The 115066-nt window shown below is 40.6% G+C and overlaps 3 protein-coding genes, 1 long non-coding RNA gene and 1 other non-coding gene across 7 annotated transcripts; 2 read left to right on the top strand and 3 right to left on the bottom strand.

Moving 5' to 3' along the window:
* Positions 1–8444: 8444 nt before the first annotated feature.
* Positions 8445–8555, bottom strand: LOC133206502 (U6atac minor spliceosomal RNA). Its single transcript, XR_009723794.1, has one exon. It is a non-coding gene; the product is annotated as a U6atac minor spliceosomal RNA (small nuclear RNA).
* A 19670-nt stretch (positions 8556–28225) lies between these two features.
* On the top strand, positions 28226–31891 carry SRP14 (signal recognition particle 14). Its single transcript, XM_061380228.1, has 5 exons — positions 28226–28381; positions 28768–28840; positions 29500–29612; positions 30666–30698; positions 31033–31891. The coding sequence occupies exons 1-5, from the start codon at positions 28229–28231 to the stop codon at positions 31120–31122; spliced, it is 462 nt and encodes a 153-aa protein (XP_061236212.1). The 5' UTR covers positions 28226–28228; the 3' UTR covers positions 31123–31891.
* Positions 31892–32651: 760 nt separating this feature from the next.
* On the bottom strand, positions 32652–69271 carry EIF2AK4 (eukaryotic translation initiation factor 2 alpha kinase 4). Of its 2 annotated transcripts, XM_061380227.1 has the most exons (39): positions 68991–69270; positions 67167–67282; positions 65479–65581; positions 63422–63595; positions 61407–61487; positions 60770–60900; positions 59843–59958; positions 58660–58817; positions 57722–58257; positions 57247–57356; positions 56541–56698; positions 55803–56215; positions 55075–55144; positions 54337–54420; positions 53288–53410; positions 52732–52836; positions 52437–52494; positions 51663–51742; positions 50879–50980; positions 50207–50257; positions 49040–49276; positions 48366–48441; positions 47342–47463; positions 46268–46317; positions 46006–46174; positions 45410–45526; positions 44706–44771; positions 43974–44144; positions 43292–43426; positions 43031–43138; positions 42113–42241; positions 40919–41005; positions 39264–39376; positions 38633–38691; positions 37422–37519; positions 35920–35988; positions 35612–35656; positions 34384–34508; positions 32652–33153 (listed from the first exon to the last, which is right to left on the bottom strand). In XM_061380227.1, exons 1-39 carry the CDS (start codon positions 69141–69143, stop codon positions 33099–33101), a joined length of 4953 nt encoding a protein of 1650 aa, XP_061236211.1. In that variant the 5' UTR covers positions 69144–69270; the 3' UTR covers positions 32652–33098. The 2 variants fall into 2 exon arrangements, 1 of the variants encoding a protein (XP_061236211.1); XR_009729564.1 differs by lacking the exons at positions 32652–33153; positions 34384–34508; positions 35612–35656; positions 38633–38691 and having other exon boundaries at positions 35938–35988; positions 68991–69271.
* A 2265-nt stretch (positions 69272–71536) lies between these two features.
* On the bottom strand, positions 71537–72534 carry LOC133226538 (uncharacterized). The gene is made up of 2 exons (XR_009729538.1): positions 72305–72534; positions 71537–71661 (listed from the first exon to the last, which is right to left on the bottom strand). It is a non-coding gene; the product is annotated as an uncharacterized LOC133226538 (long non-coding RNA).
* Positions 72535–73065: 531 nt separating this feature from the next.
* On the top strand, positions 73066–112506 carry GPR176 (G protein-coupled receptor 176). 2 transcript variants are annotated; one of them, XM_061380157.1, is made up of 3 exons: positions 73066–74137; positions 107794–108046; positions 109664–112506. In XM_061380157.1, exons 1-3 carry the CDS (start codon positions 73909–73911, stop codon positions 110769–110771), a joined length of 1590 nt encoding a protein of 529 aa, XP_061236141.1. In that variant the 5' UTR covers positions 73066–73908; the 3' UTR covers positions 110772–112506. The 2 variants fall into 2 exon arrangements, with proteins under 2 accessions (XP_061236141.1, XP_061236142.1); XM_061380158.1 differs by lacking the exon at positions 73066–74137 and adding an exon at positions 105435–105586.
* Positions 112507–115066: the final 2560 nt, after the last annotated feature.

Below are 115066 nucleotides of genomic sequence, written 5' to 3'. Positions count from 1 at the left end.
ATGGCAGATATCCCACTCTTGAGGGAAAAACAGCACACTCTTCTTCACCAAAGCCATCAGAGCCAACTTTTGGGTTAGTGGGGCTGTGAGTGGGACCAGGAGCCAGAGCTACTTGTGAGGAGAGGCTCTGTGCTTATTCCCCTTGTGGAAGCTGGGACTGGAGACACGCCAGGACAGTGGGGCTGGCAACAGCAATTTGGCATGTTGGGACTTGCACACAACCCAGCTTTTGGGTAGAAGACTTTTAGACCAGCCTGAGACTGAGGACACACCTCAGGCGTGAAGAACCACTGGCTTTCTGCATTCAAATTTGGCAGGAGCTTACCCATTCCAGTGTCACCATGAGAGGGTTGATGTGGGTCTCGGGCTCTCTTGGGCTGCCTGCCTTTCTGTACTGATGTGGAACAGGAAAGGAACATCTTTCCCTTGGCAATGTTGGCAGTGGATTGCAAAACACAAACAAGTAAACACAGAGTATCCGTGTCAGAAGAAACGGAAGATAATGAGCTGAAGTTATCCACAGCGCTCTGGGCTGCAATTCCGGACCAAAACCAGGAGGAAGCTCAGCCACCAGCCCCTCTAAAGCCAGGGCTGGGTGAGGAGAGCGAAGGGGACCCTGCACAGGCCCCTCAGTGATGAGGCAGACCTCTCAAATCTTTTGTAGCGTGTCAGACAGCCCAGTGGCCTGTCACGCGACGGGGGGACGTGTCTGGCAGGCTGGCCCTGTGCGATGCAGGGGCTGTGGCAGGAGGCCACAGAAGCCTGGCCGCCCGCCAGCCCGCGAGGTTCGCCTCCTCCAGCAACCTGCCAATCTGCCGCCCTGGACGTGCCGCCGCGGAGCGGGAAGCAGACCCGGCCCCGCGCTGTGCTCAGGCGTGAGGTATTTATTATCCCGGCAGAGGGGAGGCGTGAGGTGGGAATCGAATCTGTGAGGAACGCCGGGGCTGGCTCTGCCCTCGGTGCGCCCTGGGGCCAGGGGTTACCACAGGAGCCATGGCACTGCAGATGGAGGTCTCCATCTTCTCAAGCTGCACCAGGGTGCCACAGGTGCCTGTTGTTGACAGCAAAACTAACCCCCGCCAGTGTGGAGTGGGGGCATTGCCCTCTCCCTGCTCTGCTCAGGATGACATCTCAGCCCCGTTCCCAAGACATTTCCCCATGGCTCCTGCCCTCTTCCCCTGTTGAGATCTGCAGCATATGCTGCACAGAGAGAGCCAGACACAGGCATGCTCACCTGCCCTCGGGGTGCAACCGCAGGGTGTTGGGAGCACCCCAGGCTGCCACTGTGGGAGGCTGCGGCAGGTGTGGGGAGGTGTCAATGAGCATCCCAGGGTGAACCGTGAATGGGGTCATGCTCCCCATCACCTTCCTGCACATGCAGAAGCCCTGCAGAAATGCTGTTGCATAGGCTGAGATGTTTTAAGCCACATGTGTGAAGCACCCTGCAGAGTATCAGGGGCTGCCACTGCAGGGCACAGTGCTGGGTACCCTTTAGCTGGGTACCTGCCTCTGGGCATGGCTCATACTCACACTTCGGAGAGGAAGGAAGATCTCATTCCTGTATGTGGGCAGTGATGCAGCACTGGACTTCATGGGCAGGGAGCATCCAGGGGTGCTGTGCACCTCAGGAGGGCACAGGTCAATCGTATCTATCCTTCATCCCTTCTCCCTTTGGTATGAGGTACACTGCTGGATGTGTGGAAAGCCAACAGGTATTTTCATGTTAGGAATCACACAGGACAGATAAATGTCTTACAGGCCATTAGCAACATCTTCCCTTTACAGAAGCACAGTTTAAAAGAGTTTCCAGCAGCTGCAGCCTGCCATTATCTTGGGTACTCAAATAATTTCAAACCTTCAGCTTCACAATAGTGGAAGAGTTGGATTGATGAAAATGAGAATGAGACTTTCTTCATCTTTATATCACTCACTGTCTGTTTTGAAAAGGTATTTTCAACTGATATTGAAGGGCAAAATACAATGTCAGCATCTTCTTAAGTGTCTTCAGGTGCAAGTAGATGGGATGGAAAGCCCTTGAACAAGGGCAGGAGTGGGACCTGTCAGCCCTGCTTATGATACAGAGTGGGATTTGCTGCTGAATTTGTTGAGTTTGACTGCAGTTTTCTTTTTGATCTTGGGGTGGATATGCATTGTGTTTGAGTAACTATTTTAATAGTTACAACCTGGGAGAAGAGCTTTTCATGGCTGTAAATACAATGGTAACGATGTGTAATTTGTCAGTCTGAAAAACTGAGGGACTACACCTATACCGGTGTGCTGTTGATTAACAATTACCTGTATACAGGCTTTCTATTATTGGCAGTTACAAGCACTATGTAGTGAACCCCTCCCTATGGTAAACACGCTCAGCTGGTCATCAAGTTGTGGGCTTTTTTCTTGTGGGGATGGAGGCTGACACCAAACCCAGCAACAGAACAAAAGCTTGGTGTGAGGGAAGGGGGTTTGCAGCGAATGAAGTGAATTTTGATTCATTTCCAGCTCAGATGTTGCTTTGGGAAATGTATTCTCTTCAGGTCTCTCACTGTGACTCTATAAACAGAGTCAGCGACTGGCATTTGGAGGCACTAAAAGTGATTTAAATGATTCAACCTGGGATTTTTGCCAAGCAGCACCTCCTTCTGTTTGCTGCGGGGGCTTTTCGGCCCTCCCCCTCGCCGGTGGGTTGGTTGTTGTTGTTTTTTTCTCCCTCCATGCAGAATTCTGTGAGACGCTCCTTTGAGACCGTCAGTCTCTTTCTCCTAAAAGACAGGAAAAAAAAGTTTGCTCCTCCAGATGGACAGCTGCTCCCTGCTCCTTTTGATGTTGCTTTTATCTGCCAGGCCACTGCTCTCTCACCCTCTCCCCTCCCCCGGAGGCAGTTTCCATGGGGGTCTCAGGGGAGCTTTGTCTCTCACATGTGTTTGAAGAGAAATGTGGAGCTGACACAAAGGCTCCATGGCTCGACCTTTCGGCCTCCGGAGTTATGAGGGCCATAAAGCTTGAGTCCCTGGTAACAGCGCCGATGACCAGGGCAGTTCTGGACACAGACAGAGCTTTTTTGGCAGAAAATTGTTTAACTAAAAATAGTTCTAGGGAGGAAAATAAAAGTTTGTGCAAACTAAGCAATGTCTTTTATTGCCTTATTTGGTGTTACTGGTAGTAGCATGAACTTCTTCAGTATGGCCAGAGGCAGACGGCTTCATTGCATTTAGTATCAGATGTGAAATGCGTGGGGCGCAAAGAGTGACACCCGCTGAGGTGCTGGGGTGCAAGACTGGGATCGCTGGTCTGTAGATGTGAAGGACAGAGGCTGCTCTGCTACGGCACCTCACCTCCAGGCAAAGCTCAGAGGTGGCCTGGGATGAGGCACAACCTTCAGTCGTTGAGGCTTTCTCTACAAGGCAATGGGAGACCTGATTCTCCCTGTGAGAGAGGAGGAACCTCAGAGTCCAGCAAAGGTATGAGGAGCCACCAAGACAGCCACCACGCAACTTTCAGCCTGAATTCTCACAAAAGTCTCCTAGTGCCTTAGCTGCAGAGTAGAGGAGGGGATTGCTATTCTCTTGCTGTGCTGGGAGGCTGTCTTTCATCTACGTGTCCAGCTTTGGTGTCTCCCACCGTGATTTGGGGCATTAGTAGTGCAATCTTTCTCTTTTTTTGATTCCTGCTCAGTCTGGCTAGTCACAGGTGTTGGATACAGGTACTCCACAGTTGAGGCAAAACGTTCTCTAGCATTTGGTTTCCTGCTGAAGCTCTTGCCTTCTGCCTAAAATGGGCCAGACATAGAATGAAAGAGGAGAAAGAAACCCTGATTCTTTTGCCTCTTGCAGAGGGTATTTATTTGCAGAAGAGTTGCAAGAGTGTTGAGTCCCTATGAGTAAATTATAATAAGTGGGAAAGCTTCCACAGACTTGCTCAGAACATGTATTAGCCTAATGACAAAACTACTCTCCTCAGAGGTGCCAGATACCAGAAGAGAAATTCAGAGGTGGATCCTTCATTTCCTTAAGGGAATCTCCAAAGTTTCAATGCTGGGTGTGATAAACGGCAGATGACCATGAGGCAGCATCCCCCAGTTTCCTTTCCTCCAAGTCAAAGTTGTTGCAGTGTGGCCTGGCCGTTCAGACGGGAGCAGGGCAGCTGCTGCTGAGCAGAGGTTTGACTGTGCGAGAAGACTGAGCAGGAGCTGCAGAATCTTTAAAGCATCGAAATATTGTGAGAAAACACCTCTTTCTCTTTGTGAGCAGGTTGTCTGGGAGCAGGGCCACCTGTTACGTATGTATGTGTGGGTATATCAGCTTGATGGGGTTCTTATCAAGGCCTAGGGCTATGGCAGTAATAAGACATTTCCCAGGAATCTTTCCTTAAACTTTTATTCTTTCAACCAGATAAAGTGGGGGTCACTTGCTGTGCAACAGAGGGATGGGCTTTTCCTACTCACAAAAAAAAAAATAAAAATCAGGAGACTTTTATTTTAGGTTAAATAAAAAAAAAAACCGAAGAAGCAGGGGAGAGGGGGAAAACCAAATCTCCCAAAGAAAGAAAAACCTCAGTGATTTATGCTGAGACATTTTGTGTTTTTAACCTAAATACAACTACTGTTAGAGCAGACAGGGAGAATTTTCACACCAAAAGGTACACACAGAGAACACAGCCAGCATCTCTTTCCACTTACATGATCTCTCACCTTGGTAGTCGTTTTGCTTGAAATTAGCAGCTTTGTGTGTGAACACCAAGTAAAATTCCCTGTGCAACCACGCACCAACAACCACATGCAGTAATTCTTTGTATAGCTATGTTTGTCGGCTTGTCTTGCATGATAAGGTGCACATATGCACTCTCATTTTCTTCCTATAAATCTCCTTTTCTTTTCAGAAAGTTATAAACTTAAAGATAACAGCACACACTCTCTTAAAAAAAAAAAATATCGTTGGCTTAAAAATATTGCCTGGAGGAGAAAAATCTCCATCAGCCCAAAGGCAGGGATTTGGCTCGTATGCCAATCGTCGCTCTCCCACCACACGATGAGGAGCATGCTGGGGGAAGGAACAGTGCAAAACGGGAGTGCAAAGGCTGAGCAGTCCTTTGGCTCTGGCGATCCTTCAGTGGTATATGAGCCTTAAGGGGATCACATGCTGGGAATAGAGTGAAACAACCATCTAGCTCCTCTAAATCACACCACCTTGTAGAATCAGCAAACACAATCTCTTCCCTCCCATATATCACTCTCACACCAGACAGATCTGAAATGCAGAGGAGAATTGAGCACTTCTGCTCCAGAGCATGCATCTGCAGTTAATAACAGATGATCCTAATCACCGCTCGTGGAGCCCAGGGCTAGCTGATAACTCTCTCTTCTGACTACTGACCCCCATAATCTTCTCATTCCTGAGAAGGAGCAGACATTGTGAACGATGGGTTTTAACAATTGGGACAAAAATAGTCCTCCTTTTGCTCAAGGAATTCAGATAGCAAACTAAGGGAGCAACAGACTGGCTGTGCAGCCAAACCAGAGTGCTGGGAAAGGTCTGCATTATGTATCTATCTATCTGGATCTGCCAGTCTTGTTCTCAGTGACCTTAGGCAAATTAGTTAAGGTCTCACAGCCTCATTTTCTTTCTCTGGAAAAATCAAGATAGTAATAGAGAGCAACTCCACAATGGCATTGTGAGGATACATCATTAATTCAACATAAGAAGGACATGGAGCTTCTTGGAGCAAGTCCAGAGGAGTGCCATGAGGGTCTGGAGCACCTCCCTTATGAGAAAATACAGGCTGAGAAAGTTGGGGCTGTTCAACCTGGAGAAGAGAAGTCTGCGTGGAGACCTCATAGCAGCCTTCCAGTATCTGCAGGGGGCCTATAGGGATGCTGAGGAGGGACTCTTCAACATGGATTGTAGCGATAGGACAAAGGGTAACAGGTTCAAACTTAAAAAAGGGAAGTTCAGGTTAGATATAAGGAGGAAGTTCTTTACTGTAAGGGTGGTGAAGCACTGGAATGGGGTGCCCAGGGAAGTTGTGAATACTCCATCCCTGGTGGTATTCTAGGCCAGGGTGGACAGAGCCTTGGGTGACATGGTTTAGTGTGAGGTGTCCCTGCCCATGGCAGGAGGGTTGGAACAAGATGATCTTAAAGTCTTTTCCAACCCTAACTATTCTATGATTCTGTGATTCATTCTATGATTTATCATATGCATTGAATTTTCCAGAGTGAGATGGGATAGAATACCAACAGCTGAGAAACAGGCTTTGCTGAAACTGCTTCTTTACTTGGAGAGTGGTTTTGCTGCTTCTGCAGCAGCCCTTGAGGCTCTGTTACCACTGAAGGGTAGCCTCACCAGCTCTCCATTTACACTTTAAAAACCTCTACGCAGGCAGCAGCACAGACACAGATGCAGCTGCAAGAAGAAACCACACACCACAGTTGTGCAGGTGCATGTGGGCCCCAGTGGGAAAGAATATTAACTATTTCCTGGTAATAGGGACACAGAGGTCCTTCATGTGGATAAAATAATATCAGCACAGTTCCAGGCAACAGCCTGTGTGGGAAACTATTATCACAATGAACACATAACTGTGCTTAACAGATCCTAGCTTCAATGACTATAGGCTAAATATTCTGGACTCTCTTTCAAATTCAGCTAAGTTTGTGCATCATGTGGCCCATATTTTCAATGTGGCAGGGAAAGCTTTCATCCAAAGACTTCAATTAGTGTTAAAGCTTTGTAACTCGAAGGCATAGTTGGTATTTACCCCAGTATTTAAAAATCAGATCCATCTTTTGTGACAAGCTCATAACATTATTTACATGTGCCCTTGATAAAAAGTTGCAGCAGAATCATTCTTTATGTCCATAAGGTACCTGGGAATTAGAAGAATAATTCATAATTGATACGTTTTAGAAGAGTTTTATCCTTTGAGAGGAAAACTGACTGTTTTGATTCTTCCACTGTATTCTTTAATTACAATTGTTGTCTGAATCGTAGTCTGAAATTGAAACTGCATGATTATTTGCTAAAGTAACAAGGCATGTTTCCTTTCTCTGAAACGCATGAAGTGAGAATCAGGCCTCTAGTATGAATGTATACGTAAACTGCATTTTAAAATCACGTTCTATGAAATTGCTTCCAGTTATATGGTTTGCTGGAATATTAAGATGCAAATGTAGGCAAAGCAGATTTTTTTTAATACAGTTAATATCTGTGACCCTAGTATGATTGGCTGAGCTGAAGCTGTGGCAGGAGATAATGATGTTCTGCTGAAACACAGCAACGCTTCAGTAAACCCTGATGATGATAATACACTGAAATAAAAACATGTGGCATTGCAATCCACCCACACTTCATCACGCATCACACCAAAAATGTCACGATGTGCTGATGGTGAAGTTTCTCTTCTATAATCACAGAGCTGGCAGTTCGAGCTGCAATACTCACAACAAACCATGCTGTTTCATTTCATGTGTTTGGCTGGTTTTGACCGTACCCAGGATCTTTCTTACTTGAGACGGTGATGGTGGATGCTCCTTAAGCATTGAAAAACGGGATTCAGAAAAATATTTAGTCATGCAAATTTCTGCTCTTACTGAGCCCCACCTGAACAGTAAGAGGCTGTAAAACTAGGCAGAAAACCTAGTAAGAAAGAAGTCTGGCACCAGATTTCCATGTCTCCTTGCTTTCAAGCAGAGCGGAAAGTAGCCTCTTTCAATTCTACTTAAAATATAACTCCTGCAGGTTTTCCAGATTTGCCTTTGCACTTACAGACTTTTGAAAGCTTTGATTTGGCACAAGTTTCAGAAAAGGTTTAGGGTTGTAGGTAGTTGGAATGATGGCAGAAGTGGAAATTTACCTTCCCTCTGTGTCATCATTACAAAATAGTTATGAAAGTTTTTTTGGTTTTCTTTTTCTGTTTACCCTGTCTGTCTGATAAACAAGACAATACATCCACAGTCACCTTCAAGAGCTTCTATTTCTCCTAACACTGGTGAAGCTAAAGTGAAGATGAAACATTTCAGGAAAAATTGCTTGAATGGATCAGGCTAAATCCAAAGAAGGCCTACCTATATTAAGGCTGGGGCCCGGTAGAGTTTTGGTTCCTGTACCTTAAATTTTAACTTTGATAACCTCAGCCACTACTTAAATCATCTTCAAGTCGTAACATCAAAAAAAAGAAATCCTATTTAAGCTCTCTTAAAGCTCTGTATCTACATATGCTTAATAGCACTTCAGCATCCATAGATCTGAGAAGTGTGACTTCTACTCCTTCAGTGTGGGGTAGACCCAGATGCAAAGCATTTCTCCTCTCTGCCCTTCTCACCTTTTCTCTCTTGGGGTGGATGATGATGGCTGCTGCTTTGGTTTGGTTTGGGTTTTTTTTTTACCTCAAAGCAACAAGTGTTGATGATGATAATCCTTGCTTTGCAGTCGCACCAGTCTCCCCAGGGTATACAATAGATGCCACAAAGTAAGTGACAGTCTTAAACATGGTTCAATCCACCAGGACTTCTTCCAACCTAACCAAGGGGGCTGCTGTCCTGCTCTCATTTCCTGTTTCCAAGGTGCTGCAGGGATGGTCATAATCCCCTTCTGAAGGGCTTGAAATTCACATTTCCCAACTCCCTAGAAAGTATTATAGTGATTAGGGGTGAGATTGGGATGGGACATTTCTCCTCTTGTAGGTCTTCCAGCAGGAGAGGGAAATAAAATTGAATTCACTTTGTCAGAGAGAAGAGTGGTTATGGCTATGATGCCTACTGGTTAGGGCACTCACTAGACAGAGCCTTGCCTTCCTCACCCTGCTTCAGGATTGCTTCTGCATTTTGCAGTAAACAGCTATTGCAATATTGTTTATTGTACCTAAACGTCCCTGAGATCATCACCATGAGAAGTCCAGGATGTCCCTTACCACCTGAGTGCAAACTAACAGGCATGTACTTTCTTTTTCTTCTAATTCACTTCTAATTCTTCCTAAAGTTGTCTTTCCGATAAGACAGCTTGGGAGTACCCCCAAATATCATGTAGGCACTAGAGTACTCTAGGCAGCTGTGGCTTTATGGGGCATGGTAGGAAAGGGCAACAGCAAGGCTTTGCTGCATTTCACACTTTTGGAGAGTTGCACCTGCTAATATAGCACACACATGAATTATGTGATGTGACAGTGGCCATGTAACTGTGCAGTACACATTTCCCACTGCAGTTAGATCAGAGCTGTGTCTGTCCCTGCCTCCTAGAAGACCTGAAGCTCCTCAGGGTCCCGGCTTCTGCTCCATGGGGCTGAAAATCCGGTACTACAAACCCTGACCCTGCACTGACAAAGTTCCTCTTTTAAGCGCTGCAAGTGTAGTGTGGGAGTGAAGTCTAATGATATTTTGGTACCATTCAGTCCTCAGTCTTCTAGATAATCCTGCCAGTAATAACTGCCGTGATGGGCATTTAGTTAGGGCAGTGGCATTTTGTCATGGGAACTTCCATCCACTGCCCACTGAACTGAGCCCGCAGGTGTCATGTCACAAAGGCAAGTGTACGGTTCCTCAGCAGTAAGACCTTCGGATGGCTCCCATGCACAGAGAGGTTTAAAAACAGGGAAGGATCTTACAGACCCCATTTCTGGTCAACAGAGCCACTGATTCCTGAAGCATGACTGGTTCATGAATATAAAAGTAGTTATGACGGAGTGTGTGGTCTTTTTAGGGAAAGGGGTATGGGAACTTCCCGTGCTGTGTCTCCTTGTATGTACTGCAGGGGAAATGGAAGACGAGAAACACTGAAAGCAGGAATTAAGACTGTGTTTTCATTTCCTCTTTCTTGTTTGTTTCTTGGTCCTTCTCTAGTAAAAGAAAAATACAACAACAAAACCCCCAGCTGCACCTGGGTTTTTACATAAATGTTCTCTTGCACTTCAACTTGTTCACCTCCTGGCACTGAACTCCAGAAAATACAGCACACTCTCTCTTTAAGAAAGACTGCTCCCTGCCCAGCTGTTGACTTGCCTGAAGGTGAGACCTCTGTTAAATTCATGGCTCCAGCTGTCAAAAGCAAAGAAAAGCAGCTTTTCCTTGGCGGCTCTCTGCTTTGGGTAGAATTTGACAACTTCCTCAGTCAGCAGAATTTAATCAGCATCAAGTGCCCACAGCCACTCAGCTCCACCACTGCTGGGGCTGGGGCTGGGACGGGGGAGCCAGACCTGCGGAGGAGATGAGGGGGAGAGGCTGCAATGCAGCAGGCACAAACAGACACAGGCACAGTCACCCGTTTCTGTAGGAAATCCAAAGCTTGTCACTGTCTAGGGAAAGCCCCATTATACCCTTTGGCTTAAGAATTGCTGATATCACCCAGTACCCTTAGCCAGCTTATGTTCTGCTATGTCCTCCTGTGAGAAGCTGAGAGCAGTAAGTAGAGTGAGTTATTGACAGCTGACAATGAGACTGATTTCCAGTGAAAGCTGGTGAAATGGGCTCAGGGATACAGTTTCCTAGACTTAAGTGAACAAGTAGAGCTAAGGGAGCAACTTCTGAGATCACCATGCCCTGCTTGCCTTCCTCCTAGGGAAGAAAGTGTCTTCAGTTATTGTCACGTATATGTCAACAAACGAAATGATCCAGCACATGGATCCAGCAAAATTGTTAAGCCAAGTGCCTAACCAAAGGCCGAGCATTTGATGCATTCGTGAGCCTCAAATGGTCAGATTGGACCAGCACATGCAGACACAGGTACACATACAGACCAACCACAGCAGGACAGCATTTGCTTTTCCTCAGTACCGCCACTTCCTTTCTGCAACCGAGCCCCAAAATCCCACAGAGAGATACACACAGGGGTGAGACCAGGATAAGGTCACAGCTGAGGACGTGGTGGTGAGGCCCATGGTCCAGCCCTGTGGTGCTGTGTGTGTTGGGGGCTGTGCTGGCCGGTTCCCCCTTGCTGCACCACACCATCGCTGGGGAGCCAGCCTGGCAGCCCTGAGGCCTTCATTTCAGGGGGCTGGGTCAGTGCAAGATGGCTGCTGTTACAGCAGGTGTGTGTGCATAGGGTGTTTTCTGAAGGACACTTTGTATTAGCGCTACCCATTTAAAATAACCCGTTCACAGTAAATATTATCTGCCTGTGTGTTTTGAATGCACAAGCTCCAGACGTTCCTATACATGCAGTTCATTTCTAAGCACCTGCAGCTGTTACCCATTTCCTGATAATATCATCGTGCCCATTGAGGAGAGGAAGGACATGTCATGTTGTTGGTTTTTTTAATGTTTACCTCTTCCACCTGTTTGATATTAGCCTATATAATGGCACAGAGTCAAATCAAAGGAGGCTGCTGGAAGCAAACAGGAAATGATGCAATACTCAGGGTAAGGGAGCCAGTGGGCACCAGGGCTGTGAAGAAACAAGTGTGGGGGTATTAACTTGTGAATATCCACTTGCCTCTAAGCAGAAGGGTGATTTAGTCCTCCTTAGACACAAGCTAGGTATCAGAGGGATGCTAAAGAACTGAATGCCTTCAGCTAGAAAAGAAGAGGGATGAGAAAGGAGGGGATGCTGTGAATGGAGGTAGGAGTGCAGGTAAAGGCTTGCTGCTCAGGGAGTGGAGAAGAGCTTGCAGGTGCATTGCAGCCCAGGAGCTTGACAGTGATCAATGTAGAGCTCAGGCTGTGAACTGTGTACTCTCACAGCCTGTAGCTATGAATGTGGTGAGCTTTTCTCTCCTGTTCCTTTGTATTTGGGGAATGAACTTCATAAAACCTGCATTCATCGTTTCTGCTCAGCCACATGACAACTTCTACTGAACTGTGTCCTGGAGGGCTGATGCAGCCACAATAACAAGATTCCTCCTGCTCCAGTCATTAAAAACACCGCATTTCTCATTTCACAGTGTTGGGGGGAGGGGACCGAAAGCAGACAAGGAAGCAAATCCCACTGAGGATACTGTTACAATATGAAAGAGACCATTACCCAGTGCATTTACCTAGAGAACTTATCAAAAATATCCTACGAAAATACATACTTTTAATCTTACCCTGGTATTGCTCATCTTTCCCAACATTTACCTTCAAAAAGCTGTAACTGATAAGCAAAATTACAATCTTTCTTCCCTTCTTAAGCCTCTCTATTTAAAACTTCGCAGTGCTAAAAGGCACAATGCTGATCTTGTACAAGATCTGGAGCCTCTTCTTCTCAAATGCTATCCCTCTTACATGAACAGCTAACTGAAGACATCTGTTGGATGCAATTATCTGAATGCTGCACATTTGTTTTATGCATATTATTTTCTGTATTACTTGGGAATAATGTATCTAATTATGTTTTTCTGACAGTGGTATTATTTTTGAAGGTCTGTCAGTCGAGTGAGTGGTCAAGTATTGTTCGTCAGATTTCTAGTGAAGTTTTGGTATCAGTTGATGATGTAGATGTGCATGTTTAATTATTTTAATAACTCTTCCCTGCCTCCTGTAACTGGAGGAGGTGAAATGAATGCTCACGTGCAGCTCCTTAGCTTTCATTCACTGTAACGCAGTTTCGTAGCAGGAGGTGAACTCTGTCACAGGCTTTCTGTCTGTAGGATTACCTACTGTACAGCCCTCTGCTTGTGGGAAATGGGCCAGCTAATAATGCTGGATTAAAGAATAGATGGAAATGAATCAAACATACCTTCTTTTGGAGTCAGAAATATGTTGATAGAAGCTCTAAAATTTTCATTAACTTTTGTGACAGCAGCTCGCAGTGACTATTTTATAAAGTACTGGGGAAAACACTTTCAGCAAATGTCTGCAGAAAGCTTTTCTCTACCAATTCCATTTAATCTGTCTTCTAAAAAAAGGCCCTATAGTCCCTGACAGAGCCAAGTTGCTGTGGCTTGCTAAAATACCAGTGTTAGCTGAACCCTGGTAACTGCACAAATGTGCTTTTAGCTGGGGCAAATGCAAGATAAATTATATTAACTTTTCTCTGGGGTATAAACTAACATATTTCACCTCTTGGGAGGGGACATGATTGCAGGTCAGGCAGCGCAGCTCAGCTGATGGACCGTAATTTGCTTGCTGAGGTTAGCCTAGAGATGCTTCATGTGAAGGCCTGGTCCTTCTCCACAAGGATAGCAAGGGTCCTTCCCTCATGCCTGACCTGGTAAGCACGGAGGGAAAGCATATTATTAGTGTTATTCAATTTGCATTACTGTGATACTTAAGAGCTCCGGTTTGGATTAGGACTCTGTTGTGCTAGGCACTGTATAAACACACATGAAAGCATTACGCTGTCCTCAAGAGCTGCCTGCCTTATACAAACACACATCGGAGTCAGGTACAGTTTCACACTGAGTTTGGGCTTTGTCTCCCTTAGTGCCTTGTGCTCTTTCAAGCATGTTGTCAGCTCTTGCAAATCCTCCATAACTAACAGCCTACACCTCAGCCTACTCTTTGCTGAATTGGCAATTTGGCCAATTCTTATGTTTGTGTAGCATGCAGTAGGTTGCCTGGAGGATACTTGAGGCCAAGCTGGGACAGACCACGTGAATGTATTTTAAGGGCAGCTACATGAAGCCCCCATGTACTGCAGTTCTGAGTGGTAAGAGCTTGAACTGGTTGAGCATGGAAAATAAGTGCCTAGCACTAGGCAACTTGGGTGGCAGAAGGGGATAAACCTGAGCCAGCATGGGCAATGCTACAAGGCTTGTTGGGTCTGCTGTGTGCGGGATAACTGTGCAAGGCTTGCCGTCCCATGGGAAGCATCTTCCTAAACTCCGAGACAGGCTGTTAATAAATATCAACAAAATTGTTTTGTTCTGTTTTTTTTTTTACCTCTGAGTTGGTGAGTAAAGCAGGAGCAGTGAGAAGCTGCTAGTTCACTCCGTGAGAAGTGTTTAGTAGGCTGTTAATGGGACTTCTGGCTTTAGCAGAAGAAATCCCACCTTGTTCCCTAAAACTTGCTCAATAAAGATGAGTCATAAGCAATGTCTGTGCTTTGAAGCAGTGATCCTTCCTTCACCCTATGTGGGAAAGGTGAGGTAACTCCTAAAAAGGAGCTGCATAGAAACCTGTGTGGATAATAACTGTGTTCAGTGGCCTGTAGTGATAATCTCATAGCAGTGTGCACCCAAACAGTGCTTGAGTTTTCTCATTTTCTAGAAGTAAAGAGCTCTGCAGTAATCTTCTCATTTCCCTTCTTCCTCTCAATATGAAAGATCTGAGTACATCACTCCTTCAAAACCTATTCAGAAAAGCTACATTGCTTTTTATAGATAGCCAGTAAGTTCAGCTGCATTCAAGGCCTTCTCTGCAGAATGCTCTTCTGGACAGCGTTCACCAGGATGGCTACAGCATCATTTACATGTATGTTGTACCGGTATGTGGTGTGGTTCCTGGAACTGCATTGTCTTGTGGGTTAAACAAGTGATGTGGGTAGGCTGAGTCAGGGAAAACGTTTACATATCAAAAGATATAAGAATTCTCAAAAACAGCATAAACCTAGTAAGTTTCATGAGGTGTTGTTCAAGGTGGTTTGGTTTTATTCAGAATTAAGAATGCAATGCAGTCAAGGTGTTGTGGTTTGACTGATAAACCAGTTCTGGTCATAATGGGGCACAGAGCCTACACCATTTAATTAACCTTACAGCAGCAGGGAAGCATCTTGCTTTTGTTTCAGTGTATTGCACTCTGGCTCGCTCGTGATCAGTCACTCCCTATTAAAGATACACATTTTTACTCTTGTGGACAAAATGCATAAACATTTGACCCCTAGAAATATGATATACAGCTAAAGAGAGCCCTGTGGAGTATGTACGTGTGTTATAAATTCCCCCTATCTCACAGGAGCAGCATAGTAGAAGAAAAGATAATCAGTTGTGTCTCTTGGTCTCCCTCTCCATCCTGCTCCCTCATCTCCCTTGTGCTCCCACCCCTTTTTGCTGCAGGATGTGCCAGCACTTGTCTTGGCAAAAAACAGGGTTGGATCATGAAACTGAAGGAAACTTTAGCGTGTTTGTGACTAGCTCAGCCTTTACCAGGCCTCCTCCCCTCCTGCCCCAGCCTCCACCATGAGAAGAGTGAATCGTGGTGGTGCATCTGGGAGATGGAAGTGAGGGGCATCCACACCCATCACTCCGTGGCCGGGTTTGCAGATTCGTAGTTCATGCTCTCATAAATCAGGGCCCTGCAATGGGAAGGGTGTGTAAATGCATGTGCCCCCGAGGTCAATCATAGCAGACACCACCAGCTGTGGTGACAGTAACAGTGAACTGCCATTCAGTTTGGTCTTGGTCTTCTTTCCAGTGGGGAAGTGGAGCAGGTGCTTGGGGCCTGGATTCTTCTCTGTACTCAGGGCACATAATAACAGCTGATGGCCGTGTGATTTCTACCCACTGCCCTCCACAACCTCTGCACCCAGCCACTAGCTTGTTTGCTCTCCCTGTCCAGGCAGTCTTTGGCATTTCTGGAAAGATTGCCTGAAAACCTTACCACTATTACTGCTTTTGGCAGCGGTGATTTCACAACACAGAAACCTGCCCATTAGGAGCTGCACAGCAGCTCATCTTCCAAAGATGCTACCAACCAACGGTGAGATGATACAGTGCAAACTCTCCCTCAGCCACGCTCAGCCCGGTCTGGATTTCAGCCAGGGACCCAGATAGGACTGACAGGTTTTAGTTCTCTTCTCTAGTATCACACAGCATCTTGTCCAAATCATTAAAAATTAAATCATGAGTAAACATCCATGCTGTTCTTAATGCGTATGAATCCATGAACTCCATGCCAGGACTTTGGATAGAAAGGATCTGACTGGGCCTTCTGCATCATGAACTGCTGTTAATAATTTGTGAAGCTCCATCCTAAGCTTGCTCTCTATTTTCCCCTTGTAAAATTTAATGGCAATTTTTTGTATAAGCTTGTTCCCCAAGTCATTATTTTATACCACTTTGTTCTTGTGTTAAGGTCATGCTTTAAATAATTGCTTTTTCTCTACCTTTTATTTTCTTCTCTGACATGATTAAAGGCTCCCATCCCTGTTCATCCATTCTTGTTGTTTCTTTGCTATATAACTCAGTTTCTTTTACAGTCTTCTAAGATGGACTCTTCATTTCCCTGATCATCAGTTGTTCTAGTCTATCTTTTCTGTAAATGTGGGTGACAAGTGCTGTATATGTTGTTCTGAGTGATGTTTTGATACTGCTTTACACAATGGCAGTAATGCTTTTCTAATCAGCTGAAATATCTTGTCTCATACATCCTGTGACTGCATTTACCTCCTCCATGGCTCTGCCATGCTGGTAGCTTGGTTACTCTGCAATGGATCTTTGGTCTTTCTTCACTGCTGTTTCTCCTAAATGCTGTGTCCCATTTTTATAGCAGGAACTCCTGCTTCCTAGGTGTGAGCTTTTGCAGTGTGAATTTCTGAAGTCATCATTTTTTTTCCTGATATTCTATTCATCCTTTCTGTTCATCTCATTTCAGTAAAATCTCTGTCCTTACTGTCATCACAGTAAATTTCATTATTATTGTTATTATTATGCATCAACCTTGCTTAAGATAAATAATAATAAAAGCTCTTTAACTTTTATCTTATGTTGTTCCTGGTGTGAACACCATTCCTTAAGTTTCAACTGCTTTTGTGATGAATGAATCAATTTCATTGATATGGCAGAAGCTATGCATGCACCCTTGTCTGTCTGTTTCTGCTGGACACTTCAGTTCAAGAAAGGAAGCGGAAAGCAGACTTCTTAACCACACAGCAGAAAACAGAAGGATAGGATCACTCTTGACCTAAGCCAATGGCGGGATCCCTAGATGTACTTGGCAAATCAGTTGCCATACCTATGGAGAAGGAGAAAAAAGGATTTCTGCTACTTTTATGTTCTTCCCAAACGTGCTCTGGGAGCTATTGTGGAGGCACGTTTTACTGGGGTTCAGCAATATCTGGCTGTGCTGTTTACTACAAGTCCAGAAGAGACTAGGGGGAAAAAACCAAACTGTCTGAAGTTTGTGTGGCAGTTCATTGTCTTCAGTCTGGTCAGCTCCATGGGGGAAGTCTCAGGGCTTCGAGAGCAGCTTTTCCAAACATTGAGAACAAACCCTAGGCATTAGTAAAAACCGCAGAGTGTACAGTTAATACACCCAGATGTGCTGTCAGCCCCACAGCACTGCATCAGAGTGGATGGAGTGTGTAAATCTTGGAAAGGTTAAAGCTGAGACCAGTGATGTGCATAAAGACTCGTGATCCTTCCAGGAGGAGGAGGGGGGTGAGGTGTTATCATTCTCCATTAATCACTTACATCTCCAACCTGCCTAAATCCTCTGAAAAGAACCAGCAAAGAAAACACCAGCTGCTGTAGCTCCTTCTTTTTCCTCTGTACCCACCAGTCTCCCTCCCTCCTCCCTGCCTTCCCCAGACTGTGTTTATTTTTACTGCTCGTGAATCAGCCAGGAACTTGCTCCCTGCAACAGGATCAGCTGAGAACAAGATGCAGATTGAATGTTCCCTGAAATCCTGGGTTTGTTTTGTAGCTTACAACCAGCAGCAAAGCGGTGGAGAAAAGGGGAGAAAGTGATACATGTCTTCTTCCTCACCTGCTGAGATGGGACTTTCAGTCTACAGAGAGCGGGACTTCCCCGAATTGCTCTTTGAATGCTTGGCAGTTTTCACTAGAGATTTTGAGCACGCTTAGCTTATGCAAGTCACTCAGACTCTGAGCACTTTGGGAAGGGACCCATTGTTTTATACACACGTGCCTAACTCCTACTGTAACCCAGACCCACTGCACCAAAACACCACACTGCACCATATGCAGCACAACATCTCTCCCTTCGGCAATGGCTGTTTCTTCTCATGTCAATGTGATATAAGAGCTGTCCTGTCTTGAATAGCAAAAAGATTCACCTTCCAAACTCAGTCACACCATGGCTACCCCTGCTCTGGCATTAGTGCCATGGCTCGTAATGGGGCAGGGGCAGGTGGTCCCTGTGTTAGTGAAATCACTGCCCTGCTTAGCAAAAACCATCCTGGGTGACAGCCAGCTGCACAACAGGGGTAGTGAAGAATGGCAATTGGTGACAGAAGTGACTAATGGGGAGTGGGGAGTCCAGAGAGAGGGGAACAAGAGAGAAAAAGCTGAAGGGGAAAAAGGAATCAAAACACTCCCCAAAAAGTGTATCTGGGAAAACAGAAAAAGAAAAGGAAAAAAAATTCTTGAGAGAATTAGCACCTTTGTTAGCCAGGGCAGGGCTGTCTCTTTGGTTCTCTGAATCCACACTGTCTAACCAGCACACTCATGAGTGCAAGACCTATCCCAGGGTGCATTTTCCTGCCATGCTGCAGTCCTGGTTCCCAGAAGGATCACGCTGTACATCCTCAAGCAGTGAGAATTTGGGGAACCAGTTTTAAAGTCCTATCCTCCACAGAGCATGGAATCCCTTATTTACAGAGCCACTAAAATATTTGCTTTCTCCAGACTCTCATGTTCAAACAATTCAAAGGCCACCCCAACATCTGCCATCTGACAAATCATGTAATCTGATTTAAACCCAGCATTTCAATTTGTATGCCTTTGAAAGGCATGAAGTGCTACCCTTGTCACCATGTCCAATGGAAAAGTGCTCTACTCATGGAGAGGGGTGAGTCCCCTGTGCAGCACTCCACCACAGCACGCACCGAGAGGCTGACTGTCATTTTGGCACTCACCTCATGCAGAACTGCTAATCTCTTTCAGATTGAAGAGACTGTTTGCTGCCAACACTTCTCTGCCAAAAGATAACTTTATAATACTGATAATCAGGTGCCCCGTGATGATAAAATGCCTGTTGCTTGCCCCTGTATGAAGTTTCTTGCTGACAAGCTGCTTATTATGGCAAACCATTTGTGTTATGGAAAAAGTGGAGTCTTTTACTGAAAAGCAGCAAAGAAGTCTTATCTTAGCCTAGAAGGGGAGAAAGTGCAATTAATTAATTTGTTTCTGAGTCTGACCTCTAGACATAATAGATTTTATAGCACAGCTATATGTTGTAATTACAGGATACAGCAAGCCTATACTGTAGCGTGTAGTTGAGTGTGTAATGAGGAGTGAAAGACTGATGTTCAGTGTGGTCAGATGACTAATACACTGGTAACAACTGAACTGGTCGAGCAAGAGTATCAGACACCTGAGATAGCACTGATGTCTTGCTGAATAATGATGTTGTTGCCTATGTTGGATATCTCCCTCTAAATTGGGAATTAACTTGTCCTAACAGCACTGAGTGCAACACAAGATTGAGACCCTGCTGTTCTGTGTGTAGCTGGTCTTATGCCACTGTTCATCCCTGCACTCTTTATCCTCCCTCAAGAGCACTATGGGATTTTCACAGACTGCACATGATATATATATATATATATACACATATATATATGTATATAGACACATATGACAGATGATAGATGCCTTCTGAAACTTGCATTAGTGATGCTTTTCAATCTTGCCTGGGAAAACAAAGAAAGAAATTACGAAGGTGAGAGAACATCATAACTTGATTGCAGAATAACATAAGGTAAACCTTCAGCATAGATGAAGCCAGTTTCACCTCAGGATTTTTGGGAACATGTTTTGGGTCCCGAACATATCCTTTTTGTGATGTTCTTCATAAAGACCTAGCGCATTCTTCCTTTAATGGAGTCCAATGGAGCAATAGCTCTCCGGCTGTGTTCAAATGATGACGAAAGACCATTAGGTCTTTATAAGGTTGAAGATGATAAATGCCCCACATTACTATGTCTCACTGATGGAGCTCTGTGCAAAACTGTGTGCTTTGCAGTTTAAGTTCTGGAAATCTTCCTGCTTTTTACTGGCACTATAACCCAATCACAACTTGTCTGAAAAAACAAACAAAGAAACCAAAACCAAAAACATCAAAACTAACAGGTGTGATTCTTAGGTGAATTTTACCTCAAAATGAAACAAAACAAACAAAACCCAGAAACAAAAAAACCCCAAACCAACTGAACAACAACAACCAAACAAAACAACAACACCCATCCCCCCCAAAAAAACCCCAACAAACCCATAAACTCCAAATAAGTTTACAAAATAAATCATTCATCATTCAGTGTGGAGGTTTCTGGCACACCATTCTGTAAACCTAGTGCAATACCTGCATGCCATAACTTCAAGTAATGCCACTCCCAAACTTTAAAAGGTGTAGGACTCAATTGTCACAGGTTTTTAAGGCTACAGGCAATAACAAAGGGATACCTGCATTGCTTCTGAGAATTTCTTCCGCACTGTTGTGTTTAAGGCTCTGTGAGCTTGATTGGCAATGGCTGGGTTACCTGCTACTGCAAGCATGGGTGACTCACCTGGGATTTCTATAGCCTAAGCACTAACAAAGAGCCTGTGACTTCCAATCTGCCTGGGGCTCCTGTCTGCTGTCTGCTTCTCTGTGTGCCTTTGAAGACAACATGTATTCAGAAACAGAGGGGGAGGCTGAAACAAAGAGACAGGGATAGCAACAAACTAAGATTACAGTTTGTGTACTTGTGTTTCCTGTTTCTGAGTGTCTCCAGTCCCAGTTACAATGCTTAGTTTAATCTGCTTTACAGGGCTACCTGCTGCAACCCTTAATCTCAGAAGATGCTTTTGAAAAAACAAGGCCAGTAAGTAAGGCAGGTTTTGGATATGGCTGGGGATCATGACAGCTGAACTCTGGCATTGTAGCAAGCGATGTTGCCCGAGTGTGTAGGCAGTAGGAGGAGAGTAAGAGAGTAAGAGTACCATGTGAGCTGATAAGAGTGGATTAAAGATTTGGCATGGCGCATACCATTAGAGAAGGATGTTTTTCAGAAAGGCAGAATGAGGAATCTCTGCCAATGCTGTCCCTGCCCTAATGAACTGACCACTGCTGGAAATGCTTTTCTCAGGGTGGTGCTGAAAACCATCTACTAGGACACAACAGATGCTTTAGGTGTCGTAAGAAGGCATGAGTGACTCTTGCTGACACTGATGCTGCAGAAGCACTGCACGTGGATCTCATATTCTCTCTCACGGGAGGCAGGAAGAAAGACAGAAACTAGCAATACTCACCCTGTTGTTTCAGACCTGCTGCCAAGGGGTCCAAGCTGTTTAGACGGCAGAGGTACCTTCAAGCCCTTGTCATGTCAGCCTCGAGTGCCTTTGCCTCCTCTCTTTCATTGTTGTCCATGAACCAGAGCGGGCCTGTAAGGTTGAGGGTGGCTGGGGTAGAGGGGGGAGGCAGGCGGACAGCTCATGTAGAAAACAGTTTTGCAATGCTTAGATCCTGCAGTTTTTGCTTTCCCCCTATTGTTAAGTGGCATTGAGCACCAGCAAAACAGGAAACCGCTTCCTCAAGCTGCTGACCCAGAAATCCCATGGCAGCTGCTGGCTGTAGAGTGGCCTCCTCACACCACCCTGTTCCTAGAAAGTGTCTGGACATTTGGAGGAGCATTAGGAAAGAACAAGAAATACCAGAAAAGCTTGAATAAGCACGTATGCTTAGTGGCTCCTACAAGAAGGGAGACATACTGGAAGTACCTGACGGTAGCTGTCAAAACTGTCCTGTTTTTCCTAAATTAGGGCTTGTGGAAGTGAGAGCAATAACATCTAAGCCAATCTCTGTCACCTCACTCATCTGGTAGTGACAACAACAAACTTGTCCCTTTGTTTTGCCGTGCAGCTCTTGTATCAGACATCCTCACTCAAGCTGTGAAGAAACTATTGTTTTACAGGCACTGCAGCTTGTGTTGTGATCCTTAAATTTCGGAAGTCCAGCCAGGCCTTGGCAGTCCTGGGCAGCCTCAGCAGAGGCAGGAAACAGTGCTAGTGAGGTGGTAGGTTGCCCTTTTCTTCCTGAGACAGCAACACCCCACGGTATCAAGAGAATATATGCTGCTCGGGTTTCTGTCATTCTGAGGAGACTGCAAACGGAGGATAGCAAAGACCTTGTGGCTCTTTCTCTAATTATACATCCACTGGTGTTCTCTGATATCAAGGGCAATGCTGTCCTCCCTGGTGGCATTCTGCTGACCTAGAATTCCCACTGACTTGCTTTGGGTTTGATTTTTTTTTTTTAACACGGTGCGATATTCTTCATTCTGTCTCTTAAATACATAGCATAGAAAAAAACCCCAAATCCTGTAACCTCACTGGGAACGTCTGGTGGAAATTTTTCACAACTGCGTTTCTGTGTTTCTGAAAGTAGGACACATTGACGTGAAAGAAATGATGCTCAACCCAATCTCTGTCACCTCATTATTCTTGAGCTTCAACTTAATTACCTCCCTGATGCTTTGCACAGCTCGTAACCAGACATTTTGTGTCTGCTTAGAAATCTGCCATACAAAATGAAGTGATGACTATATACCCTCTTCTTGCTGGAGAGATGAGCTTTGAGGTTTGGTAAATACAATTTCTAGAGCACCCAGAAGGTGCGTCATGTTGTGTAGGCCTGATCCTGCACCACTGGAGTTCACAGATGCCTTACAAAGACCCACTGAAACCACGCTGAAAGCTCATATCACAAAACTGGTTTCAAGATGATAGCAAAGTTTTAACCCTGATGAATTTGTGGTTTATAGTTTACAGCTCCGAAGACAGAGTTATATTAACAGCTCCCAAACTCTAACCTCTTGTATACCACTGTGGCTGTATGTATGCCAGTGGGGTCACAAGGAAGAAGAATTTGGTGGTTTATTTTCAGACAGTCTTTGAGTTCCTCATGTGGGAGTTCATACCCCAAAGTAGAGGGAACATGCCTGTATGCCTTGCAAAACTTACTCCTGGTTCAAAGACAACAGTCAGCCATTTGAGTAGCCCTGTAACCCTAAAAATTATGTGAGGCAAAATTAGTTTCAAGAGTAATAAATAATATGAGGTACCAAGATACTACAATTTTGGCCATGGAGAAGATACACAGTGGGAGTTCGGCCACAGCACACATCCCTGGGTTGTACAGATAGGGCACATTGTGATACATTTTGTTTGTTTCTATGTGAGTGTCTCATTTGTTTGGACCCAAACCCGATGCTATTGCTAGGTCACTTGTAAAGACTCATTCTGGCACACTCTCAGCCATGCAGTCTCTAGTTGGTGTATGTGTGTACACTGCAGGGTCTTTTCCCATCAGTGGCAGCAGGAAGCTGCTGACTGAGAATAGGAGAGGCTGCCGGAGGTGAGTGGCGATGAGGATAGGACAGGACAGGACAGCTCAGCTGTGTCACCTTGCAGGTGCACTCCTTCAGAACAGGCTGTTCTTACACTTCCCTCTGCTCTGCGTGCAACTGAAAGTTATGGGGTAAGTGTACCTTCAAAACACAGTGTGGATGCCCATACTGTGTATCTTTTCCTATCTGACTTTTACTGCAGTGTTTTGCATTTGTTTTGGAGGTTTGTGAGACTGTGGTTTGTTTGCCCTGTCCGTCAAAAGTAAACACATATGGTGACGTATTGCTGCTTCCCCTTAGGCCCTCCTCATACTCTGGGAGTCAGCTGAATTGTCTCTTTAATTCACTGTCCCAGAAGTGTGTCACACACTACAGCATCATTCATGGATTCATTACATACATGTCACTGCAGGGATGCAGTGTGTCTGCTCCCCAGGGTGAGCTGTGCCACAGGGTTTCCCTAGAGAGCACAGACAACACCATCACTTGTACAGATGACCAATTCTGCATCTGTGCCTTCTTTGGGCCTTTTTTTTTTTCCCCCACTTTTTTTTTTTTTTTATGGAAAGGGGACTTGTCACAAAACCATTTGAGCACGTGCGAGACACTTAACAGTATGGTAAATATACGTCCCTTATCTTCCGTGACAGAAAAGCTTTATAAAATCTGGACGGTACTTCAAAACCATGAAGCTCTTTTCCAACAAACAATCTTTTTTGTGACTCGCTCCAGATAGGCTTTGGTTTGCACTACAATAGTAATGTGGTGCTATTGCTGAAAGTAAAAAAACCCAGCACTGCACCAGCTACTAAGAAGGAGAAAAAATGACTGCTACTGCTGAACCCAGGACAATCAAAGAAACATATCTGTATCTATTTCCTTGTCTATCCCTCACAAAATATAAATCACCATTAACATTGCTGTTACACAACAAAAGTGCCTGTTGAACTCATGGTTACACTTAGCCTATCTTTGAGACTCATTTTGTGTAAATAAAACATAATATTGAATAAAACAGGAAGAATGCACTAAGATGAACAGAAATGTTTAGGAATGAACTAAGGGTACACAAACTGGTTCCTAAGACATGAAAGAACACCTGTGATTTCTTGTGAAGAGCTTCTTTTTGGAAATTGGCCTTCTCATCAGGGGCTGAGCAGGTTTCTGGTGACACTTCCTGGTCTCAGAATGATCTTTCTAAAATGCCTTGTTTAGTTCTCTGTCTGAATCAATAAGATATTCAGAATCTCTCTCTTTTTCATGGTTCCTGGCTGATCAGGTAAGTAACACTGCTTTGTACTTCTGTATCTATCTTGTTCAACAGCTCTCTGATCACAGTCCCCTTGCACGTCCTTTATTTCTTGTCTTAAGTGCCACTTACAAAGAAGGTTGGGACTGACATTCACCTGTACCCATGTAACCTTCTAATTGCTTTGCTAGAAATCCACCTAACACTGTAAAAAAGAATAGTAACAAATGTTGATTGCTCTTGTTAAAACTTTCCTTCTTTACTTAGCTGGCACAGAGATTGGGGAGGATTTGGTAGCTATTCTGGGGTTAATAGTCTTTCTGCCCAAGCAGATGCTTTTAAATGTTGGCTCTTGAAGGCTTTTCCTTTGCCCATTAATCTCAGATCTGGTGAGGCCAGTAAAGCAGTGAGGTGTGCATCTCTGTTTTTACAGTGCTAATGATAGACTTGTAAAGGGGGGCCTGGGGGGGAAGAGGGGGGAGAAGGGCTGTTACTGGGGTTTTGCAGTAACACTGACTCTTTTTCCTGTGCATAGCTATACTTTGACGTGGTATGCTTGAACTTACAGATCAAAGAGACTTACCAGAACGATCCACTTGTGAACTGTTGGCCATTATCTGTTATTAACTCATTTTGAGCACTGTGGTGAGCAAACTGTAATTTGCAGTATGTTATTACATTTCTGCTCACTGTGGTGTGCAGCAGCTGAATGTGTGTGCCTGTGGTAGTCCATAATGAGAAGTAATCTTTTTTAGCTAATTCAAATTGCCAATCTCTACTAAGGTTAAGAATTTAATTGACTTCTAATAATTTTGTTTTTCTCCTTCCTGCCCCTCCCACACCGCATTTAGGAGAGGAGAAGGTTTCACCTTCTCTGTTTCTCTTCAGGACACGCTTTCTTCCAGGAAAATTTGGAAGCACAGCAACAACCTCCTCCAGTTCTCTGCCAGATTTCCTTCAGGATTTAATGATTCAGGTGGCTTCATTTGCTAAATTTTTGCCAAAAAAAAAAAAAAAAAAAAAAAAGCAGCAGTTCTCTACTGACACCGTATAATAAAGTTGAGCAAACAGGAGGACTGGTAGGAGACTTACTTTTATGGCCTGGCTCTAGTCACATGACAGATCAGGTTACAAAATACTAATACCCCTGCCAGATCTCAGGATCCACCAATTCCTCTTGCTACTGTTTTAATCCAACCTGTCTTTTCTTCTTCTTTTTTTCTTTTTCCTAGAGGGCAGGAGGTGAGGGGGAAGGCATTAGGCTGGGGCAGGAGACAGTGACAAGCAAGTATATCATGATTGGGAGTATCCCTTCAGCTCCTTCAGTGTTAGTTCAGCACTTTTTCACCAGCTGAATAGCTTATTCCTTCTGAGTGTTGGCAGCCTTTGGCAAAAGTAAAGCAATGTCAGCATTCCCCTGTTCCATCTATTTTTTGGAAAATGAATCGTTAAAAATATTCCATTTTCACCTTGTTTGCAAGTTGTGATGAAGGCTTCTCCCTCAGTTAAATTGTGACATTCTGGCTTGAAAAACAGCTTCAAGATCAGGCTGATAAGCTAACACACACATTAAAAAAACAAACATTAAAAATCCTCCTTCTTCCTTGTGGAAAGAAATTCAGGAATTCAGTGGAGCCACTTCTTTTATTAGCAGTGAGACACATGTATTTTTGAAAAATTGCTGATAAAACAACAGATTTGGTAAACGTAAACTTCATGCAACTCTCTGGAGTTCTTTGCAGTAGTTTTCCTTCTGTCTCTCCTTCCAGCATGCAGCAGATCCAGAAGCTTTGGTGTTACAGGTTCCTGCAAGAGATCTACCTACTCATGTAGGTAGATGCCCGCTATCTTTGTACAGTCTCCAATGCCATAGCTGCACTGCTGATACCTCAGCTAGGTTAAGGTGGGCAGAACTATGTCCACAGCATACCAAAGGCATGCCCCAGCAACCGAAGTACCTGCTAATAGTGGGTTGAGATTTCTGTGCAAAAGGTGAAACTCCATCCCACAGGCATGGATGCTTTTTGTTGTGTAAAAGGTACAGAGAATAACTACACATCTTTCTCCACCTTCAAGAAAGAACAGCTGTTGTGGTACAGGGAAGTTACGAGATAGGTTCAAGGCAACACAAGACTCCTTGGATGAATTCAAGAGTCAGAATGCAGATGAGAGCTGCAGTCCCTGTGTTTCAGCTACAAGACCACCTATCTTTCCTGCCGTCTAGTGTCTGTGACCATCATAGTTTCCAAGGGGGAGTATGTTGCAATTGTTTTTCTAGTTCTGCTCTTCTTTCACAGGTTGCCTATAACGATCTGCAATGCTATTGCAGTGAACTCATTCAGAGCTCTCTTGAAGACACAGCCCTGCTCTGATTTCTGATAAAACAAGTCTAGGAGTTTGTTATGAGTGCTCCTACAAACAGGCAGTGTTAGAGGAAGCACATATCAGCAGTGACTCCTTGCATCTTGTGGACACTCACTGTAAGCTGTTCAGAGCAGAGACCGCCACTTTCAACTTCACAAAGCTTTTGGCCGGTTAGTGCTTTGGACTGCAGCACTAATGAGCACTTAGAAAGCCCGTTTTCAGAAGACTGAAATAACACATATTCCTTGCTTCAGTTTTTATGGGATTTTTAATGCTACAAGAAACAATGAATTTTATTCTTTTCCTTCCTTAACTGCAAGTAATTCAAGTGCAAAAATATCAGGAGGAGAATACCATCCACAGTGAGGGAAAGGCAGTGCTGGATCTCTACACTTACGACGAGTCCAACATAATGGAGTTAATTTAATAAACTGATAGATTTTGATAAACCGTGGCCGTGTTGTGATGACCCGCTCCATGGGTATTTGTTTCCTTGTTCTTTAGGTGATTTCATTTCTGTGTGTGCAATCACAGCACCCTCTACTGCCTCTTGTTTAGCTTGCAGAAGCGCAGCAAAAGATTGCAAACTGAAAAGGACTTCTAGAGTGGCCAGACTGATTATGAAGGATTGTTTTATAAGTGAAAACAACACCCCACCATGAGAAAGGTAATGCAGGAAGGTATTTCAGTTCTGTCTAGAATGCAGTCGCAAGCTCTTGAATGAGCAGTATGAGTTAATTCCTCAGGGGCTCAGGCACCTATCAGCCTGTGCGCAGTTTTCCCCTTTTATCTGTAAGTTCCACTTCTGTTGGCTCCATGGAGATAAAATAATGAGTGTTCCTATTGAGAAACTAGTTTTCCTAACTCAAATGCTGCTTCCCTGTGTTCCCAGATCAACTAACCTGGGCCTGGCAGAAAACCTCCCTCTTGCCACAACCAGCCCCTGAGGAGCTTCGAGTATTACAGGTGTGAAATGCCTCCTTCCCCGCGCCCAGGTGCCGATCTGCTCTTAGCGGTTCCTTGCACAAATCCAGGGGTGTTCCATCACCGCCGAGCCCTCAGCCGGTCAGCAGACCAGCCACCTCAGCACTGTGCCGGCAGTCAGAACTGCCTTACCTCCCTCCCCTCCCCTCCCCTCCCCTCCCCTCGCCCAGCAGCAGGCCACCGCCACGGCCACCGCCCGCGGGCGCACCCGGCCTACTCGCCGAGTCCCGATCTCAGGCCGGCCACGGGAGGCCGCGAGAGGCCTGCCGGGGAGCGCTCCACCTGAGGGGTAGTGCTGAGCGCTTGGTGCCACTCCCCACGGCTGAGAGCGCAGGAGCCGTTTGCCCGCGGCACACGCCGCGCTGTGCGGGCATGTAACGGGAGAACGGTGCATGCTACCGGCGGTAACCGTCCGCTCGCCAGAGCAGAGCCCCACACACCCGCACCTACCCCTCCCCTGACCAGCTCCTCCTGCGGGACACCAGGGAGAGGCGGGGCGCGGGCGATGTCAGCGCGCGAGGCTGACGTGGCGCTCCTCTCCGCGTGCGCGGCCCCGCCCCCTGCCGCGGCTGCGCGTGCGCCCGCGGGTGGGTGCGCGCGAGTGCGGGCTGCTTCCGGGCGGTGTCGGCGGAGAATGGTGCTGCTGGAGAGCGAGCAGGTGGGGCGGCCCCGGCCTCGGCCCAGGCCCCGCGGCGGGGAGAGAGAGGGCGGCGGCGGCGGGGTGTAGGCGGCGTTGTACCTGGTACCTAGGGAGGGGGTGGTGGGGACAGAAGCCCTGGGCCCGCGGTAGGTGGGGGGAGGGGGGTGTTAGAGGTTGCTTTCCGGGGTGAGAACCTAGGGTTGGGCTGTCCCTGGCTGAAGTCGTGGGGAAGGAGAAGCGGGAGTTCGCCCTCCCTCGGTACTTGTTTCGGGGGGGCTGGAAAGGCCCGGCCTGTGCGAACGGCGCCGGCGGAGAGGGGCAGCGGCTGCTCCACGGGGGTGAGGGAGGAGGAGTGAAGGCCCGTGTGGTGGACTCCCGCCAAGGATGGTGTCTGTCTCTTGCAGTTCTTGACGGAGCTGACCAGGCTCTTCCAGAAGTGCAGGACGTCGGGGAGTGTTTTCATAACGCTGAAGAAATGTAAGTACCGGGTCCGTTAGTGGGTTGAAGAGGTGTGCCTCTAAATCAAACCTGGTGTGGTTAGCATGTGTTTTAAAAGGTGCAGCTGTAATTCAGAGTATCTCAAAACAAGAGGAGTCTTATGGACAAATCATCATCCTAGCTGCAGTACTGATAACCTTAGAAGTTAGACTGTGTTTCAAACTGCAGGAAATATTGGAGCTAATTATTAGTAATAATTGGAAATTAACTTTAGACTTCTATGAAAGGAGAACATAGTGTTGCCTTTGTGTGTGCATGTTTCTCTGGTTTCTGGCTGGCTGGCACTGCCTGAGAAATCAAGTGTCTAGGCTGTGGTTTGACATGCATTTAAAACATACTGTTGTTGAAGCAGGGGCTTTGAGCAGCCTGGTCCAATGGAAAGTGTGCCTCCAAACCCAAACCATTCTGTGATTCATTCTGTGAATTATTTACACTTTTTTCCCTGGCAGATGTAGTTTATTGAACAGATCCTTCTGGGGTTAGAGGAAGGGTTCTGTGAACAAATTTGTGGCATTGTCAGTTCAGATGGCCGTAGATTCCAAGGTGTTTTACAGATCTCATCAGCAGTTTTTAACATCTCACATCAGGAGGCATCTAGTGATTTTAGTGAAATAAATATTATCTGCCTTTCAATACAGATGATGGCCGAACAAAACCAGTACCACGCAAAGGCCATGTAGAAAGTTTTGAACCAGCAGACAATAAATGTCTTCTAAGAGCAACTGATGGAAAGAAGAAAATCAGCACAGTGGTAAGTGACAGTTTTGGGTTAGAAAGATCAGTAGCCCTACCTGTCCTTTATTTAATGCCATGTGTAAGTGAAATTTGTCTTTACATGAATTTCATTTAGAACTACTCTCTTAATTCCAGAGAAACCATATGGTAGCTAAACACATTGCTGATGTTGGGATGCTGAAGTGTTACACTTACCTGAAGTCTTAGTGCTTATGCTCAGCATTACGGATGGGACAGTAGTTCATACATTTGTTCTGTATGTGGGACTTTGCTTCAGAATGGTACTGCGGGACAGTGAAAAGCAACTCTGTTTTCAGCAACCTTGGCTGTTGTGTTTTGAGTTGGTGAATCCGTTTGGAGGGAATGGGGAAACTGCTTCTAGAGACATAGGCAGAAGGATGCAGGGCAGTTATGGAGCCTGCAGTATGTAGGCAGATGCGTGGCTCCAAGGAGAAGAAAGGTCCTGCACACCTACGCTCAGGCCTCGGATGACAAGAGGTAGTTTACTGTAGACTACAGTGAAATTACTGAAGCTTCTTACAATCCGTGAAAAAACTGAATGTTACCAGACTGAACCATTAGGAAAAGGATCCTTGTTTCTTGGCAAGAACATATGGGCATGAGTAGACTCTTGCTTACCATACATTTATCTTTTCATAGAGCTGTTTGTATTTAACTTTAGCAGACTTTAGCTCTCCCCTGTGGTGTAACTCAGGAAAAATGTTACTTCGAGAAATCTTGAGAGGATCTGGGCAATAATGTATCTTTATGGCCCTATGAGTAAATAAATCCTTCCTTAGAATATTTCTTCATGTTCTTTCCATTTGAGAACACATGGATTTGGGACGAATGGCCTCCAGGGGAATTTTATTAATGGAGTAAGGGGTGTTTTCAGTTTTCTAAATTGGTGAAGTCCTAGGGCATTTTAGTACAGCCTACTTACCACTGAATGTGGTGAGTTGATCTGTCTGCTGTTAGGCTGGTCACTTGGTGAGTGAACATGTACTGATAATTTGGTTTGTAATAGAAGTCAGTGTTTTTGTGGCTAACCTCCACTGTTATTTTGTAGGTGAGCTCCAAGGAAGTAAATAAATTCCAGATGGTAAGTTTTGTATGCCTGATATCTTCCTTTTCTGTAGGTACTGGGGAGTGGTCAATAGGAAGCACTGGGCAGCTGTGAAGGGGTTGGCTCAGTGGAGAGCTGCCATGCAGATTAACCTCAGACTACCCATCTAGCTGCATTTATTACAAAAATAAAAATCCCATTGCATTTCATCTGACTTTCTGCATTGATTTAGAAATAGTTTTCCTATGTGGGCTATAAAAGCAAGATTTCTGTCAGACAATGCAGATACGTGTCTCCATTAGCAATACGTACAATGTTATTTCTAGTGTATTGTCACTTGTTCTTATAATGGTTCCACTTCTTATTTCAGGCGTATTCAAATTTGCTGAGAGCTAACATGGATGGCTTGAAGAAAAAAGACAAGAAAAGCAAAAACAAGAAGAGTAAAGCAACACAGTGATGAAAGAATGCCCTACCATCACTGTAACAGACTTGACCCTTGCTCAAAGCAAAGTCCATTTCTTTTTGAGTTACCACTTGTCTTTGGCTTTCCTTCCAGCAGGATACTGGGATGTGATCAGTACTTTTGTTTAAACTGAGAGCAGAAGGTGCTTTCTGTGGATTGCTGTATGGCAGGAGTATCTACAAGGTTATACTGAAATAGCTTTACACTCATCTGCCAACTAGTTTTGTACTTATACTGCTGTTTGTTTTGTATTATACAAGTGGGCAGTGTAAAATCCGTTTAGGGGTAACACGGGGTGAAGAGAAATGTACCAGGAGCCAAAGTAAGACTGGAGCAGGCATCTCAGTGACACAGGCCCAGGTTTATAGATAAGCCTCAGTACTAGGGAAAGTGGGTGCCAATATATTACCAGGAACAGCAGCTTTCCTGTTTCTGTCTTATTTTGAGGGACATGATACCCCTAAGGCAGCCAGCACGGTGCTTGAGCTCTTGCAGAGCCAGGCAGCTGTGCCTTTGCTCTGTGCTGAGCCAGCTGTGCTCACCCTGGCTCAGGGTGGGGGGAGGGCATGACTATGCATCATGTTCACTTCCGACATGGCTTAAAAATGCTCATGTCACCTATACTTTTTTATAGCTTCATTCTGCCGTATATTTGGGGATCTAAATTTCCCCTTACTTCACATCTTATAAAGTAGCTCCTTTCTATGAGCAGATGTAAAAGGTGAATACTTAATTGTTCCTATTAAACACAATGAGAAATGGATGTGGTTGTAATGACTGATGTGACTTGTCTTGATGAATTGCTAGGGATGCTACAGTTATCTTTGCCTTTAGTACTGACTCTCCTGATGCTACTTCATGTATTGCTGCTACAACTTTTTAACAGCTCTCAGAAGTTCTTGGGTTTGTCTTTGAAGTTATCTCTTTATATATTTTAATCTTGTCCTCTTCAAGAAGAGAGCAGGAAAACTAAGTAGGTAGTTCTTAATGCAATGAACTTGCAGTGGTAAAGGAAATCATTTGAGTTAAAGAAAGAAACAGCAGTAAGCTGTTTAAACAAGGTACCAGGTGGGGAGGGAGGGGAAACACCAGTGTATTTGCAGAAATCTCTAACTTCCACATATTCACTCTGTAAGTATTTTGTGAAATACAATGCATAGGTAACTATGGCTGCTGTAACTCATCTTTGTATTTGCTCTGCTTCATTGTTTGTGATGGAGTTGTGTTACAGTTTAGCTTCAGGAAGATATTTAAGATTTCCATCATCACTGTGACCTTCAAACTTAATCTGATGACCCATGTGAGGAAAGGTAGTTCAAAACTTTGGTTATGCCTCTAGCAGGTGCAGGTTTTTACTTCTCTTAAAAGGCCTAGGTTTAGGTCCATTAGGTCTGAAACAAGTTTTTCCTGTATCAGTTTTTATTTCACCTCCCTGAAAGTAGCTGCCTGATTTGAATGCAAAAGTGTAGGCAGCCAGGCTTGTACCAACTCAAAAAGCCCACCCTACAAAGCTTGCAGTATACTTTTCAAGAAGGCTCAGTAGCTGAAACCTTTTATTATATAAAACCCCTTATTCAAAAAAGTTTAAAACAGTTTGTTAGAGGTAACGCATCCTCTCTGATCCTTGAACTGAATTTCAGTGCTGCTGTTGCACGTTGACAGCCAGTCTGAAACTATTAAAAGAAATTTTACATTCACAGCTCATAATTTCTTTTGTGGCATAAGGGATGAGAATTACATGGTAATACATGTCTGTGGCTGTAGTCAGACTTGCTCCTTAATTGCCTATAAAACTTCTATTTCCACTATGTGACATAAATTTACAATTTTATATTACACATGAAATTCAGTCGGGACACATAAAAAAGTCACTATTTGCCTGTCGTAAATTGCTGCAGCTTTTTGAAACTTCTTTTGACAAAACGCTGTTGTTTGTTAGTAAAAGCATCCCACAGATGATGCTTTAAGCACTAAAACAAAACCCTGTATTCATCTCGGTAGCTGTACAGGATAAGTGCAGGAACCCTACAGAGGGAAGGAAAAGAGAAAAGTTTTAAACTTTGGAACTGCAGCGTTGAAAGCTACAATACCTATGGCAAAGTTCAGCAATAAGCTAACAGCAAAGATGCAGTAGAAAAGAAGTTTTAGTTCCTTTGGATATGGCTGCAATTTTCCCCTTCATTCTCTTTCCATTTAGCCTGCTCAGTTTTCATTCAGTGATCTGAAGGGTGACAGCTACACGGTACTCTGTGCAGGCATCAGATGGGAAAGGAAGACTTTATCAGGGATTGTGTTACATTCATACCCAGTAAAATTCCCCAAATTATAGAATGCTATTTGGATGTAATAACTGGGTTCTGTTGCTCACAGCCTTTGAAGCCACAGGAATTAAAAAAACAAAGTTTCACATGATAATTAGTTGCCTTGGTAAACATAAGCAATTTTGGTGCATCTTGAAGAAAAAGGAATCAAAATCTGGTTTTGGTCTCATTTAAAGGTTAAGTAGTACCTTCAAGCTGAACATGGGTTTAAGAAATGCAAATGAAACCCACAACAGGACATAAATACCCAGGTCTCACTGAACTGTACCAGTACCTGCCAACAGATGCAAATTTGAGGCTTAAAACCAGATGTGGTCAGACTCTTTCAGGCTTGCCAGAATGCAACAAGGACAGTACAAGTTGAACATGAATGGTTTTATGCTTAGAAAACAGAAATGGGCTTTACTGCAAGTGTTGGGAGAGCATGCACTGTGTTTGCTTAAAGTCAGCTATGCCAGACTCCCACAGTGTTCCTTCAAAGGAGGAGCTAAATGAATTTTGAAAGGCAAACTGAGTCCCTCCCATGAGAAGAAAGCGTCCTGTAGTATATTAAATATGTATATTTATTTGTATAGTATATATAAAGAGGTATACTTCTGTAGAACAACAGCATACCTGACTGTATGCAATTATTTGCTCTTCAGTTTTATGAACAAAGCAGCAAGTGAGGTAACAGTGGGAACACGTTTTAGAATTTCTTGAAAAGGGTAATAAAAAAAATTCACACATCCAAGAATTTACATTTGACCACAAGTGAGGATTAGATGGCCAGTAAAATTTTCCCATACTCAAGGAACTGTATATGTGTTGGAAATATTTCTTCCTCAGGGAGCGGGAAAGGGGAGGATGAACTAAGAGCAGCTTATTTAAGTAAAGTTTGAAGGCAGAAATAATTGAGGTATTTTATGTACGTGTAAGAGCTTAACAAATTTACCTCTTCTCCACTTTGATACTATAAATTTCATCACAAATTGCTTGTAAGTATGAACATCTCTGTTTTGGCCATCGTGACATCAGCTGTCTCACGGTAACATCAAAGGCTTGTCTATCTCCATCAAACTAAAAATAAAATTGACAAGGATCTATGATACAGTCTTACATTCTCTTGTGAAGGAAACACTTCTCCCAATAGGATTCAGTCTTCTGAACAGTGTGTAATGTCAATGCTCCTTAATTAAACATGTTTCAAACAAAATTCATATAAAGAACATGTGCATCTTGAGTTGTTTAAATATACTAAGAAACTGGTCACTAATTTCTTAGCACTGGTAGTTTAGCAATAAAAAGGTGTAAGCAATGAAAAGGGCTCCCTCAGCTTCACAATGCTGGGCAGAATGTGAGAACTGTGGTGTAAGGGTGGCCAAAAGTGAATGATGCAAGCTGTTCATGTGCCTGGTTTTGGTATGGAAAAGGTGATAAACTATCTCCAAGATTTGGATAGACTGCATAAACTAAGTATTTTGAAAATATTTTCAGACCTTGCACTGGGATCTGATAACCAGACAAACACTCCTTCAGAGGAGCAGATGAAAGGTCTGAAAGCACTTCCACGTAGGATGCCATTCTTGAGTTTGTTCTGTGGGGGCATCCATCTCTAGACCTCCTGACTTTAAAGCTACTATTGTCATTAGAGAAGAGAGCTTTGTCCTTGGTGTTTTTTTTACCTCAGCAAGCAGTTTCTGAGTTGTTAAAAGGTGTCAGTATAATGTTCATATATCAACTTTTTGGCTTCATTAAAAGATATTTCAGCCACTGTACTCTAAGCAACTGCCTCAATATTTTGGGTCCTCCTTCATTAGCAGGTTCAAAAGACATCCATGTTGACACTGCTATTAATGATTATTGGCTTCTGAAAATGAGCAGTAAGGATTCATTTAACTGTTCTTGGGGAAAAAAAAACCAACAAATCAAAAAACCCAAAAAAACACAGCTTTGGCTTAGGACTTTCTAATGCTGTCGTATAACTTGGGCACTTGACAAAAGCATTTTTCTAGCCCGAGTCAAGCTCCTTGGGTAAAAACAGTTCTAACAAGTTTTAAAACCTAATTCAAACTCCTTGAGGAGAAAAACTTATAGGCGAATTTTACAGTCCTCTTCATTACGAACAGAATTTATTATCTATTGTTCCATTAGAGTTTCAACAACAATGTTTAATTGCTTACCTCTAATGATAAGAAGTGTATCATAGTTGCTTTTGGCAGGTCTACCTGTAAGAATATGAAGAAATCGATACTTAACAGTTAATCTGTTACCAGTTTGCTAACTAGATTTCAGCTATACTGAAAGGAGTCAGACTTCTGATTCCTAAAGAAGCACTCCTGCTGGTAGAACTGGGAATTTACCAAGGTTTTAAGTGTTTTAAATAATTTCTTCATGATGGATTCCATTATGGAAAGATCCAGGACAGCAACTGCATCATCCAATTCAATTAAGAAATTAAAATTAATTCAAGCTTCTGCCAAATACTTACTGCTAAAATCTCAATCTCACTTGTTTTCTGTTGCAGGCTAGAAATGAATGTCTGAAGTCTTGTTTGCACCTGGCAACAAAAGATGGGCAAAAGTAAAATACACTGCTTCTGTGACACAGGTAGGGAACACTTATTTTAACAGAAGAGGCTGCTTCTAACACAAGATATAGAACTACATCATATTTAAGCTAAAATTCACATTTAATATCATTTTAAGTAACAGTTCCACCATAATCCTTGATGGGTAGACAGGAAGGAGACTGAGGCTGAGCCACTCCTGCAGCAATGGTAAACAATAATACTGGTACTAAATACTTTGGTAATACTGTACCAAAGTAGACAGAACTGCACGTTACAATGTGTATTCTCATGTATATAGTAAAAACTTCCCTTGTTTCTGGGTGTTAACTTTTCAGAGGAACATGCGAACCTGTGACCGGATACAGTGAATTGTATCTAGTTGAAGAATAACTCATTTGAAAGCCAAACCAAGGTACCAGTCATGCCTTGCAACACTTTTTTCCCAGAGCAAGCAATACTGCAAAGGTAGTGCTTTACAGATGTAGTTGCAGCCTTGCACTATATTGTCTTTGTACCTTAGAAAGATGCTTTTGTGTATTAAAACCCTGAAAACAGCAAGTCTGTTTAGCTCAAAGCTCAGAGAGTAACATCCACTTCTTTTATTTGAGTTCCAAGTACTATTTATAAGGGAGGATTTTCTGTTGCACACCCACAGTTGGGCTGAGAGGGTGATAAGATTACAGTAATGTTTTACTTTGTACTCTAAAAAGCCAGTAGCCATGAATGACTAACTCTTGACATTTGTTTCTAGTATCAGTTAATCTTTTCTACATTATTACAATATTACATTTTAGGTAGGGTTGTTTGCTTAAATCTGCTATTTTTTAGACTGAGACAGCATAATGAAATACATAAGTATCTGTTACATACATATTACGAATTAACAACATGTTGAACTTGTACCTTTAACATGTTCCAGCAATTACTAAATAAAAAATTCCAGAAAAATGGTTCCTACTAAAATAAGATTTCTAATATGTATGTACAATGATGGCTGAGCAACCATGTCACAGCTAATCCCCAAGACCCTAAATTTTTTAAAAAGGTGGTCTTTGCTTTCAACCCTATGTATTGTTCATAGTCTATTTTATAGAATCATAGAATCATAGAATAGTTAGGGCTGCAAGGGACCTTAAGATCATCTAATCTCAACCCCCTGCAGTGACACCTTACACTAAACCATGCCACCCAAGGCTCTGTCCAACTTGGCCTTGAACACCACCAGGGATGGAGCATTCACAGCTTCCCTGGGCACCCCATTCCAGTGCCTCACCACCCTTACAGTAAAGAACTTCCTCCTTTATATTTATGAATAATGAACAGGATGTATATCTGTAAGGTACATGATAGTGAAAATATGAGTTCTACCATTCCTTAACTTTTAAGGCTCACCTCTTAATACTTATTTAATGTACGTGTACCTGAATTTCTTGACGACGCCTGGCACTGGCAGATAATTTTTCAGGAGCTATAACACTAACATTAGGCACCACAAGAGTTCCATGTGATTCAAATACACCTAAAATGCAAACATATATTTTTAGATTACATTCCTTTACACAAGAAGTAGCAAGAAACAGAAAATTCACTAATATTAATAAACTAAGATCTGTATAGTAAAGGGTTCAAAAAGCTGCTAAAAACCCCCAAAGCAAGTCAAGTAGATAGGACAGTGAAACATGTGCATGTGCATTCTCAGACGCTCACTTATGACTTTGAAGGACTGGTTGGTAAGACTAAGAAATGTGATATTTTGTATCAGTGTTCCCTGAAACCAATAAATGGTTCCAAATGGCTTGCAGAGTTTTACACAGGAATGTAACATACCTAATACCAAAACAAGAAAAGGTATTACAAGAATGAGGCAACTATTTAATGCTTAGTCCCAAAGCAGTCAATGACAAAGCAAAAAACCAAAACCCGGCCCCCAGTTCACCCAAATAACAAGAATAAAAATTTGAAATGGCTTATTTCAAAATCTGAGTTGCCACTTCTGGTAATCACACATACACACATAGTGGAAGGGTGAAGGTAAGCATGGCCACCTCTTTCTCTCCCTGTTATGCAAGTAACAACCACCACCACACACTGTATCAGTACTTCATAAAATAATTATCAAAAATGGCAAACTTTATCCATACAATGAATGCTTGATATTATTCTTTATATACAAATTTATAATATCAGACTAAGGAGTGCAAATCTGTAGCTAGAAATGTAAAGGCATTTTCATTTGAAGAAAAAAAATCTTAGTAGAACAGTAGGTCAATGTACATGGGTCTCAGCACTGTAACAATCAGAGGTCATGTCATTTTTCATCAAGATGATGTTTAATTTCCCCTCAGCTAGGACATGTTCATGGGTTTTGGCTTTTCACACCTCCTAAATCGCTACATCAATGAGCGCTTATGTGGGGAATATTCTGTATATTGCTCTGAGCACTTTGTTTAGAGAAAATTTCACATTTAGATCACTTGGAACAACATTCGAGACTAGGAGGAAGTGGCACTGCTGGGAAACATTTTCATGCTCTGACTATGGTAATACTTTTGAATTTTATGTTCTAGCAGTATTTTCTTGTAAAACAATTTTTTAATCAGAAACAGTGTGTATGTTCTTAGAAACTAAGTACCTGAGATATTAGTAAATGATCCCTTCTGATTTGGTACTGAAAGATTATCTGAGGTTTCCCTAAAAATAAACAAACAACAGCAGTTAGGGAAACAGATTTACAATAATGAAGAAATACTGTAATAAGAAATTGTTTCACATTATTTTACAAACATACTTATTTCAATCTAACAAATAAAACAAATTATGGATATGGCCCATATTCTCCAGAATAAATTCTATTCTGGAACAGATAGGAAATAGCAAAAAAATTACATTGCAAAATCTGATCTAGAAGCAATCTTTGTGATTCCTATGGACACAAAAAATGTGTTCCCATCATGCAGGAGTGATTTAGATCCTAATAAGAGAATATATTTTAAGAATATTTCCTCTAAATTATTAATTTACAACTCCTTATGGGTTTCTGTGAGATAATATTAAATGCTACAGAAATCAGTATCTTTCTTAATCTCAGTAGAATTCTACAACCAAGCCTTTGCTGTCTTTTCCCCTCAGAAGAAATTCAGCAAAGCTCTTACTCTTTATAAAATAAAATCAAGATTTAACTGAGCACATCTTAAAATGATTTTGCTAAAACACACATTCACATCTGATTTTGACTACTCACATTGACATTTTATGTTACTTACCTACTACATCTTTCATCACAGTTTTTAGTTTTCAGTTTCTGCATCAGGTGATCTAGTAAGTCAGATTCTAAAATCCTTTTCTCCGTCTGTCTGTCTTTCTCAAAGGATTTCACCTATGATGTAGTTCAGTGAGTCTTAAGATTGCTGATTCTTAAAATAGTATATGAATAAACTTATCAAATTTAGTCAAAACCAAACTGGACTATTCATTCATTAAGGTGAAGCAGTCAAAGGTATGAAGCTAACATCATGACCAATCAATCACTGCCAATTAAATCTCTGATTAGACATTTTTTTCACCAACCAATTTTCTCTGCATTCCCAAAGCTTAAAAGAGTTTGGTTACTTGTATTCAGTATGTAATAATTTTTTAACAGAATGGTTCACGGGTGCAAATACCACACAAGTAATAGCATGTGTGGTTTGTTTATTTTTTTTTTTAGTTAAGGAATTATATTAGAATAAGGCCTGCCTTTCAGTTTGCATGAGTTACAGACTCAAGCATTCAAAACTTTGAGTATCTGCTCCATCTTATTCAGTAACAACACCATTTGCCTCCTTAGCACGTTCTTTGTTTTTTTGCTTTAATAAAGCTGTATTCCAAAAACTGCTCTGTAATAGTCTCGTGGAAGACATTGATATATTGCATCCTCATCATCAAAATCTACTTGTTTATACAGTTATTGCACAGTTATAATGACAATGCCAGTACTAAGTGGAAAATATTTTTGTAATGCCCACTGACTAGGTAACATGGCCAACCAGATGCTGTCAAATGGTTACTTTTTTTCAGTCAAAGAAGGAATTTTTATTCCAAAACTAATGATCTTTTTTCTAATGATCCAGAATCAATAATATTTTAAAACTTAACTTCGGGAAAGATTCCAAAACCACAGGCTGCAGAGCACAGAAAGTGGTAATTCACCTTGTGATGCAGTCCAGACTTTCCATCTTAACCTCGGCTTACAGATACGAGGAATGTGGTTCACACTACCTGTCTGAACTACATGGATTTATTTAGATTTATGTTTTAGCTGTCTTTGTATTTATTTTTATAGTTAGTAATTTTATATTTTCAGGTTGGATATAAGGAAGAAGTTCTTCCCTGCGAGGGTGGTGAAGCACTGGAACAGGTTGCCAAAGATGTGGTAAATGCTCCATGTGGTAAATGCATCCCTGTTCAAGGCTTGGGCAACATGGTCTAGGGTGAGGCGCCCCTACTCATGGCAGAGGGGTTAGAACTAGATTATCTTGAGGTCCCTTCCAACCCTAACTATTCCATCATTCTGCATTTGTTTTGTATCTTGGAAAGCTGGAACTGGAAACATCACTGAGCCATCTCATTATTTTTGTAGTTTCAAAGAAATCAGAGACAACAGAAACCTTTTTCCACATAAAGACACCAATGACTCAAAGTCAGCATGTTTGCATTTCCTTTTGGACTTGTCTAGAGGAAAGGGGGTCTGTAAATAACATTGTTATGGAGGGATAAAAAGCTTCAGAAAAACTTTCCACTACTTAGCAAATGAAACTGTATTTATTGAACTTCATTTACTTGGATACTGTAGTGAAAATAATAATGATCTTAAAAAATGAAATGCAGAACAGATTACAAGCCTGTAACACCATCAAGCATCCTCTGGTCCCACACTCACCTTCACATGACTTCCTTCTTTATCTGACACAAGGGCCACATACATAATCCCAGAGCACCTACAGTATTCTTGCAGTTCTTCTTGTGACTGAAATGGGAACAGGGAAAGGGGAATGGGACCGAAATTTGACAGATTATGAAATTATCACTTAGCCTTAAGTCTTAAGACTTAGACTTAAGTCTTCTGTCCTTCATTAAAACAACTTTATATGGAGCAGCTACACTGATTATGTAAGCTTCTAAGAGAAGAAATCTTTATTAACTGAAGCCATTGGAAATGTTACGGTGAAAGACTACAAAGAAACCAGGCAATTAAGTGAGTGAGCTCAAAACTGCTCTGCAGCACATGAGTCAGAATGGACAACTGCACAGCATTTCTTCTGTTAGTCACCAACTGATGTAATTAAAGGTGACCCAGACTCATAATCCTCAGGTAACTTCCACTACTATTGAAAGGGACTTCCTCATTGCCATGGAGCTCCCTACTTCAGTGAGGCAGTAGGGGATAAAGCTCTGTTTGGTTTCAGCTGCAGACAAAAGGAAAGCTTTCCACTTTCCCTCTTACCACACGTCTCTTCAGGAACAACACAGGTACCCCACAATGTATCTAGTAGCTGAGTTTACTAAACTTTTCCTAAGAGTAGAATGGTGTCAATATTCCCCCTGTACCTACTAGTCTTCAGCCATGTGGATAGATTTAAAAGTCAATGCTACCGTTCTGTTCTAGACATGCCCTTTATTAAGGATTAACTCGGGAATTCTACTTGCAGCCCTCACTGAAAGGAAAATTCATTGCCTTTGCTGGTACAAATATGCTTCTGCTTTGAAGCATCTCCACTTAATTTGAGCTACAGTAATTTTAAATTCATTATGCAACTTTTCCCCCTTTGATTTCAACAGGCCTTGGACTCTGCTCTCCGTGTACAATTAGGGAAGCTCACTTAATTTAGTCCTGCTTAGAGGAGTGCATAAAGATACTCCATCGCACTTCTAGGTACTCTGGGATGTACAGAGGAAGAATGCTGCAAGCCCAGTGAATCTTACAATTATTGCATCTGAACAGCGTGCTACATGCTCAGTTTTAAGAGTTTGTAACTCATAAAAAAACTCTAGAAAAAACTGAAAAAGGGCAGTCTCAAGCTGCACTAATCTTAAAGAAATCAATATAATTAACACAGAGAGATAGAAATTCTACCTGGGACCAGTCATACATTATTTCGGCTGGAATTCCTACAGTCCAGAGTTTCTGAACAATATTGATAGCTCTACCCATGGACATCTGGCCAACACTTACAACCAGCAGGTCACATGAGCTGACAGAAACCTGAAAGGAAAGTAAAAACAAGAGGGATAATATTAGCCACGAGACCTCCTTTTCCCCCTTCATAAGCAGTGAAAGTAACAAAGAGGATAAATATGCTAATGCTTTTCAAAATCCATCAAGCTGAAAAAACAGGTTAGATCCATCTCTTCTTAGAGCCACAATCTACCTGAGCATGTTTGAGAGTCACTGAAGCTTGCTCTTTGATAAAAAGCATCTGCACAGCCTCAGCTTGCAAAGTATCCTAGCCTATTCTGTTCTTCCCTTCCTATTCTGCTTAGCAATGTTAATCTATTCTTATAAAGAGAAGCTTGTAAAATGCACATTCCACAACCAAGTGAAACTGTGTGACGCTGTACAAAGTAGTCCATTTTCTTAAGTTTCTTTCCATTTTCACCTTCTATACTTTTATAAGGACAGAAGTGGTAGGGGCAAAGTAGCACTTATTAGCTACTACAGTTGCACTCTTCTATCTGCAAGAATCTACAGGCTGAGGAATAAGTCTCATTTAGATTTTAAAAAAAGGGGTATAAGCCTGAAGATCCTCTTCTCTTTCCCTAATTCTTATTAAATAATATATTTTTATTAATACAAGTAAATACTTCTCTGCAGAGAAACACAGAAGAAAACAGGTAATCTTGATATTTACTGTCTATTTCAGTATGCTATTATTTTGGGACACAGCTGAACATCTTCGTTTTTACCCATCTGTGGCTACAGTTAGGTTAGTAAACTGTCAAGAGTAAACAAACAAACAAAGCCCCTATATCCTGCCCCCCTCCAAAGACTTACAGAATCCTCCACACTGGAAACAGCAGCAGTTATTTTATCTATAGCTATGCTGACTCCAACAGCTGAAGGAACAGGTCCTACGGTCTGTGGCCCTCTAAATTGTGGAATCTCAAAACAAGACAAAAACAAAATGGAAGACCCAAATAATTATCTCTGCAAAATGTCAAAAAGGTGTTTCATTTTTTGTGGTTAAAATAAAGAAATAGATAGATAGAAATTAGTATGGTTTAAATAAATAAATAAATAGAAATGAGTACATACCAGATGATCATACCTGCCCCCTGCAGCAAGAATTTCAGGCACAGTTCTTTGTCTTCTTTTGATGTATGCTATAAACTGAAAGATAATTCCATTGTGCTGCTGTATTTTGTAAACAAGCCCCAGATTTATAGAAACCTGTAAAATAAAAATGAGTATGTGTACAAGACCTTTACCAGTATTATAGTTAGTATAATTGATTTCCTGTTAACAGCAAGGATTGAAAACACTGTTTGCACATAAGGAAGACATAGAGAAACACTCCTTAAATAAAAACAAGGAAATCATGTTTTAATCTTAAAGCATCCCAAGAGACCTATAGCCCAAAACCCAAACAGCAAGCCTCAAGGTGGGGGAGGCCTTCAGTAGTCAACAGCTTTCTGTATTTTTAAAGTATTTCTTTTGTTTAAAAATTTAAAAATTCCTTTACGCTCTAAGTGATGTCTTCAGTCTTGGTTAGGGAAGAAAAAACTGGTAGTCTGCATGTCATCAGACAGAATATAAATCAGAGACTTCTGACTAGAAGAGGTCTTAAAAGGAATCAGTGCCAGTATTATTACTTGCCATCAAAAGACAGTTCGATGTGGTTTTTCTATTCTAAAATGTGACTACTTTGTTTCCTGACAAATTACAATGCCCAGCAGCCTATAAAGCCATTAATTTGTTAGCAGAGTATTTTACAAACCTGCAGCTTTATTCCAAGTTGCTTTAACAGACCAATGACTTCCTCTAAATCCTTCATGCCGTGCTTCAGCAGCTGAGTGACACCTGGCTTTTGTTTTATCATTGTGTTTAAAAATGGAAATACATTACTAGCTTCTCCCTTCTGCTCAATGAATCTGTAGAGTCGAGAAAGCTAAAAGCAAAAACCAAAGAAAAGAATATAAGTAGCACCACTGACAGCACTCACAACAGATCACATCTAAAAAACCGCTAAAAATATTTGACTTTGTGTGAATAAAATATCTGCCTCTTTTGTTTGTTTGGCCTAGCAGCCCGTTTTCACCTAGTGAGTTGAGGAAAGGAATGGACAGGCACAAGATTCCTCAGGGTGTCCAGAAGTTAACCTCAACTCCTTACGTACATTCATCAACATTTGCAGACTTTTTTTTTTTTTTCCCAAGTTTATCTCAGTTTGTTTTACCAAATACCACTGCAAAATATTCTGTTTATCTTTCAATTGCTTCCACAGTCAAAAAAATATTTTTAAAAGCAGAAAGAAACTTGCAGAGTTGCAATGCTGACTTTCAGAAAGAAGACGGAACAAAATCAGACCCACTTCCAATTAGACGGATCTATTTTGAATAACAGATGTGATCATTTATCTTACTTACTCTGGCTGATTAATCTGCAAAATAAAGTAGTACTGAGTTACGGCAAGTTACAGAGAAATTATCATTGAATTAAAATTACTTACACTATTTGATGTGAGAGAAAGATTACAGAATTTGGCTTCTACTTCTCTTTTAGTCAGCTTTTCAGTCTACAAAAGAAACAGATTCAAACGTGTTCAGCAACTGAGTTACCAAAAAATTACTATTGCTGAGAAAAATTAAAACACAACTTTCCAATGCTTTTAATTAAACATTGCACTTACAAACTGCAATAATACTGTAAAAGAACAAAATCAATAAATATTTTCCACCAATAGTGTAGTGAAGCATTACTCAGCTTCATTTCAAGAAGCAACAAAAAGCATACAAATACCAACTTAAGCTGTGCTTATGCAGATGTGCATTTTGTCGGGATTTAAACATTACCTTAGTTATTCAAATGGATTTCATCTATTTTCGCTGATTATATGGTAGGAAAGACCAACATGACATTAAGATACATTTTCAAGTTTTTATTGATTGCCTACCAGTTCTTAGTTACACAGGTGAACAATTATCTCATAAATACACATCTGAAACTCTTAAAACATCTGAAAACATCCCAGAAGTAACACAAAAGGAATTAATCTAAGTTTACAGCCCAAAGATAGTTTGTTTTTTTATATACCAGCAAGATATTCCTGGTTACGCTGGTAATGGACTGTTACTCATTTTCAGAGACAACTCCACAAAATAAGATACTTTACAGTGATGATTATAGAGATTAGATCAATAACTAATCACTTACCACAGCATCATACAGAATGATGTAGACTTGATTGAGTTTATCCTCTGGTATCCCACAGTGCAAAAGTATAGCTTTCAGTAAGGCGGTGTGGTTCAAGTAAATACTGTAATTTCTTTCCTACCAAAGGGTAAACAAAAAAGAAGAAAAAGCTTTACTTGCATTCCATTTGCTTACTAATAGTAACATTAAAAACAACAACAATAATAATTTCTAAAGATTTAGTAATAGCTCAAAACTCACTTTAGACCCCTCCTCCCACCACCTTGCCTCCCATCTGTAACTAAAGACTGACTAGGCTTGTCCCATTATACAGTAATCACCTACCTGACATTAGAAATATGTTACTTCAGTGGCACTGTAAATATTCAGTTAATATTTCCTTTGCACACAAACCTATGCTTCATTTTAAGTTTACCTATGAAATGTATTTTTTATTTAAATCACAGTGTTCTGTAATTGACTAATGATAAAATGTGAAAACAGCTCTGTAGCTAACGTTAAAGGAACTACCCTTTTTAAAGACATTAGACTAAATATTTACTTAGATTAACATTTCAGGATGGAAAGAGAACAAAGGGCATGATTAGAGAATCTACCTGTAGCACTGAAAACTCCTGAATGATTTCTGAAATGACATAAATTGTTTCTGCTATAGGCAAAAAGCTATTTCCAGTAGATGTTATGATGTCAAATGCACATTCTAGGAGTTCTTTAGGATGACAGCGGTCTAACTTCCGAGGTCTGAAAACTCGCTCTATACAGTATCTAAAGGAAACATTGAAGAAAGAGTCAGCATCTTCAGAGGTCGCCGTCATAAAGCACAGCACTTCTGCAAAATGTTATCTCTATATCCCTTACCTTTTCAAGTTTGATATATTATTTCTAGCAACAAATCTTGCAAAAGGGATCTGAAAAACAAAATATACATAAATTGTTGAAACAAGACATTCTGACTAGGCTCTGGAGATTAATTACTATCATGCAGTAACACTTGTACTCTCACATCTGTAAGTGCCTTAAATATTTGCCATAGCCAAGTAATATTAATCATCCTTGCTCCAAGTTTTAAATAATTACATTTCCCCTCCTGCCAAGTTCCTAGAAGAGCTTGGAGAGGAACACAAGGACATTTCTTAATTACCCTATTGCATGCAAAATGCATCATAAATCAACTATGAGCATATTAAAATGTACAAGCAGATTATTTTGCTGCTTACATAAAAGGAGTATTTTTTAATAAACCTTTGGCTGACACATTTTCCAAACAAGTAATTCCTACAGAAAAATCAATTTTGTGGATCCCACACAAATCCTTAATTAAGAATCATATTGTATAGCTTGATGTTATAAATGCAAAGGAAGGATGAGTTGAACTGACCTTACGTTAAGGAAATGGGAGTATAAAAAGTTATGGTCTTTAACCGTCACTAGTAAATGAAAAACACAAAGCATTTAGGTATTAAATGCAAGGTAATTACTGAGGCCACCATTGCACATAATTTGGTATGACTGAGAGAGGAATCCCAGATTGTAAAATTTGAACTACTCAAAGAGCAATTCCTCCCAAGAGTAGACTGATCCTTGACAACATCTGTTTGAGAAACACAAAACTGGATAGACTGTTACTCACATTCTCTATAAACAAGAAAGGGATGTAAATACTAGAATTTTCACTGATCACTGGAAAAGTCTTGTCTCTTACATGTGGAAGAAAAAACCCCAACAAACAAACTATAAAAACTCCACAAACCAGCAGTGACATCAATTACACTTGTAATATGGCACTATTTTTACCTGTGTAAGATATACTTCTTCTGAAATCCTGAAGCAATGTAAGCTTAAACCAGATTTGCCACTACTGAATCAAAGGTATCTACAAACATCACAAGACTCTTCAAACCCAGCTTTGCCTGCAGAGAGGAAACTACTTACCCTGAGGTCATACGGAAGCATTACCAGCATCCCACTGTGATCCATGAAATAGGAAGCTTCATTATGTTCATATAGTTTTTTATTTCTGGGCATTAGCAGTGGAGTATGCAGCTTGATGGCTCCTGCACAAAACCAGTAAAATAATATTACCTCGCATTTCAGAAGTAACATCTGCTTTATACAAGCTCACAAACAATCTTGCAGACCATGATAATCTCAACCAATGCCTTTAAAAAATTACATTATTTCAAGTGTCCTTAATAGACTTTCCTCTTCTACTCTTTAAACAATGTCATCAAACAAATGTTCCATCTTGCATGCTTCTTGGGCTCAGCAGGCACCCTCACAGAGAAACAGAGAACTGCCAATTCCATAGCCCCAGCAGAATCTTCACTTTGCCTCCCTCTTTGAACACCACCTTTCACAAAAGCATGCATATGAAACAGATGAGAAACTCTACAGATACCACTAGTACTGTTTTGCTCTAGAGGCACTTCTATGGAGAACAGATATTGTTCAGACATAGCATCCTGTGCCTCAAAAAACATATTAGAAGTGTTTATGGTTCACTGTAAGTTATTTAATACCTTTTTTTTCTGGCTGTATTTTGCAACCATCTATTTGTATGAATCCAATCTTAACTGAAACCTAACTATTAACAATAGTATCACTAATTTCTGAAAAATACTTTCCTGTTTTGAATTCTCTACTGATTCTCAAATGGCTATTTTGTTATGGAAGCTTTACTCACTTCTTCAATTAGATGTCAACATAAACTTTTAATTGGGGGGGAAAAAAGCACTGCAAATACAAGAAAGTGCTTCTAATCTTTAGAGAGAGCAATACAGTCTAACAGAAAAAATATATATATCCCATCCCCCATTTTTTTTCCAGAAGAATGAAAACATGTTTCAAAGTCTGTGAAGCTTCTTACTCTGTGACAGAAGTAAAACCATTCTGTTCTCTTAAATCCATTCAATCATTAAAAAAAATTTAAAGGAACAACTCTGGTGAACACACCCACCGTGTCTTTTAAATATCCGGCTGACAATCTCACATACATGCTGCTGTATCTTGGCTGCCCAAACAGAAAAACTACCCTGAAACCATCACAAATAAAAAGTACATATATAATTTATATGCCATGAACACTCCAGGTAATACAGGCAATTATTCCATGTAATACAGGCAATAAGCATTCTGCTATCTCATCCCACTGTAATAAAAAATAACTAGAGCTATAAAAAGCATTATTGTGCTATATTATCTGGTATTTCTTCAGATTTAGAAATGTTTAAAAGCTGAGAAACCAAGAAGGATTACTTTGATTGCCATGATAAGACAGGGAACAAAACAGTCAGAGGCAATGCATTCTGTTGGCAGATAGAAGTAGCATTAGTTTGCTAGAAATTCAGAGTAAAGAAGTAATCATCTGGACATAAGCTTAAAGCTTTACCTGCTATAATCAAACACTGCTTGTTTCTTCCATGAAGAATGAATGTTAATGTTTAAATGGGAAGTGGTTATTCAAGCTCACATAGTACAGATAATAGCTTTAAATGGGAACTAATATGAAGGCTGATTTCAAGAGAGAATGCAATTCTTTCAAACATGTTAAGAGTCTACCCATATAAACTTTTTTTTTAATCCAACATGGGAAAAACTGAAACAACATGCATCCCCTAAACACCTACAAACCTTCAACATATCACTGTCATAGGTATAATCTATAGCTGGAGATACACGCTGTGAAAATATCTGACTCATCATAGTCCTGTAGGCCTTTCCATCCACATTAGCTAAGGTATGGTGGAGTACTTCGTGGAGTTCAGATTCTTCCATCTGTGGTGGTGGAAGATGTTCACTTTTTAACAGCTCCACAGCTGTTGGTCGTGCTGCAGGATCATGGTTCAGGAGCCATGTAATAACTGATCTCTACAAATTAAATACAAACGTTATAGTTTAGAAAAAAATCAGACATTAGCAGTACTTATAACAAACTTCCCAGTCACCTCTTTATTAATAAAAAAATATGAGGCTCTACAGGGGACCAAAAAAAAAGGATCTGAATTTTTTGGGTGGATATTCTTTAGTTTTAAAATTCTGAATATCTTTTATTGTGTTATTATTTGAATAAAATTTACTAAAACACGAAAGCTTTTAGAAATATGCCTCCCGGGATGACAAAATATGTAGTATCCTTTGTTGTTCTATGTTATGCTATCTCTGGCACCTCTTTATCAACAAAGAAAGCAGAATCATAAGCATAACAACAAAGATCTGAGAGTTACACATAATAGAGGGAATCTTCCTGGTATATTACAGTAAACTTTACTAAAGGGAAACATTTTTATGGTAATAGTCACAGGCAGATTGCCATTTCACAGGCATAACAGACAAAAAGATAATGCTGATGTTCAACAAACAGTCCACTAGCACAGGATAGAAGTTATCTAGATGGTCCAGAGAAGATTACACTGAACATTTATCTGCCATGGAGGCATTCATAACACCTCTTGACAACTCTCCAAGCTCAGCACAGTCAATTTAGCTTGCACAACTCTCTCTGTTCTGTGACACAGATTTCTTTTGAAAGTTTAAGAGTTAATCAACACAGCTGTATTTGTCTTAGCCTAAAATTGTCCCTCAGAGCTTAAATAGTATGCCCACAAACTCCACATTTCTTTATGACTGAGCTTAAGGAATTTTGTATAATTCCATGTCAACTTTTTTTTCCTTACTTTGTTCCAATGTCACGTAACAAGAACTTGGAAGAGATCTCTATTTTAAAATTAAGTGGGGAAAAATGATAATAAGTGTTTCTTAACAGGGAATATCTAACAATTAAAGTATCTTCAAAATTACCTGCTTTGCATGACTGACTTCATCAAAGTCTTTAGGAAACACAATAGTAGGCTATAAAAAACAAAAATCACATATGATTGTAACATGCAGTCAAGCTTGCTCAGGCCAGTCTTATTTTTAAGTTCTACATATTTAAACAGAGAAACTAAGCATTTTTATTGCTCATGGGAAAAAAAAAACAAAACAAACAAAAACCACCAAACAAACAAAAAAAAAAACCCACAGAAAAAAAACCCATGCAATTTCAGTTTGAAGAGCTAAAAGGAAAATGAATGTCACTGAACTGCTTTTATGTTTTGTACAATGAAGATACATACCATAATCACAAGCATTTACCAACTACAAATACCAACTGGTTCCTGAGAGCAACTCACTGGGTCTAAACGTGGGTGAAATGAAAACATGATGTCTTTATCTGACGTTTACACCTTTGATGTTTTGCACTATAAAAATTAATTTCACAGATAGAACACTGACTGATGGTAATACCACAGTGCATTAAGGGAATGTCAGTACCAGCTCCAATCTTATTTTTCACTTTTCATTATGTATTTTATAAACCTTTTTTTCCCTAAGCACTCCTTGTGGAAACACTTTATTTTGCATTCTTCTACTTCTCTTAACAAACTATCTGACGCAAAGGATTAGTATCTTTTGTATCTGTGTACTTACCGATCTTAATTGACTAAGAACAAAGATCCTTTCTGATGCAGTATTCATAGGATGGTAAGACATTTCAAAGAATATTATACCCAGACTGTACAGGTCCACTTTCTAAGGGAAAATAAAAAAAGGAAACTTAAATGTAATACCTGTGAATTCTCTGCAGTTGATGATAGCAGAGAAATAACAGTGCTTTGGCTAAATTTCACAGTGTATTACAGCCAGAGATAGAGGTGGGGTTTTTGTGCTTTTGTTTTGGTTTTTGTGGTTTTTTTGTTAAACAGCACAATCCAGACCTGTCAGACTTCAATACCTTTTATCATCACAGCACTGCCATGATGTAAAGGCCTCCCTCTATGAAAATACTTCTGCTTTGAAATTCAGCTCATCTCTGCATACAAACAGGATTCGCAGATGAAAAAAAATAATATTCCTACCTCCCAAAAATCAAGTCTAGGAATCCAGGAGAGCAATATATACTTCTGATGACTTTTTACCTTCATTAAAGACTGTAACATTTATAATCTACTCATTTTTACTCAAGCTCCTCCATGATCACGTGCTTTCAAATTGAAGTTGCTTGCACTTAGTCATAGCACAGGCAGAAAAACTGACTTCCCCACATCCTTTCACTCTTGCTCTCCTCTCAAAGGAGTATTTCTCATTCCCTTGCTTATCACAGCAGTACCTCCACTCCCTGTTCCACCTTGAATTTACCTTTATTGAGCAAGAATGACCTAAATTGTACTTTGGATTCCACGCTACCTTTTAATTAAATCTGCTCTAATCATACCTGATTATACGTAGACTTAGTGCTTCCTTGGACCTCTGGGCTGACATACAGCGCAGTGCCAACCATCCCTGTCAAATTACCTATGTGGCAAAAGATGAAAAAGTTTCAAGAAAGTGTGAGAGAAATACAGCATCAAGTCAAAAAAAGGCACACTCATTTTCCTTCCTCGTTTATGCAAGGTTGGAAGGCAGTCCTTCTTCAGATAAACCCATGCGAGAACAGTTTGGAAAACAGACAGTTCTTCCTTTCACAGGTCAAGTATCCATGTCTATCTATAGTAGCTAAACTTACCTATTACTTTATAGAAGTGCAGTACATCAGTACACAAGTAATACAACTATCTTTCACTTCTATTAACACTCATCTTAAGACATACAAAGTACTAAAGTTTATGCAAAACACAAAATTCAGCCTGTTACAGGTGTCAAAAAACCCCAACCAACCAAAAATCCCTTAACTCCTGAAATTGTCCTGTACAGGCAAGAGAACAGAAGTGCAAATGGAACAGATATACAGAATCTCTATACACCTTATTCTGACAAAAGCAGATATCTACAGCAAAAGGCTAGCAGTGGAAGCAAATTCATTTTTAGATACCAGTCAAAACTGAAAGATTATATGTAGCATATCTACCCAAAGTTGGAGGTGCCCCCCCCCCAAATAAAAAAGGTTTTATCTTCAAAGAATGAATGGAAGTTCTAACAGATTATACAAGACTGCAAAATAAAAGTGATGGCTTAAAATAATTTAGTATAAGCTACTATGCAAACTAACCTGATGGGTCAGACATAGCAGAACTATCTGAGTGATTTTCTTCTTGTTTAGAGACCACCTGAAATCAGGAAAACAGACATACTGTAAATGGCACTTGAAATGTTTCTGTTGGCTTTTCTTAGTCCTTTGATTAACAACACATGGTTTAACTCTAGAATCTTAGAAACAAACAAATTTGTGGCATTCACAATATAAAGTCCAATGAGAACTATGTTTTTATGTTTTATTTTCATCTTTCATGTTATTGCAACACCAAATTCAAGGGGGTTTTTCATTCACTTTCAGCTGTACTTACTGCATTTGCTGGATGATCTGTAGCTAAACCAAAATCACCAATTTTGACATGATCATCTGAATCTAAAAAAATGTTCACAGGTTTCAAGTCTCTGTGGATCATTCCCTATTATAGCAGAACAAAAAAATATATAGACTAGTAGAATATTAAACAATAAACACAATTCAAACTAAAACTCTGTAATAGACTGGAAAAATCATATTACATACTTTTAATGCAGTAGATTTCCCACTGTAATAAGTCACTGACACTTAATTTTGAAGTAAGACTACAGACTGCAGCCAAGAAGCCAGAAACAATAATCAGTGCTACCAGATACAAAAATAAAATAAAAAAAAAAAAAATTGTGACAAAGGGAAAAATCTGAAGTGGTTCATTATAAAATTCAGGTTTATAATAAAGTATTCTAAACCCCTAGAACAGATTAATAATGGGAACGGCAAGGAACGAACCTTGGTAATAAACATCCCAAAATTAATAGAATATGAAGAAACCCATACACAGAAAGATAACACACAGATATTACGGACAGGTCATAAGTGTCATACTTACTAACCTTTTCATGGATATAAGCTAACCCATCTAAAATTTCTCGGAAAAGCCTCCAAAGCCGACTGGTGTCTTCATATAATCCTTGGTCAATAGTATCCCTTAATGTGCTCTTTTCACAATACTCCATCTTCAGTCGTGCAGTGTTAGGGAACAGAGGGAAGAAAGAGCAGTTTTGTCAAGAAAACAGACCATCAAAACCTTGTATCTACATGCATATTAATGGCTGGTCCTGCAACACACAGGTCAGGAGCAAACAGTATCACCAAAATATTTAATTGTTTGCAATTTTCCCGAGAGCTGTCTTTTATAGCTAGAAAAAATGCATTCACTTATGGGTCCTATCCTGTTTTCCGGGACAACAGTACGAGCTTGCAGAGTAGCATATTCTGAACATAAATGTTAAAAACAAGACAAAAGTAGCCAAGCCACTGAAGTGAGTCCAGAAGGCAACAACGTGAAGGGCCTGGTGCACGAGTCTTATGAGGAACAGCTGAGGGAATTAGGGATGTTTAGACTGGAGAAGAGAAGGCTCAGGAGGAACCTGAGTGAGGTGGGGGTTGGTCTCTTCTATCAAGTAACAAGTGATAGGAAAATAGCTAACAACCTCAAGCTGCACCAGGGGAAGTTTAGACTGGATATTAGGAAAAATTTCTTAACCAAAAGGATGATCAAGCATTCGAACAGGTTTCTGGGGGAAGTGGTAGAATCACTGTCCCTGGAACTGTTAAAAAAAGTGTAGACAAGGCCCTTAGTAACATGGTTTAGTGGTGGTCTTGGCAGTCCCTGGGTAGCGGCTGGACTTGATGATCTTAAAGGTCTTTTCCAACCTAGCTGATCTATGATTCTAACTAAAGAACCTTAGAAGGCATAACAAGCCATGTGCTCTGCCACCAGCCAAGCCTTTCAGAAAACCAGTCTATTGCAAAACCAAGACTGATCTTGGCCTCATCTGCAATTTTAAAGGTCATTGCTTCCCTCATGAAAACCAGCAATTAATCTCTGCAGGCTGGAATAAGCAGTATCTTTTATCTGAAAATTCAAGTTAGTTTATACCTGAATATACAGGTAATGCACTGTCTGAATGACTTGTGCCTTGTCTTCTCCTCCATGGCTGTTCTTTTCATGCCCTTCTTCATCCTTTATCACAATTAAGAGTAACAGTACAGTTAGCTATAAGAAGCCATCCAGAGATTTTTATATGCATATTACTATTTTCTAATGGCTGAAACGCATTGATGAGAAATCATCTTTTGTGACTACATTTGAATAACATAAAAATCTATAAAAATAATTTGCTGACATTTTCGTAATGCCACTGCTCCTAAATAAACTACAAAACCAGGTGTGACCCAACTCTCATTTTCAAAGTGAGAACGAGTAATATTTTGCCCTCACAAGACACTAGAGGAAAAACATTCAAGATCTGGGTGAAACATGTATCTCAAAGTGTGTCATGTTTAAAAAACCCAAAATAAAAAAAAAAATCAGATTAAAACATACAAAACCTACTTAATAGTATTAACAATGCACCCTCCACCCCACCCAAACATTTTGATATAAACATAGTGACAAAAAAATAGTTGAGCTCCAGAGGTCCCTTTCAACCCTAACGATTCTATGATTCTGTGAATGCAGCTCACTATGGCACAACATTTACTCTGATGGAACATAACCATATGTGGTTCTGTACTTACACCAGAACTGAAATGAAACTTCTCAACTGACCTCTTTGCTTGTCAAAGACTATTTTTATGATCTTTTTATTTTCACTAGCTTTATCTTTATACTTACTGGAAGCTGACCTTTACTGTTTTCATCTTCATTATCAAAAATTATTTCACTTTCAGAATCTGTGGTTGGCCTGTTTAAAAACAAGAAAGGAAAGAAGAAGTTTTGGGTGCTGAGAAATCTGGAAACTATTTGCAGAAAAAAAAATAAAAAGAAAAATCTAAGCTTCTGTTAAAGACCTTCCATATGCCTTAAACAAAAACAGCAAACCAAAACAAAACCCCCAAAAGTATCCTGCTTGCAAATAACACTTCCTTTGCCATCCCTGTTTTTTAAAGGAAAGGTTTATCTCTGCATCAGTACAATCCCACTTGTATACTTAATAAGCAAAACTGAGGCACACTTAACTTGCTTAAACGAAAGACTTACCATGAGCAAAAGGACAAGTAAAACATTTTTCAGGATTTGAAAATATTTCTCTATTATTGTTTATTAAAAACTTTACTCTTAAGGTTGGAAAAGACAATCCAGCATAAACAGTTATGCATTCTGACAGAAATTATAAGAATATTCTAGAAGCCTAAACCCAGATTTTCCTTCTACACTCACTGTTCTTAGCTGCAAAATTTCCTCTCCCTGGCTATCTGACTGCTGGCAAATGCATTGATTTTGAGCCAACGGACAGAACAAAATGCAGTGAATTAAAAAGAAGTGAGAATGATAAAAGACACAAAATTGGAAAAATAACTCTGTTCATGTTCCCTACAGTGCCAGTACTAAAGCCTACTTACAGAAATGACTGCGAGAAAACCCCATCACCATCGTCATCATCATCACTGGACTCTGGATCAGCTCCACTGAATTTGTTGCTGGAGGATCTTTCACATGAAGTACTCCACTCAACTGAACTTGTCAAAACCGGAGGAGGAGCATTAGCTTCCACAACACTTGTCTCCTCAGCATTAAAGATGAAGACACCAGCTTTGGTGGACATTCTTTTATCTTCGTTTGTTTCAGATGATGACACCGTGGGAACAGGGTGTTCATGTTTTTCTATCCAAGCATTGTAATACCTTACGATATTCTCATGGTTCAAGCGGGAAAGTAATGTTACTTCTCCCTTAATCCTCCGAAATTGCCTGCTGGCAGGGTTTACACGGATACGTTTCACAGCATAATAGCAACCATCAAGGTTATTTCTTACCTGCAAAATTCAAATAAATCTAAAAAGTCAACTACTTTTCTTTACCAAATAGAACCAGAAGTAGAGTAATTTCATATAAGAGAAAGTTTTCCTTCCAACTGGGAAATGAATACAATTCAAATGCAAGCTTCCCCATACTGACAGGCTACTCCCCAGACTCTCAGCAACCTCGCACAAAACTTATCAGCCTATTCCAGATAAAAACCACAAGACAGGCACAGCATGCTAAAAGATAATATATAAAGCGATGCAAACACTATGCATATTGTTTTGCTTCTGAGAAATCAAACACATCACCAAAAAGGAAATAATTTTTCTACCACACCTTAATGACTGCTCCAAAAGCCCCTTTGCCAAGTAATTTGAGCTCTTCAAACTCATTGTAGTAGCGTGAAAATTGTCTCTGTGTTTCTGTGACAAAGGAAGCACTGGATATCTGACTGCTGGGTACAACTGTCTCTATGCAGTCTATGCCTGCCGAATCTGTAAAGAGGATATCAAAGTCACCACTGCTGGCAGTATGGGGTATGGGGATAAACCACAAGGGACTGCCAAAAAAGCATTAGAAGATAAAACCTAAGTAACTTCAAGTACAACTGAAATCTAAAATACAGGAGTGTTCTGCACTACTACAGAACTTAAGTTCTGGTGCAAGCATAAACCTTAATAGAATTTTTAATTACTAACATTAATCATGCTGGACAAAGGAACTGATTCTAATAAGAATATAACAAAGGAAGTCTTATTCACACAACATCTTCCAAGGACAAAATTAAGGCTGAAATTTACACTATATAGGAGGTGGATGAATTTACAGGATGAATTTACAGGTGGATGAATTTACAGCATCAGCTTTGACTAACGAGGCAACAGCAGTAGGCCCACAGCCAGCTAGTCATGGATATGGAAGTTAAAGACCATACCAACTCATGTAAAACACTTGTGCAGTCTTGTGAAGCTCACTTTTTTCCTATTACTGCAGCACATAGTCCACTTATTTATCAGTATACAGAAAGAAACAAGTTTCTTACCATCTAGGTTTTCTTCAGCTACAGGCATTTTCATCCGTGGAATGTTTATAAAACTATGTTGCAACAGCTGCTGAGGAGTCCATCTTTCCTTATCTTCCAAGCAAACACATCTGTCAGCAAAGTAAGAGAAAACTGTTAAAAAACCTATTCCATTTCAGGCCTAAATGTTCAAAGAGGTCTCCTCATATTTAAGAAATTATCATTGTTATAATTCATATTGGAATCAGAAGCAAAGACAGATTAAATTACTTACCCATCATGGCATATAAACATGGTATCAGGGCAAAGAATAAGAGAGCACCAGACTTGTTCTCCCAAATCCCAGATTAGCTGCCTTAGCTGTGAAGGAGCAATTACCTCTCCTCTACAAATTTTAACTAGTGACACAGGGGGATCTATTTGCTCTTTCAGAAAACCATCCAAATCTTTAAAAAAATAACAGAAGCCAAAAGACACAGGAATGCAACAAACATACCTTCCCAGAAAGTCCTGGAAGTCAGCAGGTAAAGTGGTAGGAACAGCAACTGGGAATTCCTTGGTTTCTTGGCCCTGGCTGAGTGAAAGCAGAAGCAAGCCCAGACTCCATACATCTCCTTTTTTTCCAGGTTTGCTGGGAAGACCATTATCACTAAAATGAACTTTGGTTTGCTCAAAAACATCTGCTTTGCAGATATCAGCTAAGCGCTTGGAAATGCTGTAGTCTGTCACCTTGACATTTCCTTCAGCATCTACCAGAATACTGGAAGCACAGAGAACTTTGTGTACTACTGAATTATTGTGCAAATAGTCGAGAGCTGACAAGATCTGGGTCACATAATGGCGCAACTGCTCAACTGGAACTGGAGTCTCTTTGCGTAAGTACGTAGAAAGGCTGCAACCACTTATATGCTCCACTAAAATGTCCACCACAATTGAATCATCCCGTTCTTTAAGGTTCATACGTTTATAATGCACTATGTTTGGGTGACTTAGCTTCGTTAGTGAGCTGAACTCTGTTTCTGCACCCTGAAGCTGTTAGAGAAAAAACAATATAACATGCAATGTATCATGTCATGAACGCATTACTACTAAAGTACATAACATATACAAAATATATACATTATATTCTCATCATGTTTGAAAAGGAAGTATTGTATACAAGGGACAAGAATAACTTTGGTTTCTGCCAGGTAAGCTTGATTCTAATTTTTTATTATTTTATTTATGCATACTCACAAATACATGTTCTTGCATTTATGTCATTGTAACTCCTGAATACCCATCTTCTTCTGTGGTGCAGATACTCTAAACACCAACATCTGCAAGCTCATCACCACACCACCCTCTCAAGTTTAATATACACTAGCAGCCTCCAGAAAAGCACAGAACCCTACTTAAACCTGTATGAAGTCAAATGCAAAATATGGGCATTACCTGTTTCTTACACTTCTCAATCTTATCCATTTCATGTGTTGTAAGAAATCTTCCCACCTTTTTTTGCCAGTGCAGAACCCACTCATATATTAAAACAAAGTCTCCACTGCGCATTTCCAAGGCATTGTACACCGATTTACCAAGCTGTTCATCCTTGCCTATAGACAGAAAGAGAGAGAAGAGAAACAGGGCTTCTTTTGTTTCTAAGATCTGACAAGAGCTCCTGCAAATGCTAAATGAACATCATTAAGCCTGCTTTCTACAGCTTCAGAAACTCAAACTGACTTACAACTGAACAAGATCCATACCTACATGGTAGATATGGAAAACACCAGGTCTGATGAGACTGGATGATATATAGCAGTAGTCAGATGAAAGGAATAGTACATTGGCAAAAAAATTGCTGCACATTTTAAAGAATTTCAGGTTTTAATAAATGTTATACCTGCTGAGCAAATGCCAAGCTCTACACACAGCAACATCCTTGAACTACAAAATAATAAAATTCCCTTTACTCCAGGGACTTCCAGGCTGTTCATGCTACCACTGAGGAAGTGTTATACTGAAAACAAACGATGAAAACATTTGATGGTCCATTCATATGGGCATTTCATGGAGGCCTTTCAGCTCTGAGTCTCCTATCATTGTATTTTAATTTTTTTGCTGTATCTCCTGCTTTGATGCCACTGCTATTGGCAACAATAGGAGAAGAGCAAGTATGCATTTTTATCCCTATGCTTATTACTGGTTCCACATGTTACTGAAAGCTAAATGACTTCTTACTTGGTAGCCATTTTTATCTGACAAGCTAGCTATTTAAATTTAAAAGCAAATAATTTTCAGTATTATTTTAATTATGTATAGGGGATAAAATATTGAGAAGATGGGTGGGTTTTTTTGGTATGGCTATTCAGTTATGCAATTGTATCTGAAGTAGCAAATCTTTACTTAAAACAGTCATAAGAAAATATAAAATATTTATCACAAAGTAACTTTTCTTACTGCTCCCACTCTCAACTGCTACATTTCACAATCCACAAGATTCTCTCCATCCTTGATGCTTGTAGTTATCAACATTGTGTAAGCTCCCCCTCTCAAGAAAATCCCAAACAAAAAAATCCAACAACAATAAAACAACAGCCCCAAGCCCAGTACTTGAAGCTGCAATTGTAATTTTGCTTACCTAGACATTTTCCTTTATGGACAATAAGTTGTCCGGCACCACTTGTGCTGAAGTTCAAAATTTCATGATTTCCAGGGGACTCCTCATTATTATTAACAGAAAGCTGGCGTTCTCGTCTGCAATATGAACAGAATGTTTTTCTCCAACTCAAAAAGATAATATTGTTGCAGTCCCTAGTCCCTAAAGATATTAATTCTGCAAGAGGATTAGGTTTCTGAGACTTGTATTCAATAATATCCATTCATTTAAAAAATACTGAGTTACTGCAAAGATATATGATTAGAAATTCAGCATTTTAGCAGCAACATCATGCTGAGCTCTGTATTTTAAGCCTGAGGGGGAAGTGGCAGCAAAAAACCCAGAAACAAACGAACAAAAGAAAACCAAAGCCCCCAGCCTACCTGTATCATCACCAGCCCTAATCTAGATGAGTTATGTACTGGCAAAAGAACCCTCCAGTAACTTCAATGTCCCTCCAGTAAGTTACTCTGCAAAAGCAATTAGCATTATCCGATTCTCTGATAGGGAACTTTACACTTGCACATGCTTTGAGGTGAATATAAGCTTTAATTTATTGTGCTATTCCAAATCCTTCATTAATTGATTTAAAAATTTTCTTTTTTCTTTAACTGGTAACATATTGCATACTTTTAAGAAACTAAGTATGTTCTGAATATGCTTTCCAATGTTTGCCAAATACTATGTTAAATTAAGGGCCAAGCTGACTCTCTTAATTAGAAAGTTCTCAAGTTATCCAATAGCACATGAATTCAAGCATGCCAAATGAAGTGTGGGGGGAGAGAGGATGACACAACAACAAAATGAACAACTGAGCAAGCTGACACACTACTCTCTTGCCTTCAAATTTCACTTTGAAATCTAATGTTTGGGAGGAAAAGAAAAAAATCCACATGCAAACTGACATACTTTGAACGTCCAGCTGAATTTGGTCGGTGCTTATTATTTACTCCATGTTCCAAAGAGCTCCCATTCAAACGTGAAGCAACTCTCTTGTGAGAATTTTCTTGGCATGTCAGAGCAGCTACTTCCAAACGTTCCTATAGATCAGGAAAAACACCAAGTAAGTACAGGAAATGCTCCTGTCTTCAAAATACATGAATACTTGACTATTACTCTTTAAAGCCACCCAAATCACAGAAGAAACAGGTTTTCATAATATAAATGTACATATGAGGCTCTGGAAGAAGTGCTGAGATTCAGAAAGTACATTTAAGCACTGTCCACAGGCAAAAAGATTCTTTACAATGAAAGCAGAGACATTAATATGCTATCTTTTTTTTTATGTCTGTTTGAAAACATCCATTTCAGTACACTTAAGATGCTAATATATTAAACTGTTTTCCCTTGCAGTTGATTTTATTCCAGCAATAAACTCCATATAATCAAGAACATATTTTAACGTAGATCTATCAGATGCACTGGATGAGAAAAGACGTCCAGGACAATTCAGTCTTGTAAATCTTTCAAGTTTCTGTAAGTGTATGTTATGGTATTGACAAGACATTGTTGCAATGGTTTTCGCATGCCTGCTTAGAAAGAATACCTGTTTGGCAATCTCTTTCTTTTTTCTTTCTTCTCTTTTCTCTTCCTCCCTTCTCTGAATCTCGTTAAGGATTTCACGTTGCTGAAATGAATTTTGGTGGTGTTAGAGATGCAAACAGCACATATAATTCAACTGCTAACCTTACCCTGGTATAATTAAAAAAAACCAACCAAACAAAAATAAAGCTGATGCTAATTTTTCAACAGTGTAAAAGAGGACTGGAGGATCTCACAAGAGTAAAAAAAAACAATATAAAATTAGAAGTCAACTTTCTCAGGAGAGCAAATTTAACAGCATCAATTGCATGGTATAGGAGGCTGGAGTTGTAGACAAAGGAAAATTACTTCGATTGACAGACCCAACAATAAAGCTCCACACACCAGAGAGACAACAGAAGAAGCAAAAACATGTTTCTCAGAACGAGAGCTATGCGACCCATATTCCCACAGTGTGGAGACTCCACACTGGTAGTCTCTGTGACACTTAGATGAATTCCCCTATTTTTAATGAGTAATGTATGTGGGCTCAAGGTCTCTTTAGACTAAATTCATTGTGCTCTGGACAAGTTTGTCATAGTGAACATTCCAGCCACCCTATGGGTGAAGGAAGGTATGATTATTCATCTATAAAGAACTGGACAGATGGCCACATGCAAAGAGTTCTGGTCAATGGATCAATGTCCAGTTGGATACCAGTAACAAGTGGTGGCCCTCAGGGATCGGCGTTGGGACCAGTCAAGTTCAACATCTTTTTTGGTGACATGGACAGTGGGATTGGGTGCACCCTCAGCAAGTTTGCCGATGACACCAAGCTGTGTGGTTCGGTTGATAACACTGGAGGGAAGGAATACCATCCAGAGGGACCCTGACACACTTGTGAGGTGGGCTGATGCCAACCTCATGAAGTTTAACCATACCAAATGCAAGGTCCTACACTTGGGTTGAGCAATCCCAGGCATACCTACAGGTTGGGCAGAGAAGAGATTCAGAGCAGCCCTGCGGAGGACTTGGGGGTGTTGGTCGATGAGAAACTTAACATGAGCAGGCTTCAGTATGCACTCAAAGCCCAGAAAGCCAACCATATCCTGGGCTGCATCAAAAGGAGCGTGACCAGCAGGTCAAAGGAGGTGATCCTGCCCCTCTACTATGCTCTTGTGAGACCTCACCTGGAGTATTGTGTGCAGTTCTGGTGTCCTCAGCATAAAAAGGACATGGAACTGTTGGAACAAGTCCAGAGGAGGGCCACGAGGAGGATGATCAGGGGGCTGGAGCACCTCCCGTGTGAACACAGGCTGAGAAAGTTGGGGCTATTCAGCCTGGAGAAGAGAAGGCTGCATGGAAGCTGCTGGCCTTCCAGTATCTGAAGGGGGCCTACAAGGATGCTGGGGATGGACTCTTCATTAGGGGCTGTAACGATAGGAGAAGGGGTAACGGGTTCAAGCTTAAACAGGGGAAGTTTAGATTGGATATAAGGAGGAAGTTCTTTACTGTAAGGGTGGTGGGGCACTGGAATGGGTTGCCCAGGGAAGCTGTGAATGCTCCATCCCTGGTACTGTTCAAGGCCAGGTCGGACAGAGCCTTGGATGACATGGTTTAGTGTGAGGTGTCCCTGCTCATGGGAGGGGCGTTGGAACTAGATGATCTTAAGGTCCTTTCCAGCCCTAACTATCCTATGATGCTATAATCTGTCTGCCTAATACATCCTAGTTTAAGATGGAACACAATGTATACATTTAATTCCACTTTTGTGTAAGCATGTCTTTATAAGTTATTTTCATAGGATCTGGAACCAACAGTTAAGGTTTGTTTCAGGCATAAATATTTCTCAGGGTTAAAACTACATCATTAAAATGTTACAATTGCAGCAGCAGATAGTACATATAGTACACATTGATCAGCTCATACTGACAGGTCTGAGAATGTAGTAATTCATTAAAACCCACAGTTATGCAGGATGACTCAGAAAACTGTGATTGTTTACTTTAAGAGTACATGGCTATTCATACTTTCTCTTACCTCCTGCTCTTCTCTTCTCTTAACTTCTTGTGCCCTGCGCAATTCCTCCTGAGCCAGTCTTTCTCGTTCTTTTTGATGATTTTTTAACATTTCTTCATGAAAAGACTTGGAGGGTGGTTTATTATACTCACTGAGAAATGACTGTATATGGTCGGCAAGTTCAAATATCATCACCTGAAAGAAAATAAAGATGAATGACACGCAGAGTTCAAAGAACAAGTAGATCACATAGTAAAATAAAACCCAACTTGAAGAAGCCATACAGCAGCAGTGTGACTGCTGATTTTGTTACTTACCAGCCTGAATTTACTATATTTCAGTATTTTTTGTCAGAACTACTTATTAATAAACCGTAACATGAAAAATCCCTGACCACATTAGCAAAGAGGAAAAAAAATACTCAAAAATAACCAACTTGAAACACCATCTTTTTCTTAAAAGTATTCTTTTATTTTTTTCCACAAATATACATTTATGACATGCAAGTAACAACAGAATAAAACCTCTGTAATTGTCTATTACTGTTTCTGCTGCTTATTACTGATGAAATAATTACTTAAGTCACTGCTACTGTGAAATCCAATCCCTCCTCTGTAGGTTAGCCCCTGCAGTTGGAACTGTACAGCCACCTAAAGCATTTCACAATCTTGTAACCACTCCCTGGAAGTAAGAGCTGCACTTAAAACTCGGCTGAATTCTGCTATGTGGTTTTCAGTGTTGGAATAAATTTTCGGTTACTGTTGCTTGAAATGGGTATGTACTGATGATCTATTGACACGTCAGAGCTTAACCTTTCATCAGTCTAGCAGCATGCCTTTATTAATTCAAGCAATCCATAGTGCTAACAGACCATTGCATCTCCAGAATTAAAGAACAGTACATCAGAAAGATGCATCCAACCAGCCAGCAGCAGCACTGAGCAGGATTTGCATGTATACATGGGAGAACAGCCAAACTAAATGTACCATCTGCCTGTAACAGGCTGACATTTAGAAGATTCTCAAACACTGAATCCCCTGCTTGAAAGTAAGAATGAAGCCAGGAGACAATTCAGAATAGGAAGAATAGCACAGTATGCATACACCTGACATGTGCAAACCAAAATACCTTTCCCAGGTTACTATTCAGAAGGCAAGGCAATCATGCATGCACTCACGTGTATTTAAAAATAAAAATAAAAGGAGGAATCCCAATAATCAAAACCTCAACCAATCTACTATTCCATTTGGGAGGTAACAGGTATTTTCAAGTTTTCTATGCTGCAGAATACTCTTTAACAAAGAATAGCTGTCCAGGCAGAGAAAACAGTTGTCTCCCTTTCCCTTGCAGAGAAAGGGGTTCAGAACTGCACGTCATTCATCAAAAATGAAAAATGTGTATCATACATGCAACTTACAATTGTATCTATACATTGCTGGAGCAAGCACGATTCTTGCTTTGGAAAACTGACATTAGGAAAACCTACAACACATTTGTAGCTCCCTTTAATAAGATCAGAAATCAAACAAGGGAGAGAGGGGTGTAGTCAAGTATCACTATTCCTAAAAACAGTAGAAAAAAAAGGCACAATGGTATAGAGTGACTGTGCTACAGCCACAAAAGTCACTGTTAAACTGGTGTTAGAACAATGGTCTCAGTTCAGCATTAGATGAACAAGAGCACACTGAAAAACTCCCCACATCTGCTGCCAGCTTAAACAGGTATAGCCACTTACAATATTCAAATGAATCTGGAAAGTGCAGAAAGCTTTCACTTTTAGAGTTAGTATTGCTTTTCATACAGTGACATAACCCCAAAAATAACATGAACTTTCAAATCTGCTTTTCAACAGGGATAAAACTTGCAGTAGTTACAACATGCACTGTATTTCAAGATCCTGTTTATTCCGAACTTCCATTAATTAGAAACACCCTTTAAAAGAAATTAAGTCTCTCCTTCCTTAGGAGCAATAGAACTTAAGCTTCCAATGTGGATGCATTCCATTATACTATACCACACATTTATTAGAACTATTCAGGGTCCAGACTGTATTTCTCAAGGAATTTAAAAGCTCTTACCTCTCCACAGCGCTGTTTTGCCAGTTCAGCTAGGCTGGATTTTAATTCATTTATTTTCTCATTTGACAAGCCTTTTGAATTTTTTAGTTGTATTTCAGGGACACTGGAGGACAAGCAACAAAACATTGAAAATCTGCATTAGATTGGGAAACAGGAGAGGTTCCTGAGGACTGGAGGAAAGCAAATGTCACTCCAGTCTTCAAAAAGGGCAAGAAGGAGGACACGGGTAACTACAGAGCAGTCAGCCTCACCTCCATCCCTGGGAAAGTGATGGAACACCTTATCCTTGGTGACATCTTAAGGCATATCAAGGATATAGGGTTATGAGGGGCAATCAACATGGCTTCACCAAGGGGAATCATGCTTGACCAATCTTGTAGCCTTTTATGAGGAAATAACACGGTGGATGGCTGATGGCAGAGCGGTGGATGTGGTCTACCTTGACTTCAGCAAAGCATTTAACACAGTCTCCCACAGCATCCTTGCAGCTAAATTGAGTAAGTGTGGTCTGGATGATCGGATAGTGAGGTGGACTGTGAACTGGCTGAAGGAGAGAAGCCAGAGAGTTGTAGTCTATGGGGTGGAGTCTAGTTGGAGGCCTGTATCTAGTGGAGTGCCTCAAGGGTCAGTACTGGGACCAGTATTATTTAATATATTCGTCAATGATTTAGATGAGGGAATTGAGTGTACTATCAGCAAGTTTGCTGATGACACTAAGCTGGGAGGAGTGGCTGACATGCCAGAAGGCTGTGCTGCCATCCAGCGAGACCTGGACAGGCTGGAGAGTTGGGCGGAGAATAACTTGATGAAACATAACAAGGGAAAGTGTAGAGTCCTGCATCTGGGCAGGAAGAACCCCAGGTTCCAGTATAGGTTGGGGAACAACCTGTTAGAGAGCAGTGTAGGGAAGAGGGACCTGGGGGTCCTAGTGGATGACAGGGTGACCATGAGCCGACACTGTGCCCTTGTGGCCAAGAAGGCCAATGGCATCCTGGGGTGTATTAGAAGGGGGGTGGTTAGTAGGTCGAGAGAGGTCCTCCTTCCCCTCTACTCTGCCCTGGTGAGACCTCATGTGGAATATTGTGTCCAGTTCTGGGCCCCTCAGTTTAAGAAGGACAGGGACCTGCTGGAGAGAGTCCAGCACAGGGCAACTAAGATGATTGAGGGAGTGGAGCATCTCCCTTATGAGGAAAGACTGAGGGAGCTGGGTCTCTATAGTTTGGAGAAGAGGAGATTGAGGGGTGACCTTATTAGTGTATATAAATATATAAAGGGGGAGTGTCACGAGGATGGAGCCAGGCTCTTCTCAGTGGCAAACAATAACAGGACAAGGGGTAATGGGTACAAACTGGAACACAAGAGGTTCCACTTAAACTTGAGAAGAAACTTCTTCTCAGTGAGGGTGACGGAACACTGGAACAGTGCCCAGGGAGGTTGTGGAGTCTCCTTCTCTGGAGACATTCAAAGCCCCCCTGGACACATTCCTGTGTAAACTTATCGAGGTGTTCCTGCTCCGGCAGGGGGATTGGACTAGATGATCTTTTGAGGTCCCTTCCAATCTCTAGCATACTGTGATACTGTGAGAGTGATGAATGAACTACATGTTTTTCCAATTTACCCTTTACTATGGAAAACAGAGGAAAATGTCCAGTGGAAAAAAAAAAGTTAAGATTTTAATGTTCACTCACGTATCAGGGTATGTATGTGGACACTTGACCCACAGATCAACTTTGGCATATACTTCATTATCACCAGTCAATCCCTGAGGACGTAGAACTAAATTAATTTCAGGAGGTTGTTGCACCTGAAATGGAAAACAAAACTTTAAAGAGCTTTTCTGGTTTTGTTTTAATGAAAGCACGCAACTCTCAAAACTGTATTATGACAGAATTCAGGTTAGACCATCCAAACTGAGAAAAAAATACATTAATGTATTGATACTGCTCAATGAGAGTGAACTGGTTCACCGATTATCATATTTTATCCAACATATTTTTAGAACTTTCTCAGAGAAGTGCAGTTAGTTATTAGAAGATTTGGACTGAGAATTTTATAACAAACCCCTTGTGTTCTGCTTACCATAGGCTAGTAGTAGGAAAAAAAATAAATGGTTTACTTATGGAATATCACTAATTAAAGCATTTATTATAAGAACAATATTGTTTATTTTGTGTTTGGTTTGGATCACTAGCAAACAGCAGTCGGTATTTTATTTTCTCACATCGCAATAGACTGTAACACGTAAATACACACCTTGTGTGGCCAAACAAATGCAGAGTAATATTTTGTATTCATATTTTTGGGTTTGGAATGAAACAATGAAACAGAACTTTAGCAAGCCCCCCCCCCGCTGTTCAATTGCCTATTCAAAATCAGAATAAAGTAATACATGCCCACATAAACATTGTAAACTTTTTATTTTGTACTAAATACTTCAAAACCCAAAACAACCCAGACCTTACTAATATGACAAACAGGCAGGGAAGTAAGACCACATGTAATAACAAATACTGAAAACAGGTTAAAAGACAGTCACTATACCCTCTATTTTCTCTTTGCATTTCCATCAAGGAAAAGAACAGGTTAAGTCAAGAGAACATCAGGTATGAATTTAATAGGGAGTGAGGTGTGCAACACTCCTGAAAACCCAGTGAATTACTGTGTTAGTATGAAACTCCATGGGGTGTGTGTGTGTGTGTGTGTGTATAGGTTTTGCAAGAATTTAAAGTTCAGGTTTATAGCAGAAAAAAAAGGCAGCAGGGGCTATTTTGTAGAAACTGAAGACAAAAGAATGTAAATAGATAGGCCAGTAGCAGTGAACTTGGGGAACTGAAAAGAATGATCAGTACCTCCAGGTACCGGAAAATGCCACAGATGCAGCTGTAAAAAAAATACCAGTTAGACATTGTGGACACAATGTGATACAAAAGAGAAATGTGAGACTAGTGAGTAGATCTGAGCATTAGTTAGTTGTAATAAAACAAACAAACAGAGCCCAAAACAACAAACAAGAATATATGAAAGCTCTCATTAAAACAGCCACAGTTTGAGTAAACCACAGCATGTAATAAATATGTGAAGATCAGCAATATGTATACGGATGAGATTAACTAATCAAGCAGGTATGCACTTAGTCCGTTAAAGGATGAATTAAGTGGCAATGTTTAAAGAATCTCACTTAAAACGCAAATTACATGCACAACATTAATTATAGCGCGAAGGCACCAATCTGGAAGATTAACTGCAAAGGCAGTCGGTTACAGGGCTGTCTGCCGAAGCGGGGAAGGGTCAGGGCCAGGCAGAGAAAGGAAAGATGCGCCAGGCGAGAAACACGAGGACCAGGCACCAGCGGGAACGCCGCCGCCCTCCGCAACCCGCAGGGAGAGAGGGCCCACTCTGCTTGCCGTGCCGCTGGAGGCCGGAGCCCTGGCGGGCACAGGAAGCGCTAAGGGAGAACAGCAGCAAGGCCGCCCAGCTCGGAGTTGCCTGGCGAGGGGAGCCCCGCTCGCTACCTTCCAGGCCTGGCTCTGCCGCAGATCCTGAAAGTCCTGCCCGTAGATGGACTCCAACACCTGCAGCTCGTTCTCCTGCCGCAGCTGGTAGCTCTCCGGCGGCTCCGCGGCTACCTGCACAGGCAGCGGCTGGGCGCCGCTCGCCCGAGCCATGTCAGCTCCCCAGGCGCGAGCGGGAAGCAGCCATCGTATACAGCCCCACCGCACTGCCTCCCTGGACGTGGCACTGGCCCAGCGAAGGCCCCGCTCTGCCGCGCCCCGGCACCGCCTCCGCGGCGACGGGGGGAGGAGGAGGAGCAGCTGGGTGGGCTGGGGCCTGGTGGAGCGTCCAGGACCAGTTCCGCAGCCTTCAGAAGAGCCGTGTGCTGCCGTGTGGTGGGGTGGCTGCTGCCTTGGTCATGTTCCGTTAGCCCCGGACCGTCCAGGGCTGTAGACAAGACCACTCTCGGCAGCTTTCCTGGGGCTCTGCCACCCTCTGAGGGACCGCGGCATGTTGCGTAACTCGTGTCCACTCATGGTCCCATCTGCCTCCCTCAAAAGCACCATCTTAGCTGTGTAGGCCCGGAGCAGCAGTGTCTCAGAATCGTAAAATTATCTTGAGTTGGAATTGCGAGTCCAATTCCCTGCTCTGCACAGGACTATCTAAAACTAAACCGTGTAACTAAAAGCATTGTCCAGACACTTCTTGAGTGACAGGCTTGCAGCTGTGACCACTTCCCTGGGGGAGTCTGGTGACCAACCACCCTCTTGGTGGAGACCCGTTTCATAATGTCCAGTCTGAACTTACCCAAGATATGCCTCAAGATATATCTGCAAATACAGAGATAGGCACCAAATATGAGTAGTTACTGCATGGATTTTTTTAAATACACCTTGAGAAGTATTTACAAAGGGAAGAAAAACAAACCACAAAATTAAGAATGGATTTAATATCGAGCTGGGGCAGGATACAAGTTCATGTGGAAACTACATGTTTTCACTAATGATTAATTTAACAACTACCGGGAGGTTGAACGTGAGAGCCTTTGCCTTTTCCTTGTTGAACTGCAAACACGAAGCTAGGTAAGCAGATGTGTTTTTCTTCAGCCACTGCATGTGGCAACTACTGAACAGGATTGCCACAAGATGTAGTCTTTAGTTTTGGGATCTTAATGAAAAACCTCTAAGTAAATTCATACACACAAGCTTATTGATTAGGTGTGTGATCGCCAGGCAAAGAAAAATGCTACAGTAATCTGTAGTTTGCTACCGTGCACCCATACACAGTACTTCCATTTATTAGGAAATGAAGGAAACAAGTGTGGTCCACTGGAACCGAATGAACTGAATTGTGTGTTTTCCTTCTGCCTTACCAGGATTCCCACTAATATTATCTTTCTTCTAAAGAGCAAGTTCCCTCACCTGAACTGAAAACAACATAAGTTTCAGAGCCATACTTGCAGTATTTTAGACCTCTGTTTCAGTATAATAGACCCAATTTTTCTTTACTTTTGTAATTGCATGGAAAAAAAATCTTCTGCTGCTTCTCTTTATTTTAATTACAAGGTTTCTCCCAATAGAGTTCTAGTGATCTTTACTCCCTGACCTTGGAGTACAGACTCCTTGTTTTAAATACACTGCTTAAGGAGGGACTTACTCTAATGAGTAGTTTCTATAGTCCTCAGTTTCTCCTTCTGAAATTGACATCTTGTTAATGCATACTTTATCTTTGCATTTCACTTAAACTAAATTCTTATGGTCCCCAGCTGGGTTCATAACAATGTTTCATAATTTCATAATGTCATTAGCATCTAACAAAAACCAAATCTTCAACTGTGTCACTGTTCTGATGCTGTTCTCTGTTCCTCACCATGTCTGGGAATGACTGGAATGTGCCTTTAGTAATGTTTTTCTGTTTCTTTTTTTTTCTTTTTTTTTTTTGTGGGAAATGGCATGAACAAAGCTCTGTAGTATTTATCTAACCACAACAGAGATCTCCTTTTACACAGTCACAGGTGACCTGGGGCACTGTAATTGTCCACTGAAGTTTCTTGCATCTTCTTAGAAGTAACTGCTGTATTTGACCCACGGGTGCAGTTGGGTATTTTTCATCCATCAGTTTGTTTAGGTGTTCTCTCTCTAGTAAAGACTAGAAATAAAAATTTCTAGGCCACAGATTCATCTTGTCTCCTACCAAAAGATATGGCAAGAATGGCCAATTTGAATATATGATGCAGTAAATAATTAAGAAACTTCTGTATTTTTTTCTTTAACAGAAATTATGGGTTTACACTTTCCAAGCACGTTGCGTGAGGCACACAGCCCAGCATTTGGCAAACTTCCCCGTGTCAGTTTGCATAACAATGGGTGGGTCAGGTAACGTTATGCATTGTTAAAGCTCCCCCACTGTTCCTGTTCTTTGTGATGGCAAAATTTTAACCAGTTGGGATGAAATGTTCTAGACCAGATGTCTACCCCAGGCTGGTTTTTTTTCTCTTAATTTCTTCTACAGTGATTCACTGTTTCCAAGAAGAAAGCCAGAGACAAGTAACTTAATAATTAAAAAAAAAAAAAAATCACAATCATTTATTTTAAAGTCTTGTGCCCCAACACAAGCGTGAAAATTTGGTAGGTGATGGGGAAGAGACACCTTTTTCAGGGCTGTGGCTTTGCTAGCTAGCCTTGAGAAAACCTGCACAAAGTAAACAAAAATATATTATTTAGGGAAAAAAAAGATAATCAAATACTCTGCACAGATCTATTGGAGTACTGTGAACATCACTGAAGAGTATGCCTGTGCCAAACACGTGTATCTGGACAGAAGCTTCCCTTCCAAAATTTAAAACTTCAGTATCTCACATTAAAATTTAATTCTAGCCACTAAAATTTAACGATGTGAGATGTTATATTGTGCTTTCACTTCCCCCTGTGCATAGGGAGGGGAGGTTAGTCTCCCCTGGTGAGTTGCAGGAGAGTGGGGAAGGGTCCCAGAGGGAGTAACTGAAGGAAGGGGCTGCCCTCTAAAGAAAGGCACCTTGTAGGTGGCTGGGAGGTGGAGAGGAGGTCAGAGTGGCCAAATGGCCACAGAAATGCTGGGGGACTGAAAGGACAAAGCCAGTTTGGGAGGCCTAGGAGACAAACATGAGAGGAAAGCAGGGTAGTAGCTGCTGGCTTTTGCCTGGGTAAGGTGGGGAAAAAAATGGGACTGGCTGGACAAAGTGAATGGCTTGTGAGCAGGTGTGAGAGGAAAAAGCAGGAGAGTGACTCAGGCTATGAACATGGAAGAGATATGAATTACCAGGAAAGAGCCTGGAGCAATGACCTGGGAGATACACACTCCCAGAGAAGAGGCTGCAAGTGTAGAGGCTGTAGGGCCTGTAGTGTTATAGGGTGGTAGCAGCCTACATTTCCCTGTGGTCAGCACACGTCTCTGAACCCATGGCGGAGCATTTGGCGTTTTCCTGTATCATCCAAGTCCACATCACAGGAGGCAGCACATAGATCACAGAAGTACATTTTATCAGTGTGGGGTCCTTGAAAGCCTTGGTGAGCAGGGGTTATACTGGTGGGCTCTTCCAGAGGGCACATCCACATTGCCAGCCAATAGCTGAAAGGCCTTTTGCTGCTTCTTAACTAACAATCCACCTAAAATCTTCAGATATGTACTCACTATATGGATGCAGGTAAACTTCTTGCACAATTAAAACCCAAACTTACTATGCCAATAAGGAGCTTACCCGATAAAATACGTATTTAAAATATTTTAACAAATAACACGTATAAATCTGCACTGCCTTTTGAAATTTTCCTGAGGTACTTACCTGTGTTATAACACCACTGGACACCGGACTGGGCCTGCCCACCGAAGAGGAGGAGCTCTCTGAGGGCTACCTCAGGCGCTGCCCACCAAAATGTCGGCCCCGTTGGCTGCCGCGGCCACGTGATGGCGGCACTCCGCCCCTTGGGAGTGTGGCGGTGGTGGGAGCTCGGCGGTCCGCCCCGGCCGCTTGGCTCCGCCCGGCCAGGCCACCGCCTCCCGCGGGCGGTGGGGCTTGGCGGCTGTGGGGTCGTGCAGCTGTCTGGGTCGGGATGTTGGCGCATGTACGGGCAGGGTGTTACCGCCGGCCGTGCTTGGTGTGGGGCACGCTCAGAGTGGGTCGCGCAGAATCGTACGGAGGCTTTTCGGTTTGTTGGAGGCTCGAGTGCCCCCAGCCTTGGGGTTCAAAACCAAATTAATTTAACCCGAGAAATAGCTGGAGTGCAGTGGAAGTCATTGAACGGTCGCTGGCTTCCCCGGGCTCCGTATAAAGGTCTTCTTGGTGTCCAGTGTCGCGCAGAGTGGGGAGGAACGCTGGACGGAGTCGTGTGTCACTACGGGAGGAGTGGGCAGGAAAGAAGAGAGCGCTAGGAAATGTGCCACGGGGCAAAAGGTGTCCTTCCTCCCTCAGGGCTGTGAGAAAAGCTAACGTCAGGGCAGAGAGCGGAGTGGGGAAAGCGCTTGTGGTCCACCAACTCTTCCTGGCTGATTTCAGTGTATAGGGTCCATGTGCCTGCGAGTGTGTACGCTGTGGTGCGAGACGACCTTCTGGCGGGGTGAGCTGCGGTGTGGACTGTGATTTTCTCATGCACGTTTATTGCAGTAAACCATGCTGAGGAAACGCTGTGGCGTTGTGAAGCAAGAAATATGGGACAGCAGCTAATCGCAAGGAGGAGCCTGCTTTTTCTGTTTACCGGTTATCGTAGTTTACAAGATGAAAACGTGAAAAGCCAACCCTGCTTTCTGGCACACAGAAATACGGTTAAGATGCCTCCAAGTGTTAGAGACAGGGCTTTGTCCTCAGAAGTGCCTTTTTGCTTGTGGGCTGCAGTCAGTCGCTGAAAGCAGGGGCTCAGTAACCTGTGGGTATTAGGTGTTAGCAAGGAAAGCAGGAACTCCGCCATGGGGTACAACAAAAGCTGGATCTCGAGGAATGAAAGCGAGCATCCCCCGTACCAGGCTGTCACCAGAGCTCTGGAGATGAGAAACGCATCGGCTGGGCAGATGGTGTGGCAGGGTGGGAACAGCAGCCAGGCTGGGGCTGCGGAGAGCGAGGAGCACAGCCAGGAGCAGACCTACAGGCATTTCACTACCACGGTGCAAATCGTCATCTTCATAGGCTCTTTGCTGGGTGAGTGAGTGTTGCTGGACTTTTTTGTTGATGTGGTTTGTTTATCATTATGGCCAGGGACTGCAGACGAAATGGTAACCAGCATAACTTGCTGCTGTAGTGACCCTTCTTTCTGCATTTTAGGTCCTCAGCTGTATGATTTCATGCTCCTTTTTTTTTTTAATGTGTAAAAACTACTACTATAAAATTCTATTAATCACAACTGAAAACTGGTACAATATATGTATGTATTGCTTTGTAAACTTTTCTATCACAATTTAAATGGGCAAAATTTAAATGCATTGATTACACCTTTAGTTTAAACTGTACTGGGATCTGTTCTCTAAAGAGATAGGGTGTGAGTGTTTTAAACAAGCTTTACTCAGTTTCTGTTTCACAATGCAGAAATCCTGTGTTTGTATCCTCAGATTTTAAATTAATCCTTTGGAAGTACTTTATGCTGTAAAATGTATAACCATGTGCAATCTTGCCTATTTGTTATCCTTTAAAGTAGAAATCATACACTTTAGATATGTGGTAGTAAACTATTAATATATTGCCAAATAATTTTACAGATGTGTGTATACTTTCTAGATGTTTATAGCATGTTGTTTTATCAGGAATACATATGCATTTTTTACAAAAGGCAAAATAAGCCCTTTGGTGAGTCAAGTTAGCACTGTTCAGGAGATCAGTAAGCTGGATTTCAGTAAAATGCTGCTACTATCTGAATCATTTAAAGCTGATTACTGGAAATCGTGAGGCTTTTCACACAAGGCTTGACAAAGAAAGTCTCGAGCTCTCTTAGGGAGAGTTCAGTAGGACTTTACTGATGGTCACTGGCTCTTATCATCAAAGATTTGTTTTTGTTTTTTCCGATCTTGAGTAATGCTAAAATCCATTTCTGTGGTCGTGGTAATTAATTGTAATATCAATTTCTTCTTGGCAGTATTTAACATCACAAATAATTCTTAGTAAGTTGGTACACATAGTCTTGGAACAGCATTGGGCACAGCGGTATGCTTACTGCTTGTTACTGTAAATCACTGACTTTTGGCCTCAATTCCTCTGCCCAGTGCCGGTAATCCTCTTGGTTCTTGCTTATTTATTTATTTATTTATTTAGCACATAGATGGTGTGGGGAAAGCGGTCTCTTTGAGTGTGTTTGGTAGTGCCTGGCACAAAATGACAGCCAGCAGATAGCGTCCTGAAAACTAACAAGATTAGATGAGAAAAGACAGAATTCATTCATATTCTTCATTCTCTGGGATTTGAGCCATAAGAACATATATCTGGGTCATGTGTCCACACTTGCTTTCATGAGCATGGATCTTTCAGTTTTATTTGAAGAAGAAAACAGACACTGTCATGTAATCATACCTTCAGCAGCAGGAGTTCTTGAAAACTAACTCGCCAGTCAACAAATACCATAGCTATAAATTTTAGAAGATGACTGTAAGTCATGGTTTGGCAGTCCTGCAGTTTGCTTTCAAGAGGTGGACTCTGAAAAGATGGGGACCTAAGGGGTTTATGTGCAGGTTGGATGGCTGAGAGGCTGATGAAGCTTCCAGATCAGTAGCTTCTCCAGACCTACGAAAGAACAAAATAGGAGAGGAAGTGATGTATTTTTAAAACAGAAAAATGCAGTGGTCCAATGACAAATGTTAGCAGCAAGCCTCGTGAGTTTACAGTGATAAACAACAGTTTTATTTTTTTTTTTTCCAAACTGCCTTGTTTTCCAGTCTCCCTGCTGTCCTGAAACACTATTTTGACAATATTTATGAGACGTGCTATTGTAATACCTTAAAACTTAAGAATCTTTAAACATGACTTCCCATATCATCCCTATTCCACCTTTACTGAATGGAAACAAAGCCACGAAGAAGCTAAAGCCTTGATCTCCTGGTCTCAGGGTTTCTGTGCTTGCATGCTCAATCCTCATATGTGGCAGAAGTTTTGCTTGTGCATGTGCTGTGTGCTATCTCCTGCATCAGCAAGGGAGAACAACTTGATATTTACCTGACGCTTATGGTGGTACAAGCCATTATTTACATTTTCCTCTTCATTTGTTCTCTGCCATGATCCTTAGAATGTGGGTGATGTCCAGCTCTTTTCTCCGTCAGGTGAGCCTCTCAGCTGAGCTGCAGGGTAGTCCCGTGAGTCTCAAGTTTGCCTTTGCAGAGGGGAAACCCTTCAAGAGGAATTAAGACTATCCTTCCTCCTAAAGAATGAGGTGTATTTGAATCCTTTCTGGTTTAGGTGGTTGTACAACTTATTCATTCTCACAATGTCAGTGTGTGCCCAAGCCACTTTGCTATTGGATAGAACAGCACTACCCTTTTAAAAGGAAGAAGTAATTTGTACTTCTGCCTTGAAAGGAAACAAACATCTATGTCTTAGTCCTGATAATGGACACTGGGGTCTGACGTAAGTAGCGGTCTACAGCACAGAGTGGTCCATGTGCTACAAGAGGGAAGTATCACGGTTGGTGTTGTGAATTTAATTTTGGTTCCTGCTGTGTAGAAGTATGCGATAGTGATGGTTGTGAGAGAGATGTACGTTATGCTGTGTTTGTTTACTTTGCAGTACATCAAAAGTACATCCTTAGTTATTTCAGGTAGCAGTAGCAATGATACTAGATTCTAGAGTTTCTGTTTATCTATAAAAGGGATTACGTAGTTGTCAGAAGCTTGCCAAAGCTTGAACCTGGATGTGACATGTATATCAGAGGATTTAACTGGTAGAACCAACCAGAAGTACCAAGAAGAGGCTAGCTAACTGGCAGATTGTTTTATTTTTGTTCTTGGTGGGGCTTTTTTTTTTTTTGTTGCTGTTTTGTTTGGTTGTTTTTTTGTTTGTTGGGTTTTTAGGGTTTTGTTTGTCCTAATTTGATGAGAGCTTTCATTGTTAAAAAATTCTGATTTTGTAAAGAACCAAATTATTTCATGTTTGGAATGGACAAAGTATAATTATTATTAGTCAAAAAATGACTTATAATTTTGGGCAGTTAGACATGAGAGTTCTTCAAATAACTTGGTCATGATTTACTGAGTTTATGAAGCTATAATATGATTAAATGCTACAGTTTTAAGTAGCTGTTCATGAGACTTTGAGTCTGCAGAAACTTCCTACTGTTGCTCTTCCACTGTCTGTGTGGAAGTTCTCACTTAGCAGACTAGCTATGATTTTAATATTCAGGGACTGAGGAATAAGAAGGGGTAAATCTGCATCTCTGTGCTTTGAGCCCACTGTGTGCTCGTTTGGTTGTAGCCTACCATGAGGTTTCTGCAAAAGATAGGAGGCATTGGAGAGAGGAATTTAGTCAATTTAGTTACCCTGATCAGCAGCTTGGTTTGCCTCTGTGAAGGAAAGATTTAACAGTATCTTCAGGACTTGAAAGCCATTTCTGGCTGTGATGCTTAGCTGAGTGCATGAAATGGGGAGTACAGCTGAGGAGCTTTAAATGCTCTGCACATGTTGATGGACCTTACTTACCAAATGCACAAGGTGAGGTACCAAGTATGTATGAAACAAGAAGATCTTGTTAACACTGTCTTCCTGTGCATTTTTTTCTGGTTCTCCTCCCCGTTCCACCAGGGGATTGGAGAGTGAGCGAGTGTCTGTGTGATACTTGCCAGCTGGAGTTAAACCATGACACTAGTAATGGCAGTTCTCACAGTAATGGCATTTCCTAGCCTGTAAGCTGTTAACTCAGGACTATAATAAAACAGTGAAAATGCTTGTCATTGGTGTTTCTTGTTCCACTGTTTGAACTGTTCTTGGGAAAGTGGAACATGTTACAGAAAAAAATACAAGTGTGCTGAGCTTCAGCAGAAGAACAAGAAAAAGACCTATGCTTCTCATTACCACTTTGCTTTTCTGATCCACGTATGTACTTCATAATCCTTGAGATGAAGAGAGTAGGTGCCTCAGGAACTCTGGAATAGCAAGTGCATGTGTAGAGATGTGTTTCTGGCATGGGGTCAGATGAGCTGCACTCATTAATTTGCTTAGGCCATAGCTGTGCTGGTACAATGTGTTTACGGTTGCTTCAAAGAAAAATTACTACAGGAGAATAGGAGACAAAGTAACTATGCTGCTTCTCTTATGAATAACTGTAGTTTGTATTCCTCAATTGTGCCTAATTGGCTTACCAAAAGGAAAGCTATTGTGCTGAATTTCTGTGTGTAAGGCAGCAACTTTCATTACCTTAAATATAAGGGAAAGTGAAAGACACTGACAGGAAGAACTAGCTGATTTTACTGGCCACTAGAATGATGCAGACAGGAGCAGTGTGATATGAGAAGCAATACATGCTGTCAGTGCTGATTTCCTTCGGTTGATTTAATCCTGACTGGTAAAAGGCATCAAGAGATTCGAGCTTGTCGTGTCCTGACTTGTTTTGAAAGGATGTAGAATTTATCAATGGAAGAACAAAAATGGAAGAGGTTTGCTTTGAGATTGATTACTTCATTTCCACTAATCCTGCACAGATCCATCTGCTCTGCGGTTCCCTGTATATTCTGCATGAGTCAGGTTAGATCATTTTTCACTGCCTTGTAGGAGCTGTTTTGTTTTGCCTGACTTGTGTTTCAGGCTAGTTCCCTCCACCTGCCATCAAATGGATGTGGCTAAGATGATGAAGTCAGGATTACTTATGGAATTGAGTGATGATTTGCAGTCACAGTAATACTGGCTAGGATCCTTAGGTGGCAAATTCAAATGGCAAATATCAAAGGGATAGTATTGTTCATGTGAAGTTGATAAAAGGAAGGATAAAATAAAACTGAGGTTTAGAACTTCAGCATTGTCAAACTACTGAGGTTTTGAAGATGGAGACCATAGTCTCCATTCTCATATGTTTGTTTTTGTGGGATTTTTTTCTTGGCATATTACCCTGTCTGTCTTTCTTTAGGTTCTTGTTTCAGGATCCGTTCTCTTCACAGTGTTGTTGTGCCACCTATTGTCATAGTAGTAGTGCCATCAGTGATGCAAATTAATGACAAAAGCATGTTTTTTCATGCAGTTTCTAAAGTTGCTCCTCTTTGAGCAGGAGTAAAGTTCTGCTTGTTTGTTCTTTGTTTTGTTGTTTTGTTTTGTGTGGTTTTTTTTTTTTCTTGTTTAAATTAAAAAAGAGATTTGATGAGTTTTGCGGGTTGTGTAGGGACTTATTTGGAAGAGGACTGACAAGTACCATTGGAATGGTAGAAAAGGAAAATCTGTGGTGTTCCCATGTGCATGGGTAGTTGGTTCTTCTTGCTGGAAAACGGTTAAGCTTCAGCTTTTGTACGATTTATTGTGATCATAATGGTCAGCATGTCCCAGAGCAATGCAGGCCACTGATGGTTGTTCTCAAAGGGCACATATAGAAGCTGGTAAATTCAATAGCTCTTCAAGGGGAGACCAGTTTCTTGTTGCCTGCTACTGTGATGAAGAGAAAGTCATGATGTGACTGAGCTCAATGGGCCATGAAAGTGAAACTGTGCTGGCTTTTCCTGTAGTGACTGACAGACTGGGAGCTACATCTGGCTGTGCAGATGTATTTGCATTGGCTTTACAGATAAGAGGACCCTAAGGTAAAGAAAATTCCACTATTTGAGAAGGATGCTGTGCAGCAATTCCATTATATTACCTTCGGGAAATGTTTTCCATTCTTCCCCTTCTGTGTAAACTGCATGCATTCTGGATTTTGTCTAATTTGATATTTCATCATGAAGACCGTATGTGAGATGGAGCTCATGCAGCGATCCCACTCTTCCATTTTTTGGGGCACATCTCAGGTTGTTTGGGCTTCTGATACACAAAGCATACTGTGAGGATTAACTACAGCGTGAGCATGGTAGGACTGCATCTAGCACTGCAATACATTTCAGTAATGCACAGCAGAGAAGCCAAGGCTGCAAAGGGAATCACCAATGCTGTTGGTGTTACTCGTCACATGCTCATGTCAGAACAAATAGAGGTTTCATACCTTTGAGCTTGAGGTCAAAGGGGTAGAGAAACGTTAATAGATTGTTTTTAATTGGATTTAAGAATTTAAATTTCTAACCTGAAATTTGTAGCATTTTTTAATTAAGATAATTTCTTCTTTTCACCCCCTCTAGCCTGGAAAAAAGAAAAAAAGCCAGCAAAAAGCTCCAGTATATTCTTGGCTGCTATTCAAAAATGAATAAACAGTTTATGAAAATAGAGTATTTGAATATGGTAACTGTGAAAAATACTAGCTATTTGGCTCAGAAAAATATGGAGTTACTGCTTTTACTCTTGTGGCTGTCATAAGTTTGAAAAAGAATATGTGTGGACAATGACAAATAGCTGACAACTTTTAACTAATCAAGGATGCCTTTTTTAAAAAAAGAAGCTTGGAATTACAGAGTTCCTTTTTAAAATGAGTAAATTATTAACAGTTTCCTTTTTATTGAAGAAGATTCTTGAGATCAGATTTGCAGAATATAGGGATACACCAGTATTGCTCTACAGGGGATATTTTTCTCTTGACATTAGAGAGAATCGATCTTCAGAGACTAAATATTCATTTAGCAGAGCTACCAAACCTTTGGCAGAAGGAAGAGGGAGCATTTGGAGCTTTGACAGAGAGAGGTCGCTGGAGGTGACTGCAGCTGCTTTCAGTTGAGTGTAGGCAGTGGGAGGGTATCTTGGAAGTGAAGAGGATCCACAAAGAGTACTTGTAGCCAGCATGTGCAGTCAGCTTAGCTTGAAAGGGAGATAAAACTGATGCGTGAAATCCAATGTACAATAACATGTTCTATCGTTCTCAGGAGAAGGGAAATGAAGACCAGGAATAGCAGTTTTCACTTATTTGCATACAGATATACATACCATTAACTGCAGTTAAACGGGGAAGTTATGAGTCGTGCTTTTATTTGCTGTAGCATGGGCATAGCTTAATGTTCACGTCATGTTAGGTTTAAGCGAGATTATATCCAACTGTCACAGTTTGTAGCTTCTATTCTATTCATATTTCCCAGGTCTGAGAGCCTGCATGTCTCCTGAGGTTATTGAGTCTGTTCACAATTTTCATGTTAGCCATATAGAGAAAATGGCATTAATTTTTTGTTTAAAGAAAAAAATCGGTCTTTTCAAACGTTTAGGAAAAAACCCATCCACAAGGCAATAAAAATTATAATGAGAAATGGCTCACTGCCAGCATCTACTCCCTGAACTGAATATACATCTTGTAGTTAGTAAGAAAATGCACAGAAAGTATCCCAAATAATTCCATATTGACGAAACTTTCCTAGGTCTTGTAGATCAGTGCCTTAGTTGGGCTTGGGGAATGAGGCTCTTTGTTACTTGCTCTTCTGTCTTCCCAAATCTGTCTTGTATAAAGATGAATTTTACTGGAAAGTCTAAGAATGCTCTGGTACAGTCTGACTCTATTCTAGTGGTTACAGCACTTCTTTGGAAGCTGTGTGTTAGTTTGGTTGCCTTCTGGTTCCAACACGCTGTGGTGGTACCAAAGGAAGGTGTCCTTTGAAAGAAAACTGTGTGCTCTGAACAGATACTAGATTTCCAAGTAAACCCCTGCTCCCGCCCCAGTGTTCTGCAGGACAAGTAGCGGCAAAGTTTCAGGCTTGCCTTTTTTCCTGAAGATTTCCTGTGGGCTGTTTGGTTCCAGCCTCTCCCTGCTCTGGAAACTGTTTGTTGTTTCTCTGTCCTGTCACCTGTGCGCAGAGATGTAAAATGGAATTGTTACAGCACTTAGTTGCTAAAGGAGCTGTATCCTTTCTGGGATACAATTCTAAAGTAACTGGCAGTCTAGGTAACATGTTTGTAAAGAATAAATATTTGTATCTTGGGATAGCTACAAGTGAAATTCACCACAGGCGTCCTCTGTAAAGAAGGAAGCAGGGAATCTTGCAGTAAAACATACTGCAGGTACATGATTAAAGGCTGGAATGAGAGAATTTCTGAAGACTGAGGGTCACGTCTACAACCGCTCTGGCAAAAATCTGTAGCCCTGTTCTGCAGGTGTGGGGATGGTGAGGATGATGTTTTGTTTCTACTGATGTTGCTTAGGAAAAATTGTTTTAGATGAAGTCTTTTAAACTAGGCACTTCACATAGATCAACTTTGTTGCTGGTCAGCTGGAATAGTTAAAGTTTGGCAAAGTAAAAAGTGACTGAAAATGAAGCCTAATAAGCATCAGGTGAATGTAATGATACGAGTGGTAATATTTGAATGTAATAATAATTACATAGTAAGAACATATTACAATATCATAACATTATGGTAATAATTTTCCCCTGTATTTCTATATGGGTGATTCCAAGCCTCAGGAGTAACAGACCCGGCAGCAGTAAGCCCAGTTCAGGTTGCACCCTTGACTAAATCTGTCTGGTACAGGTATTAGGCTTTTGCTGTTCATGTGTTTTCAGGTGAACCGCTAAGCAGCTCTGTTCGGAAGAACAATTGGGTCTGGGAAGTGAGTGAAGAAGAAGGGTGCAAGAGCCTGTTTGCTCCCCGTTGCTATGGAGACTCCTCCTCTTCCTATGCATCAGCAGAGGCACCTTGGCTGGCTTTGGCTGAGGGGCTGCTCAGATAGCACCACCGTGGTGTAGAAGAGAGGCACTGGGAAAACAGCTTGGAAATGTATGAAATGCAGTGATTTATACCTGAAAGTGCCTGGCGCTTCAGGGATACTGTGTGCTAGAGCCTTCCTCAGACATGTGCTGGGGGGTTAACTGATGTCTTTAAACACTGTGTGTGTTCATGATGCTAAACTGATCCCTATTTAGCGTGAAACTGATTGATAGCCATCATTTTACTGCCTGTAATCGCCGTGTGAACACTTCAATGACAGCTATGAACCAGAGCTGTTAAAACTAAGTGACTGGATGTTATATTTTGCTTTTCACTGAGAGTTATGTTTGCCCAAATTCCATATGGTGTATATATCACTGTTTTGAACTTAAGCGAAAGTTTAGATGCATCTAGATTTTGAGTTGGCTATTATGGCAGTAAGTTAGTATTTTGGGCATGAATGAACCCAAGTACTTAGAATTTCAAATGCATGTTAGTTCTGTCTGTTGCAGATCTCATTTATTGGCTTGCTATTTAAGCAGGCACCATGAGCACTTAAATGAGGGTTTTATTCTTTTCTGTTTGTCTTTAATAATGAATTCATTTGTGTGGTGTTGGAAAAAGTAAGTTTGCTGCTTGCTGGGAACATTTTTTAATATATAGGAAACTGTACTTTTCTGTCACTCATCCCCCCAAAGATGGTGGTAGGTGTTCAGGTGCTGCTGAATCCCGTAGGCTAATAGAAGTGGGCCTGCTGCAGCTCCATGTCCTCAGGTCCAACTGCTGCAAGGCTGAGCACACATTCCCAAGAGGCACACATACACATATGTGTGCAATACACATACATGAACATATATGCGTGAGCAGCCTCACAGACTGACACAGAAAGTAAGTTCAGCACTCATGCAAACACAGAAAGTGCCAATGGCCTCATCCTCTTCCCCTTTCTGGCTGCTCAGGATGAAAGCCCGTTAGTATAAAATACATAGGTCTATACATACATAAGCAATATGGATCCCTGTGTAGCAGCTGTTCTTAGCCATCCAGTCTAGCCAGTAGCTGGCCCAGGATCCTCGTCTCTGATTGCCTCACACACAGACACACAGCTGTGGATGGGGCTCTCCAGTGGCTGGCCCAGAACTACCTTACCGGTAGCTGACCTCCAAATCCCAAGGTCTCTCCAGCAGTTGGCTTGAATCTTCCGGTCCTCCACTAACCAACTTACAGACCCCTCTTGTCCCCCCCGGTTATCTGGCTCAGAATTATGGCTACATCATTACTTGTCTCCTAGGCATCTTACCTTACTTGCTGGCTAGTGTGGCTTGATTTTCAGTAGTGACTGCACACTAACATACACATGAATGCACAGTCTTGTCTCTTCTGTTGTTGCTGCCCTCATGTCCCATGACTTCAGTTACTGCACTTGGACCTCCATATGCACACAGACCCATGGGGTGGAGAGCCCCTCACCCACAAAAAGGGTTGGAAATTGAGTTTAAGGAGAAGATGAGATAGACTGTGCTGATCAGGTGCAGAGCATGGCCAGACAAATGTACTGACCAAGTGCCAGTTTATAGATGGCTTTTATCCCCTTCTCCATCTAGTCCCCCATATTAGTACCAGAGCACCTGGAACTCTTCTCTTTACTCACCTTCTCCTCCCTACTGTAAACATACCATGGTAAGTTTTCTACAATCCCCAAATGCTTATCCGGTGGGTCCCACAATGACTCCCATTACCTCTGGGCTAAACCCCCTGAGGTTGAAAGGAGACCTGCAGAGCCTCTCCCACCCACTCACAGATGGGGCCACCATTGGTGCATGGGGTTGAGGGTTCCCTGTGACAACCAAGGGAGGGTTTTGGCAGGGGCTCCATTCTCTGAGTAGGTTATTGAGGTTCCCACACCTGCTTTTGTGTCTCTCTGTTCCTTTGTCTTCACGAAGGCAATCTTGTAAGCTTATATTTCCTAATATAAGCTACAAAGTGCATTTCTTTTAGATAATTTGGGTATTATGATGCTCTGCAATTATACAGTATATTGTATATGTACTAGTGGGAATATCAGTGTGAAGTCATTTGCAGAGGAAAAGCAAAAGTAGATCTTATATACATCCTGTAAATACTTAAGGAAAAATTCTCAAATGCTCAAGATAATATTTTGTTTTCCTGCTGTACATCTTTTGGTCCCTGCCCTGTATTCTATCAGCCCATCATAGAATCTGTAAATGACTCTGCATTCTTGCGTGTCCAATATACGTGGTCACTAGGGCAACAACTCAACTGGAAGCTTCATTTTGAGATTTGAGACTTCTCTGTGTTATGGTTCCTATACTTCCTGTATCTGTATCTAACAAGGAAGGAGTTCTCAAAATGTTCAATGTTCTGAGAGTGGGCTAGGTACTGCTAGAAAGTTTGCAAATGGCAGAAACACCAGTGAAGAATTGTATTGTATCCCTTTTCATTTCAATCTTGATTAAATGCCATCCCTGTAGGAAGTACAGCCTCTTGCTCTCTGTTACATGCAAACCTTTGTTATTTTTAGCATTTTTAAATTAGATGTAGCAGCCGGAAGCAGGGACAAGAACTGGTGCCTTGTGTCAGCCAGCTTCCTTTGAAACATTGCAATAAGGAGAATATCCTGGATTGGAGAGCTACCTGGACAAGTGCACCCTTTGATGGTAAGGCATTAGATCAGTCAGACAATGCAAATGGCAAATGTGGTAGTAACAAAAGCAGTAGTGAAGCTGTGAAATAGTGATGGCTGGAAGAGCCCTAATTGTCTTATTCTATGCTCATGGTCTTTTGCTGTTGTTGGTGTTTGCTGGAAGATTGCCGTGGACTGCTGCTTTTTTGAATGCTGTATGAATTATGATATTCAGTGCTGTAATTTACATTCTTCTCCATCATGAATAGTCTGGCTTACTTCCTGACAGTGGTGGTCCTTTCTTCTGGTCCGGCAGTTCTCTTTGGGGAAAACAGCCTGTAATTTGGGGGGGGGGGGGGGGGAGAATGACACGACAACAGAGACTTTGTTTTTAGTCTGCTTTCTTTTCTACCACCTTTGACTTACTCTCTTGTCTGTCAAAGCAATTTCATGCAAGAACTCAACAATTTATTCCAGAAGGCTGATAAAATATGAAGTGATCTTGCTTCTTGTGTAACCTTGTATATCTTTCTCTACATACCTTGTGTAACTTTGCTTCTGCTCTGAATCAGGCAGGCGTTACTTTTGTTGTGTATCTGTATTTCTTATGGCGTAACTGGATCATTTCTCTGATACTGTAGAACAGCCAACAAACTCACTCATAAAAGGGTTTAAAATACATTTTCTATTGCTATTGCCGGAATTAATTGGAAAATGTGGAGAATATTGCACTAGGGTGCTTTTTGTTGTTGTTTTCATTTAATGTCTGTAGTTTTAATTAGTTTTATTGTATTAGGCTGTTTATTTCCCCTAGCCTTTTCAGGGGAGCATTAGCTACAACCCCTTTGGGACTGTGTCAATCTGAATCAGGTGCTCCTTTGTGCATTTTTTACTTTCCCCAACTTTTAGTTTAAATGTTTTCCTGCAGTTTAAAGGTACAGCCAGCCTGTCCTTTTACAAGTCTGTCTTGTTGCAAAAGGTACCCCATTTCTGAGCATCACCATCTCATTCATGCATTGAGACTCCAGATCTCTCTCTCCCCCTAGCATGTAGAACTCTTAGTAAGTCTCTTAGTGACAGTGGTTATGAAGGTCCTGTGCTTCAGTGTCGTGGTTGATAACCTGAATTGAGATTGCAGGACAATCCTCTGACACTTCCCTGTGTTATTGGTACTGATACAGGCAGACCATTGACCCTGTTCTTCACTTGTGAGCTACCAGGAGGTACAAGGAGGTCTGCTCCCTTTGCACTTGACGGGCAAGTTACTGTTCAGTCCTTCCTCTCCAGCATCTCAAACCCTGCTACTTCTGTGCCTAGTAAAGCAACCTGCTGCAGCTTCCTGTAGTCTGAGTCCTTTCTACTCAGTTACATCTAGTATTATCCAATATTATCCAATATCTGGGCACTCTTGCCTAGACTTACATGTTTCTTCCCTGAGACTCATGTTCCAGTCACAAGAGCTGCTGTGGTGAAGCCAAGGCTATGCAGCTGAGTTTCTGTTGGCCTGTCTGGGACCTTTTCATTTCTCTTCACTGTTCCAGTTCAGCCATTCCCATATGAGGAGGATGAGGGCCAGGAACTCCTTATATTGTACACATACACATATACACAAAAAACCTGCCCCTGAACAGGTAATCACATGTCCAGCCAGTAGCAGTATCTGTTCCTGGACTTTGACTGGCACATTGAGCTGAACTTACTTTTTTTTAAAGCTTTACCAGTTTAGCTTGTATTTTGCTTCAGTGAACTAAGATGACAGTCTTGTACTGTACTGTAGCCTTCATAAGATTCTTGTCAGTAAAGAACGATGTTGTCTATGAGATAAACTGAGGAGTGAGTGCATGCATGTGCGAGTGAGCTTGCGTAGGGAAGCAAGCTGATTCGTACCTTTGCCAGTGAAGGCTCCCAGTGCACTCCTCCGTGGTGGCTGCCCCTGTTCACCATGCTCCCCTGGTTACTTAGTTTCTGTTAGGCCTTTTGCCTGTTTTCAGCTCTGTTCCAGGTATCCTCAGCCTCCTTGTCAGGATGAGGAGACCACCTTGCAGACCTCTCTGCATGCAACCCTCTCACATCTTTACAACAGTTGCTTGTCAAACACTCAGAGCAGCCTCAGCAAATTCCAACTTACTCAAAGCATGTGGCCGAAGCACCAAAGGAAGCAGGCCAGCCCTAAGCTCGGCGCCTTGTACTTGTACTGTACAGTACCTTGTACTGTTTTGCCTCTTTCTTTGGCAAAACAGCTGTGTCACCTGCCCTCTTTGATTTGCCTTTTTTTGTTACATGTATTCCCACCACCGATTTGGAGAAATCTCCAGGAACTCGCCAACAAAGTTTTAAGTCGACAAGCAGGTATTCTTCATTGCAGCGCCGGGAGACAGGGGGGATAGCTCCTCCTAGCGCGTCTCTCTCGAAGTGCTAAATAAGCTGTCCTATAGTGGCTAAGCATACATATTCATTATTGACATGCATATTCATGAGGTTACTTATGTATTACATCATTTTTCTAGGAAGTTTCTCCCGCATGTGCACAAAAATGTGGTGGTAATGGTCTTTGGGGTTGTTTACTTCTTCCAACAATCTTCATTACTTGGCTGTTCCTTGAACTTTCGTCCTGACAGTCTTTGAAACATACGCAGTAGATAAATGCTTACACCAGCTTAATTAGTTTAGTAACACCACTGACCTAATTGAATGATTCCTCCCAGTCCTTCTACCTGTCAGTTAACTTAGCTACAGCTCATCCTGAACATCTGCTAGTTTCACTTAATCTTTATCTACACGTTCTGTTTTGCTTACCATAAATTTTGTACAAGGTTACAAGGTCCTAGAACTACGTCACCTACAGTAATTTACCTTATACAAGGATGATCACTAAGTAGAACTAATTTACTTACTTATAATAAGTTATATTTCAACCTATATTTCTGTATTTCACCATATAGAGGTAAACATTCATCCTGTTTCCTTTGGAGTGCACAAATACCCTCTGATGGCTGCATGTAACATCTGTCTTTTTTTGCAGTTATATCATGTCTGTGTCTTGTGTAGGTTAAGTCTAGGAAGCCACACGTATGTGTACAGTAAGTAAGTAACACTGTGTATATGACTCGTAGTCATCAGGAAATTATAATGGGATGTTGCCACCTACATTGCTCTTTAACACATCTGTATTTTTTGAGCACATTTTGAAAGATGTAGTCCTTTTTTTTCCTGCTCCACTCAAACATTGATGCATTAATAGAGAAAGGGAGCATTGCAAGAACATCATGTACAGGTCAGCAGAATTATTATAATACTTAAAGAAAAAGCTGCAGAACTCAATAGGGTATTACAGAAGTGCTTTTTGTTTCACTTATAAAAATTTTGATCTATTATCCTTATTTTCATCCAGTGCAGTTCTCTAGTGTTCATGCTAGATTTGGCTAAATTCAGTGCTCTATGTCTGCAATTTAATAAAAAAAAAAAAAAAAAAAAAAGAAATAAATTGCCACCACAGTCAAAATTTTCTGATTTTAACAAGCCTCTGTAATAGGACAGCAAAGACCTCCTGTTCTTTTCTTCAGTTTTTATAACACAGTCAGCAGAAGAAAAGAATCTGGTTAAAGGAGATACTAAAACGCTCATGCAGTTGACACTGCATGATGTGGTACCAGTCTGTAGAGGCTTATTTTGATTATTTCAAGCATTTAAGAAAGTAAAATTGGTTTTTGATTTTCTCTTTTTTTTTTTTTTTTTTCTTCTTGAGAGCAAATTATCCCAGAAGGCCAGCCTTCCTGTGTTGTTTTTTTTTTCTTTTTTTTTTTTTTCTTGAAGGCAGGATCCATCTGTGTACACAGTTTTGCTTTGCTAAGTAATAGTTGGTATTATTTACTTATAACATTATCTCTCATATCTTAAAGCTTTTATCTGGTGTCTTCTTATTCAGGCAATATAATAGCTAATTTATACATTATCATTTGTAAGCTGTGTTTACACACAAACTCACATTCATTTACATAGACCTGTTTTAAATTATCACTGTTATGCAGTGTTAGGACCTTTATTCAGATTAAAATGAAATTAATGTTCAAACGGTCTTTTGCACCTTGTAGTGGAGTACCACGTATCCTGTGCCAGGGTTACACTTGATCTTCCACACCTTGGGGACAAACATGCTGGCATAGTGTGCTCAGGGTGCTTGGCCATAGTAAGTGACAGGTGCTTTAACCACTTAGTTTAATCTGATAGCACAGGCACCTCCCATACAAAGATGGGCTGAGACAGTTGGGGTTGTTCAGCTGGGGAAGAGGAGGCTGCATGGAGATCTCAGAGCAGCCTTCCAGTATCTGAAGCTGGCCTACAAGGATGCCAGGGAGGGGCTCTTCAGCAGCAGCTGTAGCGATAGGACAAGGGGGAATGGCTTCAGCTTTAAACAGGGGAAGTTCAGGTTAGATGTAAAGAAGTTCTTTACTGTGAGGGTGCTGAGGCACTGGAACAGATTACCCAGAGAAGTGGTAAATGCTCCATCCCTGGCAGTGTTGAATGCCAGGTTGGATGGGGCTTTGAGCAACTTAGTCTAGTGGAAGGCATACCTGCCCATGCCAGGGAGGCTGGAACTATATGATCTTAAGGTCCTTTCCAACTCAAATGATTCTAGGCAGTGGCCAGGCTCAGACTAGTCAAGACTATGTCATTTTGCTTTCTGCCTAACAAATTTCTTCATGTCTGTAATGCCTCTAATCTCTATTGGTTTGCTTAGCTATGTCTTGAACCAGACACACAAAATTCCCCACTTTCATCTTGCTTCAGCAAAGTTATTTTTAAAATAGATTTTTATTTCCAAAGGGATTCACTGCATTGGAAGAGTCTTAATTAGAAAATCCCTGCTGGCTATTGAGTGCTTTTGGTGAAATCTGATAAATTGGGTGCTACCACTGTGTGGAATAATTCTGCCAGTACTTGGGGAGTCTTTTGAACAATTTGCTGCTGCTTAGGGGTTCCCAAAAGATTGATTATAAACTAAGACCATCACAGGAGCATGCAATTGAAAAAAATATTCTGTGGGGTTTTTTTAACTCTTGAGAATGGCAAAGCCTGTAAAGACCTGGAATGAAGACTGAAATCTGTCTTTGGATGTGGAGGTGAGTTACAAAAATTTACACTGGCCTATGGAGAAGACAGTGATCAGACTGAAGAGTTTCCTCACATCTCCTTTTCCTGTAACCTTTTGACTCTATTCTGTTGCTAAACCTCCTGAGTGCAGAAAGATGTTTCTGAGAATTGTCTTTTTGGCATGGTAACTACTGCAGCAGCAGTGTGTAATAGCAGTCACAGATACTAGTAGTGTGTTAATAGTCAGCAGGGAGTATTAAATTATAGATCTATATTGCAGCAGTACTGACCCAAGGAACATGTGCTAGAAAGTGCTATATATTTCAGTGAAGCAGTGGGGAACCTTGGCTTGATCTATATATATAGATATCAAGTATAATAGTATATAGCGTATATATAGATGTTGATCTGTATATATAGATATAAAGTATAAATGAGAGCTTTTGATTTGTTGCATTTGACACTTTTTTTTCATGTTAGGAAACCAGCTACAGAGATAACTTTTTTTTTTTTGTTTTCAGCTGTGGTAGCTATGTAGATCTTCTGTGGGATGCTTGCATGTTTTTAATGGTCTCTCTTTTAAGGAGGAGGAAAGTGGCAGAACACAATGTTTAATCTGGAAAACTGGAAAATAAAGTGACACAGGTCTGAGATCCACCTAAGAGACCTGAGACACATGCACATGTAGCACAACTGATGCCAGGACTGTGTGCCCAGGTCAGAGTTTGAATGCAGCTGCTGGAGCCATGGGCAGAGGCTGGGGGTCCGAGGAATGGCCAGCAGGGACCACTAAGGCCCTCATAGTTAGCCAGCGTGAAATTTACTTTAGCACATAATAGTATAAAGTGCACATGCAAGATTAATGTAAATACATGACATTATGCCTATGTGATGGTATTTCTGTAATCCTACTTTGAGTGTTAGTGTCAGTGGTTGGTACTTCTCTGAAGACTTTTCTGGCAGGTAGAGGATGGCCTGCTTTCTGCCTTTCTTGCCCAATCTTTCCTAGTCTACATACCCACTTAAAAAGCTAAGAAAAGGGACAGGTGTGGTAGGTAGCCTGCTGAAAATTCATTAGCCAGTGTAATCAGATGTGTAATATGCTTCTCTCTCCTTGTTCTGGTCACTTAGGCACAATAGGGAGAAAAGTATACCTTGCTCTCTGCAGCACCTTGCTCCCTCTGGTAGCTGGTGGAAGAAAGCAACTCTGTGGAGCTGTTAGCACAAGCTGCATCACCACGCCAGGGCTGAAGAGGTAATGTGTGTGCTGAGTCTTCTGCGCATGGGCAAGGAAGCCAGTGCCTGCTGTGGGGCTTGCTTTGTTACTGCTTGTCATAGTGAGGGCTGAGAGAGATTTCTGTGCTCTGTACCTAAGAAGCAAAGTCTTACACCAAGAAACAAGTGGCACAGAAGGAGCAGTGTTGTAGCAAGGTGCAGAGAGAAAGGGTCTTGGACTGGGAGAGGCTGCTTCTGCATAGAAGTATGCGCTAGAGAAAGCAGATGGGGTTGTTTTTCAGAGCCCCAAAGTATTAATGTTTCAGCAGGGAAGAGGGAGATTCCTCTATTTTGTTCTGTCTGGAACAGAAAAATTTTCCTGACTTACTGTCAGCTATTATGATGAATCACCATCTTAAGTAAATAAATCTGATGGCCTCCCTATTTTATGTGATGTTATACCAGGTCGTATGCTCTTGCATGTATTGATCTAGTTCATCCTAAAGGACTTGGTTATTTTTCATGAAGGTTTTGATAGGAAGATTTATAGGGAAGTTGGACACCAGAGCAAAATGTTTTCCAAATAGAGTAGAAAAGGTGCTCAAAAGTCTATGAATGTGACTTCGTAAGTGGCTAACCTGTTATTTGTTTGCTGCTAGTAATAAGGACAGCAGCCTGGGTTTTTTTTAATTATATATTTTTTTTAAACATCTGAATTCAGGAACTGAGTTTTGTTTTATGGGTTCAACATGGACTTCAGAACTGTAACGAAGTGTGGAGTTTGCTTTGGTTTTCCTTGCACAAATCATAGAATCATAGAATAGTTAGGGTTGGAAAGGACCTTAAGATCATCAAGTTCCAACCCTCCTGCCATGGGCAGGGACACCTCACACTAAACCATGTCACCCAAGGCTCTGTCCAGCCTGGCCTTGAACACCGCCAGGGGTGGAGCATTCACAACCTCCCTGGGCAACCCATTCCAGTGCCTCACCACCCTTGCAGTAAAGAATTTCTTCGTTATATCCAATCCAAACTTCCCCCTGTTTAAGTTTGAACCCGTTACCCCTTGTCCTATCACTACAGTCCCTAGTGCAGTGAGTAGGTGTTAGGAAACTCAGTATCATGCCTGGAGTAGTGGGACTGCTGTGTCTCATCTGTGTGGGCTTAGGCAGAGTGGAAAAGTACGGTGGTGGTTTATCATCCTTTGCATACAAAGGTTTGAAGTCATGGATGTGATTTAAGACACCAGCATCCAGACTCCTCATGGCTGTTTGAATTATAGAATGGTTTGGGTTGGAAGGGACCTTAAAGATCATCTAGTTCCAACTGCCCTGCTGTGCGCAGGGACACCTTCCACTAGACCAGGTTGCTAGACAAACTTTGTGGCGTGTTGCAGTACCGAGAGGGCTCATTTTGTAAGGTTATTCTGTTCCAGCAGATTAATGCAGTTTAGAGTGGCCTAACGCATTTTAAAAAAAAAATTTTGGCCTGCATTTTGAGTGCTGTTAAAACATGTGTCTGCACTTATATAAGTTTTTAATGATAAAAGAAATTTTGTTCTTTAGAAAACATCATTAAAGCTATAAATTTCTGAATTTTCAACTTCAGAGTAAAAGGAAAAAAAAGTTGTCTTTAATCAAGTTAGCTTATTTTCAATGTCCTATCCTTTACTCAGCCAAGTCTCTCTTGGACCAGTAAATATGGCAAGATTTTACTTTGAACGGTGCAGAGTGAAGTATAGGAGAGATTTCTCCAATATACTTCATTGTTGTATGTTCTCCTCCGTTTTTAAACTGTAGTTTTCGCTAAAGATTACAAGAGTGTAAATCAGTTTTGTCCCCAGAAAGCAATACAGAGGGCTCCAGATGATCCTGCCACTGGTACCAAACAACAAAACAATGCAATTACACTGGAGTTTTACCTCCACCTGCTCTGATTGCAGGCTGCGTGTTACTGTGTGGAGCAAGTGCAGTGATAATCCAAATAGATAAAATTAAGTTTAAAGGCAGGTGAATAAGGGTTTTTAGGTAAATGTTCTGGAAAGTGCCTGTGAAAATAGCTAAGTACTGTTATTCCATCCAGATGAACAGGTGAGCTGTACACACACTACTGTGTTAAATGCAGCATTTGTAACAATGAAAGCATCATTAGTGTCACAAAACGCTGAAGGTTTGAAGATTACTTAGTATTCACATTTGTCATTAAATCTCTTATTTTGCATTTTGTTTACTTGCATTTCAGTAAATGTAAGAAATGTCCTACCAGGTTTGTGCTAAACCAGATAAGAATGAGCCCTTGCAATTAATAATATAGATCAACGAGTACTGAACAACTCCCATGTCCAAGAGAGGTCTGGCTTCAGCTCGAAACTTCTCTTTCTCTCCTCCTCAACTTGCACTTTTGTAGCTGGTTTAATAAAAGGTGTTGCCTCCTGTACCATCTTTCCCTCTCATTACTTTGCAGAGCTGTGGTTCTTGTGGATATTTGTCATACTGAAGTGGTAATTTGAGATTAGATTTATGGTTTTTGCTTCATCCTATGAAAAAATGCAAAGACCTTGCCTGTAGAGCAATTCTAGGAAAAGTGCATTGCTACTCCAGTACAGCTTTAGTAATAGGTACTGAAAATGCATTTTTAAAAACCCTAACAATTCAAATAGCATAAAAATACAAAATTAGTAAGTAAATTGAATGAATACTGTTCATAAGTATAACACTTGGCAGAAAGAGGATGCATTCAGAGGAAAAACCAATAGCCACTAGTGTCTACTGTAGCCACCAAACACAAAATGAAAACACACTCTGTAAATCTTAATGTTTTTTAATTTATAAAGAATGCTTAAAAGCAAATAAATTACCCCAGGAATATATATATGTGGACATGCATTTCTTCATCAACATTGGTTCAGTTTCACAGCTAATGGAATTGATAGATAGTAAGTTAACAAAGCAAAAGTGAGAATAGAGGAAAGGAGATAATTTTAGTGCCAATTGCATTGCAGTTTTTATGTATTTTCAAAGCAGTATGAATCCGGTAATTGTGTTCTTGGTGTTCATCCAAATGTGATGTATGAAGGAAATAAGAATCTAACCAGATAATGCCTTCTGGTTTCTCTGTCAGGCTGCAGAGAGGATCAGAGTGGTATCTTAACACTGGTCACACCAAGGTGTAGTTAGATGATGTGAGGAGTGTCCTGTTGACACAGCCAAGGGTCTGCTGGCAGCTCAGGGTAGGTTCTTTGTTGCAGAGAGGATTAAAAGTAGTGATCAGATCAATACAGATCAACCTCTGAGTTTGTGCTTCTGGAAGGTTAACACTGTACTTTTATCCTCCCAGTAGTATTTGAACTTGGCATACGTGGCATGCATATAGGGAGCAGTCTCTTGTACTTTTCCTTTTTTTCCCATTTGTATTTCAGAGAAATAAAAATACTTTCCTCTTTTATGGGTGACATTGCTCATTAACCTGATGAGAGGGTTGAAAGAATAGAGGAAAAATCATCATCTCCTTCATTCAGTTGTTCACAGCAGGGAGAATTAAGAGATGACCTGCAAGTCCTGCTTTCCCTGTCTTTTTTAGCAGGGTCAAGAAAGCAGTAAGGTAGTGTTATGATCATGTTCATCTAAGTAAGTGCTGGGACAGCCAAATTAATTGACAGTAGCCTGCTTAAAGGATGAAAAGTGTCTTCAGGTCTCAGTTTTGCATTTTGTTTTGGTTTTAGCTTTTCTAACTAGGTTTATTGATAATGTAGGTCTCCTTGCATGTCCTACAGAAACTCCATCATCTCAGCAAAGCAAAGCAAGTTATGAAATATTTTACAACTAATTTATGAATTAAGCAGCCTAGCATCAGGGGAATGACAAAAACAAAACAAACAAACAAAAAACCCCCACCAAAAAAAAACCCACAAAACAACCAAAACCAGCACCAACCCCCAAAGCTTTCCAATTATGTCTTCTAATTTCCAAGGAATGGAAATAGTCCTTTGGGTCGTTCCACAATTCTGATGTGTGGTTTCAAAACATTGCAGAAAATAAAGGTACATGACTGCCGTTAATATTGCATTGAGCCATGTGGCAGAAATCATGGCCAAGTACATAGCCTGGAAGAGAGCTGCTTTTCTTTAAAATAAACAAAACCAAACCCAGACATGTTGTAAATTAGATACAAAATAATTGATGCATTGTTTACTTAACCATTGAAACTCAGAGAAGGTTATTGGCGTACTGGTGATATTTCCTGCTCTGTAGTGCCAGATTAAGACTCATAAGAAGGTCATGAAACAGCAATTCAACATCAGTAATTATTAATGTATGTACAACTCAAACATTAATATTGCATTAATGTTTTTTGCATTTATGTATACAGTAGATGCTCTGTGAAATATCTAACCATAATAGCTGTCAGCTACATCTATTAGCATATTTTACCGGTAAAGCTTGAGGTGATAAATTAACTTTTCCATACTTGAAATCCCAGGAGTGTTTTGTTTATTTGCTGTTGGAACACTGAGGCATGAACAAAAAACTGAATAACCCCAGTAAAAATAATTTTATAGGAATTGGGGAAGAGTTATGTTGTGCAATTATGCTTTAGGGTGCAAGTGGGACACCCTTCCTCTCATTAGTGTGCAGGTTCTGCTGTGATCTGTTGGGCTACTCACACAAGCGATGGTAGAATGAGTCAGGGTTTAACATCGTATGTCTGCGTTCCTATGTAATGATTTTTTTTGCGTCATTATAGTGCTAATTTTTGAAGTTTTTTACTGAGTAGGCTCCAGAGGCAGTTATAGACTCAGTAAAATTCTGTGGGCTTTGGGGGCTTTTCTTTCTTTACTTTCAATCTAGAACATCCACTGTTTTAATTCCAAGATTAACTTTACTGATGAAGTCTTCTTCTGCTGTCCTTTTAGAAAAGAGACTTCTTCTGAAGGCACTTCTCAAAAACTAAAGCTTTTAAAGCAGCATCATAGTTCATGGCACTCCTACAATGTTAGCACAAAGATCCAAATGGATCATGGATGCAGAGCATCCACAGATTTTTCTGTACATAGGAGTGGGTTGGCAGAAAGGGCAGGGGGTTGTACTTGTGCTAAATATTTTTCTTGGAGAGCACTGGGGTGTTGCAGTCTGTCAGTAATAATTATCTTAATGCAAAAAAAAAAAATAAATAAAAGGAATAAAAAAAAAGAAAAAAAGGGGGGGGATAAGGAAAATGGGATCACCTTTACAGAATCTGAAAGAAGTCTGTGTGCTAATTTGCTGAAATTAAGACATTTTAATGAACATTTTGGAACATAGGTAGATATATTTCCTGCTGTTATTTATGTAATTTCCAAAATATGAAAGAGAGGTTATTACAATTGTGCAATTCAAAATGACCATCACTGTGGAAGCCCTCTGTTTGCTTATGTTAAACTTGTCTTTAAAGTTTTACAGAGTGACTAATGTGTTTTTTCCCCAGTACACGTCTGGTAGCAAGCTGTTTAAAATGATTATTGCTGATGAGTTGGCTCCCACTGGAAAATCAGAGAGTTGAGGTAACCTCTCACAGTAGATTGTACTGTTATTTGAGTGCTTCCTCATTAAGCATTGCTTATGCTTGCATTGGCACTTTAACACCTGAATGGCTTATTACAATGTCTCTTAGGAAAAGAGAATTTATGTAATGCCTTTTTCTTAATTTGTTGGTTTTGTTTGTTTGTTTTTTAATAAAATGCTCTACTCAGATTGAATTGACATGAGAAAAACTCGGGTACATATTCTTTAGTTTATACTTGAGATTCTTTTATTATTTATTCTTAGTGTAAGCATACTGATGGGTTGCTTTTGGAACTTTCTCAGAGTTTGGTAACATACTTGCAGTATTTCTGTTACATGACTGTGTGCCATTTACAATACTGTTGTTTGCATTTTTTAACAATTCTGTTGGCTTTTTTTCTTCTGCAATTAATTAATCAATCATATTTTTTTAAATGAGATTTGCTTGTTTGCGATGCTAGTTTTGTATGTAGATACAAAGTTGAAGGGTTTTATCTGGATACCTTTCAGTTCCAAAGCTGAAATTGCCATAGATTTTTGGTATACTTTTTTGTTGCTACTTTGTGGAAGACAAGAGAAATTGCTGGATTGTCTCTGTTTTCTGTTTTTTTTTTCCATGTGGGGTACACAGACCCGAAATGTTTTTACCTGCTGACAGTGGATGACGCAGTACAAGAGAGGAGCAATTACACATATGTATCATTCCCACCATTGTGACATGGTAGTTTTTGTAGGAAAGCAAAAGGGTAGAAGTGAGTGAGAAATACAGGCATACAAAAACCAGCTGCTGAGATACAAATAATACACGCCTTAGTTTGTAGCAGTAAGTGGTTTGAAAGTAATAAGCAGAGGTCAAAGACACAGCAACGCATCGCAGTTATTTGTAATTTATTGCCTGTGTCACAAGAAATGTTTTATAGATGACTGCGGAGAACAGATGCAAGAACCCTGGAAAGCTTTGCTAATGAGCATGTATTTGTATGTGTGCATAGGAAAACACAGCAAGCTGTAAATGATTTAATACATCCAGTTGCTGGTTTGCCTCAGTCAAAGAAGTCACCATCTATTTGTGGTCCTCTTTGGTGGAAGAGATGGGATATGCATATATTGTTTTTCCTTCATGTTTCTGATGGCAGCTGCTGTCTTTTATAGGGTAAGTTGTATGCTACATGTGTTGGGCTCATTCAATTTTTACATCCATATTGCTTATACATGGTAGACCCTTATCAGATTTTATATATATGTAGACAGACAATGACAATTTTTTTTTATTTTGGAAAATAAAACTAGAAGCTAATTTTAGATTCTGTTGTTCCAGCTCCATAGCAATTTTTTATGTTGAAAAATCATATAGAAATCAGTTTGATTTAATATGCTAATAGACCTAAAAAATCCATGTATCGGCCAAAAGATTGCCTTCAGTTGCATCTATCAGCAAAACACAATTGCAAAATTTTATACTGCATATGGGTGGTTGGTGAGGGCTCCATCATGGGTCATAAACCCATGCTAATAAAGCAAATGTACAGCAAGTTTTGGCAGTGTTATGGCAAGTTTCAGTATAGAGTATCTTCTGCGGTGCCCTGCAACTTACAAAGTCCAAATACGGATGACTAATTATATCTGTAACAGTAGGGATGAAAAGGAAACTTACAGTAACAACAACCATGGTGCCTTTATTTTCCAGTAGGGCAGTCACCTGGATTCTTGGAAAGTTAAAGGAAAACTTAAAAATTCTTTCCACACATCAGAGGTTCTATTTGGGGTGAATGTTGCATGGGTTTACAGCTTGCCTTACCCTCAGAACTATTTTGTTGCTAGAGGGCATTCAGAGCTACAATTTATAAAACTTTTCTTATTCTTAAAGTCAAGAGAAATTTCAGTAGTTCTTCAGTGTGTGTAGCTGAATCTGGTTCCCTTTTCTTCAGCCAACCCCAGGTATTTATGTCTCTCTCTGGATTTTGAGTCATCAGTCCTGATTAGATAACATATTACCTGTTGGCCTTGCTGAGGAGATTAAAAATGTGAATCAAGCTGAATTTCTGGCTTTTTTTAATAAAACAGAAGCTGTAAGTAATAATATTAGCTTTTCATAGTTATATTTGTAAAGGCACTTGAAAGATGAATGATTGTGGCCCATCTCACTAAGCCAAATGCTGTTCTGGTTTTAACTGTTGTCTTGCAGAGAATGGACATGGGAACAGCAGTGTCTCTTGCTGGGAGGATTTTGAGCAAAGAAAAGTGAACTCAGCTATTAAAAGAGTAAAAGAAGGCAGGCTGGAGAGTAGGACTACAGAAGTCCTGCAGTGGAGTTCTGTTGTAGATGGGGACTGTAGAAAAATGAGAAAAAAAGAAATTTAACAAGAGTCTCAATCAAAGATCATTTTTGTAAATGAAATGCTTGATCAACAAAATCTCAAATTTTACTTCAGGGCTCTATGTGTTTTAAGGAAAAAAATTTAACCCTAAACCACAAAGACAAACCAAACCCCTACCTCTTACATTCAGTCAGGCCAGAAATGTCACTGTGATCTTGACAGTGAAGTACTTTGCATGCCCTTAGGTATCCCATGGGAATTCATCTGTTCCCTTTGGCAAGTTGGAACAAATCCAGTTTGTTCTGTAAATACATATTTCTTCAGTGTAATGATGCACTCTGGTAAATAGAATATTTTTCCACATGATACTAAAAAGAAAAGAAAAGAAAAAAGTATTTGATTCAGGATCGTCCCAATTTTGTTGTTGTTGTTGTTTTTTTCTTTTCTTTCAGTTTAGAATTCATGGTTATTCAGAAGTGTGCCAGAGTCCCCACAACATTCTTCTTCCTATCAAGTATTGTTTGAGTCTTTTCACAGGGTTGGGAGGAGTGGAGAGAACCATTCATTACAGTCAGCTGTGGAGGGAGGGGAAAAAAAGCTTGTTTCTAAATATAATGTAATTAATCCCTCTGCACAGGATGTATTAAACATATGTAATTTGTCTCTGAAGACATCTGTGTGTAAAGAATCAAGATCCAGTACACCCAGCTGGTGGCCTGGTGAATGGCTGCAAGGCAAAACTATATGGAGAATGTAATTTTGTTTCTGATAACCTTGCACTTTGGAGAAAGGGAAGCACAGTCAAACCAGTGCAGAAATTATATCAGATCTTTCTTAGTTGTATAAAGCAAAAAAAGAAAGTGACAAGGCTGTGGAATAGGCCAGAAAATAATTTCTGTTCTATGAAATAGCTGTTACTATGGTGTCTTTCAGCTACAAACTCTGTAATTTCAGCTTCAATGGAGGATGAAAATTGGTGCTAATGGGTAGGAATTATTTTTTTAATCATGAGTGCAGCAAGATAGCCTCAATTACCAAGGAAAATATAGTCTGTCTTCCAACTACTGGTAATTACCACAGGCTTGTGCTCCTCCATTAAGTATCATTCATTTAAAATTGAGTGTATTTCTGCTTTTTCCCTCAACAAATGAGCCAGGGAAAATCAGCTACCCAGTAATTTAATCAAATTGTCCAGTTGGTTATATACTATTAGACAGCATAGATCTCACATATCCACTGTGCTACAGCAGCTAATTTCTTTTCAGTTTTGTCTTAATATCTTAAGCAAACAACTGGAAAAGTATTGGATACAGAAAAAATAATTTTCATAAGAATGATGTTGCCGAGCCATGTCTGGTTTGTGTTCTGGTCTGGTAGCATTTTGTACAGATGAAAGCGTGAAGGCACAGGGTAGTAAGGCTCTGAACAGCAGAGGGGGTCATCGTGTCCAGAGGGAAAGCTGGAGGGTTGTTCCTATGTGCTGTGGATGCTGGAGCAGCTTGCAGCCCAGTCCAAATGCTGGAGTTGCTCTAAAAGATGTTTTTCCACAGCCTCACAAGTGCAAAACTGCCACTCTCCTCCTGGATCTGACCTTGGCATGTCATGCTGATTGGTGCAAGGTCCTGCAGGTTTCTCCTGGGAGAACCGATTAGGGAGTGAGGCTGGCCTTGTAAACAAAGCAAAGTCAAGCTGCATCTGCAACATGAAAGGTCACAGCTCAGTGACTGCACCAAAGTGCCTCCATATGGATTGCAGGTGCATATGGGCAAGTCAGACAAAAAGGACCATCTGAAGAGAGGTGTCTGGATGTACATAGGAACGCTACCAACAGACACGGCTACAGGCTGTCTACAAAGATGTATCAGTAGAGAGCATTGTTATTTAAAAACAACTCTTAAACATGCTTGCTCCCTGTGTTGACTGCTGTTTACAGTTACGTTCAGCACCATGATTGGGGAGCTCAAGTTAATTGCTGTGTTGCTTGACATCTTGTGTAAGATGTGCTACTACTGCATGACCTCAGTCATTTCATGACATACAGTATGGCCCTTTTCTGAGTTCCTTATAAAACAAAGGGACAAAAGCTATTCCCCTTGGAGCAGGGATGATGAACAACAGACTGGATGTTAAGAAAAATTACCTGCTTTCACTTGCATCTCAAGCCTTATAGTGTTTTAGTAACAATGTCAGATTTGCTCTTGGGGAGTGACTGGCACAAAGCCTCGTAAGAAAGGCCAGTTGATTCACTGGATGTGATACCTGCTTGGCAAAGATGATGCAGGATCTAGTACTTCTGCTAATGATTTCATGTACATTGATGATGATATCCAGTATTTTTAGCTGTTCTTTATCTATTTCCTTTATTTCTGTTTCCTTCCTCTATAGAGGAGGTAAAAACATTGGTCCTCATGTCATGGGGGACTCTCATGGGGGTCATATAAAGTCCTTGGTTTTAAAAATTTTTGGTTATATTTTCACACTAAGTAGAACAAGCTGGTCCCTTAGGCACTGTGATTCAAAAAGTTAATAACTTTAAAAAGATTTGTATTCCCCTGATGGATAGGGCAGTAAATCTGGACATTTTTTTTTTTTTTTTTTTTTCAAATTTTTAAAATTTCCTAGCTTAGGTTTCAAAGGTAATGCTATACATTTGTCATGTTTTCCTGACATGGGAGCAATCCAAGGTCCAGAGGTTGCAGACACAATATTCTTTAGACTTCTTTCCTTCCAAGGAGCCTAAAGAGTTTCAGGTTCTTTGAGGATATCCATTTTAAAATAGAAGCAAGTCATTCAGACAGGTTGACTGTACTTGAGAAAAATAAGTGGGTTTGGTTGTTTCCTTGATCATAGTGGCTGTTGAAGGACTGTAATTTATCAAAAGGGAGAAAATGATTGTTGCTGCCCAGAAATCATGTCTGTTTAATGGGACAATAAGTACAAAAACTGAGTTGGGAAAAAGTGGCAGTGGGTATGAAGAAGTAGAGAATTACCAGTACAGTACTTTCTTATCTCCCTTCAGTAGGCATATGTAAGAGAAATGAGAGTGGGTATCCTAGACTTTATGGTATGGTGCAATTAATTTCGAATCTGGCCACAGACAATAAATTTATAAAGTACTAAGGGCAACAGTAAAGTCAGAAATGGCATTATATTAATGATTATTTACCGAAGTGATTTTGACATTACAAATACCACCATAGCACACAAGTTCTGCTTGCTGTAAGAACAATTTTAAATTTCTTCAAATATGTTTCCTAACTTTACTCCATCTTCACAACAAGGCAGAGTAGCTGCTGCCAGTGGATTGTTTAGGCAGGTGTTTGCCTTGGCAATACTGCAGTATTGCAAACTTGACAATCCTAGGCAATGCTGCAACAAAAGTCAATGACTTACCTGTTTTTACAAGGAAATCTTATATTCATTTTCTGAAACTAAGCTGCTATGACTAACTCGTTCCCTAAAATCTCTTCTACGGTGTAACTATACTGTGTAACTTGGGAGCAGAAACACACTAAATAAACACTCTAAACATCTAGTATAATTTACATCTATACTGAAATGCTTTGCAACTAACTACTCTGTACTGAGCAAATTTGTGCTTGATGCAGTTCAGTAGAGGCAAGTTTGGTGATAAGGGCTCAATGTTGGTAAGTCTTTTACATAGTATAGTTCTAAATCAGTACTTACGATGAAAGTAGGAACAGGTGATTGGGAATGCCAAGAATAGCAGTTAGAAATATAATTTTAAAATTAAGGAGATCACCTGTTTTATGAAGTGGGGAAAAAAAAAAAAAGAAGTTTGGTATACAGCAGATCTTGTTCCAAGGTAGTTCTCTTGCATCAGACACTTCATCTTGGATGTAAAACATCTGGTTGCACATGTGCACAAACTGAAAAGGAAATAAATATGTTAAAACCCAAATTAAGTTATTGCCCACTCTTTTTATCACTGAATTTTGACCCTGGCAGCTAGAATGTAAAAAAAAGTTAGATATGGTTTCAGGACATTCTAATTATAGAATTACAAGAATTTGGTCTTGCTTGAGCAGAGGTTTTGGTCCAGATGATCTTTAGAAGTCACTTCCACCCTCAACCATTCTGTGATAAAGTTAGACATTTTTTCCAACTGTGTAAGCGAACATGTATCCTGATGGATCCCTGTTCCCTCTGGAGATGAGTAAGTAAACAATATACATTTTAACCGAAGAAGGATATTTGATAGCTACCTATCAGGGGTTGCCAAAAATATTTCCAGTGAACCACTTTTTGAGTGAGATTTGTCTTTTAGCATAGTAAGTTCAGTGGAAAAAACCCTTCCTTAAAATACCTCAGAAAACAGTATGAAAGAAAGAGTTTGAGGATTGGGAATGTAATCATCTTGGTGTTTCAACAAGGGAAGTTTTTCCAGTTCATCATGCTGTGACGTTTTCAGTTAATTTTTTAATGGCCCCGTTCCTAATCTTTTTCATTGCTTCCTGTGTTGTTTTCTTAGAAAGAGTGCTGCCACTTCCTTCCTGTAATCCTGCATGAAGTGTGGATGGGGTGGGCAGAGGCTCTTTGCTGGGAAAGATGGCTGGATCCTGAGAACCCCGCTCTGGGTGGGAGAGAAATCAGAAAGCAGAGGAAAGCAAGCTGCGAGGAGGAGTATTTTGCTAGAATGTGGACTTTGTTATGATTCAATTGCATTAACATCCAATTAATGTTAACAAAAATGTGAGATGTCAAACCCAGCTAATGGATTGGGTTCCATGCGTTAATCCACAAGGAGCTTATTTCTTCTTCCCCCTTTTTTTTTTCTTGATGATTGCATGGCAAATGCATTTCTTTTAAGTAACTGTCTCTGGTTTCCATGGGGATTGTCCTTTTGTTTGTTAGAAGTATTATTAAGAATCTTTCATGTTATTTGAATTACTGCTAAAAGCTAGTATTTCAAAACTAGCTCACTTGTTGATGCCTGCATCAATGCTTTGTGTCAGGCAGTGAAATCCAAGGAGAGTACAACTTGAAAGAGAAACAGAAGTATTTTTTGCTGCTTTGAATCAGACTAATGTATTCTGATAACATTTCATGCTCAGAGAATGTTACTCCTTGCAGATACAGGGAAGGTGAAACACTACAAAGGTTAGAAGCATGCTTGTGCTTGGACCTTTTTATTTACTTTCTTGGTGTACTACGCAACTTCATGTACTGTATAGCTGCTTATCTGTGATACCTCTCAATTAACAGTAGGGCATGACTGGAAACAACCGTCTTTTCAAATCTGAATACAGTGGAATTGGTGTACAGTACATGAAGATTTTATTGAATGTTGATAGTTGCAGTAATAGAAGAGGATAAAATGAACTCTGTTTAACCTTGTTCGTCAGGCTTTAAACACTGAAAGAGCTGCTTCTTGTGCAGTGGTTACCTTTTCCTATTCCTCTCTTTTAGTCTGAGAATTTGAGAAGGCACAGAGAAGTTGCATACTTGCCTCCTGCTCACTTAGTCTGTGTGCTGGTAAGTTTGTCAACCAGCATCAGGCATAGTAAGCATTTTATGTACACATAAACGTTCATTCTCTGAGAAGACCAAAAAAATGCCTTTCCTTTATAAATGAAAACACTTCATCTTTTTTAGAATTCTGTACAACGAATATGGGATATGCTTTGTCTCATGTGATGGATTATAAGCGACACTCCTTTCCTGGGCAGTAGTGACTTCAAGGAAACAGCAAGATGCTACGTTTTCCAGCTGCTTGTTCACTCCAGCTTTTCCTGGGTGCCTCCAGCTAACCAGCACAATCCTGTTACGAAGTTTGAATCCAAGGTTATGTAGCCCTAGAGCAGTTATCAAGCAGAAATATCTCAGAAACTAACTCATGGTAGAAAATGACAGTTTTGCCCACTGTAGGAGTGTGCAACAGCCTCTGGTACAGTTTTAAGTCAAGGAGAATACTGGTGTTAGACTAGCGCCTTTCACAGGATCAACAGTGAATGACTAATACGTACAGAACAGAAAAGTGCCTCTCCTCTAGACATTGTGAAAAGGTTCAGAGTGCAATTTGCATAATGCTTGTTGAATTACCTTGTTGCCTGGAATGTTGTTATCCTTTTCCATGGAAAGGAGTTGCTCGGGAGAGGTGAGAAGCAACAAAATGAGAAATGCATGCAGTTTGGTTCTGAAGCTTCTCAATATTTAATGCTGTGCAAGTTCCTGGTGTAATTTTTTTTCTCTGAGTAGGTGGCTTTGAGACGCATGGAGGGAAATACTTGCTTTGAAGGCATCAGCAGAACGATTTACCAATCTATATTGAAGCTGATCTGGTTCATCAAGTTACTCATAGTTGCAAGTAGAGAAGTAGTGTTTCACTGGGAGATACTCACTCACTAATTTTCAAGTGGACAGTTCTCTCCGCTAATCCGTTCTTTCCCTTTCAGGCTCTGACTTTATTGTGTCTGTCTAAGCAATTCTTCCTCATCTTAGAACTAGTGTTTCTATTTTACACTTTATTCTTTCCAGTTCTATTTAGGATTAGTCAGCATCAGGGCTAATTTAATTTCCTTGTGACTCTGATGTACAAATGACAATATGATGTAATTTGCAGAAGTAATTCAACAGTTGAAAATCTGTAGTCTTGAATGAAACTCCTCTGTAGAACCCTGAAGAATAGCTCAGGAGTTCTCTAGCAGCTTCTGAAGTATTAATGAAAAACCCTCTTATTTCTTTAATTTTTCCATTCTGCATTTATATTCATTCTAATGGAGGTGAAACTTGCTTTGGGAGTAGGGTTACAAAATCAGTGCAATTCAAACCAGATGAAAGATTCAAGTTAAAAACCAAACCATCCAACCAAACAAACCCTCAACCCAGCTCCTCCCCTATTCCAGGGCATTGTAATAACGTATGTGAGAAGTATTTCTTTAATAACTGAAGAGTCAGAGACATTGTTGAAAGCAAGTGGTTTGGTTGACTGAATATCTCCTAGCAACTTAGGAAGCTTTAAATACAACTGATTAAATACTGCGTGTGAAATACATTGTCAAGCTCAAAGCACCTGCCAAAACCAGATGATGATTCCGTTCTTTAAAACACATCAGATAGTAAATACGTAACTCAATATTTTGTCAGCTACCAAAAAGAAATTTGCATAAGACACAACACAGTATATAGAAAATTTAATTCCAAATTCATGAACTGCAGACTGAAATAGCATGTCTGTGAGGTGGATTTTGGAAGTTAATGCTGCATGCTTCTATTCAAGTGGCGCACTGTTTTATCAAGAAGCTAAGCTTGACTTTCTGGTATTTCTTAGTACTTGCCATTTGGTATACATGTCAGCCATGTGAACAAGAATATGACCTTGCTGGCATTTTATGTGGGGTTTTTTATTGGTTAGAGGAAAAATCAAGCCAAAAAAATGGTAGTGTCAACAGAGAGAAGTAGGGGGGACTGCAGCTGCTTTTACATACCTCAGTCAGCAGCTTAAGATGCTGTTTTCTCTCACTGTGTATATTTGACTTTTCTCTGTACTTCTACTTCATAGTCAGCCATTCACCCTATTTGAAACAAATGTGTAGTGCTTGAATATCCAGAATTGAATTGCCTTCCGTGTTTACTTTTGTGAAGTTATGTGCATTAAGGCTCTTTGTCATTTTTTTGCCTGCCCCATTTGTTTAGTTGTAGGTCATTATGTACATATAAAAACTCTTGGATGTGGTTTCACACAGGCCTGTCTGTGTGACTGAAGTGGCCAGTGGAAAAAGCAAGCTGCTGTGATGCACTTACAGAGCACAGAGACAAACAGAATAATTTATATTTCAATTATCTTTACATGCACTTGCAGTGTATTTTTATCTTTTAAAAAGAATTATGCACTACTTAGTAAAATATGAAAACTTTAGCAAATTTATATATTTGAATATTCAGGATGGCTCATTTAATGCTGGAGTTAACATAAGCACCTAAAAGCATGGTTTGGATATCCTATTTAAGGATATTCCTCTGAAATTCCCTAATTCATTCATCAGTAGAAGATGGGAAGAGATAGCTGGACAATAATTGTTTTCAGTTATTTGAATTATAAAGCCACTAGTCATTACACACTGTTTAGTTTGAGCAGTGTGATGGTTCAAATCAGTGACTCATGGCAAACTCCAGACAAGTATTTTTGTTTGCAGTACTAGGGAACATTCAGAACTGTGAAAATTATTGTTGGGTTGGGGGGTGGAAGGGGGTGGTTGGTTGCTTATTTGTTTGGGTTGGAACTAGATGAACTTAAGGTCCTTTCCAAATCTAAGTATTCCATGATTTTTATTTTTGCTTTATCTTTCCTGTCTCTACTCACAGGTAACATCATGGTGCTGTGGTCAACTTGCAGAACATCAGTACTCAAGTCTGTAACAAACAGACTCATTAAGAATTTGGCCTGCTCGGGGATCTGTGCCAGCCTAGTCTGTGTGCCTTTTGACATTGCTCTTAGTGCCAGTCCACACTGCTGCTGGTGGATCTATACGATGCTCTTCTGCAGAATTGCCAAGTTTCTGCACAAAGTCTTCTGCTCAGTGACCATCCTTAGTTTTCCAGCCATTGCTCTTGACAGGTAAGAGAGAAAATTTGCCAGGATCCTTGATTTTTCTTTCTTATTTCTCCCTTTGAAACCCTTTTATATCTTTCATATTGATCTTTGAGTGCTTTTCTCACTGTGTGCAGCTTCTTTCTAGAACATATTGGCATAGTTTTCTCTGTAACATGAGCACCCTTTATTTTTCAGTTTACTGTGATATCTCTGACCAATTATAAAGGACTTTGAGTCTATAGATTTGTCTTCAGAGAAGTTTTTATCCTTTCTTTCTTGTTGATAATTTTTGTTCAGTAATGGAACTGGAAATCAGACAACTTCAGACTATACGTAAGGAGCATTTTTAACTGTGGAAGTTGAAAGCCATTGCCTGTTAATTTACCAATGCCTGAGGTAGATTGTCTATCTATTTCAAATTTCAAATATAGATTTATTTAAAAAATCTCCCAGTATTAATACAATCAGAATTAATTCTGAGTGGTTTTGTATCTAGAAGATCAGTCTAAATCAAAAGTGGCCCTTTGGATTGTCTTAAGTTTTTGGATTCAGTTCAGTTTGCTTATTATTATTAGCAGTCACTTATTACACCTAAATGAACAGCTCTATCATCTTCTCAGTGACACTAAGTAAGACATTTTTAAGGAAAGGTAGATACTGGTTTAATACCGTTTACATTACTGAACCAGTGCATTTATACATGTTAGATAAAATTATTGTTAGTCTGTTACTGTGTCTCACCACAGGATACATTAGCTCTACCAAACTAAACTCTATATTTAATAAAGTGGTATGTCTCTTACTTGAATGTTAATGCCTTGATAAATGCAGTATCACTCTCTGTAATGCATACCAGTGTTGGCACTGGAATAGCGTATCATTTGCCCTTCACCAGTAAAACTTGCAATCTTACTCACAAAAAGCACAAACTGCTTCTGCTTATAATGGTAAGTGTAAAAGGGTAGGTTTGTCATGAAAATTCTGCGAGCTTAAAAGTCTACAGTAGTAAGCAAGCAATGAAGCAGTGTCTAAAATCTAAAGTGCATGTTATAATGCACACAGAATGTTCAGTGTTTCACTGATCTTTTGCCATACAGAGCTTCTGCAGAACAAAACTTCCAGTAGAGGGGTACGTGTAATTTGTGACTGACAGCTTTTTCCAAATATCCAGAGAAAAAAAAACCTATCATAAAGCAGGTTTTCAAATGAACTATGAGTATGACCTATCAATGCAACATACCTATGCCTCTGTCATGTTTTCTGAGATTTTATGCTGTGTGCAATATACTGTCCAGTTTATAAGTAAATAATGAAAGCTTCAAACTAATGTTCAAATGCATCAGCTGAAGTGATACAGTTCCACTTACTGAAAGAATCATTTGCCACCATAATGTGATCCTGAAGTTTGACTATTCACTTTTTTTTTTTTTTTTTTTCACAGACAGCCCTGCAAAGGCATTCTCTTTCTTTGTTCTTTGTTTTTTCCTCATAAGCAGGTAGTTAGTTGGCAACCCAGTTAGGGTTTTGGGGCATTTTGCTCAGACAGCTCCTGAGAAGCTTCTCCTAAGCATTATGTTCGTTACAGATTTCACCTTTTGCATTGAATCAGTTGTAATTCTATTTTATTTTGGTTTTTGACAGGTACTACTCTGTTTTATACCCTCTGGAACGAAAAATATCTGATGCAAAATCTCGAGACCTGGTTATCTATATCTGGGCCCATGCAATAGTGGCCAGCATTCCAGTATTTGCTGTAACCAACGTGTCTGATATTTATGCCATGTCTACCTGTTCTGAATCTTGGAGTTACTCCCTTGGCCACCTGATATATGTCATCATCTATAACATCACCACAGTGATTGTACCAGTGGGTGTGGTATTTCTCTTTATGATTCTTATTCGCAGGGCACTGAGTGCCAGCCAGAAGAAAAAAGTCATCATAGCTGCATTAAGGACCCCTCAGAATACAATTTCTATACCTTATGCCTCCCAGCGAGAAGCTGAGCTTCATGCCATGCTGCTTTCCATGGTTATGATATTTATTTTCTGCAGTGTCCCCTATGTAACTTTGGTGATTTACCGCACCATACTCAATATTTCAGATATTTCAGTCTTCTTGTTCCTCACTGCCATCTGGTTGCCCAAGGTCTCTTTGCTGGCCAATCCTTTGTTATTTTTAACTGTGAACAAATCAGTACGAAAGTGCTTAGTGGGGACACTAGTACAGCTGCACCAAAGGTATAGCAGGAGAAATATTGTCAGCTCAGGTGGTTTTGCAGATGCTAATCTGGAGCCCAGTGTCCGTTCAGGAAGCCAACTTCTGGAAATGTTTCATATTGGGCAACAACAAATCTTCAAGCCAACAGAAGATGAGGAGAAAGAGACCAAATCTGTTGGTGCTGGTGACTTGGAACAGAAGGAAATCCCTACCACGAGTTTAGAGGTAGGAGAGACTTTGATTCACAAATTTCTACCACAGACAATTGCAGACTCTACAGCTCAGGTGGCGCCAGCTGTGGCCACAGAAGCTGATATGGTAAATGACAAGTATTCCATGCAGTTTGGTTTTGGACCCTTTGAGCTGCCTCCCCAGTGGCTCTCAGAAAACCGAAACAGTAAGAAGCGACTCCTGCCTCCTTTGGGGAATACTCCTGAAGAGCTAATCCAGACAAAACAGCCTAAATGTAAAGCAGAAAGAAAAATCAGCAGAAACAATAAAGTCAGTATCTTTCCCAAGGTGGATTCTTAGTAAGAGCAGGAGCTTTACGTAACAGAGGAAGGTCACCTTCTGTTGTATGTGTGATCCCATGGATCTTTGTTATGCTGAAATTTGTTACAGGCTGATTTTTGGTTTGTGCCAAATATAATTTAAACAAACAAAGGTAAAAAAACATACAAGTGTTCCTTATTAATATGTTTTCATGAAAATAATATATCAAGAGATGGTGGTTCTTAGTTTTATCTGTGAAAACCCTACAATGATACCTGCCTGATTAACTTTCAAAAAGTACATATGGCTTTGGGAATGCTTTGTATGGTTGAAAAATGAAAATAGTGGCAGTTTGCTGGGAAGCCTCATATTGTATTAAAATGGACTGTGTCAAAATAATTTCATAGGAAAGGCTGTAAGGAGCAGAAGACAGATGCAAAATGGGCAAGTCCTAACCTGCTGTAAATAGACAAAGCAAGGTTCTGCACATCTCATCAATGAAGCAAGATGCACTATTAAGTATATCTGTTTTCTATTAAGCCCATTTCTTAAATCAGTGTTAAAATTCCCATGACTTTTTGCACAAATTAGTTACCAAGTATCTGTCTGCACTCTTTTTTTGGCCCAAAAAAAACCTTCCACACAGCCAAAAATACCCAAATAATCATACGTGTCAAACCTGAGATTTTTTTTTTTAATTTATTTTTTTTTTAGAAAAGAATATAGTCTTGTAGTTTTAAGTAAAAACTGGATTGGAGACCATGCAGGACAAAATCCTGACTCCAGTAAACAAATATGCATGTGCCAAGGGCATAAATAAAACACTTTGATCCTGTGATAAAGGACATATACAAATGTCCCAACAGTGTAATGTATGTATTGTGTAAGTGACCAAACTGTCAGCCTTCATGTAGACTCATCTGCTGGTGCACTCTGCTGTTTTCTTACAGGAAGGCTAGTAATGAAAGAAACAGGTCAGAAGTGCTAGTAGCCTTGTACTGAACTGCTGAGTGAGGAAGCTGATATCAGACCCCAAAAGGCAAGGCTTATTAATGTTGTTGCTCACCACTGTCAGAGGCAAGGAGATTTTTCTTCTATATCCACAGATATAGATACCAACCCCACTTGTCTCACAGTACAGATCACCCAGAGTATTAAAAAGAGACTTTCAAACCTGGTTCCCAATTCCTGAGTCGGAGTCATGCCATTGGCACACCAGCTTTCTAGGAGAGTTCAGGCATTGTATTGTAGCTTGTCCCCCATCATCACAGGCATATTGTCTTGTTTATGCTGAATGTGAATTTTAAACTGTATCAGTCTGCTAATAGATGACCTGAAATTGTTGTATCCCTGGCATTTTAACCCTTGTTCAGTTGCGAGTAGTCTTTCCTTCTTCTCTGCGTTCACTGTTGTGTCTCCCAGTAGTTTCTTAAAAGCACAATCTAGTAATGTCCTTGTGGTTATGCTGTAATGTAGCCCCTTGGTGCATGCCGACCCTTTATCTGTAGTTACCGTCTGTTTATGAAAGTAGTTTTCTTTAAAGCATACTTTTAAAAGGACAAAGTGAAAAATCTTGCCAAGTTCACAGTAACTTACTAAATCCAACCTGTCATTGTTAAAAGTGAGAAAAAATTCTGCTGAAGCAGGATTTAGAGAACTACCTGTTCTTCCTTTGGTTTGAAGAAAGTCAGCAGCTTCTGATGTCTCCAAGGTGGTGGATTTCTACAAGGTATTAAAAGCAAAAGTTTTAATAAAATTGTATTTAAAGAAAAAATCTATAAATTACTGTGTAAATGATGTTTTTCCTCAATTTCCTCTTGTTTTCAGTGCACTTCACTTCTTGCTAGTTTAAGAAGTTCTCAGCTTGGGAGTGAGGAGCAGTCTTCAGTGGGCCCAGATGGGTGGTGGGCATCCCAGCTGCCCTTCTTCTTAGATGCAGAGATGAGAGGGCAGACACAGCTTGCCTGAAATCAGGCAGAAGAAATATTCAAGGAAAAGGTGTTCCTTCTGTGGCGAAGGTAGAGAAAGTACCGTAGCAGACATATTTTAAGTGTTAAAAAACTATTTAATGGAGTGTTTGTTCTGCCAAAGTATAGTGAAAGAACAGATGCCATTCAAAAAAAAAAAAAATCCCCAAAACCTCAAAAGTAGAGTAGGAGTTGTCAGATCTGAACTCCTTTGAAGAAAGCAAACTTAGTTTTCTCTTTTTCAACTCTCAGTGGTGAATGAGAAATGCCAGTGATAAATTCAGAGTGAAACAGCATAGAAGTTACCTTTATCCTCTCTGGAAAGCAAGGAGTTTGTGGTGGTTTTTGACTGCTGAGCCAGAAATACCTTTTTCTCTCAAAGAAGACATGTAAAAAAGTCATGTTTTTTTCGTGGGGTTTTTTTTTGGTTAGTTGGTTTTCTTGGGTGGGTTTTTTTTTTTTATTTTTATTTTTTTATTTTTAGCAAATTGTATCTGAAGACATCGAAACCTTTCAAAATAAACTAAAGTGGTTTTCCATGCCTGAAAAACTATTCGGGAATACTTTTAGTCCCTCTTTCAACAGTTTATCCATATGAATGTTAAAGGGAAGTAGAAAACAAAAACAAAACCACAAAAGCACATCTTTGCATAAAAAAAGAAGGCTGTGTAAAATTAGTAATAAATCCTCTGTGCTAGAATTCTCATAGAAGACAGTAATTCAGGAGACTTTTTCTGCAAGATGGAATATTTGACTTGTAGAGCTTGATTTATTTTTTTTTAACTTCATCCAAGACAGTGGCAAATCGAAGCATTACTACTGTCTGTTGGCTTCTTGTTCTAATGATTTATACTGGCAAAATGTTCTCCAGCATCCAATATGAAAACAATCGAAACAAAATTGTTTTCTTCTTTATCATCACATTAAAGATAAGCAAAAGTCAGTTACCATAAAAGCTGGTCAGAGGAACTCTCTAAGACTCAATCTGGAGTTTTGGAAAGCAGGAGTTCTTTATTGCAGTGATGGGCTCGCACACAAATAGTTTCACAAAGGTGAGAGCACCCAATACTTGCTGGCAGCAACTATATATTTAGCATACTCATGCATATTCATAGCTTTTCCAGGAACTATTTATAGTATTTGCATTCTAATTATGCATGTGCTTTCTTGCTGAGGGGGGGTCACTGGTGGTCACCGATAGTCTTTCTCACCGTGTTACTGTATGACCTCACTGCTTGCTCATGCTCGCAAGGTCCTAGTGCTGAGTTAGCAATTGGTATGTCCTTGCTTCTGTTCTGTTCCAGTCTTGCTCCACATTGAGTGCTACTCTGATATCTTGAAGGCTGGCATCCGTGGTCTTATTTATTATCTCCTAAGTTGTTATCAGTCCCATGATGTTCCTTTCCCCATCAGGCAAATGTTCCTTTCTCTCTACGTGTTAGCAAGTTAGAACAGTTTGTTGTATTTTACTATGTTAAAGCCACACATGCTTTTGTTAGTTTAAACCTATGATTTAAGCCTACAGTGGGAATTGAAGAAATGAAAGAATGGGGTAGTCTGGCCTATTCAAATAAGTTTGCACAGGTTAAGTCTGACTACTGGAGAATAAATTTGGAGAAATAAAAGTTAAACTTCTTGGAAGTTTTACCATTAACTCTGGACTTAGCATTTTGGTTTACCCTTTTTTCCTCAGCTGAGAGGTGACTATGCTGTATCACTGTTACAGATGGAGCACAACTGGAAAAGCTGGAATATGGCTCAAAATTCCTGGCTTTTTGCTGTTGACTTCTGAAACTCCAATAAAAGGATACTAATACATAATCTATTTGTTCTTTGCAAGAATAGGTTCTGTTTATTCCCCTAACATTTAGGGGAATTAATATAACAAAAATTAGCTGTACTTGTCCTGACCCAAGTATTAGAACTATGTTACAGTCTGCTTTAAAAATGTTGCCTGTGGTAAACAAAAGCTACTTCAGGTGAATATGCAAAGTATTAAAAATATCAAAGACAAATAACTAATATGCATTAAACGAAGTCTTAATAATTTGCCCTCCAAACTCTGTGAGCCAATGGAAGTGTTTTGGGTACCTGTTTGTGTTTTAAAACACTTCAACAGAGGTGTATGAAGATAAGCAGTAGTAACAGAACAAGTTCCCTATATTTCTGCCCCCTGCCTCATTTGTGTTTCTTCACTGAATTACGGAGAAAAGGATAAATGGATTCTGTTACTATGGTGACTGTGTTGTAACTATCAAGTCAGCTGGTCTAAATGTGTCTTCATCACGTTGTAACCTGTCTTTCAGGATAAAAAGCACATCTTGGAGTGCTTTTCTTGCTGTGCCCTTCAGAGAGACAAAATTTTCT

Source organism: Neopsephotus bourkii, unplaced genomic scaffold (genome assembly GCF_033783945.1).
Source record: "Neopsephotus bourkii isolate Nb327-2 ecotype Australia unplaced genomic scaffold, CSIRO-AGI_Nbou_v1 NB_1792, whole genome shotgun sequence".
In the NCBI taxonomy this organism is placed as follows: domain Eukaryota; kingdom Metazoa; phylum Chordata; class Aves; order Psittaciformes; family Psittacidae; genus Neopsephotus; species Neopsephotus bourkii.
This window is presented reverse-complemented; position numbering and strand designations above follow the sequence as displayed.

Excerpts from the sequence above, each read along its gene's own strand:
- SRP14 (XM_061380228.1), top strand. The coding sequence starts at position 28,229 with ATGTCAGCGCGCGAGGCTGACGTGGCGCTCCTCTCCGCGTGCGCGGCC. Across the intron at positions 28,841-29,499 it reads TTTCATAACGCTGAAGAAAT|ATGATGGCCGAACAAAACCA; the intron begins GTAAGTACCGGG and ends CTTTCAATACAG. Across the intron at positions 29,613-30,665 it reads AGAAGAAAATCAGCACAGTG|GTGAGCTCCAAGGAAGTAAA; the intron begins GTAAGTGACAGT and ends GTTATTTTGTAG.
- EIF2AK4 (XM_061380227.1), bottom strand. The coding sequence starts at position 69,143 with ATGGCTCGGGCGAGCGGCGCCCAGCCGCTGCCTGTGCAGGTAGCCGCG. Across the intron at positions 51,743-52,436 it reads TGCTATGTCTGACCCATCAG|GTAATTTGACAGGGATGGTT; the intron begins GTTAGTTTGCAT and ends TTTGCCACATAG. Across the intron at positions 38,692-39,263 it reads TGTGATGAAAGATGTAGTAG|GGAAACCTCAGATAATCTTT; the intron begins GTAAGTAACATA and ends GTTTATTTTTAG.
- GPR176 (XM_061380157.1), top strand. The coding sequence starts at position 73,909 with ATGGGGTACAACAAAAGCTGGATCTCGAGGAATGAAAGCGAGCATCCC. Across the intron at positions 74,138-107,793 it reads CTTCATAGGCTCTTTGCTGG|GTAACATCATGGTGCTGTGG; the intron begins GTGAGTGAGTGT and ends CTCTACTCACAG. Across the intron at positions 108,047-109,663 it reads CCAGCCATTGCTCTTGACAG|GTACTACTCTGTTTTATACC; the intron begins GTAAGAGAGAAA and ends GGTTTTTGACAG.